Source organism: Pan paniscus, chromosome 8 (genome assembly GCF_029289425.2).
Source record: "Pan paniscus chromosome 8, NHGRI_mPanPan1-v2.0_pri, whole genome shotgun sequence".
NCBI lineage: Eukaryota > Metazoa > Chordata > Mammalia > Primates > Hominidae > Pan > Pan paniscus.
Genome location: NC_073257.2, coordinates 7080323 through 7224501, shown reverse-complemented (window position 1 = coordinate 7224501; position 144179 = coordinate 7080323).

Sequence of the window (144179 nt, the reverse complement as noted above, 5' to 3'; positions counted from 1 at the left end):
ATTTCTACAGATAGTGGTGTAGATATTTCCATGTTTTTAAAGATAGCGGTGTAGATATTTCCATCTTTATTCAGAGAGTGCTGTACATATTTCCATGTTTATACAGATCACTGTGTAGATATTTCCATGTTTATACAGATAACGTTGTAGATATTTCCATCTTTATACAAACGGTGCTGTAGATATTTCCATGTTCCTACACATGACAGTGTAGTTATTTCCATGTTTATACAGATCGCGGTGTAGATATTTCCATATTTATAGAGATAGCAGTGTAGATATTTCCAGGTTTATACAGATAGCGGTGTAAATATATCCATGTTTATACAGATCGTGGTGTAGATATTTCCATGTTTATACAGATAACGGTGTAGATATTTCCATGTTTATACTGATCGCGGTGTAGATATTTCCATGTTTATAGTGATGGCAGTGTAGGTATTTCCGTGTTCATAGTGATAGAGGTGTTGATTTTTCCATGTTTATAGAGATAGCGGTGTGGATATTTCCATGTTTATACAGATATGGGTGCACATATTTCCATGTTTATAGAGATGGCGGTGTAGATATTTCCATGTTTATACAGATCACGGTGTAGATGTTTCCATCTCTGTACAGATCATGGTGTAGATATTTCCATGTTTATACAGATCGCGGTGTTGATATTACCATGTTTATAGGGATAGCGGTGCAAATATTTCCACATTTATACAGATAGCGGTGTAGTTATTCGCATGTTTATACAGATATCGGTGTAGATATTTCCATGTATAAACAGATGTCTGTGTATATATTTCCATGTTTAAACAGATGGCGGTGTAGATATTTCCATCTTTATTCAGAGAGTGCTGTACATATTTCCATGTTTATACAGATGACTTTGTAGGTAGTTCCATGTTTATAGATATGGCGGTGTAGATATTTCCATGTTTATAGACATAGCAGTATAGATATTTCCATGTTTATACAGATAGCGGTGTAGATATTTCCATGTTTATACAGATCACGGTGTAGATTTTTCCATGTTTATGCAGATCGCGGTGTAGATATTTCCATGTTTATACAGATAGCGGTATAGATATTTCCATGTTTTTACAGATATTGGTGTAGATATTTACATGTTTATAGAGATAGCGGTGTAGATATTTTCATGTTTATACAAATTGCGGTGGAGATATGTCCATATTTATACGGATACCAATGGAGATATTTCCATGTTAATACACATAGCGGTGTGGATATTTCCATGTTTATACAGATAGCGGTGTAGATATTTCCATGTTTATACAGATAGCGGTGTAGATATTTCCATGTTTATTGAGATAGCGGTGTAAATATTTCCATATTTCTACAGATAGTGGTGTAGATATTTCCATGTTTTTACAGATAGCGGTGTAGATATTTCCATCTTTATTCAGAGAGTGCTGTACATATTTCCATGTTTATACAGATCACTGTGTAGATATTTCCATGTTTATACAGATAACGTTGTAGATATTTCCATCTTTATACAAACGGTGCTGTAGATATTTCCATGTTCCTACACATGACAGTGTAGTTATTTCCATGTTTATACAGATCGCGGTGTAGATATTTCCATATTTATAGAGATAGCAGTGTAGATATTTCCAGGTTTATACAGATAGAGGTGTAAATATATCCATGTTTATACAGATCGTGGTGTAGATATTTCCATGTTTATACAGATAACGGTGTAGATATTTCCATGTTTATACTGATCGCGGTGTAGATATTTCCATGTTTATAGTGATGGCAGTGTAGGTATTTCCGTGTTCATAGTGATAGAGGTGTTGATTTTTCCATGTTTATAGAGATAGCGGTGTGGATATTTCCATGTTTATACAGATATGGGTGCACATATTTCCATGTTTATAGAGATGGCCGTGTAGATATTTCCATGTTTATACAGATCACGGTGTAGATGTTTCCATGTCTATACAGATCATGGTGTAGATATTTCCATGTTTATACAGATCGCGGTGTTGATATTACCAGGTTTATAGGGATAACGGTGCAAATATTTCCACATTTATAGAGATAGCGGTGTAGTTATTCGCATGTTTATACAGATATCGGTGAAGATATTTCCATGTATAAACAGATGTCTGTGTATATATTTCCATGTTTAAACAGATGGCGGTGAAGATATTTCCATCTTTATTCAGAGAGTGCTGTACATATTTCCATGTTTATACAGATCACTGTGTAGATATTTCCATGTTTATACAGATAACGTTGTTGATATTTCCATCTTTATACAAACGGTGCTGTAAATATTTCCATATTCCTACACATGACAGTGTAGTTATTTCCATGTTTATACAGATGGCGGTGTAGATATTTCCATATTTATAGAGATAGCAGTGTAGATATTTCCAGGTTTATACAGATAGCGGTGTAAATATATCCATGTTTATACAGATCGTGGTGTAGATATTTCTATGTTTATACAGATACCGGTGTAGATACTTACATGTTTATACTGATCGCGGTGTAGTTATTTCCATGTTTATAGAGATGGCGGTGTAGATATTTCCATGTTCATAGTGATAGAGGTGTTGATTTTTCCATGTTTATAGAGATATCGGTGTGGATATTTCCATGTTTATACAGATAGGGGTGTACATATTTCCATGTTTATAGAGATGGCGGTGTAGATATATCCATGTTTATACAGATCACGGTGTAGATGTTTCCATGTTTATACAGATCATGGTGTAGATATTTCCATGTTTATACAGATCGTGGTGTTGATATTACCATGTTTATAGGGATAGCGGTGCAAATATTTCCTCATTTATACAGATAGCGGTGTAGTTATTCGCATGTTTATACAGATAGCGGTGTAGATATTTCCATGTATAAACAGATGTCTGTGTATATATTTCCATGTTTAAACAGATGGCAGTGTAGATATTTCCTTGTTTATACAAATAGCGGTGTAGTTATTTCCATGTTTATACAGATAGCGGTGTAGATATTTCCATGCATATACAGATGGCTGTGTAGATATTTCCATGTTTATACAGATGGCTGTGTAGATATTTCCATGTTTATCGAGATGGCGGTGTAGATATTTCCATGTTTATAGAGATAGCGATGGAGATATTTCCGTGATTATAGAGATAGCGGTGTAAATATTTCCATGTTTATACAGATCGTGGTGTAGATATTTGCATGTTTATACAGATACCGGTGTAGATACTTACATGTTTATACAGACCGCAGTGTAAGTATTTCCTTGTTTATAGAGATAGCGGTGTAGATATTTCCATATTTGTACAGATGGCGGTGTTGATGTTTCCATCTATACACAGATTGCCGTGTAGGTATTTCCATGTGTATACAGATGGCATTGTAGATATTTCCATGTTTATACAGATGGTGGTGTAGATATTTCCATGTTTATACAGATGACTGTATAGGTATTTCCATGTTTTTACAGATGGCATTGTAGATATTTCCATGTTTATAGAGATAGCAGTGGAGATATTTCCATGTTTATACAGATAGCGGTGTAGATATTTTCATGTTTATACAGATCATGGTGTAGATAATTCCATGTTTATACAGATCGCGATGTTGGTATTACCATGTTTATAGGGATAGCGGTGCAAATATTTCCACATTTATACAGATAGCGGTGCAGTTATTAGCATGTTTATACAGATATCGGTGTAGATATTTCCATGTATAAACAGATGTCTGTGTATATATTTCCATGTTTAAACAGATGGCGGTGTAGATATTTCCTTGTTTATACAAATAGCGGTGTTGATATTTCCATGTTTATACAGCTCGCGGTATAGATATTTCCATCTTTATACACATGGCAGTGTAGACATTTCCATGTTTATACAGATAGCGGTGTAGATATTTCCATGTCTATAGAGATAGCGGTGTAGTTATTTCCATATTTATACAGATTGCGGTGTAGATATTTCCATCTTTATACAGATGGCAGTGTAGATATTTCCATGTTTATACAGATGGCAGTGAAGATATTTCCATATTTATACAGATAGTGCTGTAGATATTTCCATGTTTATACAGATGGCGGTGTAGATACATCCATGTTTCTGAAGATGGCGATGTATATATTTTCATGTTTACAGAGATGGACATGTAGATATTTCCATGTATATAGAGATAGCAGTGTAGATATTTTCATGTTTATAGAGAAAGTGGTGTTGGTATTTCCATGTTTATACAGATGGCAGTGTAGGTATTTCCATGTTTATACAGATATCGGTGTAGATATTTCCATGTTTACAGATATAGCGGTGTAGGCATTTCTATCTTTGCACAGATTGCGGTGTAGGTATTGCCAAATTTACAGAGATAGCGGTGTAGATATTTCCAAGTTTACACAGATAGCTGTGTAGATATTTCCATGTTTACAGAGATAGCACTGTAGATATTTCCATGTTTATACAGATTGCGGTGTCGTTATTTCCATGTTGATACAGATAGCGGTGTAGATATTTCCATGTTTATACAAGTAGTGGTGTAGAAATTCCCATGTTTATACAGATCGCTTTGTAGACATTTCCATCTTTCTACAGATGTCAGTGTAGATATTTCCAAGTTTATACAGATGGCAGTGTAGATATTTCCATGTTTATACAGATGTCTGTGTAGATATTTCCATGTATATGCAGATGGCGGTGTAGATATTTGGATGTTTATAGAGATAGCAGTGGAGGTATTTCCATGTTTATACAGATGGCGGTGTAGATATTTCCATGTTTATACAGATAGAATTGAAGATATTTCCATGTTTATACAGATAGAAGTGTAGATATTTCCACTTACATAGAGATAGCGGTTTAGATATTTCATATTTATACAGATAGCGGTGTAGATATTTCCATGTTTTATACAGATTGCAGTGTAGATATTTCAATGTTTATACAGATGCCTATGCAGATATCTCCATATTTATACAGAGGGCTGTGTAGATATTTCTATGTGTATACAGATGGCAGTGTAGATATTTCCATGTTCCTACACATGACTGTGTAGGTATTTCCATGTTTATACAGATGGCTTTGTTGTTATTTCCATGTCAATAGAGATAGCGGTGCAGATATTTCCATGTTTATAGAGATAGCGGTGTATATATTTCCATGTTTATACAGATCGTGGTGTAGATATTTCCATGTTTATACAGATACCGGTGTAGATATTTCCATGTTTATGCAGACCGCCGTGTATATATTTCCATGTTTATAGAGATAGCAGTGTAGATATTTCCAAGTTTGTACTGATGGCGGTGTTGATGTTTCCATCTATACACAGATTTCCGTGTAGGTATTTCCATGTGTATACAGATGGCATTGTAGATATTTCCATGTTTATACAGATGGTGGTGTAGATATTTCCATGTTTACACAGATGACTCTATAGGTATTTCCATGTTTATACAGATGACGGTGTAGATATTTCCATGTTTATAGAGATAGCGGTGTGGATATTTCCATATTTATACAGATAACGGTGTAGAAATTTCCATGTTTATATAGATAGCGGTGTAAATATTTCCATGTTTATGCAAGTCACGGTGTAGATATTTCGTTGTTTATACACATAGCGGTCTAGTTATTTCCAAGTTTATACAGATAGTGTTGTAGATATTTCCATGTATATACAGATGGCTGTGTAGATATTTCCATGTTTTTACAGATGGCTTTGAAGATATTTCCATGTTTATACAGATGACATTGTAAGTATTTCCATGTTTATACAGAAGGTGGTGTAGATATTTCCATGTTTATAGAGATAGCTGTGTAGATATTTCCATGTTTATACAGATCGCGGTGTAGATATTTCCATGTTTATACAGATAGCGGTGTAGATATTTCCATGTTTATACAGATAGCGGTGTAGTAATTTCCATGTTTATAGAGATAGCGGTGTAGTTATTTCCATGTTTATAGACATAGCGGTGTAGATATTTCCATGTTTATATAGATGGCGTTGTAGATAATTCTATGTTTATACCGATAGCGGTGTTGGTATTTCCACGTTTATACAGATAGCGATGTAGATATTTCCATTTTTTTACAGCTCGCGGTGCAGATATTTATATCTTTATACAGATGGCATTGTAGGTATTTCCTTATTCACACAGATGGCGTTGTAGATGTTTCCATGTTTATACCGATGGCGATGTAATTAGTTCCATGTTTATGGAGATGGCAGTGTAGATATTTTCATGATTATAGATATGGCGGTGTAGATATTTCCATGTTTATAGAGATAGCATTGTAGATATTGACATGTATATACAGATGGCTGTGTAGATATTTCCATGTTTATACAGATAGCGGTGTAGATATTTCCATGTTTATACAGACCGCGGTGTAGATATTACCAAGTTTATACAGATAGCGGTGCAGTTATTTCCATGTTTGAACAGATTGCGTTGTTGATATTTCCATCTATACACAGATGACCGTGTAGATATTTCCATGTTTATAGAGATGGCGGCACAGATATTTCCATGGAAATGTAGATGGTGGTGTAGATATTTCCATGTTTATACAGATACCGGTGTAGTTATTTCCATGTTTATATTGATAGTTGTGTCGATATTTCCATGTATATACACCTGGCTGTGTAGATATTTCCAGGTATATACAGATGGCGCTGTTGATATTTCCATGTTTATACAGATAACTTTGTAAGTATTTCCATGTTTATACAGATGGCGGTGTAGATATTTCGATGTTTATAGAGATAGCAGTGGAGATATTTCCATGTTTATACAGATAGCGGTGTAGATATTTCCATGTTTATACTGATCGTGGTGTAGATATTTCCATGTTTATAGAGATGGCGGTGTAGATATTTCCATGTTCATAGAGATAGCGGTGTTGATTTTTCCATGTTTATAGAGATAGCGGTGTGGATATTTCCATGTTTATACAGATAGGGGTGTAGATATTCCAATGTTTTTACAGATATCGGTGTAGATATTTCCATGTTTACACAGATTGCGGTGTAGACATTTCCATCTTTCTACAGATGGCATTGTAGATATTTCCATGTTTATACAGATGGCGGTGTAGATATTTCCATGTTTATATAGATGGTGGTGTAGATATTACCATGTTTAAACAGATAGCGATGTAGATATTTCCATGTTTATACAGATCGTGGTGAAGATATTTCCATGTTTATACAGATCGCGGTGTAGATATTTCCATGTTTATACAGATCGCGGTGTAGATATTTCCATGTTTATACAGATAGCGGTGTAGATATTTCCATGTTTATACAGATAGCGGTGTAGGTATTTCCGTGTTTATAGACATAGCGGTGTAGATATTTCCCTGTTTATATAGATGGTGTTGTAGATATTTCCATGTTTATACCGATAGCGGTGTTGGTATTTCCACGTTTATACAGTTAGCGATGTAGATATTTCCATGTTTATACAGCTCACGGTGCAGATATTTATATCTTTATACAGATGGCATTGCAGATATTTCCTTATTCACACAGATAGCGGTGTAGATGTTTCCTTGTTTATGTAGACGGCGGAGTAGTTAGTTTCATGTTTATGGAGATGGCAGTGTAGATATTTCCACGTTTATGGAGATAGCAGTGTAGATATTTACATGTTTATACAGATGGCTGTGTAGTTATTTCCATGTGTATACAGATGGCATTGTAGATATTTCCATGTTTATACAGATGACTGTATAGATATTTCCTTGTTTTTACAGATTTCAGTGCAGATATTTCCATGTTTATAGAGAGAGCGGTGTAGATATTTCCATGTTTGTACAGATGGCGGTGTTGATATTTCCATGTACACACAGATGGCCGTATAGATATTTCCATGTTTATACAGATGGCAGCGTAGATATTTCCAAGGACATGCAGATGGCGGTGTAGATATTTCCATGTTTATACAGATAGCGGTGTAGATATTTCCATGTTTACACAGATGGTGGTGTAGATATTTCCGTGTTTATACACATGGCGGAGTAGATACTTCCATTTTTATGGAGATGGCAGTGTAGATATTTTCATGTTTATAGAGATGGCAGTGTAGATATTTCCATATTTATAGAGATAGCGGTGTACATATTTCCATCTTTCTACAGAAGACCGTGTAGATATTTCCATATTTATACAGATATCTGTGTAGATATTTCCATGTGTATACAGATGGTATTGTAGATATTTCCATGTTTATACAGATGGTGGTGTAGATATTTCCATGTTTATTCAGATGACTGTGTAGATATTTCCATGTTTTTACAGAGGGCATTGTAGATATTTCAATGTTTATTGAGATGGCGCTGTAGATATTTCCATGTTTAGCAGATAACGGTGGATATATTTCCATGTTTATACACATACCGGTGTACACATTTCCATGTTTATACAGACAGCGGTGTAGGTATTTCCATGTTTATACAGATAGCGGTGCAGATATTTCCATGTTTACCCAGATGCCTATGCAGATATTTCCATATTTATACAGAGGGCTCTGTAGATATTTCTATGTTTATACAGATGGCAGTGTAGATATTTCCATGTTCCTACACATGACTGTGTAAGTAATTCTATGTTTATACAGATGGCTTGGTAGATAGTTCCATATTTATAGAGATAGCGGTGCAGATATTTCCATGTTTATACAGATAGCGCTGTCTATATTTCCATGTTTATACAGATCGTGGTGTAGATATTTCCATGTTTATACAGATACCGGTGTAGATATTTCCATGTTTATACAGACCGCAGTGTAGATATTTCCATGTTTATAGAGATAGCAGTGTAGATATTTTCATGTTTGTACAGATGGCGGTGTTGATGTTTCCATCTATACACAGATTGCCGTGTAGTTATTTCCATGTGTATACAGATGGCATTGTAGATATTTCCATGTTTATACAGATGGCGGTGTAGATATTTCCATGTTTATAGAGATAGCGGTGTATATATTTCCATATTTATACAGATAACGGTGCAGAAATTTCCATCTTTATACAGATAGCGTTGTAAATATTTCCATGTTTATACAGATCACGGTGTAGATATTTCCATGTTTGTAGAGATAGCCGTGTAGATATTTCCACGTTTATACAGATAGTGGTGTAGATATTTCCATGTTTGTACAGACCGCGGTGTAGATATTTCCATGGTTATACAGATAGCGGTGCATATATTTCCATGTTTGTACAGATGGCGGTGTGGATATTTCAATGTTTATAGAGATGGCGCTGTAGATATTTCCAAGTTTATACAGATAACGGTGGAGATATTTCCGTGTTTATACAGAGAGGAGTCGAGATATTTCCATGTTTATACACATAGCGGTGTACATATTTCCATGATTATAGAGACAGCGGTGTAGGTATTTCCATGTTTATGCAGATAGCGGTGCAGATATTTCCATGTTTACACAGATGCCTATGCAGATATTTCCATATTTACACAGAGGGCTGTGTAGATATTTCTATGTTTATACAGAAGACAGTGTAGATATTTAAATGTTCCTACACATGGCTGTGTAGGTATTTCCATGTTTATACAGATGTCTTTGTAGATATTTCCATGTTAATAGAGATAGCGGTGTAGACATTTCCATGTTTATACAGATAGCGGTGTAGATATTTCCATGTTTATACAGATAGTGGTGTAGATATTTCCATGTTTATACAGACCGCGGTGTAGATATTTCCATGTTTATACAAATAGCGGTGCAGATATTTCCATGTTTGTACAGATGGCGGTGTTGATATTTCCATTTATACACAGATGACCGTGTAGATATTTCCATGTTTATACAGATGGCGGCGCAGATATTTCCATGGATATGTAGATGGCGGTGTAGATATTTCCATGTTTATACAGATTGCGGTGTAGTTATTTCCATGTTTATATAGATAGCGGTGTAGTTATTTCCATGTATATACACATGGCTGTGTAGATATTTCCATGTTTATACAGATGGCGGTGTAGATATTTCCATGTTTATACAGATAACTTTGTATTTCCATGTTTATACAGATGGCGGTGTAGATATTTCCATGTCTATAGAGATAGCAGTGGAGATAATTCCATGTTTATACAGATAGCGGTGTAGATATTTCCATGTTTATTCTGATCGTGGTGTAGATATTTCCATGTTTATAGAGATGGCGGTGTAGATATTTACATGTTCATAGAGATAGCGGTGTTGATTTTTCCATGTTTATAGAGATAGCGGTGTGGATATTTCCATGTTTATACAGATAGGGGTGTAGATATTCCAATGTTTTTACAGATATCGGTGTAGATATTTCCATGTTTACACAGATTGCGGTGTAGACATTTCCATCTTTCTACAGATGGCATTGTAGATATTTCCATGTTTATACAGATGGCGGTGTAGATATTTCCATGTTTATATAGATGGTGGTGTAGATATTACCATGTTTAAACAGATAGCGATGTAGATATTTCCATGTTTATACAGATCGTGGTGAAGATATTTCCATGTTTATACAGATCGCGGTGTAGATATTTCCATGTTTATACAGATCGCGGTGTAGATATTTCCATGTTTATACAGATAGCGGTGTAGATATTTCCATGTTTATACAGATAGCGGTGTAGGTATTTCCGTGTTTATAGACATAGCGGTGTAGATATTTCCCTGTTTATATAGATGGTGTTGTAGATATTTCCATGTTTATACCGATAGCGGTGTTGGTATTTCCACGTTTATACAGATAGCGATGTAGATATTTCCATGTTTATACAGCTCACGGTGCAGATATTTATATCTTTATACAGATGGCATTGCAGATATTTCCTTATTCACACAGATAGCGGTGTAGATGTTTCCTTGTTTATGTAGACGGCGGAGTAGTTAGTTTCATGTTTATGGAGATGGCAGTGTAGATATTTCCACGTTTATGGAGATAGCAGTGTAGATATTTACATGTTTATACAGATGGCTGTGTAGTTATTTCCATGTGTATACAGATGGCATTGTAGATATTTCCATGTTTATACAGATGACTGTATAGATATTTCCTTGTTTTTACAGATTTCAGTGCAGATATTTCCATGTTTATAGAGAGAGCGGTGTAGATATTTCCATGTTTGTACAGATGGCGGTGTTGATATTTCCATGTACACACAGATGGCCGTATAGATATTTCCATGTTTATACAGATGGCAGCGTAGATATTTCCAAGGACATGCAGATGGCGGTGTAGATATTTCCATGTTTATACAGATAGCGGTGTAGATATTTCCATGTTTACACAGATGGTGGTGTAGATATTTCCGTGTTTATACACATGGCGGAGTAGATACTTCCATTTTTATGGAGATGGCAGTGTAGATATTTTCATGTTTATAGAGATGGCGGTGTAGATATTTCCATATTTATAGAGATAGCGGTGTACATATTTCCATCTTTCTACAGAAGACCGTGTAGATATTTCCATATTTATACAGATATCTGTGTAGATATTTCCATGTGTATACAGATGGTATTGTAGATATTTCCATGTTTATACAGATGGTGGTGTAGATATTTCCATGTTTATTCAGATGACTGTGTAGATATTTCCATGTTTTTACAGAGGGCATTGTAGATATTTCAATGTTTATTGAGATGGCGCTGTAGATATTTCCATGTTTAGCAGATAACGGTGGATATATTTCCATGTTTATACACATACCGGTGTACACATTTCCATGTTTATACAGACAGCGGTGTAGGTATTTCCATGTTTATACAGATAGCGGTGCAGATATTTCCATGTTTACCCAGATGCCTATGCAGATATTTCCATATTTATACAGAGGGCTCTGTAGATATTTCTATGTTTATACAGATGGCAGTGTAGATATTTCCATGTTCCTACACATGACTGTGTAAGTAATTCTATGTTTATACAGATGGCTTGGTAGATAGTTCCATATTTATAGAGATAGCGGTGCAGATATTTCCATGTTTATACAGATAGCGCTGTCTATATTTCCATGTTTATACAGATCGTGGTGTAGATATTTCCATGTTTATACAGATACCGGTGTAGATATTTCCATGTTTATACAGACCGCAGTGTAGATATTTCCATGTTTATAGAGATAGCAGTGTAGATATTTTCATGTTTGTACAGATGGCGGTGTTGATGTTTCCATCTATACACAGATTGCCGTGTAGTTATTTCCATGTGTATACAGATGGCATTGTAGATATTTCCATGTTTATACAGATGGCGGTGTAGATATTTCCATGTTTATAGAGATAGCGGTGTATATATTTCCATATTTATACAGATAACGGTGCAGAAATTTCCATCTTTATACAGATAGCGTTGTAAATATTTCCATGTTTATACAGATCACGGTGTAGATATTTCCATGTTTGTAGAGATAGCCGTGTAGATATTTCCACGTTTATACAGATAGTGGTGTAGATATTTCCATGTTTGTACAGACCGCGGTGTAGATATTTCCATGGTTATACAGATAGCGGTGCATATATTTCCATGTTTGTACAGATGGCGGTGTGGATATTTCAATGTTTATAGAGATGGCGCTGTAGATATTTCCAAGTTTATACAGATAACGGTGGAGATATTTCCGTGTTTATACAGAGAGGAGTCGAGATATTTCCATGTTTATACACATAGCGGTGTACATATTTCCATGATTATAGAGACAGCGGTGTAGGTATTTCCATGTTTATGCAGATAGCGGTGCAGATATTTCCATGTTTACACAGATGCCTATGCAGATATTTCCATATTTACACAGAGGGCTGTGTAGATATTTCTATGTTTATACAGAAGACAGTGTAGATATTTAAATGTTCCTACACATGGCTGTGTAGGTATTTCCATGTTTATACAGATGTCTTTGTAGATATTTCCATGTTAATAGAGATAGCGGTGTAGACATTTCCATGTTTATACAGATAGCGGTGTAGATATTTCCATGTTTATACAGATAGTGGTGTAGATATTTCCATGTTTATACAGACCGCGGTGTAGATATTTCCATGTTTATACAAATAGCGGTGCAGATATTTCCATGTTTGTACAGATGGCGGTGTTGATATTTCCATTTATACACAGATGACCGTGTAGATATTTCCATGTTTATACAGATGGCGGCGCAGATATTTCCATGGATATGTAGATGGCGGTGTAGATATTTCCATGTTTATACAGATTGCGGTGTAGTTATTTCCATGTTTATATAGATAGCGGTGTAGTTATTTCCATGTATATACACATGGCTGTGTAGATATTTCCATGTTTATACAGATGGCGGTGTAGATATTTCCATGTTTATACAGATAACTTTGTATTTCCATGTTTATACAGATGGCGGTGTAGATATTTCCATGTCTATAGAGATAGCAGTGGAGATAATTCCATGTTTATACAGATAGCGGTGTAGATATTTCCATGTTTATTCTGATCGTGGTGTAGATATTTCCATGTTTATAGAGATGGCGGTGTAGATATTTACATGTTCATAGAGATAGCGGTGTTGATTTTTCCATGTTTATAGAGATAGCGGTGTGGATATTTCCATGTTTATACAGATAGGGGTGTAGATATTCCAATGTTTTTACAGATATCGGTGTAGATATTTCCATGTTTACACAGATTGCGGTGTAGACATTTCCATCTTTCTACAGATGGCATTGTAGATATTTCCATGTTTATACAGATGGCGGTGTAGATATTTCCATGTTTATATAGATGGTGGTGTAGATATTACCATGTTTAAACAGATAGCGATGTAGATATTTCCATGTTTATACAGATCGTGGTGAAGATATTTCCATGTTTATACAGATCGCGGTGTAGATATTTCCATGTTTATACAGATCGCGGTGTAGATATTTCCATGTTTATACAGATAGCGGTGTAGATATTTCCATGTTTATACAGATAGCGGTGTAGGTATTTCCGTGTTTATAGACATAGCGGTGTAGATATTTCCCTGTTTATATAGATGGTGTTGTAGATATTTCCATGTTTATACCGATAGCGGTGTTGGTATTTCCACGTTTATACAGTTAGCGATGTAGATATTTCCATGTTTATACAGCTCACGGTGCAGATATTTATATCTTTATACAGATGGCATTGCAGATATTTCCTTATTCACACAGATAGCGGTGTAGATGTTTCCTTGTTTATGTAGACGGCGGAGTAGTTAGTTTCATGTTTATGGAGATGGCAGTGTAGATATTTCCACGTTTATGGAGATAGCAGTGTAGATATTTACATGTTTATACAGATGGCTGTGTAGTTATTTCCATGTGTATACAGATGGCATTGTAGATATTTCCATGTTTATACAGATGACTGTATAGATATTTCCTTGTTTTTACAGATTTCAGTGCAGATATTTCCATGTTTATAGAGAGAGCGGTGTAGATATTTCCATGTTTGTACAGATGGCGGTGTTGATATTTCCATGTACACACAGATGGCCGTATAGATATTTCCATGTTTATACAGATGGCAGCGTAGATATTTCCAAGGACATGCAGATGGCGGTGTAGATATTTCCATGTTTATACAGATAGCGGTGTAGATATTTCCATGTTTACACAGATGGTGGTGTAGATATTTCCGTGTTTATACACATGGCGGAGTAGATACTTCCATTTTTATGGAGATGGCAGTGTAGATATTTTCATGTTTATAGAGATGGCGGTGTAGATATTTCCATATTTATAGAGATAGCGGTGTACATATTTCCATCTTTCTACAGAAGACCGTGTAGATATTTCCATATTTATACAGATATCTGTGTAGATATTTCCATGTGTATACAGATGGTATTGTAGATATTTCCATGTTTATACAGATGGTGGTGTAGATATTTCCATGTTTATTCAGATGACTGTGTAGATATTTCCATGTTTTTACAGAGGGCATTGTAGATATTTCAATGTTTATTGAGATGGCGCTGTAGATATTTCCATGTTTAGCAGATAACGGTGGATATATTTCCATGTTTATACACATACCGGTGTACACATTTCCATGTTTATACAGACAGCGGTGTAGGTATTTCCATGTTTATACAGATAGCGGTGCAGATATTTCCATGTTTACCCAGATGCCTATGCAGATATTTCCATATTTATACAGAGGGCTCTGTAGATATTTCTATGTTTATACAGATGGCAGTGTAGATATTTCCATGTTCCTACACATGACTGTGTAAGTAATTCTATGTTTATACAGATGGCTTGGTAGATAGTTCCATATTTATAGAGATAGCGGTGCAGATATTTCCATGTTTATACAGATAGCGCTGTCTATATTTCCATGTTTATACAGATCGTGGTGTAGATATTTCCATGTTTATACAGATACCGGTGTAGATATTTCCATGTTTATACAGACCGCAGTGTAGATATTTCCATGTTTATAGAGATAGCAGTGTAGATATTTTCATGTTTGTACAGATGGCGGTGTTGATGTTTCCATCTATACACAGATTGCCGTGTAGTTATTTCCATGTGTATACAGATGGCATTGTAGATATTTCCATGTTTATACAGATGGCGGTGTAGATATTTCCATGTTTATAGAGATAGCGGTGTATATATTTCCATATTTATACAGATAACGGTGCAGAAATTTCCATCTTTATACAGATAGCGTTGTAAATATTTCCATGTTTATACAGATCACGGTGTAGATATTTCCATGTTTGTAGAGATAGCCGTGTAGATATTTCCACGTTTATACAGATAGTGGTGTAGATATTTCCATGTTTGTACAGACCGCGGTGTAGATATTTCCATGGTTATACAGATAGCGGTGCATATATTTCCATGTTTGTACAGATGGCGGTGTGGATATTTCAATGTTTATAGAGATGGCGCTGTAGATATTTCCAAGTTTATACAGATAACGGTGGAGATATTTCCGTGTTTATACAGAGAGGAGTCGAGATATTTCCATGTTTATACACATAGCGGTGTACATATTTCCATGATTATAGAGACAGCGGTGTAGGTATTTCCATGTTTATGCAGATAGCGGTGCAGATATTTCCATGTTTACACAGATGCCTATGCAGATATTTCCATATTTACACAGAGGGCTGTGTAGATATTTCTATGTTTATACAGAAGACAGTGTAGATATTTAAATGTTCCTACACATGGCTGTGTAGGTATTTCCATGTTTATACAGATGTCTTTGTAGATATTTCCATGTTAATAGAGATAGCGGTGTAGACATTTCCATGTTTATACAGATAGCGGTGTAGATATTTCCATGTTTATACAGATAGTGGTGTAGATATTTCCATGTTTATACAGACCGCGGTGTAGATATTTCCATGTTTATACAAATAGCGGTGCAGATATTTCCATGTTTGTACAGATGGCGGTGTTGATATTTCCATTTATACACAGATGACCGTGTAGATATTTCCATGTTTATACAGATGGCGGCGCAGATATTTCCATGGATATGTAGATGGCGGTGTAGATATTTCCATGTTTATACAGATTGCGGTGTAGTTATTTCCATGTTTATATAGATAGCGGTGTAGTTATTTCCATGTATATACACATGGCTGTGTAGATATTTCCATGTTTATACAGATGGCGGTGTAGATATTTCCATGTTTATACAGATAACTTTGTATTTCCATGTTTATACAGATGGCGGTGTAGATATTTCCATGTCTATAGAGATAGCAGTGGAGATAATTCCATGTTTATACAGATAGCGGTGTAGATATTTCCATGTTTATTCTGATCGTGGTGTAGATATTTCCATGTTTATAGAGATGGCGGTGTAGATATTTACATGTTCATAGAGATAGCGGTGTTGATTTTTCCATGTTTATAGAGACAGTGGTGTGGATATTTCCTTGCTTATACAGATAGGGGTGTAGATATTTCCATGTTTATAGAGATAGCGGTGAAGATATTTCCATGTTTATACAGATCACGGTGTAGATATTTCCTTGCTTGTACTAATAGCGGTGTAGTTATTTCCATGTTTATACAGATAGCGGTGTAGATATTTCCATGTATATACAGATGGCTGTGTAGATATTTCCATGTTTATACAGATGGCTCTGTAGATATTTCCATGTTTATACAGATGACTTTGTAGGTATTTGCATGTTTATACAGATGGCGGTGTAGGTTTTCCATGTTTATAGTGATAGCTGTGTAGATATTTCCATGTTTATACAGATAGCGGTGTTGATATTTCCATGTTTATAAAGATCGCGGTGTAGATATTTCCATGTTTATACAGATCGCGGTGCAGATATTTATATCTTTATACAGATGGCATTGTAGATATTTCCTTATTCACACAGATGGCGGTGTAGATGTTTCCATGTTTATACAGATGGCAGAGTAGTTAGTTCCATGTTTATGGAGATGGCAGTGTAGATGCTTTCATGTTTACAGAGATGGCGGTGTAGATATTTCCATGTTTATAGAGATAGCAGTGTAGATATTTACATGTTTATACCGATGTCTGTGTAGATATTTCCATGTGTATACAGATGGCATTGTAGATATTTCCATGTTTATACAGATGACTGTATAGGTATTTCCATGTTTTTACAGGTGGCAGTGCAGATATTTCCATGTTTATAGAGATAGCGGTGTAGATATTTCCATGTTTCTACAGATGGCGGTGTTGATATTTCCATCTATACACAGATGGCCGTGTAGATATTTCCATGTTTATACAGATGGCGGCGTAGATATTTCCATGGACATGCAGATGGCGGTGTAGATATTTCCATGTTTAAACAGATAGCGGTGTAGATATTTCCATGTTTACACAGATAGTGGTGTAGATATTTCCGTGTTTATACACATGGCAGAGTAGATACTTCCATCTTTATGGAGATGGCAGTGTAGATATTTTCATGTTTATAGAGATGGCGGTGTAGATATTTCCATATTTATAGAGATAGCGGTGTAGATATTTCCATCTTTCTACAGATGGCAGTGTAGATATTTCCATGTTTATACAGATGGCGGTGTAGATATTTCCATATTTATACAGATGTCTGTGTAGAAATTTCCATCTGTATACAGATGGTATTGTAGGTATTTCCATGTTTATACAGATGGTGGTGAAGATATTTCCATGTTTATTCAGATGACTGTGTAGATATTTCCATGTTTTTACAGATGGCAGTGTGGATATTTCAATGTTTATAGAGATGGCGCTGTAGATATTTCCAAGTTTATACAGATAACGGTGGAGATATTTCCATGTTTATACAGAGAGGAGCCGAGATATTTCCATGTTTATACACATAGCGGTGTACATATTTCCATGATTATAGAGACAGCGGTGTAGGTATTTCCATGTTTATGCAGATAGCGGTGCAGATATTTCCATGTTTACACAGATGCCTATGCAGATATTTCCATATTTACACAGAGGGCTGTGTAGATATTTGTATGTTTATACAGAAGAGAGTGTAGATATTTAAATGTTCCTACACATGACTGTGTAGGTATTTCCATGTTTATACAGATGTCTTTGTAGATATTTCCATGTTAATAGAGATAGCGGTGTAGACATTTCCATGTTTATACAGATAGCGGTGTAGATATTTCCATGTTTATACAGATAGTGGTGTAGATATTTCCATGTTTATACAGACCGCGGTGTAGGTATTTCCATGTTTATACAAATAGCGGTGCAGATATTTCCATGTTTGTACAGATGGCGGTGTTGATATTTCCATTTATACACAGATGACCGTGTAGATATTTCCATGTTTATACAGATGGCGGCGCAGATATTTCCATGGATATGTAGATGGTGGTGTAGATATTTCCATGTTTATACAGATTGCGGTGTAGTTATTTCCATGTTTATATAGATAGCGGTGTAGTTATTTCCATGTATATACACATGGCTGTGTAGATATTTCCATGTTTATACAGATGGCGGTGTAGATATTTCCATGTTTATACAGATAACTTTGTATTTCCATGTTTATACAGATGGCGGTGTAGATATTTCCATGTCTATAGAGATAGCAGTGGAGATAATTCCATGTTTATACAGATAGCGGTGTAGATATTTCCATGTTTATTCTGATCGTGGTGTAGATATTTCCATGTTTATAGAGATGGCGGTGTAGATATTTACATGTTCATAGAGATAGCGGTGTTGATTTTTCCATGTTTATAGACACAGCGGTGTGGATATTTCCTTGCTTATACAGATAGGGGTGTAGATATTTCCATGTTTATAGAGATAGCGGTTAAGATATTTCCATGTTTATACAGATCACGGTGTAGATATTTCCTTGCTTGTACTAATAGCGGTGTAGTTATTTCCATGTTTATACAGATAGCGGTGTAGATATTTCCATGTATATACAGATGGCTGTGTAGATATTTCCATGTTTATACAGATGGCTGTGTAGATATTTCCATGTTTATACAGATGACTTTGTAGGTATTTGCATGTTTATACAGATGGCGGTGTAGGTTTTCCATGTTTATAGTGATAGCTGTGTAGATATTTCCATGTTTATACAGATAGCGGTGTTGATATTTCCATGTTTATGAAGATCGTGGTGTAGATATTTCCATGTTTATACAGATCGCGGTGCAGATATTTATATCTTTATACAGATGGCATTGTAGATATTTCCTTATTCACACAGATGGCGGTGTAGATGTTTCCATGTTTATACAGATGGCAGAGTAGTTAGTTCCATGTTTATGGAGATGGCAGTGTAGATACTTTCATGTTTACAGAGATGGCGGTGTAGATATTTCCATGTTTATAGAGATAGGAGTGTAGATATTTACATGTTTATACAGATGTCTCTGTAGATATTTCCATGTGTATACAGATGGCATTGTAGATATTTCCATGTTTATACAGATGACTGTATAGGTATTTCCATGTTTTTACAGGTGGCAGTGCAGATATTTCCATGTTTATAGAGATAGCGGTGTAGATATTTCCATGTTTCTACAGATGGCGGTGTTGATATTTCCATCTATACACAGATGGCCGTGTAGATATTTCCATGTTTATACAGATGGCGGCGTAGATATTTCCATGGACATGCAGATGGCGGTGTAGATATTTCCATGTTTAAACAGATAGCGGTGTAGATATTTCCATGTTTACACAGATAGTGGTGTAGATATTTCCGTGTTTATACACATGGCAGAGTAGATAATTCCATCTTTATGGAGATGGCAGTGTAGATATTTTTATGTTTATAGAGATGGCGGTGTAGATATTTCCATATTTATAGAGATAGCGGTGTAGATATTTCCATCTTTCTACAGATGGCAGTGTAGATATTTCCATGTTTATACAGATGGCGTTGTAGATATTTCCATATTTATACAGATGTCTGTGTAGATATTTCCATCTGTATACAGATGGTATTGTAGGTATTTCCATGTTTATACAGATGGTGGTGAAGATATTTCCATGTTTATTCAGATGACTGTGTAGATATTTCCATGTTTTTACAGATGGCAGGGTGGATATTTCAATGTTTATAGAGATGGCGCTGTAGATATTTCCAAGTTTATACAGATAACGGTGGAGGTATTTCCATGTTTATACAGAGAGGAGCCGAGATATTTCCATGTTTATACACATAGCGGTGTACATATTTCCATGATTATAGAGACAGCGGTGTAGGTATTTCCATGTTTATGCAGATAGCGGTGCAGATATTTCCATGTTTACACAGATGCCTATGCAGATATTTCCATATTTACACAGAGGGCTGTGTAGATATTTGTATGTTTATACAGAAGAGAGTGTAGATATTTAAATGTTCCTACACATGACTGTGTAGGTATTTCCATGTTTATACAGATGTCTTTGTAGATATTTCCATGTTAATAGAGATAGCGGTGTAGACATTTCCATGTTTATACAGATAGCGGTGTAGATATTTCCATGTTTATACAGATAGTGGTGTAGATATTTCCATGTTTATACAGACCGCGGTGTAGATATTTCCATGTTTATACAGATGGCGGTGTTGATATTTCCATTTATACACAGATGACCGTGTAGATATTTCCATGTTTATACAGATGGCGGCGCAGATATTTCCATGGATATGTAGATGGCGGTGTAGATATTTCCATGTTTATACAGATTGCGGTGTAGTTATTTCCATGTTTATATAGATAGCGGTGTAGTTATTTCCATGTATATACACATGGCTGTGTAGATATTTCCATGTTTATACAGATGGCGGTGTAGATATTTCCATGTTTATGGAGATGGCGGTGTAGATATTTACATGTTCATAGAGATAGCGGTGTTGATTTTTCCATGTTTATAGAGACAGCGGTGTGGATATTTCCTTGCTTATACAGATAGGGGTGTAGATATTTCCATGTTTATAGAGATAGCGGTGAAGATATTTCCATGTTTATACAGATCACGGTGTAGATATTTCCTTGCTTGTACTAATAGCGGTGTAGTTATTTCCATGTTTATACAGATAGCGGTGTAGATATTTACATGTATAAACAGATGGCTGTGTAGATATTTCCATGTTTATACAGATGGCTCTGTAGATATTTCCATGTTTATACAGATGACTTTGTAGGTATTTGCATGTTTATACAGATGGCGGTGTAGGTTTTCCATGTTTATAGTGATAGCTGTGTAGATATTTCCATGTTTATACAGATAGCGGTGTTGATATTTCCATGTTTATAAAGATCGCGGTGTAGATATTTCCATGTTTATACAGATCGCGGTGCAGATATTTATATCTTTATACAGATGGCATTGTAGATATTTCCTTATTCACACAGATGGCGGTGTAGATGTTTCCATGTTTATACAGATGGCAGAGTAGTTAGTTCCATGTTTATGGAGATGGCAGTGTAGATACTTTCATGTTTACAGAGATGGCGGTGTAGATATTTCCATGTTTATAGAGATAGCAGTGTAGATATTTACATGTTTATACAGATGTCTTTGTAGATATTTCCATGTGTATACAGATGGCATTGTAGATATTTCCATGTTTATACAGATGACTGTATAGGTATTTCCATGTTTTTACAGGTGGCAGTGCAGATATTTCCATGTTTATAGAGATAGCGGTGTAGATATTTCCATGTTTCTACAGATGGCGGTGTTGATATTTCCATCTATACACAGATGGCCGTGTAGATATTTCCATGTTTATACAGATGGCGGCGTAGATATTTCCATGGACATGCAGATGGCGGTGTAGATATTTCCATGTTTAAACAGATAGCGGTGTAGATATTTCCATGTTTACACAGATAGTGGTGTAGATATTTCCGTGTTTATACACATGGCAGAGTAGATACTTCCATCTTTATGGAGATGGCAGTGTAGATATTTTCATGTTTATAGAGATGGCGGTGTAGATATTTCCATATTTATAGAGATAGCGGTGTAGATATTTCCATCTTTCTACAGATGGCAGTGTAGATATTTCCATGTTTATACAGATGGCGGTGTAGATATTTCCATATTTATACAGATGTCTGTGTAGATATTTCCATCTGTATACAGATGGTATTGTAGGTATTTCCATGTTTATACAGATGGTGGTGAAGATATTTCCATGTTTATTCAGATGACTGTGTAGATATTTCCATGTTTTTACAGATGGCAGTGTGGATATTTCAATGTTTATAGAGATGGCGCTGTAGATATTTCCAAGTTTATACAGATAACGGTGGAGATATTTCCATGTTTATACAGAGAGGAGTCGAGATATTTCCATGTTTATACACATAGCGGTGTACATATTTCCATGATTATAGAGACAGCGGTGTAGGTATTTCCATGTTTATGCAGATAGCGGTGCACATATTTCCATGTTTACACAGATGCCTATGCAGATATTTCCATATTTACACAGAGGGCTGTGTAGATATTTCTATGTTTATACAGAAGACAGTGTAGATATTTAAATGTTCCTACACATGACTGTGTAGGTATTTCCATGTTTATACAGATGTCTTTGTAGATATTTCCATGTTAATAGAGATAGCGGTGTAGACATTTCCATGTTTATACAGATAGCGGTGTAGATATTTCCATGTTTATACAGATAGTGGTGTAGATATTTCCATGTTTATACAGACCGCGGTGTAGATATTTCCATGTTTATACAAATAGCGGTGCAGATATTTCCATGTTTGTACAGATGGCGGTGTTGATATTTCCATTTATACACAGATGACCGTGTAGATATTTCCATGTTTATACAGATGGCGGCGCAGATATTTCCATGGATATGTAGTTGGCGGTGTAGATATTTCCATGTTTATACAGATTGCGGTGTAGTTATTTCCATGTTTATATAGATAGCGGTGTAGTTATTTCCATGTATATACACATGGCTGTGTAGATATTTCCATGTTTATACAGATGGCGGTGTAGATATTTCCATGTTGTTACAGATAACTTTGTATTTCCATGTTTATACAGATGGCGGTGTAGATATTTCCATGTCTATAGAGATAGCAGTGGAGATAATTCCATGTTTATACAGATAGCGGTGTAGATATTTCCATGTTTATTCTGATCGTGGTGTAGATATTTACATGTTCATAGAGATAGCGGTGTTGATTTTTACATGTTTATAGAGACAGCGGTGTGGATATTTCCTTGCTTATACAGATAGGGGTGTAGATATTTCCATGTTTATAGAGATAGCGGTGAAGATATTTCCATGTTTATACAGATCACGGTGTAGATATTTCCTTGCTTGTACTAATAGCGGTGTAGTTATTTCCATGTTTATACAGATAGCGGTGTAGATATTTCCATGTATATACAGATGGCTTTGTAGATATTTCCATGTTTATACAGATGGCTGTGTAGATATTTCCATGTTTATACAGATGACTTTGTAGGTATTTGCATGTTTATACAGATGGCAGTGTAGTTATTTCCATGTTTATACAGATAGCGGTGCAGATATTTCCAGGTTTACACACATGCCTATGCAGATATTTCCATATTTATACAGAGGGCTGTGTAGATATTTCTATGGTTTCTACAGATGGCAGTGTAGATATATAAATGTTCCTACACATGACTGTGTAGGTATTTCCATGTTTATGCAGATGTCTTTGTAGATATTTCCATGTTTATAGAGATAGCGGTGCAGATTTTTCCATGTTTATACAGATAGCTGTGTATATATTTCCATGTTTATACAGATCATGGTGCAGATATTTCCATGTTTATACAGATACCGGTGTAGATATTTCCATGTTTATACAGACCGCAATGTAGATATTTCCATGTTTATGGAGATAGCAGTGTAGATATTTCCATGTTTGTACACAAGGCGGTGTTGATGTTTCCATCTATACACAGATTGCCGTGTAGGTATTTCCATGTGTATACAGATGGCATTGTAGATATTTCCATGTTTATACAGATGGTGGTGTAGATATTTCCATGTTTACACAGATGACTGTATAGGTATTTCCATGTTTATACAGATGGCGGTGTAGACATTTCCATCTTTATAGAGATAGCGGTGAAGGTATTTCCATATTTATACAGATAACGGTGTAGAAATTTCCATGTTTATACAGATAGCGGTGTAAATATTTCTATGTTTATACAGATCACGGTGTAGATATTTCCATGTTTATACAGATAGCGGTGCAGATATTTCCATGTTTGTACACATGGTGGTGATGATATTTCCATGTTTGTACACATGGTGGTGTTGATATTTCCATCTATACACAGATGACCGTTTCGATATTTCCATGTTTATACAGATGGCGGCGCAGATATTTCCATGGGTATGTAGATGGCGGTGTAGATATTTCCATGTTTATACAGATAGCGGTGTAGTTATTTCCATGTTTATATAGATAGCGGTGTAGATATTTCCATGTATATACTCATGGTTGTGTAGATATTTCCATGTTTATACAGATGGCGGTGTAGATATTTCCATGTTTATACAGATGGCGGTGAAGGTATTTCGATGTTTATAGAGATAGCAGTGGAGATATTTCCATGTTTATACAGATAGCGGTGTAGATATTTCCATGTTTATACTGATCGTGGTGTAGATATTTCCATGTTTATAGAGATGGCGTTGTAGATATTTCCATGTTCATAGAGATAGCGGTGTTGATTTTTCCATGTTTATAGAAATAGCGGTGTAGATATTTCCAGGTTTATACAGATAGGGGTGTAGATATTTCCATGTTTATACTTATCGTGGTGTAGATATTTCCATGTTTATACAGATCACGGTGTAGATATTTGCTTGTTTGTACAAATAGCGGTGTAGTTTTTTCCAAGTTTATACAGATAGCGGTGTAGATATTTCCATGTTTATACAGATCACGGTGTAGATATTTCTGTGTTTATACAGATAGCGGTGTAGATATTTCCATTTTTATACAGATAGCGGTGTAGATATTTCCATGTTTATACTGATCGTGGTGTAGATATTTCCATGTTTATAGAGATGGCGGTGTAGATATTTCCATGTTCATAGAGATAGCGGTGTTGATTTTTCCATGTTTATAGAGATAGCGGTGTAGATATTTCCATGTTTATACAGATAGGGGTGTAGATATTTCCATTTTTTTACAGATATCAGTGTAGATATTTCCATGTTTACACAGATTGCGGTGTAGATATTTCCATCTTTCTACAGATGGCATTGAAGATATTTCCATTTTTCTACAGATGGCGGTGTAGATATTTCCATGTTTATATAGATGGTGGTGTAGATATTACCATGTTTATACAGATAGCGGTGTAGATATTTCCATATTTATACAGATCGTGGTGAAGATATTTCCATTTTTATACAGATCACGGTGTTGATATTTCCATGTTTATGGAGATGGCAGTGTAGATATTTTCATGTTTATAGAGATGGCGGTGTAGATATTTCCATATTTATAGAGATAGCAGTGTAGATATTTCCATTTTCTACAGATGGTAGTGTAGATAATTCCATGTTTATACAGATGGCCGTGTAGATATTTCCATGTGTATACAGATGGTATTGTATGTATTTCCATGTTTATACAGATGGTAGTGTAGATATTTCCATGTTTATTCAGATGACTCTGTAGATATTTCCATGTTTTTACAGATGGCAGTGTAGATTTGTCAATGTTTATACAGATGGCGCTGTAGATATTTCCTTGTTTATACAGATAATGGTGGAGATATTTCCATGTTTATACTGAGAGCAGTGGAGATATTTCCATGTTTATACAAATAGCGGTGTACGTATTTCCATGTTAATAGAGACAGCGGTGTAGGTATTTCCATGTTTATATAGATAGCGGTGCAGATATTTCCAGGTTTACACACATGCCTATGCAGATATTTCCATATTTATACAGAGGGCTGTGTAGATATTTCTATTTTTCTACAGATGGCAGTGTAGATATTTAAATGTTCCTACACATGACTGTGTAGGTATTTCCATGTTTATGCAGATGTCTTTGTAGATATTTCCATGTTTATAGAGATAGCGGTGCAGATTTTTCCATGTTTATACAGATAGCTGTGTATATATTTCCATGTATATACAGATCATGGTGCAGATATTTCCATGTTGATACAGATACCGGTGTAGATATTTCCATGTTTATACAGACCGCAATGTAGATATTTCCATGTTTATAGAGATAGCAGTGTAGATATTTCCATGTTTGTACACATGGTGGTGTTGATGTTTCCATCTATACACAGATTGCCGTGTAGGTATTTCCATGTGTATACAGATGGAATTGTAGATATTTCCATGTTTATACAGATGGCGGTGTAGATATTTCCATTTTTATACAGATAGCGGTGTAGTTATTTCCATGTTTATATAGATAGCGGTGTAGATATTTCCATGTATATACACATGGTTGTGTAGATATTTCCATGTTTATACAGATGGTGGTGTAGATATTTCCATGTTTATACAGATAACTTTGTAAGTATTTCCATGTTTATACAGATGGCGGTGAAGATATTTCGATGTTTATAGAGATAGCATTGGAGATATTTCCATGTTTATACAGATAGCGGTGTAGATATTTCCTTGTTTATACTGATCGTGGTGTAGATATTTCCATGTTTACAGAGATGGCGTTGTAGATATTTCCATGTTCATAGAGATAGCGGTGTTGATTTTTCCATGTTTATAGAGATAGCGGTGTAGATATTTCCATGTTTATACAGATAGGGGTGTAGATATTTCCATGTTTATACTTATCGTGGTGTAGATATTTCCATGTTTATACAGATCACGGTGTAGGTATTTCCATGTTTGTACAGATGGCGGTGTTGATATTTCTATCTATACACAGATGACCGTTTCGATATTTCCATGTTTATACAGATGGCGGCGCAGAAATTTCCATGGATATGTAGATGGCAGTGTAGATATTTCCATGTTTATACAGATAGCGGTGTAGTTATTTCCATGCTTATAAAGATAGCAGTGTAGATATTTCCATGTATATACACATGGTTGTGTAGATATTTCCATGTTTATACAGATGGCGGTGTAGATATTTGGATGTTTATAGAGATAGCAGTGGAGGTATTTCCATGTTTATACAGATGGCGGTGTAGATATTTCCATGTTTATACAGATAGAATTGAAGATATTTCCATGTTTATACAGATAGCAGTGTAGATATTTCCGCTTACATAGAGATAGCGGTTTAGATATTTCATATTTATACAGATAGCGGTGTAGATATTTCCATGTTTATGCAGATTGCAGTGTAGATATTTCCATGTTTATACAGATGCCTATGCAGATATCTCCATATTTATACAGAGGGCTGTGTAGATATTTCTATGTGTATAGAGATGGCAGTGTAGATATTTCCATGTTCCTACACATGACTGTGTAGGTATTTCCATGTTTATACAGATGGCTTTGTTGATATTTCCATGTCTATAGAGACAGCGGTGCAGATATTTCCATGTTTATAGAGATAGCGGTGTATATATTTCCATGTTTATACAGATCGTGGTGTAGATATTTCCATGTTTATACAGATACCGGTGTAGATATTTCCATGTTTATGCAGACCGCCGTGTATATATTTCCATGTTTATAGAGATAGCAGTGTAGATATTTCCAAGTTTGTACTGATGGCGGTGTTGATGTTTCCATCTATACACAGATTTCCGTGTAGGTATTTCCATGTTTACACAGATGACTCTATAGGTATTTCCATGTTTATACAGATGGCGGGGTAGATATTTCCATGTTTATAGAGATAGCGGTGTAGATATTTCCATATTTATACAGATAACGGTGTAGAAGTTTCCATTTTTATATAGATAGCGGTGTAAATATTTCCATGTTTATGCAAGTCACTGTGTAGATATTTCGTTGTTTATACATATAGCAGTCTAGTTATTTCCATGTTTATACAGATAGTGGTGTAGTTATTTCCATGTATATACAGATGGCTGTGTAGATATTTCCATGTTTTTACAGATGGCTTTGAAGATATTTCCATGTTTATACAGATGACATTGTAGGTATTTCCATGTTTATACAGAAGGCGGTGTAGATATTTCCAAGTTTATAGAGATAGCTGTGTAGATATTTCCATGTTTATACACATCGCGGTGTAGATATTTCCATGTTTATACAGATAGCGGTGTAGATATTTCCATGTTTATACAGATAGCGGTGTAGTAATTTCCATGTTTATAGAGATAGCGGTGTAGTTATTTCCATGTTTATAGACATAGCGGTGTAGATATTTCCATGTTTATATAGATGGCGTTGTAGATAATTCTATGTTTATACCGATAGCGGTGTTGGTATTTCCACGTTTATACAGATAGCGATGTAGATATTTCCATGTTTTTACAGCTCGCGGTGCAGATATTTATATCTTTATACAGATGGCATTGTAGGTATTTCCTTATTCACACAGATGGCGGTGTAGATGTTTCCATGTTTATACAGATGGCGAAGTAATTAGTTCCATGTTTATAGAGATGGCAGTGTAGATATTTTCATGATTATAGATATGGCGGTGTAGATATTTCCATGTTTATAGAGATAGCAGTGTAGATATTGACATGTTTATACAGATGGCTGTGTTGATATTTCCATGTTTATACAGATAGCGGTGTAGATATTTCCATGTTTATACAGACAGCGGTGTAGATATTACCAAGTTTATACAGATAGCGGTGCAGTTATTTCCATGTTTGAACAGATTGCGTTGTTGATATTTCCATCTATACACAGATGACCGTGTAGATATTTCCATGTTTATAGAGATGGCGGCGCAGATATTTCCATGGAAATGTAGATGGTGGTGTAGATATTTCCATGTTTATACAGATACCGGTGTAGTTATTTCCATGTTTATATTGATAGTTGTGTCGATATTTCCATGTATATACACCTTGCTGTGTAGATATTTCCATGTTTATACAGATGGCGGTGTTGATATTTCCATGTTTATACAGATAACTTTGTAAGTATTTCCATGTTTATACAGATGGCGGTGTAGATATTTCGATGTTTATAGAGATAGCAGTGGAGATATTTCCATGTTTATACAGATAGCGGTGTAGATATTTCCATGTTTATACTGATCGTGGTGTAGATATTTCCATGTTTATAGAGATGGCGGTGTAGATATTTCCATGTTCATAGAGATAGCGGTGTTGATTTTTCCATGTTTATAGAGATAGCGGTGTGGATATTTCCATGTTTATACAGATAGGGGTGTAGATATTCCAATGTTTTTACAGATATCGGTGTAGATATTTCCATGTTTACACAGATTGCGGTGTAGACATTTCCATCTTTCTACAGATGGCATTGTAGATATTTCCATGTTTATAGAGATGGCGGTGTAGATATTTCCATGTTTATATAGATGGTGGTGTAGATATTACCATGTTTATACAGATAGCGATGTAGATATTTCCATGTTTATGCAGATCGTGGTGAAGATATTTCCATGTTTATACAGATCGCGGTGTAGATATTTCCATGTTTATACAGATCGCGGTGTAGATATTTCCATGTTTATACAGATAGCGGTGTAGATATTTCCATGTTTATACAGATAGCGGTTTAGGTATTTCCGTGTTTATAGACATAGCGGTGTAGATATTTCCCTGTTTATATAGATGGTGTTGTAGATATTTCCATGTTTATACCGATAGCGGTGTTGGTATTTCCACGTTTATACAGTTAGCGATGTAGATATTTCCATGTTTATACAGCTCACGGTGCAGATATTTATATCTTTATACAGATGGCATTGCAGATATTTCCTTATTCACACAGATAGCAGTGTAGATGTTTCCATGTTTATGTAGACGGCGGAGTAGTTAGTTTCATGTTTATGGAGATGGCAGTGTAGATATTTCCACGTTTATGGAGATAGCAGTGTAGATATTTACATGTTTATACAGATGGCTGTGTAGTTATTTCCATGTGTATACAGATGGCATTGTAGATATTTCCATGTTTATACAGATGACTGTATAGATATTTCCTTGTTTTTACAGATTTCAGTGCAGATATTTCCATGTTTATAGAGAGAGCGGTGTAGATATTTCCATGTTTGTACAGATGGCGGTGTTGATATTTCCATGTACACACAGATGGCCGTATAGATATTTCCATGTTTATACAGATGGCAGCGTAGATATTTCCAAGGACATGCAGATGGCAGTGTAGATATTTCCATGTTTATACAGATAGCGGTGTAGATATTTCCATGTTTACACAGATGGTGGTGTAGATATTTTCGTGTTTATACACATGGCGGAGTAGATACTTCCATTTTTATTGAGATGGCAGTGTAGATATTTTCATGTTTATAGAGATGGCGGTGTAGATATTTCCATATTTATAGAGATAGCGTTGTACATATTTCCATCTTTCTACAGAAGACCATGTAGATATTTCCATATTTATACAGATATCTGTGTAGATATTTCCATGTGTATACAGATGGTATTGTAGGTATTTCCATGTTTATACAGATGGTGGTGTAGATATTTCCATGTTTATTCAGATGACTGTGTAGATATTTCCATGTTTTTACAGAGGGCATTGTAGATATTTCAATGTTTATTGAGATGGCGCTGTAGATATTTCCATGTTTAAACAGATAACGGTGGATATATTTCCATGTTTATACACATACCGGTGTACATATTTCCATGTTTATACAGACAGCGGTGTAGGTATTTCCATGTTTATATGGATAGCGGGGCAGATATTTCCATGTTTACCCAGATGCCTATGCAGATATTTCCATATTTATACAGAGGGCTCTGTAGATATTTCTATGTTTATACAGATGGCAGTGTAGATATTTCCATGTTCCTACACATGACTGTGTAAGTAATTCTATGTTTATACAGATGGCTTGGAAGATATTTCCATGTTTATAGAGATAGCGGTGCAGATATTTCCAAGTTTATACAGATAGCGCTGTCTATATTTCCATGTTTATACAGATCGTGGTGTAGATATTTCCATGTTTATACAGATACCGGTGTAGATATTTCCATGTTTATACAGACCGCAGTGTAGATATTTCCATGTTTATACAGATAGCAGTGTAGATATTTTCATGTTTGTACAGATGGCGGTGTTGATGTTTCCATCTATACACAGATTGCCGTGTAGTTATTTCCATGTGTATACAGATGGCATTGTAGATATTTCCATGTTTATACAGATGGCGGTGTAGATATTTCCATGTTTACAGAGATAGCGGTGTATATATTTCCATATTTATACAGATAACGGTGCAGAAATTTCCATCTTTATACCGATAGCGTTGTAAATATTTCCATGTTTATACAGATCACGGTGTAGATATTTCCATGTTTATAGAGATAGCCGTGTAGATATTTCCACGTTTATACAGATAGTGGTGTAGATATTTCCATGTTTGTACAGACCGCGGTGTAGATATTTCCATGGTTATACAGATAGCGGTGCATATATTTCCATGTTTGTACAGATGGCGGTGTGGATATTTCAATGTTTATAGAGATGGCGCTGTAGATATTTCCAAGTTTATACAGATAATGGTGGAGATATTTCCATGTTTATACAGAGAGGAGTCGAGATATTTCCATGTTTATACACATAGCGGTGTACATATTTCCATGATTATAGAGACAGCGGTGTAGGTATTTCCATGTTTATGCAGATAGCGGTGCAGATATTTCCATGTTTACACAGATGCCTATGCAGATATTTCCATATTTACACAGAGGGCTGTGTAGATATTTCTATGTTTATACAGAAGACAGTGTAGATATTTAAATGTTCCTACACATGACTGTGTAGGTATTTCCATGTTTATACAGATGTCTTTGTAGATATTTCCATGTTAATAGAGATAGCGGTGTAGACATTTCCATGTTTATACAGATAGCGGTGTAGATATTTCCATGTTTATACAGATAGTGGTGTAGATATTTCCATGTTTATACAGACCGCGGTGTAGATATTTCCATGTTTATACAAATAGCGGTGCAGATATTTCCATGTTTGTACAGATGGCGGTGTTGATATTTCCATTTATACACAGATGACCGTGTAGATATTTCCATGTTTATACAGATGGCGGCGCAGATATTTCCATGGATATGTAGATGGCGGTGTAGATATTTCCATGTTTATACAGATTGCGGTGTAGTTATTTCCATGTTTATATAGAGAGCGGTGTGGATATTTCCATGTATGTACACATGGCTGTGTAGATATTTCCATGTTTATACAGATGGCGGTGTAGATATTTCCATGTTTATACAGATAACTTTGTAAGTATTTCCATGTTTATACAGATGGCAGTGTGGATATTTCGATGTTTATAGAGATAGCAGTGGAGATATTTCCATGTTTATACAAATAGCGGTGTAGTTATTTCCATGATTATATAGATAGCGGTGTAGATATTTCCATGTATATACACATGGCTGTGTAGATATTTCCATGTTTATACAGATGGCGGTGTAGATATTTCCATGTTTATACAGATAACTTTGTAAGTATTTCCATGTTTATAAAGATGGCAGTGTAGATATTTCCATGTTTATAGAGATAGCAGTGGAGATATTTCCATGTTTATACAGATAGCGGTGTAGACATTTCCATGTTTATACTGATCACGGTGTAGATATTTCCATGTTTATAGAGATGGCGGTGTAGATATTTCCATGTTCATAGAGATAGCGGTGTTGATTTTTCCATGTTTATAGAGATATCTGTGTGGATATTTCCATGTTTATACAGATAGGGGTGTAGATATTTCCATGTTTATAGAGATGGCGGTGTAAATATTTCCATGTTTATACAGATCATGGTGTAGATATTTCCATGTTTATACAGATCGCGGTGTAGATATTTCCATATTTATACAGATCATGGTGTAGAAATTTCCATGTTTATACAGATCGTGGTGCTGATATTCCCATGTTTATAGGGATAGCGGTGCAAATATTTCCACATTTATAGAGATAGCGGTGTAGTTATTAGCATGTTTATACAGATAGCGGTGTAGATATCTCCAAGTATAAACAGATGTCTGTGTATATATTTCCATGTTTAAACAGATGGCGGTATAGATATTTCCTTGTTTATACAAATAGCGGTGTAGTTATTTCCATGTTTATACAGATAGCGGTGTAGATATTTCCATGTATATACAGATGGCTGTGTAGATATTTCCATGTTTATACAGATGGCTGTGTAGATATTTCCATGTTTATACAGATGACTTTGTAGGTATTTCCATGTTTATACAGATCACGGTGTAGGTATTTCCATGTTTATAGAGATAGCTGTGTAGATATTTCCATGTTTATACAGATAGCGGTGTAGATATTTCCATGTTTATACAGATCACAGTGTAGATATTTCCATATTTATACAGACAGCAGTGGAGATATTTCCATGTTTATAAACATAGCGGTGTACATATTTCCATGTTTATAGAGACAGCGGTGTAGGTATTTCCACGTTTATACAGATAGCGGTGCAGATATTTCCACCTTTATACAGATGCCTATGCAGATATTTCCATATTTATACAGAGGGCTCTGTAGATATTTCCATGTTTATACAGATGGCAGTGTAGATTTTTCCATGTTCCTACACATGACTGTGCCAGGTATTTTCATGTTTATGCAGATGGCTTTGTAGATATTTCCATGTTTATAGAGATAGCGGTGTAGATATTGCGATGTTTATAGAGATAGCGATGTAAATATTTCCATGTTTATACAGATCGTGGTGTAGATATTTCCATGTTTATACAGATACCGGTGTAGAAATTTCCATGTTTATACAGACCGCAGTGTAGATATTTCCATGTTTATACAGATAGCGATGTAGATATTTCCATGTTTGTACAGATGGCGGTTTTGATGTTTCCATCTATACACAGATTGCCGTGTAAGTATTTCCATGTGTATACAGATGGCATTGTAGATATTTCCGTGTTTATACAGATGGTGATGTAGATATTTCCATGTTTATACATATGACTGTACAGGTATATCCATGTTTTTCCAGATGGCATTGTAGATATTCCCATGTATACAGAGATAGCAGTATAGATATTTCCATTTTTATACAGATGGCGGGGTAGATATTTCCATGTTTATAGAGATAGCGGTGTAGATATTTCCATATTTATACAGATAACGGTGTAGATATTTCCATGTTTATACAGATAGCGGTGTAAATATTTCCATGTTTATACAGATCACGGTGTAGTTATTTCCATGTTTATAGAGATAGCAGTGTAGATATTTCCATGTTTATACAGATAGCGGTTTAGATATTTTCATGTTTATACAGACCGCGGTGAAGATATTTCCATGTTTATACAGATAGCGGTGCAGATATTTCCGTGTTTGTAAAGATGGCGGTGTTGATATTTCCATCTATACACAGATGACCGTGTAGATATTTCCATGTTTATACAGATGGCGGCGAAGATATTTCCATGTTTGTAAAGATGGCGGTGTTGATATTTCCATCTATACACAGATGACCGTGTAGATATTTCCATGTTTATAGAGATGGCGGTGTAGATATTTCCATGTTTATACAGATGACTTTGTAGGTATTTCCATGTTTCATCAGATGGCGGTGTAGATATTTCCATGTTTATAGAGATAGCTGTGTAGATATTTCCATGTTTATACAGATAGCGGTGTAGATATTTCCATGTTTATACAGACCGCGGTGTAGACATTTCCATCTTTATGCAGATCGCGGTGTAGATATTTCCACGTTTATACTGATCGCGGTGTAGATATTTCCATGTTTATAGAGATGGCGGTGTAGATATTTCCATGTTCATAGAGATAGCGGTGTTGATTTTTCCATGTTTATAGAGATAGCGGTGTGGATATTTCCATGTTTATACAGATAGGGGTGTAGATATTTCCATGTTTATAGAGATGGCAGTGGAGATATTTCCATGTTTATACAGATCACGGTGAAGATATTTCCATGTTTATACAGATCGTGGTGTAGATATTTCCATGTTTATACAGATCATGGTGTAGATATTTCCATGTTTTTACAGATCGCGGTTTTGATATTACCATGTTTATAGGGATAGCGGTGCAAATATTTCCACATTTATAAAGATAGCGGTGTAGTTATTAGCATGTTTATACAGATAGTGGTGTAGATATTTCCATGTATAAACAGATGTCTGTGTATATATTTCCATGTTTAAACAGCTGGCGGTGTAGATATTTCCTTGTTTATACAAATAGCGGAGTAGTTGTTTCCATGTTTATACAGATCACGGTTTAGATATTTCCTTGTTTATACAAATAGCGGTGAAGTTATTTCAATGTGTATACAGATAACGTTGTAGAGATTTCCTTGTTTATGCAAATAGCGGTGTACATATTTCCATGTTTATACAGATCAGGGTGTAGATATTTCCTTGTTTATACAAATAGCGATGTAGTTATTTCCATGTTTATACAGATAGCGGAGTAGATATTGCCATGTATATGCAGATGGCTGTGTAGATATTTCCATGTTTATATAGATGGTTGTGTAGATATTTCCATGTTTATACAGATGACTTTGTAGGTAGTTCCATGTTTATAGAGATGGCGGTGTAGATATTTCCATGTTTATAGACATAGCAGTGTAGATATTTCCATGTTTATACAGATAGCGGTGTAGATATTTCCATGTTTATACAGATCACGGTGTAGATTTTTCCATGTTTATGCAGATCGCGGTGTAGATATTTCCATGTTTATACAGATAGCGGTATAGATATTTCCATGTTTTTACAGATATTGGTGTAGATATTTACATGTTTATAGAGATAGCGGTGTAGATATTTTCATGTTTATACAAATTGCGGTGGAGATATGTCCATGTTTATACGGATACCAATGGAGATATTTCCATGTTAATACACATAGCGGTGTGGATATTTCCATGTTTATACAGATAGCGGTGTAGATATTTCCATGTTTATACAGATAGCGGTGTAGATATTTCCATGTTTATTGAGATAGCGGTGTAAATATTTCCATATTTCTACAGATAGTGGTGTAGATATTTCCATGTTTTTAAAGATAGCGGTGTAGATATTTCCATCTTTATTCAGAGAGTGCTGTACATATTTCCATGTTTATACAGATCACTGTGTAGATATTTCCATGTTTATACAGATAACGTTGTAGATATTTCCATCTTTATACAAACGGTGCTGTAGATATTTCCATGTTCCTACACATGACAGTGTAGTTATTTCCATGTTTATACAGATCGCGGTGTAGATATTTCCATATTTATAGAGATAGCAGTGTAGATATTTCCAGGTTTATACAGATAGCGGTGTAAATATATCCATGTTTATACAGATCGTGGTGTAGATATTTCCATGTTTATACAGATAACGGTGTAGATATTTCCATGTTTATACTGATCGCGGTGTAGATTTTTCCATGTTTATAGTGATGGCAGTGTAGGTATTTCCGTGTTCATAGTGATAGAGGTGTTGATTTTTCCATGTTTATAGAGATAGCGGTGTGGATAATTCCATGTTTATACAGATATGGGTGCACATATTTCCATGTTTATAGAGATGGCGGTGTAGATATTTCCAGGTTTATACAGATCACGGTGTAGATGTTTCCATCTCTATACAGATCATGGTGTAGATATTTCCATGTTTATACAGATTGCGGTGTTGATATTACCATGTTTATAGGGATAGCGGTGCAAATATTTCCACATTTATACAGATAGCGGTGTAGTTATTCGCATGTTTATACAGATATCGGTGTAGATATTTCCATGTATAAACAGATGTCTGTGTATATATTTCCATGTTTAAACAGATGGCGGTGTAAATATTTCCATCTTTATTCAGAGAGTGCTGTACATATTTCCATGTTTATACAGATGACTTTGTAGGTAGTTCCATGTTTATAGAGATGGCGGTGTAGATATTTCCATGTTTATAGACATAGCAGTATAGATATTTCCATGTTTATACAGATAGCGGTGTAGATATTTCCATGTTTATACAGATCACGGTGTAGATTTTTCCATGTTTATGCAGATCGCGGTGTAGATATTTCCATGTTTATACAGATAGCGGTATAGATATTTCCATGTTTTTACAGATATTGGTGTAGATATTTACATGTTTATAGAGATAGCGGTGTAGATATTTTCATGTTTATACAAATTGCGGTGGAGATATGTCCATATTTATACGGATACCAATGGAGATATTTCCATGTTAATACACATAGCGGTGTGGATATTTCCATGTTTATACAGATAGCGGTGTAGATATTTCCATGTTTATACAGATAGCGGTGTAGATATTTCCATGTTTATTGAGATAGCGGTGTAAATATTTCCATATTTCTACAGATAGTGGTGTAGATATTTCCATGTTTTTACAGATAGCGGTGTAGATATTTCCATCTTTATTCAGAGAGTGCTGTACATATTTCCATGTTTATACAGATCACTGTGTAGATATTTCCATGTTTATACAGATAACGTTGTAGATATTTCCATCTTTATACAAACGGTGCTGTAGATATTTCCATGTTCCTACACATGACAGTGTAGTTATTTCCATGTTTATACAGATCGCGGTGTAGATATTTCCATATTTATAGAGATAGCAGTGTAGATATTTCCAGGTTTATACAGATAGAGGTGTAAATATATCCATGTTTATACAGATCGTGGTGTAGATATTTCCATGTTTATACAGAAAGCGGTGTAGATATTTCCATGTTTATACTGATCGCGGTGTAGATTTTTCCATGTTTATAGTGATGGCAGTGTAGGTATTTCCGTGTTCATAGTGATAGAGGTGTTGATTTTTCCATGTTTATAGAGATAGCGGTGTGGATATTTCCATGTTTATACAGATATGGGTGCACATATTATCATGTTTATAGAGATGGCGGTGTAGATATTTCCATGTTTATACAGATCACGGTGTAGATGTTTCCATGTCTATACAGATCATGGTGTAGATATTTCCATGTTTATACAGATCGCGGTGTTGATATTACCATGTTTATAGGGATAGCGGTGCAAATATTTCCACATTTATACTGATAGCGGTGTAGTTATTCGCATGTTTATACAGATATCGGTGTAGATATTTCCATGTATAAACAGATGTCTGTGTATATATTTCCATGTTTAAACAGATGGCGGTGTAGATATTTCCATCTTTATTCAGAGAGTGCTGTACATATTTCCATGTTTATACAGATCACTGTGTAGATATTTCCATGTTTATACAGATAACGTTGTTGATATTTCCATCTTTATACAAACGGTGCTGTAAATATTTCCATACTCCTACACATGACAGTGTAGTTATTTCCATGTTTATACAGATGGCGGTGTAGATATTTCCATATTTATAGAGATAGCAGTGTAGATATTTCCAGGTTTATACAGATAGCGGTGTAAATATATCCATGTTTATACAGATCGTGGTGTAGATATTTCCATGTTTATACAGATAACGGTGTAGATATTTCCATGTTTATACTGATCGCGGTGTAGATTTTTCCATGTTTATAGTGATGGCAGTGTAGGTATTTCCGTGTTCATAGTGATAGAGGTGTTGATTTTTCCATGTTTATAGAGATAGCGGTGTGGATAATTCCATGTTTATACAGATATGGGTGCACATATTTCCATGTTTATAGAGATGGCGGTGTAGATATTTCCAGGTTTATACAGATCACGGTGTAGATGTTTCCATCTCTATACAGATCATGGTGTAGATATTTCCATGTTTATACAGATCGCGGTGTTGATATTACCATGTTTATAGGGATAGCGGTGCAAATATTTCCACATTTATACAGATAGCGGTGTAGTTATTCGCATGTTTATACAGATATCGGTGTAGATATTTCCATGTATAAACAGATGTCTGTGTATATATTTCCATGTTTAAACAGATGGCGGTGTAAATATTTCCATCTTTATTCAGAGAGTGCTGTACATATTTCCATGTTTATACAGATGACTTTGTAGGTAGTTCCATGTTTATAGAGATGGCGGTGTAGATATTTCCATGTTTATAGACATAGCAGTATAGATATTTCCATGTTTATACAGATAGCGGTGTAGATATTTCCATGTTTATACAGATCACGGTGTAGATTTTTCCATGTTTATGCAGATCGCGGTGTAGATATTTCCATGTTTATACAGATAGCGGTATAGATATTTCCATGTTTTTACAGATATTGGTGTAGATATTTACATGTTTATAGAGATAGCGGTGTAGATATTTTCATGTTTATACAAATTGCGGTGGAGATATGTCCATATTTATACGGATACCAATGGAGATATTTCCATGTTAATACACATAGCGGTGTGGATATTTCCATGTTTATACAGATAGCGGTGTAGATATTTCCATGTTTATACAGATAGCGGTGTAGATATTTCCATGTTTATTGAGATAGCGGTGTAAATATTTCCATATTTCTACAGATAGTGGTGTAGATATTTCCATGTTTTTACAGATAGCGGTGTAGATATTTCCATCTTTATTCAGAGAGTGCTGTACATATTTCCATGTTTATACAGATCACTGTGTAGATATTTCCATGTTTATACAGATAACGTTGTAGATATTTCCATCTTTATACAAACGGTGCTGTAGATATTTCCATGTTCCTACACATGACAGTGTAGTTATTTCCATGTTTATACAGATCGCGGTGTAGATATTTCCATATTTATAGAGATAGCAGTGTAGATATTTCCAGGTTTATACAGATAGAGGTGTAAATATATCCATGTTTATACAGATCGTGGTGTAGATATTTCCATGTTTATACAGAAAGCGGTGTAGATATTTCCATGTTTATACTGATCGCGGTGTAGATATTTCCATGTTTATAGTGATGGCAGTGTAGGTATTTCCGTGTTCATAGTGATAGAGGTGTTGATTTTTCCATGTTTATAGAGATAGCGGTGTGGATATTTCCATGTTTATACAGATATGGGTGCACATATTTCCATGTTTATAGAGATGGCGGTGTAGATATTTCCATGTTTATACAGATCACGGTGTAGATGTTTCCATGTCTATACAGATCATGGTGTAGATATTTCCATGTTTATACAGATCGCGGTGTTGATATTACCATGTTTATAGGGATAGCGGTGCAAATATTTCCACATTTATACTGATAGCGGTGTAGTTATTCGCATGTTTATACAGATATCGGTGTAGATATTTCCATGTATAAACAGATGTCTGTGTATATATTTCCATGTTTAAACAGATGGCGGTGTAGATATTTCCATCTTTATTCAGAGAGTGCTGTACATATTTCCATGTTTATACAGATCACTGTGTAGATATTTCCATGTTTATACAGATAACGTTGTTGATATTTCCATCTTTATACAAACGGTGCTGTAAATATTTCCATACTCCTACACATGACAGTGTAGTTATTTCCATGTTTATACAGATGGCGGTGTAGATATTTCCATATTTATAGAGATAGCAGTGTAGATATTTCCAGGTTTATACAGATAGCGGTGTAAATATATCCATGTTTATACAGATCGTGGTGTAGATATTTCTATGTTTATACAGATACCGGTGTAGTTACTTACATGTTTATACTGATCGCGGTGTAGATATTTCCATGTTTATAGAGATGGCGGTGTAGATATTTTCATGTTCATAGTGATAGAGGTGTTGATTTTTCCATGTTTATAGAGATATCGGTGTGGATATTTCCATGTTTATACAGATAGGGGTGTACATATTTCCATGTTTATAGAGATGGCGGTGTAGATATATCCATGTTTATACAGATCACGGTGTAGATGTTTCCATGTTTATACAGATCATGGTGTAGATATTTCCATGTTTATACAGATCGCGGTGTTGATATTACCATGTTTATAGGGATAGCGGTGCAAATATTTCCTCATTTATACAGATAGCGGTGTAGTTATTCGCATGTTTATACAGATAGCGGTGTAGATATTTCCATGTATAAACAGATGTCTGTGTATATATTTCCATGTTTAAACAGATGGCAGTGTAGATATTTCCTTGTTTATACAAATAGCGGTGTAGTTATTTCCATGTTTATACAGATAGCGGTGTAGATATTTCCATGCATATACAGATGGCTGTGTAGATATTTCCATGTTTATACAGATGGCTGTGTAGATATTTCCATGTTTATCGAGATGGCGGTGTAGATATTTCCATGTTTATAGAGATAGCGATGGAGATATTTCCGTGATTATAGAGATAGCGGTGTAAATATTTCCATGTTTATACAGATCGTGGTGTAGATATTTGCATGTTTATACAGATACCGGTGTAGATACTTGCATGTTTATACAGACCGCAGTGTAAGTATTTCCTTGTTTATAGAGATAGCGGTGTAGATATTTCCATGTTTGTACAGATGGCGGTGTTTATGTTTCCATCTATACACAGATTGCCGTGTAGGTATTTCCATGTGTATACAGATGGCATTGTAGATATTTCCATGTTTATACAGATGGTGGTGTAGATATTTCCATGTTTATACAGATGACTGTATAGGTATTTCCATGTTTTTACAGATGGCATTGTAGATATTTCCATGTTTATAGAGATAGCAGTGGAGATATTTCCATGTTTATACAGATAGCGGTGTAGATATTTTCATGTTTATACAGATCATGGTGTAGATAATTCCATGTTTATACAGATCGCGATGTTGGTATTACCATGTTTATAGGGATAGCGGTGCAAATATTTCCACATTTATACAGATAGCGGTGCAGTTATTAGCATGTTTATACAGATATCGGTGTAGATATTTCCATGTATAAACAGATGTCTGTGTATATATTTCCATGTTTAAACAGATGGCGGTGTAGATATTTCCTTGTTTATACAAATAGCGGTGTTGATATTTCCATGTTTATACAGCTCGCGGTATAGATATTTCCATCTTTATACACATGGCAGTGTAGACATTTCCATGTTTATACAGATAGCGGTGTAGATATTTCCATGTCTATAGAGATAGCGGTGTAGTTATTTCCATATTTATACAGATTGCGGTGTAGATATTTCCATCTTTATACAGATGGCAGTGTAGATATTTCCATGTTTATACAGATGGCAGTGAAGATATTTCCATATTTATACAGATAGTGCTGTAGATATTTCCATGTTTATACAGATGGCGGTGTAGATACATCCATGTTTCTGAAGATGGCGATGTATATATTTTCATGTTTATAGAGATGGACATGTAGATATTTCCATGTATATAGAGATAGCAGTGTAGATATTTTCATGTTTATAGAGAAAGTGGTGTTAGTATTTCCATGTTTATACAGATGGCAGTGTAGATATTTCCATGTTTATACAGATATCGGTGTAGATATTTCCATGTTTACAGATATAACGGTGTAGGCATTTCTATCGTTGCACAGATTGCGGTGTAGGTATTGCCAAATTTACAGAGATAGCGGTGTAGATATTTCCAAGTTTACACAGATAGCTGTGTAGATATTTCCATGTTTACAGAGATAGCACTGTAGATATTTCCATGTTTATACAGATTGCGGTGTCGTTATTTCCATGTTGATACAGATAGCGGTGTAGATATTTCCATGTTTATACAAGTAGCGATGTAGAAATTCCCATGTTTATACAGATCGCTTTGTAGACATTTCCATCTTTCTACAGATGTCAGTGTAGATATTTCCAAGTTTATACAGATGGCAGTGTAGATATTTCCATGTTTATACAGATGTCTGTGTAGATATTTCCATGTATATGCAGATGGCGGTGTAGATATTTGGATGTTTATAGAGATAGCAGTGGAGGTATTTCCATGTTTATACAGATGGCGGTGTAGATATTTCCATGTTTATACAGATAGAATTGAAGATATTTCCATGTTTATACAGATAGCAGTGTAGATATTTCCACTTACATAGAGATAGCGGTTTAGATATTTCATATTTATACAGATAGCGGTGTAGATATTTCCATGTTTATACAGATTGCAGTGTAGATATTTCATTGTTTATACAGATGCCTATGCAGATATCTCCATATTTATACAGAGGGCTTTGTAGATATTTCTATGTGTATACAGATGGCAGTGTAGATATTTCCATGTTCCTACACATGACTGTGTAGGTATTTCCATGTTTATACAGATGGCTTTGTTGATATTTCCATGTCTATAGAGATAGCGGTGCAGATATTTCCATGTTTATAGAGATAGCGGTGTATATATTTCCATGTTTATACAGATCGTGGTGTAGATATTTCCATGTTTATACAGATACCGGTGTAGATATTTCCATGTTTATGCAGACCGCCGTGTATATATTTCCATGTTTATAGAGATAGCAGTGTAGATATTTCCAAGTTTGTACTGATGGCGGTGTTGATGTTTCCATCTATACACAGATTTCCGTGTAGGTATTTCCATGTGTATACAGATGGCATTGTAGATATTTCCATGTTTATACAGATGGTGGTGTAGATATTTCCATGTTTACACAGATGACTCTATAGGTATTTCCATGTTTATACAGATGGCGGTGTAGATATTTCCATGTTTATAGAGATAGCGGTGTGGATATTTCCATATTTATACAGATAACGGTGTAGAAATTTCCATGTTTATATAGATAGCGGTGTAAATATTTCCATGTTTATGCAAGTCACGGTGTAGATATTTCGTTGTTTATACATATAGCGGTCTAGTTATTTCCATGTTTATACAGATAGTGGTGTAGATATTTCCATGTATATACAGATGGCTGTGTAGATATTTCCATGTTTTTACAGATGGCTTTGAAGATATTTCCATGTTTATACAGATGACATTGTAGGTATTTCCATGTTTATACAGAAGGCGGTGTAGATATTTCCATGTTTATAGAGATAGCTGTGTAGATATTTCCATGTTTATACAGATCGTGGTGTAGATATTTCCATGTTTATACAGAGAGCGGTGCAGATATTTCCATGTTTATACAGATAGCGGTGTAGTAATTTCCATGTTTATAGAGATAGCGGTGTAGTTATTTCCATGTTTATAGACATAGCGGTGTAGATATTTCCATGTTTATATAGATGGCGTTGTAGATAATTCTATGTTTATACCGATAGCGGTGTTGGAATTTCCACGTTTATACAGATAGCGATGTAGATATTTCCATTTTTTTACAGCTCGCGGTGCAGATATTTATATCTTTATACAGATGGCATTGTAGGTATTTCCTTATTCACACAGATGGCGGTGTAGATGTTTCCATGTTTATACAGATGGCGATGTAATTAGTTCCATGTTTATGGAGATGGCAGTGTAGATATTTTCATGATTATAGATATGGCGGTGTAGATATTTCCATGTTTATAGAGATAGCATTGTAGATATTGACATGTATATACAGATGGCTGTGTAGATATTTCCATGTTTATACAGATAGCGGTGTAGATATTTCCATGTTTATACAGACCGCGGTGTAGATATTACCAAGTTTATACAGATAGCGGTGCAGTTATTTCCATGTTTGAACAGATTGCGTTGTTGATATTTCCATCTATACACAGATGACCGTGTAGATATTTCCATGTTTATAGAGATGGCGGCGCAGATATTTCCATGGAAATGTAGATGGTGGTGTAGATATTTCCATGTTTATACAGATACCGGTGTAGTTATTTCCATGTTTATATTGATAGTTGTGTCGATATTTCCATGTATATACACCTGGCTGTGTAGATATTTCCATGTATATACAGATGGCGGTGTTGATATTTCCATGTTTATACAGATAACTTTGTAAGTATTTCCATGTTTATACAGATGGCGGTGTAGATATTTCGATGTTTATAGAGATAGCAGTGGAGATATTTCCATGTTTATACAGATAGCGGTGTAGATATTTCCATGTTTATACTGATCGTGGTGTAGATATTTCCATGTTTATAGAGATGGCGGTGTAGATATTTCCATGTTCATAGAGATAGCGGTGTTGATTTTTCCATGTTTATAGAGATAGCGGTGTGGATATTTCCATGTTTATACAGATAGGGGTGTAGATATTCCAATGTTTTTACAGATATCGGTGTAGATATTTCCATGTTTACACAGATTGCGGTGTAGACATTTCCATCTTTCTACAGATGGCATTGTAGATATTTCCATGTTTATACAGATGGTGGTGTAGATATTTCCATGTTTATATAGATGGTGGTGTAGATATTACCATGTTTATACAGATAGCGATGTAGATATTTCCATGTTTATACAGATCGTGGTGAAGATATTTCCATGTTTATACAGATCGCGGTGTAGATATTTCCATGTTTATACAGATCGCGGTGTAGATATTTCCATGTTTATACAGATAGCGGTGTAGATATTTCCATGTTTATACAGATAGCGGTGTAGGTATTTCCGTGTTTATAGACATAGCAGTGTAGATATTTCCCTGTTTATATAGATGGTGTTGTAGATATTTCCATGTTTATACCGATAGTGGTGTTGGTATTTCCACGTTTATACAGTTAGCGATGTAGATATTTCCATGTTTATACAGCTCACGGTGCAGATATTTATATCTTTATACAGATGGCATTGCAGATATTTCCTTATCCACACAGATAGCGGTGTAGATGTTTCCTTGTTTATGTAGACGGCGGAGTAGTTAGTTTCATGTTTATGGAGATGGCAGTGTAGATATTTCCACGTTTATGGAGATAGCAGTGTAGATATTTACATGTTTATACAGATGGCTGTGTAGTTATTTCCATGTGTATACAGATGGCATTGTAGATATTTCCATGTTTATACAGATGACTGTATAGATATTTCCTTGTTTTTACAGATTTCAGTGCAGATATTTCCATGTTTATAGAGAGAGCGGTGTAGATATTTCCATGTTTGTACAGATGGCGGTGTTGATATTTCCATGTACACACAGATGGCCGTATAGATATTTCCATGTTTATACAGATGGCAGCGTAGATATTTCCAAGGACATGCAGATGGCGGTGTAGATATTTCCATGTTTATACAGATAGCGGTGTAGATATTTCCATGTTAACACAGATGGTGGTGTAGATATTTCCGTGTTTATACACATGGCGGAGTAGATACTTCCATTTTTATGGAGATGGCAGTGTAGATATTTTTATGTTTATAGAGATGGCGGTGTAGATATTTCCATATTTATTGAGATAGCGGTGTACATATTTCCATCTTTCTACAGAAGACCGTGTAGATATTTCCATATTTATACAGATATCTGTGTAGATATTTCCATGTGTATACAGATGGTATTGTAGGTATTTCCATGTTTATACAGATGGTGGTGTAGATATTTCCATGTTTATTCAGATGACTGTGTAGATATTTCCATGTTTTTACAGAGGGCATTGTAGATATTTCAATGTTTATTGAGATGGCGCTGTAGATATTTCCATGTTTAAACAGATAACGGTGGATATATTTCCATGTTTATACACATACCGGTGTACATATTTCCATGTTTATACAGATAGCGGTGCAGATATTTCCATGTTTACCCAGATGCCTATGCAGATATTTCCATATTTATACAGAGGGCTCTGTAGATATTTCTATGTTTATACAGATGGCAGTGTAGATATTTCCATGTTCCTACACATGACTGTGTAAGTAATTCTATATTTATACAGATGGCTTGGTAGATATTTCCATGTTTATAGAGATAGCGGTGCAGATATTTCCATGTTTATACAGATAGCGCTGTATATATTTCCATGTTTATACAGATCGTGGTGTAGATATTTCCATGTTTATACAGATACCGGTGTAGATATTTCCATGTTTATACAGACCGCAGTGTAGATATTTCCATGTTTATAGAGATAGCAGTGTAGATATTTTCATGTTTGTACAGATGGCTGTGTTGATGTTTCCATCTATACACATATTGCCGTGTAGTTATTTCCATGTGTATACAGATGGCATTGTAGATATTTCCATGTTTATACAGATGGCGGTGTAGATATTTCCATGTTTATAGAGATAGCGGTGTATATATTTCCATATTTATACAGATAACGGTGCAGAAATTTCCATCTTTATACAGATAGCGTTGTAAATATTTCCATGTTTATACAGATCACGGTGTAGATATTTCCATGTTTATAGAGATAGCCGTGTAGATATTTCCACGTTTATACAGATAGTGGTGTAGATATTTCCATGTTTGTACAGACCGCGGTGTAGATATTTCCATGGTTATACAGATAGCGGTGCATATATTTCCATGTTTGTACAGATGGCGGTGTGGATATTTCAATGTTTATAGAGATGGCGCTGTAGATATTTCCAAGTTTATACAGATAACGGTGGAGATATTTCCATGTTTATACAGAGAGGAGTCGAGATATTTCCATGTTTATACACATAGCGGTGTACATATTTCCATGATTATAGAGACAGCGGTGTAGGTATTTCCATGTTTATGCAGATAGCGGTGCAGATATTTCCATGTTTACACAGATGCCTATGCAGATATTTCCATATTTACACAGAGGGCTGTGTAGATATTTCTATGTTTATACAGAAGACAGTGTAGATATTTAAATGTTCCTACACATGACTGTGTAGGTATTTCCATGTTTATACAGATGTCTTTGTAGATATTTCCATGTTAATAGAGATAGCGGTGTACACATTTCCATGTTTATACAGATAGCGGTGTAGATATTTCCATGTTTATACAGATAGTGGTGTAGATATTTCCATGTTTATACAGACCGCGGTGTAGATATTTCCATGTTTATACAAATAGCAGTGCAGATATTTCCATGTTTGTACAGATGGCGGTGTTGATATTTCCATTTATACACAGATGACCGTGTAGATATTTCCATGTTTATACAGATGGCGGCGCAGATATTTCCATGGATATGTAGATGGCGGTGTAGATATTTCCATGTTTATACAGATTGCGGTGTAGTTATTTCCATGTTTATATAGATAGCGGTGTAGTTATTTCCATGTATATACACATGGCTGTGTAGATATTTCCATGTTTATACAGATGGCGGTGTAGATATTTCCATGTTTATACAGATAACTTTGTATTTCCATGTTTATACAGATGGCGGTGTAGATATTTCCATGTCTATAGAGATAGCAGTGGAGATAATTCCATGTTTATACAGATAGCGGTGTAGATATTTCCATGTTTATTCTGATCGTGGTGTAGATATTTCCATGTTTATAGAGATGGCGGTGTAGATATTTACATGTTCATAGAGATAGCGGTGTTGATTTTTCCATGTTTATAGAGACAGCGGTGTGGATATTTCCTTGCTTATACAGATAGGGGTGTAGATATTTCCATGTTTATAGAGATAGCGGTGAGGATATTTCCATGTTTATACAGATCACGGTGTAGATATTTCCTTGCTTGTACTAATAGCGGTGTAGTTATTTCCATGTTTATACAGATAGCGGTGTAGATATTTCCATGTATATACAGATGGCTGTGTAGATATTTCCATGTTTATACAGATGGCTGCGTAGATATTTCCATGTTTATACAGATGACTTTGTAGGTATTTGCATGTTTATACAGATGGCGGTGTAGGTTTTCCATGTTTATAGTGATAGCTGTGTAGATATTTCCATGTTTATACAGATAGCGGTGTTGATATTTCCATGTTTATGAAGATCGCGGTGTAGATATTTCCATGTTTATACAGATCGCGGTGCAGATATTTATATCTTTATACAGATGGCATTGTAGATATTTCCTTATTCACACAGATGGCGGTGTAGATGTTTCCATGTTTATACAGATGGCAGAGTAGTTAGTTCCATGTTTATGGAGATGGCAGTGTAGATACTTTCATGTTTACAGAGATGGCGGTGTAGATATTTCCATGTTTATAGAGATAGCAGTGTAGATATTTACATGTTTATACAGATGTCTGTGTAGATATTTCCATGTGTATACAGATGGCATTGTAGATATTTCCATGTTTATACAGATGACTGTATAGGTATTTCCATGTTTTTACAGGAGGCAGTGCAGATATTTCCATGTTTATAGAGATAGCGGTGTAGATATTTCCATGTTTCTACAGATGGCGGTGTTGATATTTCCATCTATACACAGATGGCCGTGTAGATATTTCCATGTTTATACAGATGGCGGCGTAGTTATTTCCATGGACATGCAGATGGCGGTGTAGATATTTCCATGTTTAAACAGATAGCGGTGTAGATATTTCCATGTTTACACAGATAGTGGTGTAGATATTTCCGTATTTATACACATGGCAGAGTAGATACTTCCATCTTTATGGAGATGGCAGTGTAGATATTTTCATGTTTATAGAGATGGTGGTGTAGATATTTCCATATTTATAGAGATAGCGGTGTAGATATTTCCATCTTTCTACAGATGGCAGTGTAGATATTTCCATGTTTATACAGATGGCGGTGTAGATATTTCCATATTTATACAGATGTCTGTGTAGATATTTCCATCTGTATACAGATGGTATTGCAGGTATTTCCATGTTTATACAGATGGTGGTGAAGATATTTCCATGTTTATTCAGATGACTGTGTAGATATTTCCATGTTTTTACAGATGGCAGTGTGCATATTTCAATGTTTATAGAGATGGCGCTGTAGATATTTCCAAGTTTATACAGATAACGGTGGAGATATTTCCATGTTTATACAGAGAGGAGTCGAGATATTTCCATGTTTATACACATAGCGGTGTACATATTTCCATGATTATAGAGACAGCGGTGTAGGTATTTCCATGTTTATGCAGATAGCGGTGCAGATATTTCCATGTTTACACAGATGCCTATGCAGATATTTCCATATTTACACAGAGGGCTGTGTAGATATTTCTATGTTTATACAGAAGACAGTGTAGATATTTAAATGTTCCTACACATGACTGTGTAGGTATTTCCATGTTTATACAGATGTCTTTGTAGATATTTCCATGTTAATAGAGATAGCGGTGTAGACATTTCCATGTTTATACAGATAGCGGTGTAGATATTTCCATGTTTATACAGATAGTGGTGTAGATATTTCCATGTTTATACAGACCGCGGTGTAGATATTTCCATGTTTATACAAATAGCGGTGCAGATATTTCCATGTTTGTACAGATGGCGGTGTTGATATTTCCATTTATACACAGATGACCGTGTAGATATTTCCATGTTTATACAGATGGCGGCGCAGATATTTCCATGGACATGTAGTTGGCGGTGTAGATATTTCCATGTTTATACAGATTGCGGTGTAGTTATTTCCATGTTTATATAGATAGCGGTGTAGTTATTTCCATGTATATACCCATGGCTGTGTAGATATTTCCATGTTTATACAGATGGCGGTGTAGATATTTCCATGTTTATACAGATAACTTTGTATTTCCATGTTTATACAGATGGCGGTGTAGATATTTCCATGTCTATAGAGATAGCAGTGGAGATAATTCCATGTTTATACAGATAGCGGTGTAGATATTTCCATGTTTATTCTGATCGTGGTGTAGATATTTCCATGTTTATAGAGATGGCGGTGTAGGTATTTACAGGTTCATAGAGATAGCGGTGTTGATTTTTCCATGTTTATAGAGACAGCGGTGTGGATATTTCCTTGCTTATACAGATAGGGGTGTAGATATTTCCATGTTTATAGAGATAGCGGTGAAGATATTTCCATGTTTATACAGATCACGGTGTAGATATTTCCTTGCTTGTACTAATAGCGGTGTAGTTATTTCCATGTTTATACAGATAGCGGTGTAGATATTTCCATGTATATACAGATGGCTGTGTAGATATTTCCATGTTTATACAGATGGCTCTGTAGATATTTCCATGTTTATACAGATGACTTTGTAGGTATTTGCATGTTTATACAGATGGCGGTGTAGGTTTTCCATGTTTATAGTGATAGCTGTGTAGATATTTCCATGTTTATACAGATAGCGGTGTTGATATTTCCATGTTTATAAAGATCGCGGTGTAGATATTTCCATGTTTATACAGATCGCGGTGCAGATATTTATATCTTTATACAGATGGCATTGTAGATATTTCCTTATTCACACAGATGGCGGTGTAGATGTTTCCATGTTTATACAGATGGCAGAGTAGTTAGTTCCATGTTTATGGAGATGGCAGTGTAGATACTTTCATGTTTACAGAGATGGCGGTGTAGATATTTCCATGTTTATAGAGATAGCAGTGTAGATATTTACATGTTTATACAGATGTCTGTGTAGATATTTCCATGTGTATACAGATGGCATTGTAGATATTTCCATGTTTATACAGATGACTGTATAGGTATTTCCATGTTTTTACAGGTGGCAGTGCAGATATTTCCATGTTTATAGAGATAGCGGTGTAGATATTTCCATGTTTCTACAGATGGCGGTGTTGATATTTCCATCTATACACAGATGGCCGTGTAGATATTTCCATGTTTATACAGATGGCGGCGTAGATATTTCCATGGACATGCAGATGGCGGTGTAGATATTTCCATGTTTAAACAGATAGCGGTGTAGATATTTCCATGTTTACACAGATAGTGGTGTAGATATTTCCGTGTTTATACACATGGCAGAGTAGATACTTCCATCTTTATGGAGATGGCAGTGTAGATATTTTCATGTTTATAGAGATGGCGGTGTAGATATTTCCATATTTATAGAGATAGCGGTGTAGATATTTCCATCTTTCTACAGATGGCAGTGTAGATATTTCCATGTTTATACAGATGGCGGTGTAGATATTTCCATATTTATACAGATGTCTGTGTAGATATTTCCATCTGTATACAGATGGTATTGTAGGTATTTCCATGTTTATACAGATGGTGGTGAAGATATTTCCATGTTTATTCAGATGACTGTGTAGATATTTCCATGTTTTTACAGATGGCAGTGTGGATATTTCAATGTTTATAGAGATGGCGCTGTAGATATTTCCAAGTTTATACAGATAACGGTGGAGGTATTTCCATGTTTATACAGAGAGGAGTCGAGATATTTCCATGTTTATACACATAGCGGTGTACATATTTCCATGATTATAGAGACAGCGGTGTAGGTATTTCCATGTTTATGCAGATAGTGGTGCAGATATTTCCATGTTTACACAGATGCCTATGCAGATATTTCCATATTTACACAGAGGGCTGTGTAGATATTTCTATGTTTATACAGAAGACAGTGTAGATATTTAAATGTTCCTACACATGACTGTGTAGGTATTTCCATGTTAATAGAGATAGCGGTGTAGACATTTCCATGTTTATACAGATAGCGGTGTAGATATTTCCATGTTTATACAGATAGTGGTGTAGATATTTCCATGTTTATACAGACCGCGGTGTAGATATTTCCATGTTTATACAAATAGCGGTGCAGATATTTCCATGTTTGTACAGATGGCGGTGTTGATATTTCCATTTATACACAGATGACCGTGTAGATATTTCCATGTTTATACAGATGGCGGCGCAGATATTTCCATGGATATGTAGATGGCGGTGTAGATATTTCCATGTTTATACAGATTGCGGTGTAGTTATTTCCATGTTTATATAGACAGCGGTGTAGTTATTTCCATGTATATACACATGGCTGTGTAGATATTTCCATGTTTATACAGATGGCGGTGTAGATATTTCCATGTTTATACAGATGGCGGTGTAGATATTTCCATGTCTATAGAGATAGCAGTGGAGATAATTCCATGTTTATACAGATAGCGGTGTAGATATTTCCATGTTTATTCTGATCGTGGTGTAGATATTTCCTTGTTTATGGAGATGGCGGTGTAGATATTTACATGTTCATAGAGATAGCGGTGTTGATTTTTCCATGTTTATAGAGACAGCGTTGTGGATATTTCCTTGCTTATACAGATAGGGGTGTAGATATTTCCATGTTTATAGAGATAGCGGTGAAGATATTTCCATGTTTATACAGATCACGGTGTAGATATTTCCTTGCTTGTACTAATAGCGGTGTAGTTATTTCCATGTTTATACAGATAGCGGTGTAGATATTTCCATGTATATACAGATGGCTGTGTAGATATTTCCATGTTTATACAGATGGCTCTGTAGATATTTCCATTTTATACAGATGACTTTGTAGGTATTTGCATGTTTATACAGATGGCGGTGTAGGTTTTCCATGTTTATAGTGACAGTTGTGTAGATATTTCCATGTTTATACAGATAGCGGTGTTGATATTTCCATGTTTATAAAGATCGCGGTGTAGATATTTCCATGTTTATACAGATCGCGGTGCAGATATTTATATCTTTATACAGATGGCATTGTAGATATTTCCTTATTCACACAGATGGCGGTGTAGATGTTTCCATGTTTATACAGATGGCAGAGTAGTTAGTTCCATGTTTATGGAGATGGCAGTGTAGATACTTTCATGTTTACAGAGATGGCGGTGCAGATATTTCCATGTTTATAGAGATAGCAGTGTAGATATTTACATGTTTATACAGATGTCTGTGTAGATATTTCCATGTGTATACAGATGGCATTGTAGATATTTCCATGTTTATACAGATGACTGTATAGGTATTTCCATGTTTTTACAGGTGGCAGTGCAAATATTTCCATGTTTATAGAGATAGCGGTGTAGATATTTCCATGTTTCTACAGATGGCGGTGTTGATATTTCCATCTATACACAGATGGCCGTGTAGATATTTCCATGTTTATACAGATGGCGGCGTAGATATTTCCATGGACATACAGATGGCGGTGTAGATATTTCCATGTTTAAACAGATAGCGGTGTAGATATTTCCATGTTTACACAGATAGTGGTGTAGATATTTCCGTGTTTATACACATGGCAGAGTAGATACTTCCATCTTTATGGAGATGGCAGTGTAGATATTTTCATGTTTATAGAGATGGCGGTGTAGATATTTCCATATTTATAGAGATAGCGTTGTAGATATTTCCATCTTTCTACAGATGACAGTGTAGATATTTCCATGTTTATACAGATGGCGGTGTAGATATTTCCATATTTATACAGATGTCTGTGTAGATATTTCCATCTGTATACAGATGGTATTGTAGGTATTTCCATGTTTATACAGATGGTGGTGAAGATATTTCCATGTTTATTCAGATGACTGTGTAGATATTTCCATGTTTTTACAGATGGCAGTGTGGATATTTCAATGTTTATAGAGATGGCGCTGTAGATATTTCCAAGTTTATACATATAACGGTGGAGATATTTCCATGTTTATACAGAGAGGAGTCGAGATATTTCCATGTTTATACACATAGCGGTGTACATATTTCCATGATTATAGAGACAGCGGTGTAGGTATTTCCATGTTTATGCAGATAGCGGTGCAGATATTTCCATGTTTACACAGATGCCTATGCAGATATTTCCATATTTACACAGAGGGCTGTGTAGATATTTCTATGTTTATACAGAAGACAGTGTAGATATTTAAATGTTCCTACACATGACTGTGTAGGTATTTCCATGTTTATACAGATGTCTTTGTAGATATTTCCATGTTAATAGAGATAGCGGTGTAGACATTTCCATGTTTATACAGATAGCGGTGTAGATATTTCCATGTTTATACAGATAGTGGTGTAGATATTTCCATGTTTATACAGACCGCGGTGTAGATATTTCCATGTTTATACAAATAGCGGTGCAGATATTTCCATGTTTGTACAGATGGCGGTGTTGATATTTCCATTTATACACAGATGACCGTGTAGATATTTCCATATTTTTACAGATGGCGGCGCAGATATTTCCATGGATATGTAGATGGCGGTGTAGATATTTCCATGTTTATACAGATTGCGGTGTAGTTATTTCCATGTTTATATAGATAGCGGTGTAGTTATTTCCATGTATATACACATGGCTGTGTAGATATTTCCATGTTTATACAGATGGCGGTGTAGATATTTCCATGTTTATACAGATAACTTTGTATTTCCATGTTTATACAGATGGCGGTGTAGATATTTCCATGTCTATAGAGATAGCAGTGGAGATAATTCCATGTTTATACAGATAGCGGTGTAGATATTTCCATGTTTATTCTGATCGTGGTGTAGATATTTCCATGTTTATAGAGATGGCGGTGTAGATATTTACATGTTCATAGAGATAGCGGTGTTGATTTTTCCATGTTTATAGAGACAGCGGTGTGGATATTTCCTTGCTTATACAGATAGGGCTGTAGATATTTCCATGTTTATAGAGATAGCGGTGAAGATATTTCCATGTTTATACAGATCACGGTGTAGATATTTCCTTGCTTGTACTAATAGCGGTGTAGTTATTTCCATGTTTATACAGATAGCGGTGTAGATATTTCCATGTATATACAGATGGCTGTGTAGATATTTCCATGTTTATACAGATGGCTGTGTAGATATTTCCATGTTTATACAGATGACTTTGTAGGTATTTGCATGTTTATACAGATGGCGGTGTAGGTTTTCCATGTTTATAGTGATAGCTGTGTAGATATTTCCATGTTTATACAGATAGCGGTGTTGATATTTCCATGTTTATAAAGATCGCGGTGTAGATATTTCCATGTTTATACAGATCGCGGTGCAGATATTTATATCTTTATACAGATGGCATTGTAGATATTTCCTTATTCACACAGATGGCGGCGTAGATGTTTCCATGTTTATACAGATGGCAGAGTAGTTAGTTCCATGTTTATGGAGATGGCAGTGTAGATACTTTCATGTTTACAGAGATGGCGGTGTAGATATTTCCATGTTTATAGAGATAGCAGTGTAGATATTTACATGTTTATACAGATGTCTGTGTAGATATTTCCATGTGTATACAGATGGCATTGTAGATATTTCCATGTTTATACAGATGACTGTATAGGTATTTCCATGTTTTTACAGGTGGCAGTGCAGATATTTCCATGTTTATAGAGATAGCGGTGTAGATATTTCCATGTTTCTACAGATGGCGGTGTTGATATTTCCATCTATACACAGATGGCCGTGTAGATATTTCCATGTTTATACAGATGGCGGCGTAGATATTTCCATGGACATGCAGATGGCGGTGTAGATATTTCCATGTTTAAACAGATAGCGGTGTAGATATTTCCATGTTTACACAGATAGTGGTGTAGATATTTCCGTGTTTATACACATGGCAGAGTAGATACTTCCATCTTTATGGAGATGGCAGTGTAGATATTTTCATGTTTATAGAGATGGCGGTGTAGATATTTCCATATTTATAGAGATAGCGGTGTAGATATTTCCATCTTTCTACAGATGGCAGTGTAGATATTTCCATGTTTATACAGATGGCGGTGTAGATATTTCCATATTTATACAGATGTCTGTGTAGATATTTCCATCTGTATACAGATGGTATTGTAGGTATTTCCATGTTTATACAGATGGTGGTGAAGATATTTCCATGTTTATTCAGATGACTGTGTAGATATTTCCATGTTTTTACAGATGGCAGTGTGGATATTTCAATGTTTATAGAGATGGCGCTGTAGATATTTCCAAGTTTATACAGATAACGGTGGAGATATTTCCATGTTTATACAGAGAGGAGTCGAGATATTTCCATGTTTATACACATAGCGGTGTACATATTTCCATGATTATAGAGACAGCGGTGTAGGTATTTCCATGTTTATGCAGATAGCGGTGCAGATATTTCCATGTTTACACAGATGCCTATGCAGATATTTCCATATTTACACAGAGGGCTGTGTAGATATTTCTATGTTTATACAGAAGACAGTGTAGATATTTAAATGTTCCTACACATGACTGTGTAGGTATTTCCATGTTTATACAGATGTCTTTGTAGATATTTCCATGTTAATAGAGATAGCGGTGTAGACATTTCCATGTTTATACAGATAGCGGTGTAGATATTTCCATGTTTATACAGATAGTGGTGTAGATATTTCCATGTTTATACAGACCGCGGTGTAGATATTTCCATGTTTATACATATAGCGGTGCAGATATTTCCATGTTTGTACAGATGGCGGTGTTGATATTTCCATTTATACACAGATGACCGTGTAGATATTTCCATGTTTATACAGATGGCGGCGCAGATATTTCCATGGATATGTAGATGGCGGTGTAGATATTTCCATGTTTATACAGATTGCGGTGTAGTTATTTCCATGTTTATATAGATAGCGGTGTAGTTATTTCCATGTATATACACATGGCTGTGTAGATATTTCCATGTTTATACAGATGGCGGTGTAGATATTTCCATGTTTATACAGATAACTTTGTATTTCCATGTTTATACAGATGGCGGTGTAGATATTTCCATGTCTATAGAGATAGCAGTGGAGATAATTCCATGTTTATACAGATAGCGGTGTAGATATTTCCATGTTTATTCTGATCGTGGTGTAGATATTTCCATGTTTATAGAGATGGCGGTGTAGATATTTACATGTTCATAGAGATAGCGGTGTTGATTTTTCCATGTTTATAGAGACAGCGGTGTGGATATTTCCTTGCTTATACAGATAGGGGTGTAGATATTTCCATGTTTATAGAGATAGCGGTGAAGATATTTCCATGTTTATACAGATCACGGTGTAGATATTTCCTTGCTTGTACTAATAGCGGTGTAGTTATTTCCATGTTTATACAGATAGCGGTGTAGATATTTCCATGTATATACAGATGGCTGTGTAGATATTTCCATGTTTATACAGATGGCTCTGTAGATATTTCCATGTTTATACAGATGACTTTGTAGGTATTTGCATGTTTATACAGATGGCGGTGTAGGTTTTCCATGTTTATAGTGATAGCTGTGTAGATATTTCCATGTTTATACAGATAGCGGTGTTGATATTTCCATGTTTATAAAGATCGCGGTGTAGATATTTCCATGTTTATACAGATCGCGGTGCAGATATTTATATCTTTATACAGATGGCATTGTAGATATTTCCTTATTCACACAGATGGCGGTGTAGATGTTTCCATGTTTATACAGATGGCAGAGTAGTTAGTTCCATGTTTATGGAGATGGCAGTATAGATAATTTCATGTTTACAGAGATGGCGGTGTAGATATTTCCATGTTTATAGAGATAGCAGTGTAGATATTTACATGTTTATACAGATGTCTGTGTAGATATTTCCATGTGTATACAGATGGCATTGTAGATATTTCCATGTTTATACAGATGACTGTATAGGTATTTCCATGTTTTTACAGGTGGCAGTGCAGATATTTCCATGTTTATAGAGATAGCGGTGTAGATATTTCCATGTTTCTACAGATGGCGGTGTTGATATTTCCATCTATACACAGATGGCCGTGTAGATATTTCCATGTTTATACAGATGGCGGGCGTAGATATTTCCATGGACATGCAGATGGCGGTGTAGATATTTCCATGTTTAAACAGATAGCGGTGTAGATATTTCCATGTTTACACAGATAGTGGTGTAGATATTTCCGTGTTTATACACATGGCAGAGTAGATACTTCCATCTTTATGGAGATGGCAGTGTAGATGTTTTCATGTTTATAGAGATGGCGGTGTAGATATTTCCATATTTATAGAGATAGCGGTGTAGATATTTCCATCTTTCTACAGATGGCAGTGTAGATATTTCCATGTTTATACAGATGGCGGTGTAGATATTTCCATATTTATACAGATGTCTGTGTAGATATTTCCATCTGTATACAGATGGTATTGTAGGTATTTCCATGTTTATACAGATGGTGGTGAAGATATTTCCATGTTTATTCAGATGACTGTGTAGATATTTCCATGTTTTTACAGATGGCAGTGTGGATATTTCAATGTTTATAGAGATGGCGCTGTAGATATTTCCAAGTTTATACAGATAACGGTGGAGATATTTCCATGTTTATACAGAGAGGAGTCGAGATATTTCCATGTTTATACACATAGCGGTGTACATATTTCCATGATTATAGAGACAGCGGTGTAGGTATTTCCATGTTTATGCAGATAGCGGTGCAGATATTTCCATGTTTACACAGATGCCTATGCAGATATTTCCATATTTACACAGAGGGCTGTGTAGATATTTCTATGTTTATACAGAAGACAGTGTAGATATTTAAATGTTCCTACACATGACTGTGTAGGTATTTCCATGTTTATACAGATGACTTTGTAGATATTTCCATGTTAATAGAGATAGCGGTGTAGACATTTCCATGTTTATACAGATAGCGGTGTAGATATTTCCATGTTTATACAGATAGTGGTATAGATATTTCCATGTTTATACAGACCACGGTGTAGATATTTCCATGTTTATACAAATAGCGGTGCAGATATTTCCATGTTTGTACAGATGGCGGTGTTGATATTTCCATTTATACACAGATGACCGTGTAGATATTTCCATGTTTATACAGATGGCGGCGCAGATATTTCCATGGATATGTAGATGGCGGTGTAGATATTTCCATGTTTATACAGATTGCGGTGTAGTTATTTCCATGTTTATATAGATAGCGGTGTAGTTATTTCCATGTATATACACATGGCTCTGTAGATATTTCCATGTTTATACAGATGGCGGTGTAGATATTTCCATGTTTATACAGATGGCGGTGTAGATATTTCCATGTCTATAGAGATAGCAGTGGAGATAATTCCATGTTTATACAGATAGCGGTGTAGATATTTCCATGTTTATTCTGATCGTGGTGTAGATATTTCCTTGTTTATGGAGATGGCGGTGTAGATATTTACATGTTCATAGAGATAGCGGTGTTGATTTTTCCATGTTCATACAGACAGCGGTGTGGATATTTCCTTGCTTATACAGATAGGGGTGTAGATATTTCCATGTTTATGGAGATAGCGGTGAAGATATTTCCATGTTTATACAGATCACGGTGTAGATATTTCCTTGCTTGTACTAATAGCGGTGTAGTTATTTCCATGTTTATACAGATAGCGGTGTAGATATTTCCATGTATATACAGATGGCTGTGTAGATATTTCCATGTTTATATAGATGGCTCTGTAGATATTTCCATGTTTATACAGATGACTTTGTAGGTATTTGCATGTTTATACAGATGGCGGTGTAGGTTTTCCATGTTTATAGTGATAGCTCTGTAGATATTTCCATGTTTATACAGATAGCGGTGTTGATATTTCCATGTTTATAAAGATCGCGGTGTAGATATTTCCATGTTTATACAGATCGCGGTGCAGATATTTATATCTTTATACAGATGGCATTGTAGATATTTCCTTATTCACACAGATGGCGGTGTAGATGTTTCCATGTTTATACAGATGGCAGAGTAGTTAGTTCCATGTTTATGGAGATGGCAGTGTAGATACTTTCATGTTTACAGAGATGGCGGTGTAGATATTTCCATGTTTATAGAGATAGCAGTGTAGATATTTACATGTTTATACAGATGTCTGTGTAGATATTTCCATGTGTATACAGATGGCATTGTAGATATTTCCATGTTTATACAGATGACTGTATAGGTATTTCCATGTTTTTACAGGTGGCAGTGCAGATATTTCCATGTTTATAGAGATAGCGGTGTAGATATTTCCATGTTTCTACAGATGGCGGTGTTGATATTTCCATCTATACACAGATGGCCGTGTAGATATTTCCATGTTTATACAGATGGCGGCGTAGATATTTCCATGGACATGCAGATGGCGGTGTAGATATTTCCATGTTTAAACAGATAGCGGTGTAGATATTTCCATGTTTACACAGATAGTGGTGTAGATATTTCCGTGTTTATACACATGGCAGAGTAGATACTTCCATCTTTATGGAGATGGCAGTGTAGATATTTTCATGTTTATAGAGATGGCGGTGTAGATATTTCCATATTTATAGAGATAGCGGTGTAGATATTTCCATCTTTCTACAGATGGCAGTGTAGATATTTCCATGTTTATACAGATGGCGGTGTAGATATTTCCATATTTATACAGATGTCTGTGTAGATATTTCCATCTGTATACAGATGGTATTGTAGGTATTTCCATGTTTATACAGATGGTGGTGAAGATATTTCCATGTTTATTCAGATGACTGTGTAGATATTTCCATGTTTTTACAGATGGCAGTGTGGATATTTCAATGTTTATAGAGATGGCGCTGTAGATATTTCCAAGTTTATACAGATAACGGTGGAGATATTTCCATGTTTATACAGAGAGGAGTCGAGATATTTCCATGTTTATACACATAGCGGTGTACATATTTCCATGATTATAGAGACAGCGGTGTAGGTATTTCCATGTTTATGCAGATAGCGGTGCAGATATTTCCATGTTTACACAGATGCCTATGCAGATATTTCCATATTTACACAGAGGGCTGTGTAGATATTTCTATGTTTATACAGAAGACAGTGTAGATATTTAAATGTTCCTACACATGACTGTGTAGGTATTTCCATGTTTATACAGATGTCTTTGTAGATATTTCCATGTTAATAGAGATAGCGGTGTAGACATTTCCATGTTTATACAGATAGCGGTGTAGATATTTCCATGTTTATACAGATAGTGGTGTAGATATTTCCATGTTTATACAGACCACGGTGTAGATATTTCCATGTTTATACAAATAGCGGTGCAGATATTTCCATGTTTGTACAGATGGCGGTGTTGATATTTCCATTTATACACAGATGACCGTGTAGATATTTCCATGTTTATACAGATGGCGGCGCAGATATTTCCATGGATATGTAGATGGCGGTGTAGATATTTCCATGTTTATACAGATTGCGGTGTAGTTATTTCCATGTTTATATAGATAGCGGTGTAGTTATTTCCATGTATATACACATGGCTGTGTAGATATTTCCATGTTTATACAGATGGCGGTGTAGATATTTCCATGTTTATACAGATGGCGGTGTAGATATTTCCATGTCTATAGAGATAGCAGTGGAGATAATTCCATGTTTATACAGATAGCGGTGTAGATATTTCCATGTTTATTCTGATCGTGGTGTAGATATTTCCTTGTTTATGGAGATGGCGGTGTAGATATTTACATGTTCATAGAGATAGCGGTGTTGATTTTTCCATGTTTATAGAGACAGCGTTGTGGATATTTCCTTGCTTATACAGATAGGGGTGTAGATATTTCCATGTTTATAGAGATAGCGGTGAAGATATTTCCATGTTTATACAGATCACGGTGTAGATATTTCCTTGCTTGTACTAATAGCGGTGTAGTTATTTCCATGTTTATACAGATAGCGGTGTAGATATTTCCATGTATATACAGATGGCTGTGTAGATATTTCCATGTTTATATAGATGGCTCTGTAGATATTTCCATGTTTATACAGATGACTTTGTAGGTATTTGCATGTTTATACAGATGGCGGTGTAGGTTTTCCATGTTTATAGTGATAGCTCTGTAGATATTTCCATGTTTATACAGATAGCGGTGTTGATATTTCCATGTTTATAAAGATCGCGGTGTAGATATTTCCATGTTTATACAGATCGCGGTGCAGATATTTATATCTTTATACAGATGGCATTGTAGATATTTCCTTATTCACACAGATGGAGGTGTAGATGTTTCCATGTTTATACAGATGGCAGAGTAGTTAGTTCCATGTTTATGGAGATGGCAGTGTAGATACTTTCATGTTTACAGAGATGGCGGTGTAGATATTTCCATGTTTATAGAGATAGCAGTGTAGATATTTACATGTTTATACAGATGTCTGTGTAGATATTTCCATGTGTATACAGATGGCATTGTAGATATTTCCATGTTTATACAGATGACTGTATAGGTATTTCCATGTTTTTACAGGTGGCAGTGCAGATATTTCCATGTTTATAGAGATAGCGGTGTAGATATTTCCATGTTTCTACAGATGGCGGTGTTGATATTTCCATGTTTATACAGATGGCGGCGTAGATATTTCCATGGACATGCAGATGGCGGTGTAGATATTTCCATGTTTAAACAGATAGCGGTGTAGATATTTCCAGGTTTACACAGATAGTGGTGTAGATATTTCCGTGTTTATACACATGGCAGAGTAGATACTTCCATCTTTATGGAGATGGCAGTGTAGATATTTTCATGTTTATAGAGATGGCGGTGTAGATATTTTCATATTTATAGAGATAGCGGTGTAGGTATTTCCATCTTTCTACAGATGGCAGTGTAGATATTTCCATGTTTATACAGATGGCGGTGTAGATATTTCCATATTTATACAGATGTCTGTGTAGATATTTCCATCTGTATACAGATGGTATTGTAGGTATTTCCATGTTTATACAGATGGTGTTGAAGATATTTCCATGTTTATTCAGATGACTGTGTAGATATTTCCATGTTTTTACAGATGGCAGTGTGGATATTTCAATGTTTATAGACATGGCGCTGTAGATAATTCCAAGTTTATACAGATAACGGTGGAGATATTTCCATGTTTATACAGAGAGGAGTCGAGATATTTCCATGTTTATACACATAGCGGTGTACATATTTCCATGATTATAGAGACAGCGGTGTAGGTATTTCCATGTTTATGCAGATAGCGGTGCAGATATTTCCATGTTTACACAGATGCCTATGCAGATATTTCCATATTTACACAGAGGGCTGTGTAGATATTTCTATGTTTATACAGAAGACAGTGTAGATATTTAAATGTTCCTACACATGACTGTGTAGGTATTTCCATGTTTATACAGATGTCTTTGTAGATATTTCCATGTTAATAGAGATAGCGGTGTAGACATTTCCATGTTTATACAGATAGCGGTGTAGATATTTCCATGTTTATACAGATAGTGGTGTAGATATTTCCATGTTTATACAGACCGCGGTGTAGATATTTCCATGTTTATACAAATAGCGGTGCAGATATTTCCATGTTTGTACAGATGGCGGTGTTGATATTTCCATTTATACACAGATGACCGTGTAGATATTTCCATGTTTATACAGATGGTGGCGCACATATTTCCATGGATATGTAGATGGCGGTGTAGATATTTCCATGTTTATACAGATTGCGGTGTAGTTATTTCCATGTTTATATAGATAGCGGTGTAGTTATTTCCATGTATATACACATGGCTGTGTAGATATTTCCATGTTTATACAGATGGCGGTGTAGATATTTCCATGTTTATACAGATAACTTTGTATTTCCATGTTTATACAGATGGCGGTGTAGATATTTCCATGTCTATAGAGATAGCAGTGGAGATAATTCCATGTTTATACAGATAGCGGTGTAGATATTTCCATGTTTATTCTGATCGTGGTGTAGATATTTCCATGTTTATAGGGATGGCGGTGTAGATATTTACATGTTCATAGAGATAGCGGTGTTGATTTTTCCATGTTTATAGAGACAGCGTTGTGGATATTTCCTTGCTTATACAGATAGGGGTGTAGATATTTCCATGTTTATAGAGATAGCGGTGAAGATATTTCCATGTTTATACAGATCACGGTGTAGATATTTCCTTGCTTGTACTAATAGCGGTGTAGTTATTTCCATGTTTATACAGATAGCGGTGTAGATATTTCCATGTATATACAGATGGCTGTGTAGATATTTCCATGTTTATACAGATGGCTCTGTAGATATTTCCATGTTTATACAGATGACTTTGTAGGTATTTGCATGTTTATACAGATGGCGGTGTAGGTTTTCCATGTTTATAGTGATAGCTGTGTAGATATTTCCATGTTTATACAGATAGCGGTGTTGATATTTCCATGTTTATAAAGATCGCGGTGTAGATATTTCCATGTTTATACAGATCGCGGTGCAGATATTTATATCTTTATACAGATGGCATTGTAGATATTTCCTTATTCACACAGATGGCGGTGTAGATGTTTCCATGTTTATACAGATGGCAGAGTAGTTAGTTCCATGTTTATGGAGATGGCAGTGTAGATACTTTCATGTTTACAGAGATGGCGGTGTAGATATTTCCATGTTTATAGAGATAGCAGTGTAGATATTTACATGTTTATACAGATGTCTGTGTAGATATTTCCATGTGTATACAGATGGCATTGTAGATATTTCCATGTTTATACAGATGACTGTATAGGTATTTCCATGTTTTTACAGGTGGCAGTGCAGATATTTCCATGTTTATAGAGATAGCGGTGTAGATATTTCCATGTTTCTACAGATGGCGGTGTTGATATTTCCATCTATACACAGATGGCCGTGTAGATATTTCCATGTTTATACAGATGGCGGCGTAGATATTTCCATGGACATGCAGATGGCGGTGTAGATATTTCCATGTTTAAACAGATAGCGGTGTAGATATTTCCATGTTTACACAGATAGTGGTGTAGATATTTCCGTGTTTATACACATGGCAGAGTAGATACTTCCATCTTTATGGAGATGGCAGTGTAGATATTTTCATGTTTATAGAGATGGCGGTGTAGATATTTCCATATTTATAGAGATAGCGGTGTAGATATTTCCATCTTTCTACAGATGGCAGTGTAGATATTTCCATGTTTATACAGATGGCAGTGTAGATATTTCCATATTTATACAGATGTCCGTGTAGATATTTCCATCTGTATACAGATGGTATTGTAGGTATTTCCATGTTTATACAGATGGTGGTGAAGATATTTCCATGTTTATTCAGATGACTGTGTAGATATTTCCATGTTTTTACAGATGGCAGTGTGCATATTTCAATGTTTATAGAGATGGCGCTGTAGATATTTCCAAGTTTATACAGATAACGGTGGAGATATTTCCATGTTTATACAGAGAGGAGTCGAGATATTTCCATGTTTATACACATAGCGGTGTACATATTTCCATGATTATAGAATCAGCGGTGTAGGTATTTCCATGTTTATGCAGATAGCGGTGCAGATATTTCCATGTTTACACAGATGCCTATGCAGATATTTCCATATTTACACAGAGGGCTGTGTAGATATTTCTATGTTTATACAGAAGACAGTGTAGATATTTAAATGTTCCTACACATGACTGTGTAGGTATTTCCATGTTTATACAGATGTCTTTGTAGATATTTCCATGTTAATAGAGATAGCGGTGTAGACATTTCCATGTTTATACAGATAGCGGTGTAGATATTTCCATGTTTATACAGATAGTGGTGTAGATATTTCCATGTTTATACAGACCGCGGTGTAGATATTTCCATGTTTATACAAATAGCGGTGCAGATATTTCCATGTTTGTACAGATGGCGGTGTTGATATTTCCATTTATACACAGATGACCGTGTAGATATTTCCATGTTTATACAGATGGCGGCGCAGATATTTCCATGGATATGTAGATGGCGGTGTAGATATTTCCATGTTTATACAGATTGCGGTGTAGTTATTTCCATGTTTATATAGATAGCGGTGTAGTTATTTCCATGTATATACACATGGCTGTGTAGATATTTCCATGTTTATACAGATGGCGGTGTAGATATTTCCATGTTTATACAGATGGCGGTGTAGATATTTCCATGTCTATAGAGATAGCAGTGGAGATAATTCCATGTTTATACAGATAGCGGTGTAGATATTTCCATGTTTATTCTGATCGTGGTGTAGATATTTCCTTGTTTATGGAGATGGCGGTGTAGATATTTACATGTTCATAGAGATAGCGGTGTTGATTTTTCCATGTTTATAGAGACAGCGGTGTGGATATTTCCTTGCTTATACAGATAGGGGTGTAGATATTTCCATGTTTATAGAGATAGCGGTGAAGATATTTCCATGTTTATACAGATCACGGTGTAGATATTTCCTTGCTTGTACTAATAGCGGTGTAGTTATTTCCATGTTTATACAGATAGCGGTGTAGATATTTCCATGTATATACAGATGGCTGTGTAGATATTTCCATGTTTATACAGATGGCTCTGTAGATATTTCCATGTTTATACAGATGACTTTGTAGGTATTTGCATGTTTATACAGATGGCGGTGTAGGTTTTCCATGTTTATAGTGATAGCTGTGTAGATATTTCCATGTTTATACAGATAGCGGTGTTGATATTTCCATGTTTATAAAGATCGCGGTGTAGATATTTCCATGTTTATACAGATCGCGGTGCAGATATTTATATCTTTATACAGATGGCATTGTAGATATTTCCTTATTCACACAGATGGCGGTGTAGATGTTTCCATGTTTATACAGATGGCAGAGTAGTTAGTTCCATGTTTATGGAGATGGCAGTGTAGATACTTTCATGTTTACAGAGATGGCGGTGTAGATATTTCCATGTTTATAGAGATAGCAGTGTAGATATTTACATGTTTATACAGATGTCTGTGTAGATATTTCCATGTGTATACAGATGGCATTGTAGATATTTCCATGTTTATACAGATGACTGTATAGGTATTTCCATGTATTTACAGGTGGCAGTGCAGATATTTCCATGTTTATAGAGATAGCGGTGTAGATATTTCCATGTTTCTACAGATGGCGGTGTTGATATTTCCATCTATACACAGATGGCCATGTAGATATTTCCATGTTTATACAGATGGCGGCGTAGATATTTCCATGGACATGCAGATGGCGGTGTAGATATTTCCATGTTTAAACAGATAGCGGTGTAGATATTTCCATGTTTACACAGATAGTGGTGTAGATATTTCCGTGTTTATACACATGGCAGAGTAGATACTTCCATCTTTATGGAGATGGCAGTGTAGATATTTTCATGTTTATAGAGATGGCGGTGTAGATATTTCCATATTTATAGAGATAGCGGTGTAGATATTTCCATCTTTCTACAGATGGCAGTGTAGATATTTCCATGTTTATACAGATGGCGGTGTAGATATTTCCATATTTATACAGATGTCTGTGTAGATATTTCCATCTGTATACAGATGGTATTGTAGGTATTTCCATGTTTATACAGATGGTGGTGAAGATATTTCCATGTTTATTAAGATGACTGTGTAGATATTTCCATGTTTTTACAGATGGCAGTGTGGATATTTCAATGTTTATAGAGATGGCGCTGTAGATATTTCCAAGTTTATACAGATAACGGTGGAGATATTTCCATGTTTATACAGAGAGGAGTCGAGATATTTCCATGTTTATACACATAGCGGTATACATATTTCCATGATTATAGAGACAGCGGTGTAGGTATTTCCATGTTTATGCAGATAGCGGTGCGGATATTTCCATGTTTACACAGATGCCTATGCAGATATTTCCATATTTACACAGAGGGCTGTGTAGATATTTCTATGTTTATACAGAAGACAGTGTAGATATTTAAATGTTCCTACACATGACTGTGTAGGTATTTCCATGTTTATACAGATGTCTTTGTAGATATTTCCATGTTAATAGAGATAGCGGTGTAGACATTTCCATGTTTATACAGATAGCGGTGTAGATATTTCCATGTTTATACAGATAGTGGTGTAGATATTTCCATGTTTATACAGACCGCGGTGTAGATATTTCCATGTTTATACAAATAGCGGTGCAGATATTTCCATGTTTGTACAGATGGCGGTGTTGATATTTCCATTTATACACAGATGACCGTGTAGATATTTCCATGTTTATACAGATGGCGGCGCAGATATTTCCATGGATATGTAGATGGCGGTGTAGATATTTCCATGTTTATACAGATTGCGGTGTAGTTATTTCCATGTTTATATAGATAGCGGTGTAGTTATTTCCATGTATATACACATGGCTGTGTAGATATTTCCATGTTTATACAGATGGCGGTGTAGATATTTCCATGTTTATACAGATGGCGGTGTAGATATTTCCATGTCTATAGAGATAGCAGTGGAGATAATTCCATGTTTATACAGATAGCGGTGTAGATATTTCCATGTTTATTCTGATCGTGGTGTAGATATTTCCTTGTTTATGGAGATGGCGGTGTAGATATTTACATGTTCATAGAGATAGCGGTGTTGATTTTTCCATGTTTATAGAGACAGCGGTGTGGATATTTCCTTGCTTATACAGATAGGGGTGTAGATATTTCCATGTTTATAGAGATAGCGGTGAAGATATTTCCATGTTTATACAGATCACGGTGTAGATATTTCCTTGCTTGTACTAATAGCGGTGTAGTTATTTCCATGTTTATACAGATAGCGGTGTAGATATTTCCATGTATATACAGATGGCTGTGTAGATATTTCCATGTTTATACAGATGGCTCTGTAGATATTTCCATGTTTATACAGATGACTTTGTAGGTATTTGCATGTTTATACAGATGGCGGTGTAGGTTTTCCATGTTTATAGTGATAGCTGTGTAGATATTTCCATGTTTATACAGATAGCGGTGTTGATATTTCCATGTTTATAAAGATCGCGGTGTAGATATTTCCATGTTTATACAGATCGCGGTGCAGATATTTATATCTTTATACAGATGGCATTGTAGATATTTCCTTATTCACACAGATGGCGGTGTAGATGTTTCCATGTTTATACAGATGGCAGAGTAGTTAGTTCCATGTTTATGGAGATGGCAGTGTAGATACTTTCATGTTTACAGAGATGGCGGTGTAGATATTTCCATGTTTATAGAGATAGCAGTGTAGATATTTACATGTTTATACAGATGTCTGTGTAGATATTTCCATGTGTATACAGATGGCATTGTAGATATTTCCATGTTTATACAGATGACTGTATAGGTATTTCCATGTTTTTACAGGTGGCAGTGCAGATATTTCCATGTTTATAGAGATAGCGGTGTAGATATTTCCATGTTTCTACAGATGGCGGTGTTGATATTTCCATCTATACACAGATGGCCGTGTAGATATTTCCATGTTTATACAGATGGCGGCGTAGATATTTCCATGGACATGCAGATGGCGGTGTAGATATTTCCATGTTTAAACAGATAGCGGTGTAGATATTTCCATGTTTACACAGATAGTGGTGTAGATATTTCCGTGTTTATACACATGGCAGAGTAGATACTTCCATCTTTATGGAGATGGCAGTGTAGATATTTTCATGTTTATAGAGATGGCGGTGTAGATATTTCCATATTTATAGAGATAGCGGTGTAGATATTTCCATCTTTCTACAGATGGCAGTGTAGATATTTCCATGTTTATACAGATGGCAGTGTAGATATTTCCATATTTATACAGATGTCCGTGTAGATATTTCCATCTGTATACAGATGGTATTGTAGGTATTTCCATGTTTATACAGATGGTGGTGAAGATATTTCCATGTTTATTCAGATGACTGTGTAGATATTTCCATGTTTTTACAGATGGCAGTGTGCATATTTCAATGTTTATAGAGATGGCGCTGTAGATATTTCCAAGTTTATACAGATAACGGTGGAGATATTTCCATGTTTATACAGAGAGGAGTCGAGATATTTCCATGTTTATACACATAGCGGTGTACATATTTCCATGATTATAGAATCAGCGGTGTAGGTATTTCCATGTTTATGCAGATAGCGGTGCAGATATTTCCATGTTTACACAGATGCCTATGCAGATATTTCCATATTTACACAGAGGGCTGTGTAGATATTTCTATGTTTATACAGAAGACAGTGTAGATATTTAAATGTTCCTACACATGACTGTGTAGGTATTTCCATGTTTATACAGATGTCTTTGTAGATATTTCCATGTTAATAGAGATAGCGGTGTAGACATTTCCATGTTTATACAGATAGCGGTGTAGATATTTCCATGTTTATACAGATAGTGGTGTAGATATTTCCATGTTTATACAGACCGCGGTGTAGATATTTCCATGTTTATACAAATAGCGGTGCAGATATTTCCATGTTTGTACAGATGGCGGTGTTGATATTTCCATTTATACACAGATGACCGTGTAGATATTTCCATGTTTATACAGATGGCGGCGCAGATATTTCCATGGATATGTAGATGGCGGTGTAGATATTTCCATGTTTATACAGATTGCGGTGTAGTTATTTCCATGTTTATATAGATAGCGGTGTAGTTATTTCCATGTATATACACATGGCTGTGTAGATATTTCCATGTTTATACAGATGGCGGTGTAGATATTTCCATGTTTATACAGATGGCGGTGTAGATATTTCCATGTCTATAGAGATAGCAGTGGAGATAATTCCATGTTTATACAGATAGCGGTGTAGATATTTCCATGTTTATTCTGATCGTGGTGTAGATATTTCCTTGTTTATGGAGATGGCGGTGTAGATATTTACATGTTCATAGAGATAGCGGTGTTGATTTTTCCATGTTTATAGAGACAGCGGTGTGGATATTTCCTTGCTTATACAGATAGGGGTGTAGATATTTCCATGTTTATAGAGATAGCGGTGAAGATATTTCCATGTTTATACAGATCACGGTGTAGATATTTCCTTGCTTGTACTAATAGCGGTGTAGTTATTTCCATGTTTATACAGATAGCGGTGTAGATATTTCCATGTATATACAGATGGCTGTGTAGATATTTCCATGTTTATACAGATGGCTCTGTAGATATTTCCATGTTTATACAGATGACTTTGTAGGTATTTGCATGTTTATACAGATGGCGGTGTAGGTTTTCCATGTTTATAGTGATAGCTGTGTAGATATTTCCATGTTTATACAGATAGCGGTGTTGATATTTCCATGTTTATAAAGATCGCGGTGTAGATATTTCCATGTTTATACAGATCGCGGTGCAGATATTTATATCTTTATACAGATGGCATTGTAGATATTTCCTTATTCACACAGATGGCGGTGTAGATGTTTCCATGTTTATACAGATGGCAGAGTAGTTAGTTCCATGTTTATGGAGATGGCAGTGTAGATACTTTCATGTTTACAGAGATGGCGGTGTAGATATTTCCATGTTTATAGAGATAGCAGTGTAGATATTTACATGTTTATACAGATGTCTGTGTAGATATTTCCATGTGTATACAGATGGCATTGTAGATATTTCCATGTTTATACAGATGACTGTATAGGTATTTCCATGTATTTACAGGTGGCAGTGCAGATATTTCCATGTTTATAGAGATAGCGGTGTAGATATTTCCATGTTTCTACAGATGGCGGTGTTGATATTTCCATCTATACACAGATGGCCATGTAGATATTTCCATGTTTATACAGATGGCGGCGTAGATATTTCCATGGACATGCAGATGGCGGTGTAGATATTTCCATGTTTAAACAGATAGCGGTGTAGATATTTCCATGTTTACACAGATAGTGGTGTAGATATTTCCGTGTTTATACACATGGCAGAGTAGATACTTCCATCTTTATGGAGATGGCAGTGTAGATATTTTCATGTTTATAGAGATGGCGGTGTAGATATTTCCATATTTATAGAGATAGCGGTGTAGATATTTCCATCTTTCTACAGATGGCAGTGTAGATATTTCCATGTTTATACAGATGGCGGTGTAGATATTTCCATATTTATACAGATGTCTGTGTAGATATTTCCATCTGTATACAGATGGTATTGTAGGTATTTCCATGTTTATACAGATGGTGGTGAAGATATTTCCATGTTTATTAAGATGACTGTGTAGATATTTCCATGTTTTTACAGATGGCAGTGTGGATATTTCAATGTTTATAGAGATGGCGCTGTAGATATTTCCAAGTTTATACAGATAACGGTGGAGATATTTCCATGTTTATACAGAGAGGAGTCGAGATATTTCCATGTTTATACACATAGCGGTATACATATTTCCATGATTATAGAGACAGCGGTGTAGGTATTTCCATGTTTATGCAGATAGCGGTGCGGATATTTCCATGTTTACACAGATGCCTATGCAGATATTTCCATATTTACACAGAGGGCTGTGTAGATATTTCTATGTTTATACAGAAGACAGTGTAGATATTTAAATGTTCCTACACATGACTGTGTAGGTATTTCCATGTTTATACAGATGTCTTTGTAGATATTTCCATGTTAATAGAGATAGCGGTGTAGACATTTCCATGTTTATACAGATAGCGGTGTAGATATTTCCATGTTTATACAGATAGTGGTGTAGATATTTCCATGTTTATACAGACCGCGGTGTAGATATTTCCATGTTTATACAAATAGCGGTGCAGATATTTCCATGTTTGTACAGATGGCGGTGTTGATATTTCCATTTATACACAGATGACCGTGTAGATATTTCCATGTTTATACAGATGGCGGCGCAGATATTTCCATGGATATGTAGATGGCGGTGTAGATATTTCCATGTTTATACAGATTGCGGTGTAGTTATTTCCATGTTTATATAGATAGCGGTGTAGTTATTTCCATGTATATACACATGGCTGTGTAGATATTTCCATGTTTATACAGATGGCGGTGTAGATATTTCCATGTTTATACAGATGGCGGTGTAGATATTTCCATGTCTATAGAGATAGCAGTGGAGATAATTCCATGTTTATACAGATAGCGGTGTAGATATTTCCATGTTTATTCTGATCGTGGTGTAGATATTTCCTTGTTTATGGAGATGGCGGTGTAGATATTTACATGTTCATAGAGATAGCGGTGTTGATTTTTCCATGTTTATAGAGACAGCGGTGTGGATATTTCCTTGCTTATACAGATAGGGGTGTAGATATTTCCATGTTTATAGAGATAGCGGTGAAGATATTTCCATGTTTATACAGATCACGGTGTAGATATTTCCTTGCTTGTACTAATAGCGGTGTAGTTATTTCCATGTTTATACAGATAGCGGTGTAGATATTTCCATGTATATACAGATGGCTGTGTAGATATTTCCATGTTTATACAGATGGCTCTGTAGATATTTCCATGTTTATACAGATGACTTTGTAGGTATTTGCATGTTTATACAGATGGCGGTGTAGGTTTTCCATGTTTATAGTGATAGCTGTGTAGATATTTCCATGTTTATACAGATAGCGGTGTTGATATTTCCATGTTTATAAAGATCGCGGTGTAGATATTTCCATGTTTATACAGATCGCGGTGCAGATATTTATATCTTTATACAGATGGCATTGTAGATATTTCCTTATTCACACAGATGGCGGTGTAGATGTTTCCATGTTTATACAGATGGCAGAGTAGTTAGTTCCATGTTTATGGAGATGGCAGTGTAGATACTTTCATGTTTACAGAGATGGCGGTGTAGATATTTCCATGTTTATAGAGATAGCAGTGTAGATATTTACATGTTTATACAGATGTCTGTGTAGATATTTCCATGTGTATACAGATGGCATTGTAGATATTTCCATGTTTATACAGATGACTGTATAGGTATTTCCATGTTTTTACAGGTGGCAGTGCAGATATTTCCATGTTTATAGAGATAGCGGTGTAGATATTTCCATGTTTCTACAGATGGCGGTGTTGATATTTCCATCTATACACAGATGGCCGTGTAGATATTTCCATGTTTATACAGATGGCGGCGTAGATATTTCCATGGACATGCAGATGGCGGTGTAGATATTTCCATGTTTAAACAGATAGCGGTGTAGATATTTCCATGTTTACACAGATAGTGGTGTAGATATTTCCGTGTTTATACACATGGCAGAGTAGATACTTCCATCTTTATGGAGATGGCAGTGTAGATATTTTCATGTTTATAGAGATGGCGGTGTAGATATTTCCATATTTATAGAGATAGCGGTGTAGATATTTCCATCTTTCTACAGATGGCAGTGTAGATATTTCCATGTTTATACAGATGGCAGTGTAGATATTTCCATATTTATACAGATGTCCGTGTAGATATTTCCATCTGTATACAGATGGTATTGTAGGTATTTCCATGTTTATACAGATGGTGGTGAAGATATTTCCATGTTTATTCAGATGACTGTGTAGATATTTCCATGTTTTTACAGATGGCAGTGTGCATATTTCAATGTTTATAGAGATGGCGCTGTAGATATTTCCAAGTTTATACAGATAACGGTGGAGATATTTCCATGTTTATACAGAGAGGAGTCGAGATATTTCCATGTTTATACACATAGCGGTGTACATATTTCCATGATTATAGAATCAGCGGTGTAGGTATTTCCATGTTTATGCAGATAGCGGTGCAGATATTTCCATGTTTACACAGATGCCTATGCAGATATTTCCATATTTACACAGAGGGCTGTGTAGATATTTCTATGTTTATACAGAAGACAGTGTAGATATTTAAATGTTCCTACACATGACTGTGTAGGTATTTCCATGTTTATACAGATGTCTTTGTAGATATTTCCATGTTAATAGAGATAGCGGTGTAGACATTTCCATGTTTATACAGATAGCGGTGTAGATATTTCCATGTTTATACAGATAGTGGTGTAGATATTTCCATGTTTATACAGACCGCGGTGTAGATATTTCCATGTTTATACAAATAGCGGTGCAGATATTTCCATGTTTGTACAGATGGCGGTGTTGATATTTCCATTTATACACAGATGACCGTGTAGATATTTCCATGTTTATACAGATGGCGGCGCAGATATTTCCATGGATATGTAGATGGCGGTGTAGATATTTCCATGTTTATACAGATTGCGGTGTAGTTATTTCCATGTTTATATAGATAGCGGTGTAGTTATTTCCATGTATATACACATGGCTGTGTAGATATTTCCATGTTTATACAGATGGCGGTGTAGATATTTCCATGTTTATACAGATGGCGGTGTAGATATTTCCATGTCTATAGAGATAGCAGTGGAGATAATTCCATGTTTATACAGATAGCGGTGTAGATATTTCCATGTTTATTCTGATCGTGGTGTAGATATTTCCTTGTTTATGGAGATGGCGGTGTAGATATTTACATGTTCATAGAGATAGCGGTGTTGATTTTTCCATGTTTATAGAGACAGCGGTGTGGATATTTCCTTGCTTATACAGATAGGGGTGTAGATATTTCCATGTTTATAGAGATAGCGGTGAAGATATTTCCATGTTTATACAGATCACGGTGTAGATATTTCCTTGCTTGTACTAATAGCGGTGTAGTTATTTCCATGTTTATACAGATAGCGGTGTAGATATTTCCATGTATATACAGATGGCTGTGTAGATATTTCCATGTTTATACAGATGGCTCTGTAGATATTTCCATGTTTATACAGATGACTTTGTAGGTATTTGCATGTTTATACAGATGGCGGTGTAGGTTTTCCATGTTTATAGTGATAGCTGTGTAGATATTTCCATGTTTATACAGATAGCGGTGTTGATATTTCCATGTTTATAAAGATCGCGGTGTAGATATTTCCATGTTTATACAGATCGCGGTGCAGATATTTATATCTTTATACAGATGGCATTGTAGATATTTCCTTATTCACACAGATGGCGGTGTAGATGTTTCCATGTTTATACAGATGGCAGAGTAGTTAGTTCCATGTTTATGGAGATGGCAGTGTAGATACTTTCATGTTTACAGAGATGGCGGTGTAGATATTTCCATGTTTATAGAGATAGCAGTGTAGATATTTACATGTTTATACAGATGTCTGTGTAGATATTTCCATGTGTATACAGATGGCATTGTAGATATTTCCATGTTTATACAGATGACTGTATAGGTATTTCCATGTATTTACAGGTGGCAGTGCAGATATTTCCATGTTTATAGAGATAGCGGTGTAGATATTTCCATGTTTCTACAGATGGCGGTGTTGATATTTCCATCTATACACAGATGGCCATGTAGATATTTCCATGTTTATACAGATGGCGGCGTAGATATTTCCATGGACATGCAGATGGCGGTGTAGATATTTCCATGTTTAAACAGATAGCGGTGTAGATATTTCCATGTTTACACAGATAGTGGTGTAGATATTTCCGTGTTTATACACATGGCAGAGTAGATACTTCCATCTTTATGGAGATGGCAGTGTAGATATTTTCATGTTTATAGAGATGGCGGTGTAGATATTTCCATATTTATAGAGATAGCGGTGTAGATATTTCCATCTTTCTACAGATGGCAGTGTAGATATTTCCATGTTTATACAGATGGCGGTGTAGATATTTCCATATTTATACAGATGTCTGTGTAGATATTTCCATCTGTATACAGATGGTATTGTAGGTATTTCCATGTTTATACAGATGGTGGTGAAGATATTTCCATGTTTATTAAGATGACTGTGTAGATATTTCCATGTTTTTACAGATGGCAGTGTGGATATTTCAATGTTTATAGAGATGGCGCTGTAGATATTTCCAAGTTTATACAGATAACGGTGGAGATATTTCCATGTTTATACAGAGAGGAGTCGAGATATTTCCATGTTTATACACATAGCGGTATACATATTTCCATGATTATAGAGACAGCGGTGTAGGTATTTCCATGTTTATGCAGATAGCGGTGCGGATATTTCCATGTTTACACAGATGCCTATGCAGATATTTCCATATTTACACAGAGGGCTGTGTAGATATTTCTATGTTTATACAGAAGACAGTGTAGATATTTAAATGTTCCTACACATGACTGTGTAGGTATTTCCATGTTTATACAGATGTCTTTGTAGATATTTCCATGTTAATAGAGATAGCGGTGTAGACATTTCCATGTTTATACAGATAGCGGTGTAGATATTTCCATGTTTATACAGATAGTGGTGTAGATATTTCCATGTTTATACAGACCGCGGTGTAGATATTTCCATGTTTATACAAATAGCGGTGCAGATATTTCCATGTTTGTACAGATGGCGGTGTTGATATTTCCATTTATACACAGATGACCGTGTAGATATTTCCATGTTTATACAGATGGCGGCGCAGATATTTCCATGGATATGTAGATGGCGGTGTAGATATTTCCATGTTTATACAGATTGCGGTGTAGTTATTTCCATGTTTATATAGATAGCGGTGTAGTTATTTCCATGTATATACACATGGCTGTGTAGATATTTCCATGTTTATACAGATGGCGGTGTAGATATTTCCATGTTTATACAGATGGCGGTGTAGATATTTCCATGTCTATAGAGATAGCAGTGGAGATAATTCCATGTTTATACAGATAGCGGTGTAGATATTTCCATGTTTATTCTGATCGTGGTGTAGATATTTCCTTGTTTATGGAGATGGCGGTGTAGATATTTACATGTTCATAGAGATAGCGGTGTTGATTTTTCCATGTTTATAGAGACAGCGGTGTGGATATTTCCTTGCTTATACAGATAGGGGTGTAGATATTTCCATGTTTATAGAGATAGCGGTGAAGATATTTCCATGTTTATACAGATCACGGTGTAGATATTTCCTTGCTTGTACTAATAGCGGTGTAGTTATTTCCATGTTTATACAGATAGCGGTGTAGATATTTCCATGTATATACAGATGGCTGTGTAGATATTTCCATGTTTATACAGATGGCTCTGTAGATATTTCCATGTTTATACAGATGACTTTGTAGGTATTTGCATGTTTATACAGATGGCGGTGTAGGTTTTCCATGTTTATAGTGATAGCTGTGTAGATATTTCCATGTTTATACAGATAGCGGTGTTGATATTTCCATGTTTATAAAGATCGCGGTGTAGATATTTCCATGTTTATACAGATCGCGGTGCAGATATTTATATCTTTATACAGATGGCATTGTAGATATTTCCTTATTCACACAGATGGCGGTGTAGATGTTTCCATGTTTATACAGATGGCAGAGTAGTTAGTTCCATGTTTATGGAGATGGCAGTGTAGATACTTTCATGTTTACAGAGATGGTGGTGTAGATATTTCCATGTTTATAGAGATAGCAGTGTAGATATTTACATGTTTATACAGATGTCTGTGTAGATATTTCCATGTGTATACAGATGGCATTGTAGATATTTCCGTGTTTATACAGATGACTGTATAGGTATTTCCATGTATTTACAGGTGGCAGTGCAGATATTTCCATGTTTATAGAGATAGCGGTGTAGATATTTCCATGTTTCTACAGATGGCGGTGTTGATATTTCCATCTATACACAGATGGCCATGTAGATATTTCCATGTTTATACAGATGGCGGCGTAGATATTTCCATGGACATGCAGATGGCGGTGTAGATATTTCCATGTTTAAACAGATAGCGGTGTAGATATTTCCATGTTTACACAGATAGTGGTGTAGATATTTCCGTGTTTATACACATGGCAGAGTAGATACTTCCATCTTTATGGAGATGGCAGTGTAGATATTTTCATGTTTATAGAGATGGCGGTGTAGATATTTCCATATTTATAGAGATAGCGGTGTAGATATTTCCATCTTTCTACAGATGGCAGTGTAGATATTTCCATGTTTATACAGATGGCGGTGTAGATATTTCCATATTTATACAGATGTCTGTGTAGATATTTCCATCTGTATACAGATGGTATTGTAGGTATTTCCATGTTTATACAGATGGTGGTGAAGATATTTCCATGTTTATTAAGATGACTGTGTAGATATTTCCATGTTTTTACAGATGGCAGTGTGGATATTTCAATGTTTATAGAGATGGCGCTGTAGATATTTCCAAGTTTATACAGATAACGGTGGAGATATTTCCATGTTTATACAGAGAGGAGTCGAGATATTTCCATGTTTATACACATAGCGGTATACATATTTCCATGATTATAGAGACAGCGGTGTAGGTATTTCCATGTTTATGCAGATAGCGGTGCGGATATTTCCATGTTTACACAGATGCCTATGCAGATATTTCCATATTTACACAGAGGGCTGTGTAGATATTTCTATGTTTATACAGAAGACAGTGTAGATATTTAAATGTTCCTACACATGACTGTGTAGGTATTTCCATGTTTATACAGATGTCTTTGTAGATATTTCCATGTTAATAGAGATAGCGGTGTAGACATTTCCATGTTTATACAGATAGCGGTGTAGATATTTCCATGTTTATACAGATAGTGGTGTAGATATTTCCATGTTTATACAGACCGCGGTGTAGATATTTCCATGTTTATACAAATAGCGGTGCAGATATTTCCATGTTTGTACAGATGGCGGTGTTGATATTTCCATTTATACACAGATGACCGTGTAGATATTTCCATGTTTATACAGATGGCGGCGCAGATATTTCCATGGATATGTAGATGGCGGTGTAGATATTTCCATGTTTATACAGATTGCGGTGTAGTTATTTCCATGTTTATATAGATAGCGGTGTAGTTATTTCCATGTATATACACATGGCTGTGTAGATATTTCCATGTTTATACAGATGGCGGTGTAGATATTTCCATGTTTATACAGATGGCGGTGTAGATATTTCCATGTCTATAGAGATAGCAGTGGAGATAATTCCATGTTTATACAGATAGCGGTGTAGATATTTCCATGTTTATTCTGATCGTGGTGTAGATATTTCCTTGTTTATGGAGATGGCGGTGTAGATATTTACATGTTCATAGAGATAGCGGTGTTGATTTTTCCATGTTTATAGAGACAGCGGTGTGGATATTTCCTTGCTTATACAGATAGGGGTGTAGATATTTCCATGTTTATAGAGATAGCGGTGAAGATATTTCCATGTTTATACAGATCACGGTGTAGATATTTCCTTGCTTGTACTAATAGCGGTGTTGTTATTTCCATGTTTATACAGATAGCGGTGTAGATATTTCCATGTATATACAGATGGCTGTGTAGATATTTCCATGTTTATACAGATGGCTCTGTAGATATTTCCATGTTTATACAGATGACTTTGTAGTTATTTGCATGTTTATACAGATGGCGGTGTAGGTTTTCCATGTTTATAGTGATAGCTGTGTAGATATTTCCATGTTTATACAGATAGCGGTGTTGATATTTCCATGTTTATAAAGATCGCGGTGTAGATATTTCCATGTTTATACAGATCGTGGTGCAGATATTTATATCTTTATACAGATGGCATTGTAGATATTTCCTTATTCACACAGATGGCGGTGTAGATGTTTCCATGTTTATACAGATGGCAGAGTAGTTAGTTCCATGTTTATGGAGATGGCAGTGTAGATACTTTCATGTTTACAGAGATGGCGGTGTAGATATTTCCATGTTTATAGAGATAGCAGTGTAGATATTTACATGTTTATACAGATGTCTGTGTAGATATTTCCATGTGTATACAGATGGCATTGTAGATATTTCCATGTTTATACAGATGACTGTATAGGTATTTCCATGTTTTTACAGGTGGCAGTGCAGATATTTCCATGTTTATAGAGATAGCGGTGTAGATATTTCCATGTTTCTACAGATGGCGGTGTTGATATTTCCATCTATACACAGATGGCCATATAGATATTTCCATGTTTATACAGATGGCGGCGTAGATATTTCCATGGACATGCAGATGGCGGTGTAGATATTTCCATGTTTAAACAGATAGCGCTGTAGATATTTCCATGTTTACACAGATAGTGGTGTAGATATTTCCGTGTTTATACACATGGCAGAGTAGATACTTCCATCTTTATGGAGATGGCAGTGTAGATATTTTCATGTTTATAGAGATGGCGGTGTAGATATTTCCATATTTATAGAGATAGCGGTGTAGATATTTCCATCTTTCTACAGATGGCAGTGTAGATATTTCCATGTTTATACAGATGGCGGTGTAGATATTTCCATATTTATACAGATGTCTGTGTAGATATTTCCATCTGTATACAGATGGTATTGTAGGTATTTCCATGTTTATACAGATGGTGGTGAAGATATTTCCATGTTTATTCAGATGACTGTGTAGATATTTCCATGTTTTTACAGATGGCAGTGTGGATATTTCAATGTTTATAGAGATGGCGCTGTAGATATTTCCAAGTTTATACAGATAACGGTGGAGATATTTCCATGTTTATACAGAGAGGAGTCGAGATATTTCCATGTTTATACACATAGCGGTGTACATATTTCCATGATTATAGAGACAGCGGTGTAGGTATTTCCATGTTTATGCAGATAGCGGTGCAGATATTTCCATGTTTACACAGATGCCTATGCAGATATTTCCATATTTACACAGAGGGCTGTGTAGATATTTCTATGTTTATACAGAAGACAGTGTAGATATTTAAATGTTCCTACACATGACTGTGTAGGTATTTCCATGTTTATACAGATGTCTTTGTAGATATTTCCATGTTAATAGAGATAGCGGTGTAGACATTTCCATGTTTATACAGATAGCGGTGTAGATATTTCCATGTTTATACAGATAGTGGTGTAGATATTTCCATGTTTATACAGACCGCGGTGTAGATATTTCCATGTTTATACAAATAGCGGTGCAGATATTTCCATGTTTGTACAGATGGCGGTGTTGATATTTCCATTTATACACAGATGACCGTGTAGATATTTCCATGTTTATACAGATGGTGGCGCAGATATTTCCATGGATATGTAGATGGCGGTGTAGATATTTCCATGTTTATACAGATTGCGGTGTAGTTATTTCCATGTTTATATAGATAGCGGTGTAGTTATTTCCATGTATATACACATGGCTGTGTAGATATTTCCATGTTTATACAGATGGCGGTGTAGATATTTCCATGTTTATACAGATAACTTTGTATTTCCATGTTTATACAGATGGCGGTGTAGATATTTCCATGTCTATAGAGATAGCAGTGGAGATAATTCCATGTTTATACAGATAGCGGTGTAGATATTTCCATGTTTATTCTGATCGTGGTGTAGATATTTCCATGTTTATAGAGATGGCGGTGTAGATATTTACATGTTCATAGAGATAGCGGTGTTGATTTTTCCATGTTTATAGAGACAGCGGTGTGGATATTTCCTTGCTTATACAGATAGGGTTGTAGATATTTCCATGTTTGTAGAGATAGCGGTGAAGATATTTCCATGTTTATACAGATCACGGTGTAGATATTTCCTTGCTTGTACTAATAGCGGTGTAGTTATTTCCATGTTTATACAGATAGCGGTGTAGATATTTCCATGTATATACAGATGGCTGTGTAGATATTTCCATGTTTATACAGATGGCTGTGTAGATATTTCCATGTTTATACAGATGACTTTGTAGGTATTTGCATGTTTATACAGATGGCGGTGTAGGTTTTCCATGTTTATAGTGATAGCTGTGTAGATATTTCCATGTTTATACAGATAGCGGTGTTGATATTTCCATGTTTATAAAGATCGCGGTGTAGATATTTCCATGTTTATACAGATCGCGGTGCAGATATTTATATCTTTATACAGATGGCATTGTAGATATTTCCTTATTCACACAGATGGCGGTGTAGATGTTTCCATGTTTATACAGATGGCAGAGTAGTTAGTTCCATGTTTATGGAGATGGCAGTGTAGATACTTTCATGTTTACAGAGATGGCGGTGTAGATATTTCCATGTTTATAGAGATAGCAGTGTAGATATTTACATGTTTATACAGATGTCTGTGTAGATATTTCCATGTGTATACAGATGGCATTGTAGATATTTCCATGTTTATACAGATGACTGTATAGGTATTTCCATGTTTTTACAGGTGGCAGTGCAGATATTTCCATGTTTATAGAGATAGCGGTGTAGATATTTCCATGTTTCTACAGATGGCGGTGTTGATATTTCCATCTATACACAGATGGCCGTGTAGATATTTCCATGTTTATACAGATGGCGGCGTAGATATTTCCATGGACATGCAGATGGCGGTGTAGATATTTCCATGTTTGTACAGATGGCGGTGTTGATATTTCCATTTATACACAGATGACCGTGTAGATATTTCCATGTTTATACAGATGGCAGAGTAGATACTTCCATCTTTATGGAGATGGCAGTGTAGATATTTTCATGTTTATAGAGATGGCGGTGTAGATATTTCCATATTTATAGAGATAGCGGTGTAGATATTTCCATCTTTCTACAGATGGCAGTGTAGATATTTCCATGTTTATACAGATGGCGGTGTAGATATTTCCATATTTATACAGATGTCTGTGTAGGTATTTCCATCTGTATACAGATGGTATTGTAGGTATTTCCATGTTTATACAGATGGTGGTGAAGATATTTCCATGTTTATTCAGATGACTGTGTAGATATTTCCATGTTTTTACAGATGGCAGTGTGGATATTTCAATGTTTATAGAGATGGCGCTGTAGATATTTCCAAGTTTATACAGATAACGGTGGAGATATTTCCATGTTTATACAGAGAGGAGTCGAGATATTTCCATGTTTATACACATAGCGGTGTACATATTTCCATGATTATAGAGACAGCGGTGTAGGTATTTCCATGTTTATGCAGATAGCGGTGCAGATATTTCCATGTTTACACAGATGCCTATGCAGATATTTCCATATTTACACAGAGGGCTGTGTAGATATTTCTATGTTTATACAGAAGACAGTGTAGATATTTAAATGTTCCTACACATGACTGTGTAGGTATTTCCATGTTTATACAGATGTCTTTGTAGATATTTCCATGTTAATAGAGATAGCGGTGTAGACATTTCCATGTTTATACAGATAGCGGTGTAGATATTTCCATGTTTATACAGATAGTGGTGTAGATATTTCCATGTTTATACAGACCGCGGTGTAGATATTTCCATGTTTATACAAATAGCGGTGCAGATATTTCCATGTTTGTACAGATGGCGGTGTTGATATTTCCATTTATACACAGATGACCGTGTAGATATTTCCATGTTTATACAGATGGCGGCGCAGATATTTCCATGGATATGTAGATGGCGGTGTAGATATTTCCATGTTTATACAGATTGCGGTGTAGTTAGTTCCATGTTTATATAGATAGCGGTGTAGTTATTTCCATGTATATACACATGGCTGTGTAGATATTTCCATGTTTATACAGATGGCGGTGTAGATATTTCCATGTTGTTACAGATAACTTTGTATTTCCATGTTTATACAGATGGCGGTGTAGATATTTCCATGTCTATAGAGATAGCAGTGGAGATAATTCCATGTTTATACAGATAGCGGTGTAGATATTTCCATGTTTATTCTGATCGTGGTGTAGATATTTCCATGTTTATAGAGATGGCGGTGTAGATATTTACATGTTCATAGAGATAGCGGTGTTGATTTTTCCATGTTTATAGAGACAGCGGTGTGGATATTTCCTTGCTTATACAGATAGGGGTGTAGATATTTCCATGTTTATAGAGATAGCGGTGAAGATATTTCCATGTTTATACAGATCACGGTGTAGATATTTCCTTGCTTGTACTAATAGCGGTGTAGTTATTTCCATGTTTATACAGATAGCGGTGTAGATATTTCCATGTATATACAGATGGCTGTGTAGATATTTCCATGTTTATACAGATGGCTGTGTAGATATTTCCATGTTTATACAGATGACTTTGTAGGTATTTGCCTGTTTATACAGATGGCGGTGTAGGTTTTCCATGTTTATAGTGATAGCTGTGTAGATATTTCCATGTTTATACAGATAGCGGTGTTGATATTTCCATGTTTATGAAGATCGCGGTGTAGATATTTCCATGTTTATACAGATCGCGGTGCAGATATTTATATCTTTATACAGATGGCATTGTAGATATTTCCTTATTCACACAGATGGCGGTGTAGATGTTTCCATGTTTATACAGATGGCAGAGTAGTTAGTTCCATGTTTATGGAGATGGCAGTGTAGATACTTTCATGTTTACAGAGATGGCGGTGTAGATATTTCCATGTTTATAGAGATAGCAGTGTAGATATTTACATGTTTATACAGATGTCTGTGTAGATATTTCCATGTGTATACAGATGGCATTGTAGATATTTCCATGTTTATACAGATGACTGTATAGGTATTTCCATGTTTTTACAGGTGGCAGTGCAGATATTTCCATGTTTATAGAGATAGCGGTGTAGATATTTCCATGTTTCTACAGATGGCGGTGTTGATATTTCCATCTATACACAGATGGCCGTGTAGATATTTCCATGTTTATACAGATGGCGGCGTAGATATTTCCATGGACATGCAGATGGCGGTGTAGATATTTCCATGTTTAAACAGATAGCGGTGTAGATATTTCCATGTTTACACAGATAGTGGTGTAGATATTTCCGTGTTTATACACATGGCAGAGTAGATACTTCCATCTTTATGGAGATGGCAGTGTAGATATTTTCATGTTTATAGAGATGGCGGTGTAGATATTTCCATATTTATAGAGATAGCGGTGTAGATATTTCCATCTTTCTACAGATGGCAGTGTAGATATTTCCATGTTTATACAGATGGCGGTGTAGATATTTCCATATTTATACAGATGTCTGTGTAGATATTTCCATCTGTATACAGATGGTATTGTAGGTATTTCCATGTTTATACAGATGGTGGTGAAGATATTTCCATGTTTATTCAGATGACTGTGTAGATATTTCCACGTTTTTACAGATGGCAGTGTGGATATTTCAATGTTTATAGAGATGGCGCTGTAGATATTTCCAAGTTTATACAGATAACGGTGGAGATATTTCCATGTTTATACAGAGAGGAGTCGAGATATTTCCATGTTTATACACATAGCGGTGTACATATTTCCATGATTATAGAGACAGCGGTGTAGGTATTTCCATGTTTATGCAGATAGCGGTGCAGATATTTCCATGTTTACACAGATGCCTATGCAGATATTTCCATATTTACACAGAGGGCTGTGTAGATATTTCTATGTTTATACAGAAGACAGTGTAGATATTTAAATGTTCCTACACATGACTGTGTAGGTATTTCCATGTTTATACAGATGTCTTTGTAGATATTTCCATGTTAATAGAGATAGCGGTGTAGACATTTCCATGTTTATACAGATAGCAGTGTAGATATTTCCATGTTTATACAGATAGTGGTGTAGATATTTCCATGTTTATACAGACCGCGGTGTAGATATTTCCATGTTTATACAAATAGCGGTGCAGATATTTCCATGTTTGTACAGATGGCGGTGTTGATATTTCCATTTATACACAGATGACCGTGTAGATATTTCCATGTTTATACAGATGGCGGCGCAGATATTTCCATGGATATGTAGATGGCGGTGTAGATATTTCCATGTTTATACAGATTGCGGTGTAGTTATTTCCATGTTTATATAGATAGCGGTGTAGTTATTTCCATGTATATACACATGGCTGTGTAGCTATTTCCATGTTTATACAGATGGCGGTGTAGATATTTCCATGTTTATACAGATAACTTTGTATTTCCATGTTTATACAGATGGCGGTGTAGATATTTCCATGTCTATAGAGATAGCAGTGGAGATAATTCCATGTTTATACAGATAGCGGTGTAGATATTTCCATGTTTATAGAGATGGCGGTGTAGATATTTACATGTTCATAGAGATAGCGGTGTTGATTTTTCCATGTTTATAGAGACAGCGGTGTGGATATTTCCTTGCTTATACAGATAGGGTTGTAGATATTTCCATGTTTATAGAGATAGCGGTGAAGATATTTCCATGTTTATACAGATCACGGTGTAGATATTTCCTTGCTTGTACTAATAGCGGTGTAGTTATTTCCATGTTTATACAGATAGCGGTGTAGATATTTCCATGTATATACAGATGGCTGTGTAGATATTTCCATGTTTATACAGATGGCTGTGTAGATATTTCCATGTTTATACAGATGACTTTGTAGGTATTTGCATGTTTATACAGATGGCGGTGTAGGTTTTCCATGTTTATAGTGATAGCTGTGTAGATATTTCCATGTTTATACAGATAGCCGTGTTGATATTTCCATGTTTATAAAGATCGCGGTGTAGATATTTCCATGTTTATACAGATCGCGGTGCAGATATTTATATCTTTATACAGATGGCATTGTAGATATTTCCTTATTCACACAGATGGCGGTGTAGATGTTTCCATGTTTATACAGATGGCAGAGTAGTTAGTTCCATGTTTATGGAGATGGCAGTGTAGATACTTTCATGTTTACAGAGATGGCGGTGTAGATATTTCCATGTTTATAGAGATAGCAGTGTAGATATTTACATGTTTATACAGATGTCTGTGTAGATATTTCCATGTGTATACAGATGGCATTGTAGATATTTCCATGTTTATACAGATGACTGTATAGGTATTTCCATGTTTTTACAGGTGGCAGTGCAGATATTTCCATGTTTATAGAGATAGCGGTGTAGATATTTCCATGTTTCTACAGATGGCGGTGTTGATATTTCCATCTATACACAGATGGCCGTGTAGATATTTCCATGTTTATACAGATGGCGGCGTAGATATTTCCATGGACATGCAGATGGCGGTGTAGATATTTCCATGTTTAAACAGATAGCGGTGTAGATATTTCCATGTTTACACAGATAGTGGTGTAGATATTTCCGTGTTTATACACATGGCAGAGTAGATACTTCCATCTTTATGGAGATGGCAGTGTAGATATTTTCATGTTTATAGAGATGGCGGTGTAGATATTTCCATATTTATAGAGATAGCGGTGTAGATATTTCCATCTTTCTACAGATGGCAGTGTAGATATTTCCATGTTTATACAGATGGCGGTGTAGATATTTCCATATTTATACAGATGTCTGTGTAGATATTTCCATCTGTATACAGATGGTATTGTAGGTATTTCCATGTTTATACAGATGGTGGTGAAGATATTTCCATGTTTATTCAGATGACTGTGTAGATATTTCCATGTTTTTACAGATGGCAGTGTGGATATTTCAATGTTTATAGAGATGGCGCTGTAGATATTTCCAAGTTTATACAGATAACGGTGGAGATATTTCCATGTTTATACAGAGAGGAGTCGAGATATTTCCATGTTTATACACATAGCGGTGTACATATTTCCATGATTATAGAGACAGCGGTGTAGGTATTTCCATGTTTATGCAGATAGCGGTGCAGATATTTCCATGTTTACACAGATGCCTATGCAGATATTTCCATATTTACACAGAGGGCTGTGTAGATATTTCTATGTTTATACAGAAGACAGTGTAGATATTTAAATGTTCCTACACATGACTGTGTAGGTATTTCCATGTTTATACAGATGTCTTTGTAGATATTTCCATGTTAATAGAGATAGCGGTGTAGACATTTCCATGTTTATACAGATAGCGGTGTAGATATTTCCATGTTTATACAGATAGTGGTGTAGATATTTCCATGTTTATACAGACCGCGGTGTAGATATTTCCATGTTTATACAAATAGCGGTGCAGATATTTCCATGTTTGTACAGATGGCGGTGTTGATATTTCCATTTATACACAGATGACCGTGTAGATATTTCCATGTTTATACAGATGGCGGCGCAGATATTTCCATGGATATGTAGATGGCGGTGTAGATATTTCCATGTTTATACAGATTGCGGTGTAGTTAGTTCCATGTTTATATAGATAGCGGTGTAGTTATTTCCATGTATATACACATGGCTGTGTAGATATTTCCATGTTTATACAGATGGCGGTGTAGATATTTCCATGTTGTTACAGATAACTTTGTATTTCCATGTTTATACAGATGGCGGTGTAGATATTTCCATGTCTATAGAGATAGCAGTGGAGATAATTCCATGTTTATACAGATAGCGGTGTAGATATTTCCATGTTTATTCTGATCGTGGTGTAGATATTTCCATGTTTATAGAGATGGCGGTGTAGATATTTACATGTTCATAGAGATAGCGGTGTTGATTTTTCCATGTTTATAGAGACAGCGGTGTGGATATTTCCTTGCTTATACAGATAGGGGTGTAGAGATTTCCATGTTTATAGAGATAGCGGTGAAGATATTTCCATGTTTATACAGATCACGGTGTAGATATTTCCTTGCTTGTACTAATAGCGGTGTAGTTATTTCCATGTTTATACAGATAGCGGTGTAGATATTTCCATGTATATACAGATGGCTGTGTAGATATTTCCATGTTTATACAGATGGCTGTGTAGATATTTCCATGTTTATACAGATGACTTTGTAGGTATTTGCCTGTTTATACAGATGGCGGTGTAGGTTTTCCATGTTTATAGTGATAGCTGTGTAGATATTTCCATGTTTATACAGATAGCGGTGTTGATATTTCCATGTTTATGAAGATCGCGGTGTAGATATTTCCATGTTTATACAGATCGCGGTGCAGATATTTATATCTTTATACAGATGGCATTGTAGATATTTCCTTATTCACACAGATGGCGGTGTAGATGTTTCCATGTTTATACAGATGGCAGAGTAGTTAGTTCCATGTTTATGGAGATGGCAGTGTAGATACTTTCATGTTTACAGAGATGGCGGTGTAGATATTTCCATGTTTATAGAGATAGCAGTGTAGATATTTACATGTTTATACAGATGTCTGTGTAGATATTTCCATGTGTATACAGATGGCATTGTAGATATTTCCATGTTTATACAGATGACTGTATAGGTATTTCCATGTTTTTACAGGTGGCAGTGCAGATATTTCCATGTTTATAGAGATAGCGGTGTAGATATTTCCATGTTTCTACAGATGGCGGTGTTGATATTTCCATCTATACACAGATGGCCGTGTAGATATTTCCATGTTTATACAGATGGCGGCGTAGATATTTCCATGGACATGCAGATGGCGGTGTAGATATTTCCATGTTTAAACAGATAGCGGTGTAGATATTTCCATGTTTACACAGATAGTGGTGTAGATATTTCCGTGTTTATACACATGGCAGAGTAGATACTTCCATCTTTATGGAGATGGCAGTGTAGATATTTTCATGTTTATAGAGATGGCGGTGTAGATATTTCCATATTTATAGAGATAGCGGTGTAGATATTTCCATCTTTCTACAGATGGCAGTGTAGATATTTCCATGTTTATACAGATGGCGGTGTAGATATTTCCATATTTATACAGATGTCTGTGTAGATATTTCCATCTGTATACAGATGGTATTGTAGGTATTTCCATGTTTATACAGATGGTGGTGAAGATATTTCCATGTTTATTCAGATGACTGTGTAGATATTTCCATGTTTTTACAGATGGCAGTGTGGATATTTCAATGTTTATAGAGATGGCGCTGTAGATATTTCCAAGTTTATACAGATAACGGTGGAGATATTTCCATGTTTATACAGAGAGGAGTCGAGATATTTCCATGTTTATACACATAGCGGTGTACATATTTCCATGATTATAGAGACAGCGGTGTAGGTATTTCCATGTTTATGCAGATAGCGGTGCAGATATTTCCATGTTTACACAGATGCCTATGCAGATATTTCTATATTTACACAGAGGGCTGTGTAGATATTTCTATGTTTATACAGAAGACAGTGTAGATATTTAAATGTTCCTACACATGACTGTGTAGGTATTTCCATGTTTATACAGATGTCTTTGTAGATATTTCCATGTTAATAGAGATAGCGGTGTAGACATTTCCATGTTTATACAGATAGCGGTGTAGATATTTCCATGTTTATACAGATAGTGGTGTAGATATTTCCATGTTTATACAGACCGCGGTGTAGATATTTCCATGTTTATACAAATAGCGGTGCAGATATTTCCATGTTTGTACAGATGGCGGTGTTGATATTTCCATTTATACACAGATGACCGTGTAGATAATTCCATGTTTATACAGATGGCGGCACAGATATTTCCATGGATATGTAGATGGCGGTGTAGATATTTCCATGTTTATACAGATTGCGGTGTAGTTATTTCCATGTTTATATAGATAGCGGTGTAGTTATTTCCATGTATATACACATGGCTGTGTAGATATTTCCATGTTTATACAGATGGCGGTGTAGATATTTCCATGTTTATACAGATAACTTTGTATTTCCATGTTTATACAGATGGCGGTGTAGATATTTCCATGTCTATAGAGATAGCAGTGGAGATAATTCCATGTTTATACAGATAGCGGTGTAGATATTTCCATGTTTATTCTGATCGTGGTGTAGATATTTCCATGTTTATAGAGATGGCGGTGTAGATATTTACATGTTCATAGAGATAGCGGTGTTGATTTTTCCATGTTTATAGAGACAGCGGTGTGGATATTTCCTTGCTTATACAGATAGGGGTGTAGATATTTCCATGTTTATAGAGATAGCGGTGAAGATATTTCCATGTTTATACAGATCACGGTGTAGATATTTCCTTGCTTGTACTAATAGCGGTGTAGTTATTTCCATGTTTATACAGATAGCGGTGTAGATATTTCCATGTATATACAGATGGCTGTGTAGATATTTCCATGTTTATACAGATGGCTGTGTAGATATTTCCATGTTTATACAGATGACTTTGTAGGTATTTGCATGTTTATACAGATGGCGGTGTAGGTTTTCCATGTTTATAGTGATAGCTGTGTAGATATTTCCATGTTTATACAGATAGCGGTGTTGATATTTGCATGTTTATAAAGATCGCGGTGTAGATATTTCCGTGTTTATACAGATCGCGGTGCAGATATTTATATCTTTATACAGATGGCATTGTAGATATTTCCTTATTCACACAGATGGCGGTGTAGATGTTTCCATGTTTATACAGATGGCAGAGTAGTTAGTTCCATGTTTATGGAGATGGCAGTGTAGATACTTTCATGTTTACAGAGATGGCGGTGTAGATATTTCCATGTTTATAGAGATAGCAGTGTAGATATTTACATGTTTATACAGATGTCTGTGTAGATATTTCCATGTGTATACAGATGGCATTGTAGATATTTCCATGTTTATACAGATGACTGTATAGGTATTTCCATGTTTTTACAGGTGGCAGTGCAGATATTTCCATGTTTATAGAGATAGCGGTGTAGATATTTCCATGTTTCTACAGATGGCGGTGTTGATATTTCCATCTATACACAGATGGCCGTGTAGATATTTCCATGTTTATACAGATGGCGGCGTAGATATTTCCATGGACATGCAGATGGCGGTGTAGATATTTCCATGTTTAAACAGATAGCGGTGTAGATATTTCCATGTTTACACAGATAGTGGTGTAGATATTTCCGTGTTTATACACATGGCAGAGTAGATACTTCCATCTTTATGGAGATGGCAGTGTAGATATTTTCATGTTTATAGAGATGGCGGTGTAGATATTTCCATATTTATAGAGATAGCGGTGTAGATATTTCCATCTTTCTACAGATGGCAGTGTAGATATTTCCATGTTTATACAGATGGCGGTGTAGATATTTCCATATTTATACAGATGTCTGTGTAGATATTTCCATCTGTATACAGATGGTATTGTAGGTATTTCCATGTTTATACAGATGGTGGTGAAGATATTTCCATGTTTATTCAGATGACTGTGTAGATATTTCCATGTTTTTACAGATGGCAGTGTGGATATTTCAATGTTTATAGAGATGGCGCTGTAGATATTTCCAAGTTTATACAGATAACGGTGGAGATATTTCCATGTTTATACAGAGAGGAGTCGAGATATTTCCATGTTTATACACATAGCGGTGTACATATTTCCATGATTATAGAGACAGCGGTGTAGGTATTTCCATGTTTATGCAGATAGCGGTGCAGATATTTCCATGTTTACACAGATGCCTATGCAGATATTTCCATATTTACACAGAGGGCTGTGTAGATATTTCTATGTTTATACAGAAGACAGTGTAGATATTTAAATGTTCCTACACATGACTGTGTAGGTATTTCCATGTTTATACAGATGTCTTTGTAGATATTTCCATGTTAATAGAGATAGCGGTGTAGACATTTCCATGTTTATACAGATAGCGGTGTAGATATTTCCATGTTTATACAGATAGTGGTGTAGATATTTCCATGTTTATACAGACCGCGGTGTAGATATTTCCATGTTTATACAAATAGCGGTGCAGATATTTCCATGTTTGTACAGATGGCGGTGTTGATATTTCCATTTATACACAGATGACCGTGTAGATATTTCCATGTTTATACAGATGGCGGCGCAGATATTTCCATGGATATGAAGATGGCGGTGTAGATATTTCCATGTTTATACAGACTGTGGTGTAGTTATTTCCATGTTTATATAGATAGCGGTGTAGTTATTTCCATGTTTATACACATGGCTGTGTAGATATTTCCATGTTTATACAGATGGCGGTGTAGATATTTCCATGTTTATACAGATAACTTTGTATTTCCATGTTTATACAGATGGCGGTGTAGATATTTCCATGTCTATAGAGATAGCAGTGGAGATAATTCCATGTTTATACAGATAGCGGTCTAGATATTTCCATGTTTATTCTGATCGTGGTGTAGATATTTCCATGTTTATAGAGATGGCGGTGTAGATATTTACATGTTCATAGAGATAGCGGTGTTGATTTTTCCATGTTTATAGAGACAGCGGTGTGGATATTTCCTTGCTTATACAGATAGGGGTGTAGATATTTCCATGTTTATAGAGATAGCGGTGAAGATATTTCCATGTTTATACAGATCACGGTGTAGATATTTCCTTGCTTGTACTAATAGCGGTGTAGTTATTTCCATGTTTATACAGATAGCAGTGTAGATATTTCCATGTATATACAGATGGCTGTGTAGATATTTCCATGTTTATACAGATGGCTGTGTATATATTTCCATGTTTATACAGATGACTTTGTAGGTATTTGCATGTTTATACAGATGGCGGTGTAGGTTTTCCATGTTTATTGTGATAGCTGTGTAGATATTTCCATGTTTATACAGATAGCGGTGTTGATATTTCCATGTTTATAAAGATCGCGGTGTAGATATTTCCATGTTTATACAGATCGCGGTGCAGATATTTATATCTTTATACAGATGGCATTGTAGATATTTCCTTATTCACACAGATGGCGGTGTAGATGTTTCCATGTTTATACAGATGGCAGAGTAGTTAGTTCCATGTTTATGGAGATGGCAGTGTAGATACTTTCATGTTTACAGAGATGGCGGTGTAGATATTTCCATGTTTATAGAGATAGCAGTGTAGATATTTACATGTTTATACAGATGTCTGTGTAGATATTTCCATGTGTATACAGATGGCATTGTAGATATTTCCATGTTTATACAGATGACTGTATAGGTATTTCCATGTTTTTACAGGTGGCAGTGCAGATATTTCCATGTTTATAGAGATAGCGGTGTAGATATTTCCATGTTTCTACAGATGGCGGTGTTGATATTTCCATCTATACACAGATGGCCGTGTAGATATTTCCATGTTTATACAGATGGCGGCGTAGATATTTCCATGGACATGCAGATGGCGGTGTAGATATTTCCATGTTTAAACAGATAGCGGTGTAGATATTTCCATGTTTACACAGATAGTGGTGTAGATATTTCCGTGTTTATACACATGGCAGAGTAGATACTTCCATCTTTATGGAGATGGCAGTGTAGATATTTTCATGTTTATAGAGATGGCGGTGTAGATATTTCCATATTTATAGAGATAGCGGTGTAGATATTTCCATCTTTCTACAGATGGCAGTGTAGATATTTCCATGTTTATACAGATGGCGGTGTAGATATTTCCATATTTATACAGATGTCTGTGTAGATATTTCCATCTGTATACAGATGGTATTGTAGGTATTTCCATGTTTATACAGATGGTGGTGAAGATATTTCCATGTTTATTCAGATGACTGTGTAGATATTTCCATGTTTTTACAGATGGCAGTGTGGATATTTCAATGTTTATAGAGATGGCGCTGTAGATATTTCCAAGTTTATACAGATAACGGTGGAGATATTTCCATGTTTATACAGAGAGGAGTCGAGATATTTCCATGTTTATACACATAGCGGTGTACATATTTCCATGATTATAGAGACAGCGGTGTAGGTATTTCCATGTTTATGCAGATAGCGGTGCAGATATTTCCATGTTTACACAGATGCCTATGCAGATATTTCCATATTTACACAGAGGGCTGTGTAGATATTTCTATGTTTATACAGAAGACAGTGTAGATATTTAAATGTTCCTACACATGACTGTGTAGGTATTTCCATGTTTATACAGATGTCTTTGTAGATATTTCCATGTTAATAGAGATAGCGGTGTAGACATTTCCATGTTTATACAGATAGCGGTGTAGATATTTCCATGTTTATACAGATAGTGGTGTAGATATTTCCATGTTTATACAGACCGCGGTGTAGATATTTCCATGTTTATACAAATAGCGGTGCAGATATTTCCATGTTTGTACAGATGGCGGTGTTGATATTTCCATTTATACACAGATGACCGTGTAGATATTTCCATGTTTATACAGATGGCGGCGCAGATATTTCCATGGATATGTAGATGGCGGTGTAGATATTTCCATGTTTATACAGATTGCGGTGTAGTTATTTCCATGTTTATATAGATAGCGGTGTAGTTATTTCCATGTATATACACATGGCTGTGTAGATATTTCCATGTTTATACAGATGGCGGTGTAGATATTTCCATGTTTATACAGATAACTGTGTATTTCCATGTTTATACAGATGGCGGTGTAGATATTTCCATGTCTATAGAGATAGCAGTGGAGATAATTCCATGTTTATACAGATAGCGGTGTAGATATTTCCATGTTTATTCTGATCGTGGTGTAGATATTTCCATGTTTATAGAGATGGCGGTGTAGATATTTACATGTTCATAGAGATAGCGGTGTTGATTTTTCCATGTTTATAGAGACAGCGGTGTGGATATTTCCTTGCTTATTCAGATAGGGGTGTAGATATTTCCATGTTTATAGAGATAGCGGTGAAGATATTTCCATGTTTATACAGATCACGGTGTAGATATTTCCTTGCTTGTACTAATAGCGGTGTAGTTATTTCCATGTTTATACAGATAGCGGTGTAGATATTTCCATGTATATACAGATGGCTGTGTAGATATTTCCATGTTTATACAGATGGCTGTGTAGATATTTCCATGTTTATACAGATGACTTTGTAGGTATTTGCATGTTTATACAGATGGCGGTGTAGGTTTTCCATGTTTATAGTGATAGCTGTGTAGATATTTCCATGTTTATACAGATAGCGGTGTTGATATTTCCATGTTTATAAAGATCGCGGTGTAGATATTTCCATGTTTATACAGATCGCGGTGCAGATATTTATATCTTTATACAGATGGCATTGTAGATATTTCCTTATTCACACAGATGGCGGTGTAGATGTTTCCATGTTTATACAGATGGCAGAGTAGTTAGTTCCATGTTTATGGAGATGGCAGTGTAGATACTTTCATGTTTACAGAGATGGCGGTGTAGATATTTCCATGTTTATAGAGATAGCAGTGTAGATATTTACATGTTTATACAGATGTCTGTGTAGATATTTCCATGTGTATACAGATGGCATTGTAGATATTTCCATGTTTATACAGATGACTGTATAGGTATTTCCATGTTTTTACAGGTGGCAGTGCAGATATTTCCATGTTTATAGAGATAGCGGTGTAGATATTTCCATGTTTCTACAGATGGCGGTGTTGATATTTCCATCTATACACAGATGGCCGTGTAGATATTTCCATGTTTATACAGATGGCGGCGTAGATATTTCCATGGACATGCAGATGGCGGTGTAGATATTTCCATGTTTAAACAGATAGCGGTGTAGATATTTCCATGTTTACACAGATAGTGGTGTAGATATTTCCGTGTTTATACACATGGCAGAGTAGATACTTCCATCTTTATGGAGATGGCAGTGTAGATATTTTCATGTTTATAGAGATGGCGGTGTAGATATTTCCATATTTATAGAGATAGCGGTGTAGATATTTCCATCTTTCTACAGATGGCAGTGTAGATATTTCCATGTTTATACAGATGGCGGTGTAGATATTTCCATATTTATACAGATGTCTGTGTAGATATTTCCATCTGTATACAGATGGTATTGTAGGTATTTCCATGTTTATACAGATGGTGGTGAAGATATTTCCATGTTTATTCAGATGACTGTGTAGATATTTCCATGTTTTTACAGATGGCAGTGTGGATATTTCAATGTTTATAGAGATGGCGCTGTAGATATTTCCAAGTTTATACAGATAACGGTGGAGATATTTCCATGTTTATACAGAGAGGAGTCGAGATATTACCATGTTTATACACATAGTGGTGTACATATTTCCATGATTATAGAGACAGCGGTGTAGGTATTTCCATGTTTATGCAGATAGCGGTGCAGATATTTCCATGTTTACACAGATGCCTATGCAGATATTTCCATATTTACACAGAGGGCTGTGTAGATATTTCTATGTTTATACAGAAGACAGTGTAGATATTTAAATGTTCCTACACATGACTGTGTAGGTATTTCCATGTTTATACAGATGTCTTTGTAGATATTTCCATGTTAATAGAGATAGCGGTGTAGACATTTCCATGTTTATACAGATAGCGGTGTAGATATTTCCATGTTTATACAGATAGTGGTGTAGATATTTCCATGTTTATACAGACCGCGGTGTACACAGATAGTGGTTTACACAGATAGTGGTGTAGATATTTCCGTGTTTATACACATGGCAGAGTAGATACTTCCATCTTTATGGAGATGGCAGTGTAGATATTTTCATGTTTATAGAGATGGCGGTGTAGATATTTCCATATTTATAGAGATAGCGGTGTAGATATTTCCATCTTTCTACAGATGGCAGTGTAGATATTTCCATGTTTATACAGATGGCGGTGTAGATATTTCCATATTTATACAGATGTCTGTGTAGATATTTCCATCTGTATACAGATGGTATTGTAGGTATTTCCATGTTTATACAGATGGTGGTGAAGATATTTCCATGTTTATTCAGATGACTGTGTAGATATTTCCATGTTTTTACAGATGGCAGTGTGGATATTTCAATGTTTATAGAGATGGCGCTGTAGATATTTCCAAGTTTATACAGATAACGGTGGAGATATTTCCATGTTTATACAGAGAGGAGTCGAGATATTTCCATGTTTATACACATAGCGGTGTACATATTTCCATGATTATAGAGACAGCGGTGTAGGTATTTCCATGTTTATGCAGATAGCGGTGCAGATATTTCCATGTTTACACAGATGCCTATGCAGATATTTCCATATTTACACAGAGGGCTGTGTAGATATTTCTATGTTTATACAGAAGACAGTGTAGATATTTAAATGTTCCTACACATGACTGTGTAGGTATTTCCATGTTTATACAGATGTCTTTGTAGATATTTCCATGTTAATAGAGATAGCGGTGTAGACATTTCCATGTTTATACAGATAGCGGTGTAGATATTTCCATGTTTATACAGATAGTGGCGTAGATATTTCCATGTTTATACAGACCGCGGTGTAGATATTTCCATGTTTATACAAATAGCGGTGCAGATATTTCCATGTTTGTACAGATGGCGGTGTTGATATTTCCATTTATACACAGATGACCGTGTAGATATTTCCATGTTTATACAGATGGCGGCGCAGATATCTCCATGGATATGTAGATGGCGGTGTAGATATTTCCATGTTTATACAGATTGCGGTGTAGTTATTTCCATGTTTATATAGATAGCGGTGTAGTTATTTCCATGTATATACACATGGCTGTGTAGATATTTCCATGTTTATACAGATGGCGGTGTAGATATTTCCATGTTGTTACAGATAACTTTGTATTTCCATGTTTATACAGATGGCGGTGTAGATATTTCCATGTCTATAGAGATAGCAGTGGAGATAATTCCATGTTTATACAGATAGCGGTGTAGATATTTCCATGTTTATTCTGATCGTGGTGTAGATATTTCCATGTTTATAGAGATGGCAGTGTAGATATTTACATGTTCATAGAGATAGCGGTGTTGATTTTTCCATGTTTATAGAGACAGCGGTGTGGATATTTCCTTGCTTATACAGATAGGGTTGTAGATATTTCCATGTTTATAGAGATAGCGGTGAAGATATTTCCATGTTTATACAGATCACGGTGTAGATATTTCCTTGCTTGTACTAATAGCGGTGTAGTTATTTCCATGTTTATACAGATAGCGGTGTAGATATTTCCATGTATATACAGATGGCTGTGTAGATATTTCCATGTTTATACAGATGGCTGTGTAGATATTTCCATGTTTATACAGATGACTTTGTAGGTATTTGCATGTTTATACAGATGGCGGTGTAGGTTTTCCATGTTTATAGTGATAGCTGTGTAGATATTTCCATGTTTATACAGATAGCGGTGTTGATATTTCCATGTTTATAAAGATCGCGGTGTCGATATTTCCATGTTTATACAAATCGCGGTGCAGATATTTATATCTTTATACAGATGGCATTGTAGATATTTCCTTATTCACACAGATGGCGGTGTAGATGTTTCCATGTTTATACAGATGGCAGAGTAGTTAGTTCCATGTTTATGGAGATGGCAGTGTAGATACTTTCATGTTTACAGAGATGGCGGTGTAGATATTTCCATGTTTATAGAGATAGCAGTGTAGATATTTACATGTTTATACAGATGTCCGTGTAGATATTTCCATGTGTATACAGATGGCATTGTAGATATTTCCATGTTTATACAGATGACTGTATAGGTATTTCCATGTTTTTACAGGTGGCAGTGCAGATATTTCCATGTTTATAGAGATAGCGGTGTAGATATTTCCATGTTTCTACAGATGGCGGTGTTGATATTTCCATCTATACACAGATGGCCGTGTAGATATTTCCATGTTTATACAGATGGCGGCGTAGATATTTCCATGGACATGCAGATGGCGGTGTAGATATTTCCATGTTTAAACAGATAGCGGTGTAGATATTTCCATGTTTACACAGATAGTGGTGTAGATATTTCCGTGTTTATACACATGGCAGAGTAGATACTTCCATTTTATGGAGATGGTAGTGTAGATATTTTCATGTTTATAGAGATGGCGGTGTAGATATTTCCATATTTATAGAGATAGCGGTGTAGATATTTCCATCTTTCTACAGATGGCAGTGTAGATATTTCCATGTTTATACAGATGGCGGTGTAGATATTTCCATATTTATACAGATGTCTGTGTAGATATTTCCATCTGTATACAGATGGTATTGTAGGTATTTCCATGTTTATACAGATGGTGGTGAAGATATTTCCATGTTTATTCAGATGACTGTGTAGATATTTCCATGTTTTTACAGATGGCAGTGTGGATATTTCAATGTTTATAGAGATGGCGCTGTAGATATTTCCAAGTTTATACAGATAACGGTGGAGATATTTCCATGTTTATACAGAGAGGAGTCGAGATATTTCCATGTTTATACACATAGCGGTGTACATATTTCCATGATTATAGAGACAGCGGTGTAGGTATTTCCATGTTTATGCAGATAACGGTGCAGATATTTCCATGTTTACACAGATGCCTATGCAGATATTTCCATATTTACACAGAGGGCTGTGTAGATATTTCTATGTTTATACAGAAGACAGTGTAGATATTTAAATGTTCCTACACATGACTGTGTAGGTATTTCCATGTTTATACAGATGTCTTTGTAGATATTTCCATGTTAATAGAGATAGCGGTGTAGACATTTCCATGTTTATACAGATAGCGGTGTAGATATTTCCATGTTTATACAGATAGTGGCGTAGATATTTCCATGTTTATACAGACCGCGGTGTAGATATTTCCATGTTTATACAAATAGCGGTGCAGATATTTCCATGTTTGTACAGATGGCGGTGTTGATATTTCCATTTATACACAGATGACCGTGTAGATATTTCCATGTTTATACAGATGGCGGCGCAGATATCTCCATGGATATGTAGATGGCGGTGTAGATATTTCCATGTTTATACAGATTGCGGTGTAGTTATTTCCATGTTTATATAGATAGCGGTGTAGTTATTTCCATGTATATACACATGGCTGTGTAGATATTTCCATGTTTATACAGATGGCGGTGTAGATATTTCCATGTTGTTACAGATAACTTTGTATTTCCATGTTTATACAGATGGCGGTGTAGATATTTCCATGTCTATAGAGATAGCAGTGGAGATAATTCCATGTTTATACAGATAGCGGTGTAGATATTTCCATGTTTATTCTGATCGTGGTGTAGATATTTCCATGTTTATAGAGATGGCAGTGTAGATATTTACATGTTCATAGAGATAGCGGTGTTGATTTTTCCATGTTTATAGAGACAGCGGTGTGGATATTTCCTTGCTTATACAGATAGGGTTGTAGATATTTCCATGTTTATAGAGATAGCGGTGAAGATATTTCCATGTTTATACAGATCACGGTGTAGATATTTCCTTGCTTGTACTAATAGCGGTGTAGTTATTTCCATGTTTATACAGATAGCGGTGTAGATATTTCCATGTATATACAGATGGCTGTGTAGATATTTCCATGTTTATACAGATGGCTGTGTAGATATTTCCATGTTTATACAGATGACTTTGTAGGTATTTGCATGTTTATACAGATGGCGGTGTAGGTTTTCCATGTTTATAGTGATAGCTGTGTAGATATTTCCATGTTTATACAGATAGCGGTGTTGATATTTCCATGTTTATAAAGATCGCGGTGTCGATATTTCCATGTTTATACAAATCGCGGTGCAGATATTTATATCTTTATACAGATGGCATTGTAGATATTTCCTTATTCACACAGATGGCGGTGTAGATGTTTCCATGTTTATACAGATGGCAGAGTAGTTAGTTCCATGTTTATGGAGATGGCAGTGTAGATACTTTCATGTTTACAGAGATGGCGGTGTAGATATTTCCATGTTTATAGAGATAGCAGTGTAGATATTTACATGTTTATACAGATGTCCGTGTAGATATTTCCATGTGTATACAGATGGCATTGTAGATATTTCCATGTTTATACAGATGACTGTATAGGTATTTCCATGTTTTTACAGGTGGCAGTGCAGATATTTCCATGTTTATAGAGATAGCGGTGTAGATATTTCCATGTTTCTACAGATGGCGGTGTTGATATTTCCATCTATACACAGATGGCCGTGTAGATATTTCCATGTTTATACAGATGGCGGCGTAGATATTTCCATGGACATGCAGATGGCGGTGTAGATATTTCCATGTTTAAACAGATAGCGGTGTAGATATTTCCATGTTTACACAGATAGTGGTGTAGATATTTCCGTGTTTATACACATGGCAGAGTAGATACTTCCATTTTATGGAGATGGTAGTGTAGATATTTTCATGTTTATAGAGATGGGGGTGTAGATATTTCCATATTTATAGAGATAGCGGTGTAGATATTTCCATCTTTCTACAGATGGCAGTGTAGATATTTCCATGTTTATACAGATGGCGGTGTAGATATTTCCATATTTATACAGATGTCTGTGTAGATATTTCCATCTGTATACAGATGGTATTGTAGGTATTTCCATGTTTATACAGATGGTGGTGAAGATATTTCCATGTTTATTCAGATGACTGTGTAGATATTTCCATGTTTTTACAGATGGCAGTGTGGATATTTCAATGTTTATAGAGATGGCGCTGTAGATATTTCCAAGTTTATACAGATAACGGTGGAGATATTTCCATGTTTATACAGAGAGGAGTCGAGATATTTCCATGTTTATACACATAGCGGTGTACATATTTCCATGATTATAGAGACAGCGGTGTAGGTATTTCCATGTTTATGCAGATAGCGGTGCAGATATTTCCATATTTACACAGAGGGCTGTGTAGATATTTCTATGTTTATACAGAAGACAGTGTAGATATTTAAATGTTCCTACACATGACTGTGTAGGTATTTCCATGTTTATACAGATGTCTTTGTAGATATTTCCATGTTAATAGAGATAGCGGTGTAGACATTTCCATGTTTATACAGATAGCGGTGTAGATATTTCCATGTTTATACAGATAGTGGCGTAGATATTTCCATGTTTATACAGACCGCGGTGTAGATATTTCCATGTTTATACAAATAGCGGTGCAGATATTTCCATGTTTGTACAGATGGCGGTGTTGATATTTCCATTTATACACAGATGACCGTGTAGATATTTCCATGTTTATACAGATGGCGGCGCAGATATCTCCATGGATATGTAGATGGCGGTGTAGATATTTCCATGTTTATACAGATTGCGGTGTAGTTATTTCCATGTTTATATAGATAGCGGTGTAGTTATTTCCATGTATATACACATGGCTGTGTAGATATTTCCATGTTTATACAGATGGCGGTGTAGATATTTCCATGTTGTTACAGATAACTTTGTATTTCCATGTTTATACAGATGGCGGTGTAGATATTTCCATGTCTATAGAGATAGCAGTGGAGATAATTCCATGTTTATACAGATAGCGGTGTAGATATTTCCATGTTTATTCTGATCGTGGTGTAGATATTTCCATGTTTATAGAGATGGCAGTGTAGATATTTACATGTTCATAGAGATAGCGGTGTTGATTTTTCCATGTTTATAGAGACAGCGGTGTGGATATTTCCTTGCTTATACAGATAGGGTTGTAGATATTTCCATGTTTATAGAGATAGCGGTGAAGATATTTCCATGTTTATACAGATCACGGTGTAGATATTTCCTTGCTTGTACTAATAGCGGTGTAGTTATTTCCATGTTTATACAGATAGCGGTGTAGATATTTCCATGTATATACAGATGGCTGTGTAGATATTTCCATGTTTATACAGATGGCTGTGTAGATATTTCCATGTTTATACAGATGACTTTGTAGGTATTTGCATGTTTATACAGATGGCGGTGTAGGTTTTCCATGTTTATAGTGATAGCTGTGTAGATATTTCCATGTTTATACAGATAGCGGTGTTGATATTTCCATGTTTATAAAGATCGCGGTGTCGATATTTCCATGTTTATACAAATCGCGGTGCAGATATTTATATCTTTATACAGATGGCATTGTAGATATTTCCTTATTCACACAGATGGCGGTGTAGATGTTTCCATGTTTATACAGATGGCAGAGTAGTTAGTTCCATGTTTATGGAGATGGCAGTGTAGATACTTTCATGTTTACAGAGATGGCGGTGTAGATATTTCCATGTTTATAGAGATAGCAGTGTAGATATTTACATGTTTATACAGATGTCCGTGTAGATATTTCCATGTGTATACAGATGGCATTGTAGATATTTCCATGTTTATACAGATGACTGTATAGGTATTTCCATGTTTTTACAGGTGGCAGTGCAGATATTTCCATGTTTATAGAGATAGCGGTGTAGATATTTCCATGTTTCTACAGATGGCGGTGTTGATATTTCCATCTATACACAGATGGCCGTGTAGATATTTCCATGTTTATACAGATGGCGGCGTAGATATTTCCATGGACATGCAGATGGCGGTGTAGATATTTCCATGTTTAAACAGATAGCGGTGTAGATATTTCCATGTTTACACAGATAGTGGTGTAGATATTTCCGTGTTTATACACATGGCAGAGTAGATACTTCCATTTTATGGAGATGGTAGTGTAGATATTTTCATGTTTATAGAGATGGCGGTGTAGATATTTCCATATTTATAGAGATAGCGGTGTAGATATTTCCATCTTTCTACAGATGGCAGTGTAGATATTTCCATGTTTATACAGATGGCGGTGTAGATATTTCCATATTTATACAGATGTCTGTGTAGATATTTCCATCTGTATACAGATGGTATTGTAGGTATTTCCATGTTTATACAGATGGTGGTGAAGATATTTCCATGTTTATTCAGATGACTGTGTAGATATTTCCATGTTTTTACAGATGGCAGTGTGGATATTTCAATGTTTATAGAGATGGCGCTGTAGATATTTCCAAGTTTATACAGATAACGGTGGAGATATTTCCATGTTTATACAGAGAGGAGTCGAGATATTTCCATGTTTATACACATAGCGGTGTACATATTTCCATGATTATAGAGACAGCGGTGTAGGTATTTCCATGTTTATGCAGATAACGGTGCAGATATTTCCATGTTTACACAGATGCCTATGCAGATATTTCCATATTTACACAGAGGGCTGTGTAGATATTTCTATGTTTATACAGAAGACAGTGTAGATATTTAAATGTTCCTACACATGACTGTGTAGGTATTTCCATGTTTATACAGATGTCTTTGTAGATATTTCCATGTTAATAGAGATAGCGGTGTAGACATTTCCATGTTTATACAGATAGCGGTGTAGATATTTCCATGTTTATACAGATAGTGGCGTAGATATTTCCATGTTTATACAGACCGCGGTGTAGATATTTCCATGTTTATACAAATAGCGGTGCAGATATTTCCATGTTTGTACAGATGGCGGTGTTGATATTTCCATTTATACACAGATGACCGTGTAGATATTTCCATGTTTATACAGATGGCGGCGCAGATATCTCCATGGATATGTAGATGGCGGTGTAGATATTTCCATGTTTATACAGATTGCGGTGTAGTTATTTCCATGTTTATATAGATAGCGGTGTAGTTATTTCCATGTATATACACATGGCTGTGTAGATATTTCCATGTTTATACAGATGGCGGTGTAGATATTTCCATGTTGTTACAGATAACTTTGTATTTCCATGTTTATACAGATGGCGGTGTAGATATTTCCATGTCTATAGAGATAGCAGTGGAGATAATTCCATGTTTATACAGATAGCGGTGTAGATATTTCCATGTTTATTCTGATCGTGGTGTAGATATTTCCATGTTTATAGAGATGGCAGTGTAGATATTTACATGTTCATAGAGATAGCGGTGTTGATTTTTCCATGTTTATAGAGACAGCGGTGTGGATATTTCCTTGCTTATACAGATAGGGTTGTAGATATTTCCATGTTTATAGAGATAGCGGTGAAGATATTTCCATGTTTATACAGATCACGGTGTAGATATTTCCTTGCTTGTACTAATAGCGGTGTAGTTATTTCCATGTTTATACAGATAGCGGTGTAGATATTTCCATGTATATACAGATGGCTGTGTAGATATTTCCATGTTTATACAGATGGCTGTGTAGATATTTCCATGTTTATACAGATGACTTTGTAGGTATTTGCATGTTTATACAGATGGCGGTGTAGGTTTTCCATGTTTATAGTGATAGCTGTGTAGATATTTCCATGTTTATACAGATAGCGGTGTTGATATTTCCATGTTTATAAAGATCGCGGTGTCGATATTTCCATGTTTATACAAATCGCGGTGCAGATATTTATATCTTTATACAGATGGCATTGTAGATATTTCCTTATTCACACAGATGGCGGTGTAGATGTTTCCATGTTTATACAGATGGCAGAGTAGTTAGTTCCATGTTTATGGAGATGGCAGTGTAGATACTTTCATGTTTACAGAGATGGCGGTGTAGATATTTCCATGTTTATAGAGATAGCAGTGTAGATATTTACATGTTTATACAGATGTCCGTGTAGATATTTCCATGTGTATACAGATGGCATTGTAGATATTTCCATGTTTATACAGATGACTGTATAGGTATTTCCATGTTTTTACAGGTGGCAGTGCAGATATTTCCATGTTTATAGAGATAGCGGTGTAGATATTTCCATGTTTCTACAGATGGCGGTGTTGATATTTCCATCTATACACAGATGGCCGTGTAGATATTTCCATGTTTATACAGATGGCGGCGTAGATATTTCCATGGACATGCAGATGGCGGTGTAGATATTTCCATGTTTAAACAGATAGCGGTGTAGATATTTCCATGTTTACACAGATAGTGGTGTAGATATTTCCGTGTTTATACACATGGCAGAGTAGATACTTCCATTTTATGGAGATGGTAGTGTAGATATTTTCATGTTTATAGAGATGGCGGTGTAGATATTTCCATATTTATAGAGATAGCGGTGTAGATATTTCCATCTTTCTACAGATGGCAGTGTAGATATTTCCATGTTTATACAGATGGCGGTGTAGATATTTCCATATTTATACAGATGTCTGTGTAGATATTTCCATCTGTATACAGATGGTATTGTAGGTATTTCCATGTTTATACAGATGGTGGTGAAGATATTTCCATGTTTATTCAGATGACTGTGTAGATATTTCCATGTTTTTACAGATGGCAGTGTGGATATTTCAATGTTTATAGAGATGGCGCTGTAGATATTTCCAAGTTTATACAGATAACGGTGGAGATATTTCCATGTTTATACAGAGAGGAGTCGAGATATTTCCATGTTTATACACATAGCGGTGTACATATTTCCATGATTATAGAGACAGCGGTGTAGGTATTTCCATGTTTATGCAGATAACGGTGCAGATATTTCCATGTTTACACAGATGCCTATGCAGATATTTCCATATTTACACAGAGGGCTGTGTAGATATTTCTATGTTTATACAGAAGACAGTGTAGATATTTAAATGTTCCTACACATGACTGTGTAGGTATTTCCATGTTTATACAGATGTCTTTGTAGATATTTCCATGTTAATAGAGATAGCGGTGTAGACATTTCCATGTTTATACAGATAGCGGTGTAGATATTTCCATGTTTATACAGATAGTGGCGTAGATATTTCCATGTTTATACAGACCGCGGTGTAGATATTTCCATGTTTATACAAATAGCGGTGCAGATATTTCCATGTTTGTACAGATGGCGGTGTTGATATTTCCATTTATACACAGATGACCGTGTAGATATTTCCATGTTTATACAGATGGCGGCGCAGATATCTCCATGGATATGTAGATGGCGGTGTAGATATTTCCATGTTTATACAGATTGCGGTGTAGTTATTTCCATGTTTATATAGATAGCGGTGTAGTTATTTCCATGTATATACACATGGCTGTGTAGATATTTCCATGTTTATACAGATGGCGGTGTAGATATTTCCATGTTGTTACAGATAACTTTGTATTTCCATGTTTATACAGATGGCGGTGTAGATATTTCCATGTCTATAGAGATAGCAGTGGAGATAATTCCATGTTTATACAGATAGCGGTGTAGATATTTCCATGTTTATTCTGATCGTGGTGTAGATATTTCCATGTTTATAGAGATGGCAGTGTAGATATTTACATGTTCATAGAGATAGCGGTGTTGATTTTTCCATGTTTATAGAGACAGCGGTGTGGATATTTCCTTGCTTATACAGATAGGGTTGTAGATATTTCCATGTTTATAGAGATAGCGGTGAAGATATTTCCATGTTTATACAGATCACGGTGTAGATATTTCCTTGCTTGTACTAATAGCGGTGTAGTTATTTCCATGTTTATACAGATAGCGGTGTAGATATTTCCATGTATATACAGATGGCTGTGTAGATATTTCCATGTTTATACAGATGGCTGTGTAGATATTTCCATGTTTATACAGATGACTTTGTAGGTATTTGCATGTTTATACAGATGGCGGTGTAGGTTTTCCATGTTTATAGTGATAGCTGTGTAGATATTTCCATGTTTATACAGATAGCGGTGTTGATATTTCCATGTTTATAAAGATCGCGGTGTCGATATTTCCATGTTTATACAAATCGCGGTGCAGATATTTATATCTTTATACAGATGGCATTGTAGATATTTCCTTATTCACACAGATGGCGGTGTAGATGTTTCCATGTTTATACAGATGGCAGAGTAGTTAGTTCCATGTTTATGGAGATGGCAGTGTAGATACTTTCATGTTTACAGAGATGGCGGTGTAGATATTTCCATGTTTATAGAGATAGCAGTGTAGATATTTACATGTTTATACAGATGTCCGTGTAGATATTTCCATGTGTATACAGATGGCATTGTAGATATTTCCATGTTTATACAGATGACTGTATAGGTATTTCCATGTTTTTACAGGTGGCAGTGCAGATATTTCCATGTTTATAGAGATAGCGGTGTAGATATTTCCATGTTTCTACAGATGGCGGTGTTGATATTTCCATCTATACACAGATGGCCGTGTAGATATTTCCATGTTTATACAGATGGCGGCGTAGATATTTCCATGGACATGCAGATGGCGGTGTAGATATTTCCATGTTTAAACAGATAGCGGTGTAGATATTTCCATGTTTACACAGATAGTGGTGTAGATATTTCCGTGTTTATACACATGGCAGAGTAGATACTTCCATTTTATGGAGATGGTAGTGTAGATATTTTCATGTTTATAGAGATGGCGGTGTAGATATTTCCATATTTATAGAGATAGCGGTGTAGATATTTCCATCTTTCTACAGATGGCAGTGTAGATATTTCCATGTTTATACAGATGGCGGTGTAGATATTTCCATATTTATACAGATGTCTGTGTAGATATTTCCATCTGTATACAGATGGTATTGTAGGTATTTCCATGTTTATACAGATGGTGGTGAAGATATTTCCATGTTTATTCAGATGACTGTGTAGATATTTCCATGTTTTTACAGATGGCAGTGTGGATATTTCAATGTTTATAGAGATGGCGCTGTAGATATTTCCAAGTTTATACAGATAACGGTGGAGATATTTCCATGTTTATACAGAGAGGAGTCGAGATATTTCCATGTTTATACACATAGCGGTGTACATATTTCCATGATTATAGAGACAGCGGTGTAGGTATTTCCATGTTTATGCAGATAGCGGTGCAGATATTTCCATATTTACACAGAGGGCTGTGTAGATATTTCTATGTTTATACAGAAGACAGTGTAGATATTTAAATGTTCCTACACATGACTGTGTAGGTATTTCCATGTTTATACAGATGTCTTTGTAGATATTTCCATGTTAATAGAGATAGCGGTGTAGACATTTCCATGTTTATACAGATAGCGGTGTAGATATTTCCATGTTTATACAGATAGTGGCGTAGATATTTCCATGTTTATACAGACCGCGGTGTAGATATTTCCATGTTTATACAAATAGCGGTGCAGATATTTCCATGTTTGTACAGATGGCGGTGTTGATATTTCCATTTATACACAGATGACCGTGTAGATATTTCCATGTTTATACAGATGGCGGCGCAGATATCTCCATGGATATGTAGATGGCGGTGTAGATATTTCCATGTTTATACAGATTGCGGTGTAGTTATTTCCATGTTTATATAGATAGCGGTGTAGTTATTTCCATGTATATACACATGGCTGTGTAGATATTTCCATGTTTATACAGATGGCGGTGTAGATATTTCCATGTTGTTACAGATAACTTTGTATTTCCATGTTTATACAGATGGCGGTGTAGATATTTCCATGTCTATAGAGATAGCAGTGGAGATAATTCCATGTTTATACAGATAGCGGTGTAGATATTTCCATGTTTATTCTGATCGTGGTGTAGATATTTCCATGTTTATAGAGATGGCAGTGTAGATATTTACATGTTCATAGAGATAGCGGTGTTGATTTTTCCATGTTTATAGAGACAGCGGTGTGGATATTTCCTTGCTTATACAGATAGGGTTGTAGATATTTCCATGTTTATAGAGATAGCGGTGAAGATATTTCCATGTTTATACAGATCACGGTGTAGATATTTCCTTGCTTGTACTAATAGCGGTGTAGTTATTTCCATGTTTATACAGATAGCGGTGTAGATATTTCCATGTATATACAGATGGCTGTGTAGATATTTCCATGTTTATACAGATGGCTGTGTAGATATTTCCATGTTTATACAGATGACTTTGTAGGTATTTGCATGTTTATACAGATGGCGGTGTAGGTTTTCCATGTTTATAGTGATAGCTGTGTAGATATTTCCATGTTTATACAGATAGCGGTGTTGATATTTCCATGTTTATAAAGATCGCGGTGTCGATATTTCCATGTTTATACAAATCGCGGTGCAGATATTTATATCTTTATACAGATGGCATTGTAGATATTTCCTTATTCACACAGATGGCGGTGTAGATGTTTCCATGTTTATACAGATGGCAGAGTAGTTAGTTCCATGTTTATGGAGATGGCAGTGTAGATACTTTCATGTTTACAGAGATGGCGGTGTAGATATTTCCATGTTTATAGAGATAGCAGTGTAGATATTTACATGTTTATACAGATGTCCGTGTAGATATTTCCATGTGTATACAGATGGCATTGTAGATATTTCCATGTTTATACAGATGACTGTATAGGTATTTCCATGTTTTTACAGGTGGCAGTGCAGATATTTCCATGTTTATAGAGATAGCGGTGTAGATATTTCCATGTTTCTACAGATGGCGGTGTTGATATTTCCATCTATACACAGATGGCCGTGTAGATATTTCCATGTTTATACAGATGGCGGCGTAGATATTTCCATGGACATGCAGATGGCGGTGTAGATATTTCCATGTTTAAACAGATAGCGGTGTAGATATTTCCATGTTTACACAGATAGTGGTGTAGATATTTCCGTGTTTATACACATGGCAGAGTAGATACTTCCATTTTATGGAGATGGTAGTGTAGATATTTTCATGTTTATAGAGATGGCGGTGTAGATATTTCCATATTTATAGAGATAGCGGTGTAGATATTTCCATCTTTCTACAGATGGCAGTGTAGATATTTCCATGTTTATACAGATGGCGGTGTAGATATTTCCATATTTATACAGATGTCTGTGTAGATATTTCCATCTGTATACAGATGGTATTGTAGGTATTTCCATGTTTATACAGATGGTGGTGAAGATATTTCCATGTTTATTCAGATGACTGTGTAGATATTTCCATGTTTTTACAGATGGCAGTGTGGATATTTCAATGTTTATAGAGATGGCGCTGTAGATATTTCCAAGTTTATACAGATAACGGTGGAGATATTTCCATGTTTATACAGAGAGGAGTCGAGATATTTCCATGTTTATACACATAGCGGTGTACATATTTCCATGATTATAGAGACAGCGGTGTAGGTATTTCCATGTTTATGCAGATAGCGGTGCAGATATTTCCATATTTACACAGAGGGCTGTGTAGATATTTCTATGTTTATACAGAAGACAGTGTAGATATTTAAATGTTCCTACACATGACTGTGTAGGTATTTCCATGTTTATACAGATGTCTTTGTAGATATTTCCATGTTAATAGAGATAGCGGTGTAGACATTTCCATGTTTATACAGATAGCGGTGTAGATATTTCCATGTTTATACAGATAGTGGCGTAGATATTTCCATGTTTATACAGACCGCGGTGTAGATATTTCCATGTTTATACAAATAGCGGTGCAGATATTTCCATGTTTGTACAGATGGCGGTGTTGATATTTCCATTTATACACAGATGACCGTGTAGATATTTCCATGTTTATACAGATGGCGGCGCAGATATCTCCATGGATATGTAGATGGCGGTGTAGATATTTCCATGTTTATACAGATTGCGGTGTAGTTATTTCCATGTTTATATAGATAGCGGTGTAGTTATTTCCATGTATATACACATGGCTGTGTAGATATTTCCATGTTTATACAGATGGCGGTGTAGATATTTCCATGTTGTTACAGATAACTTTGTATTTCCATGTTTATACAGATGGCGGTGTAGATATTTCCATGTCTATAGAGATAGCAGTGGAGATAATTCCATGTTTATACAGATAGCGGTGTAGATATTTCCATGTTTATTCTGATCGTGGTGTAGATATTTCCATGTTTATAGAGATGGCAGTGTAGATATTTACATGTTCATAGAGATAGCGGTGTTGATTTTTCCATGTTTATAGAGACAGCGGTGTGGATATTTCCTTGCTTATACAGATAGGGTTGTAGATATTTCCATGTTTATAGAGATAGCGGTGAAGATATTTCCATGTTTATACAGATCACGGTGTAGATATTTCCTTGCTTGTACTAATAGCGGTGTAGTTATTTCCATGTTTATACAGATAGCGGTGTAGATATTTCCATGTATATACAGATGGCTGTGTAGATATTTCCATGTTTATACAGATGGCTGTGTAGATATTTCCATGTTTATACAGATGACTTTGTAGGTATTTGCATGTTTATACAGATGGCGGTGTAGGTTTTCCATGTTTATAGTGATAGCTGTGTAGATATTTCCATGTTTATACAGATAGCGGTGTTGATATTTCCATGTTTATAAAGATCGCGGTGTCGATATTTCCATGTTTATACAAATCGCGGTGCAGATATTTATATCTTTATACAGATGGCATTGTAGATATTTCCTTATTCACACAGATGGCGGTGTAGATGTTTCCATGTTTATACAGATGGCAGAGTAGTTAGTTCCATGTTTATGGAGATGGCAGTGTAGATACTTTCATGTTTACAGAGATGGCGGTGTAGATATTTCCATGTTTATAGAGATAGCAGTGTAGATATTTACATGTTTATACAGATGTCCGTGTAGATATTTCCATGTGTATACAGATGGCATTGTAGATATTTCCATGTTTATACAGATGACTGTATAGGTATTTCCATGTTTTTACAGGTGGCAGTGCAGATATTTCCATGTTTATAGAGATAGCGGTGTAGATATTTCCATGTTTCTACAGATGGCGGTGTTGATATTTCCATCTATACACAGATGGCCGTGTAGATATTTCCATGTTTATACAGATGGCGGCGTAGATATTTCCATGGACATGCAGATGGCGGTGTAGATATTTCCATGTTTAAACAGATAGCGGTGTAGATATTTCCATGTTTACACAGATAGTGGTGTAGATATTTCCGTGTTTATACACATGGCAGAGTAGATACTTCCATTTTATGGAGATGGTAGTGTAGATATTTTCATGTTTATAGAGATGGCGGTGTAGATATTTCCATATTTATAGAGATAGCGGTGTAGATATTTCCATCTTTCTACAGATGGCAGTGTAGATATTTCCATGTTTATACAGATGGCGGTGTAGATATTTCCATATTTATACAGATGTCTGTGTAGATATTTCCATCTGTATACAGATGGTATTGTAGGTATTTCCATGTTTATACAGATGGTGGTGAAGATATTTCCATGTTTATTCAGATGACTGTGTAGATATTTCCATGTTTTTACAGATGGCAGTGTGGATATTTCAATGTTTATAGAGATGGCGCTGTAGATATTTCCAAGTTTATACAGATAACGGTGGAGATATTTCCATGTTTATACAGAGAGGAGTCGAGATATTTCCATGTTTATACACATAGCGGTGTACATATTTCCATGATTATAGAGACAGCGGTGTAGGTATTTCCATGTTTATGCAGATAGCGGTGCAGATATTTCCATATTTACACAGAGGGCTGTGTAGATATTTCTATGTTTATACAGAAGACAGTGTAGATATTAAAATGTTCCTACACATGACTGTGTAGGTATTTCCATGTTTATACAGATGTCTTTGTAGATATTTCCATGTTAATAGAGATAGCGGTGTAGACATTTCCATGTTTATACAGATAGCGGTGTAGATATTTCCATGTTTATACAGATAGTGGTGTAGATATTTCCATGTTTATACAGACCGCGGTGTAGATATTTCCATGTTTATACAAATAGCGGTGCAGATATTTCCATGTTTGTACAGATGGCGGTGTTGATATTTCCATTTATACACAGATGACCGTGTAGATATTTCCATGTTTATACAGATGGCGGCGCAGATATTTCCATGGATATGTAGATGGCGGTGTAGGTATTTCCATGTTTATACAGATTGCGGTGTAGTTATTTCCATGTTTATATAGATAGCGGTGTAGTTATTTCCATGTATATACACATGGCTGTGTAGATATTTCCATGTTTATACAGATGGCGGTGTAGATATTTCCATGTTGTTACAGATAACTTTGTATTTCCATGTTTATACAGATGGCGGTGTAGATATTTCCATGTCTATAGAGATAGCAGTGGAGATAATTCCATGTTTATACAGATAGCGGTGTAGATATTTCCATGTTTATTCTGATCGTGGTGTAGATATTTCCATGTTTATAGAGATGGCGGTGTAGATATTTACATGTTCATAGAGATAGCGGTGTTGATTTTTCCATGTTTATAGAGAGAGCGGTGTGGATATTTCCTTGCTTATACAGACAGGGGTGTAGTTATTTCCATGTTTATAGAGATAGCGGTGAAGATATTTCCATGTTTATACAGATCACGGTGTAGATATTTCCTTGCTTGTACTAATAGCGATGTAGTTATTTCCATGTTTATACAGATAGCGGTGTAGATATTTCCATGTATATACAGATGGCTGTGTAGATATTTCCATGTTTATACAGATGGCTGTGTAGATATTTCCATGTTTATACAGATGACTTTGTAGGTATTTGCATGTTTATACAGATGGCGGTGTAGGTTTTCCATGTTTATAGTGTTAGCTGTGTAGATATTTCCATGTTTATACAGATAGCGGTGTTGATATTTCCATGTTTATAAAGATCGCGGTGTAGATATTTCCATGTTTATACAGATCGCGGTGCAGATATTTATATCTTTATGCAGATGGCATTGTAGATATTTCCTTATTCACACAGATGGCGGTGTAGATGTTTCCATGTTTATACAGATGGCAGAGTAGTTAGTTCCATGTTTATGGAGATGGCAGTGTAGATACTTTCATGTTTACAGAGATGGCGGTGTAGATATTTCCATGTTTATAGAGATAGCAGTGTAGATATTTACATGTTTATACAGATGTCTGTGTAGATATTTCCATGTGTATACAGATGGCATTGTAGATATTTCCATGTTTATACAGATGACTGTATAGGTATTTCCATGTTTTTACAGGTGGCAGTGCAGATATTTCCATGTTTATAGAGATAGCGGTGTAGATATTTCCATGTTTCTACAGATGGCGGTGTTGATATTTCCATCTATACACAGATGGCCGTGTAGATATTTCCATGTTTATACAGATGGCGGCGTAGATATTTCCATGGACATGCAGATGGTGGTGTAGATATTTCCATGTTTAAACAGATAGCGGTGTAGATATTTCCATGTTTACACAGATAGTGGTGTAGATATTTCCGTGTTTATACACATGGCAGAGTAGATACTTCCATCTTTATGGAGATGGCAGTGTAGAGATTTTCATGTTTATAGAGATGGCGGTGTAGATATTTCCATATTTATAGAGATAGCGGTGTAGATATTTCCATCTTTCTACAGATGACAGTGTAGATATTTCCATGTTTATACAGATGGCGGTGTAGATATTTCCATATTTATACAGATGTCTGTGTAGATATTTCCATCTGTATACAGATGGTATTGTAGGTATTTCCATGTTTATACAGATGGTGGTGAAGATATTTCCATGTTTATTCAGATGACTGTGTAGATATTTCCATGTTTTTACAGATGGCAGTGTGGATATTTCAATGTTTATAGAGATGGCGCTGTAGATATTTCCAAGTTTATACAGATAACGGTGGAGATATTTCCATGTTTATACAGAGAGGAGTCGAGATATTTCCATGTTTATACACATAGCGGTGTACATATTTCCATAATTATAGAGACAGCGGTGTAGGTATTTCCATGTTTATGCAGATAGCGGTGCAGATATTTCCATGTTTACACAGATGCCTATGCAGATATTTCCATATTTACACAGAGGGCTGTGTAGATATTTCTATGTTTATACAGAAGACAGTGTAGATATTTAAATGTTCCTACACATGACTGTGTAGGTATTTCCATGTTTATACAGATGTCTTTGTAGATATTTCCATGTTAATAGAGATAGCGGTGTAGACATTTCCATGTTTATACAGATAGCGGTGTAGATATTTCCATGTTTATACAGATAGTGGTGTAGATATTTCCATGTTTATACAGACCGCGGTGTAGATATTTCCATGTTTATAAAAATAGCGGTGCAGATATTTCCATGTTTGTACAGATGGCGGTGTTGATATTTCCATTTATACACAGATGACCGTGTAGATATTTCCATGTTTATACAGATGGCGGCGCAGATATTTCCATGGATATGTAGATGGCGGTGTAGATATTTCCATGTTTATACAGATTGCGGTGTAGTTATTTCCATGTTTATATAGATAGCGGTGTAGTTATTTCCATGTATATACACATGGCTGTGTATATATTTCCATGTTTATACAGATGGCGGTGTAGATATTTCCATGTTGTTACAGATAACTTTGTATTTCCATGTTTATACAGATGGCGGTGTAGATATTTCCATGTCTATAGAGATAGCAGTGGAGATAATTCCATGTTTATACAGATAGCGGTGTAGATATTTCCATGTTTATTCTGATCGTGGTGTAGATATTTCCATGTTTATAGAGATGGCGGTGTAGATATTTACATGTTCATAGAGATAGCGGTGTTGATTTTTCCATGTTTATAGAGACAGCGGTGTGGATATTTCCTTGCTTATACAGACAGGGGTGTAGTTATTTCCATGTTTATAGAGATAGCGGTGAAGATATTTCCATGTTTATACAGATCACGGTGTAGATATTTCCTTGCTTGTACTAATAGCGGTGTAGTTATTTCCATGTTTATACAGATAGCGGTGTAGATATTTCCATGTATATACAGATGGCTGTGTAGATATTTCCATGTTTATACAGATGGCTGTGTAGATATTTCCATGTTTATACAGATGACTTTGTAGGTATTTGCATGTTTATACAGATGGCGGTGTAGGTTTTCCATGTTTATAGTGATAGCTGTGTAGATATTTCCATGTTTATACAGATAGCGGTGTTGATATTTCCATGTTTATAAAGATCGCGGTGTAGATATTTCCATGTTTATACAGATCGCGGTGCAGATATTTATATCTTTATGCAGATGGCATTGTAGATATTTCCTTATTCACACAGATGGCGGTGTAGATGTTTCCATGTTTATACAGATGGCAGAGTAGTTAGTTCCATGTTTATGGAGATGGCAGTGTAGATACTTTCATGTTTACAGAGATGGCGGTGTAGATATTTCCATGTTTATAGAGATAGCAGTGTAGATATTTACATGTTTATACAGATGTCTGTGTAGATATTTCCATGTGTATACAGATGGCATTGTAGATATTTCCATGTTTATACAGATGACTGTATAGGTATTTCCATGTTTTTACAGGTGGCAGTGCAGATATTTCCATGTTTATAGAGATAGCGGTGTAGATATTTCCATGTTTCTACAGATGGCGGTGTTGATATTTCCATCTATACACAGATGGCCGTGTAGATATTTCCATGTTTATACAGATGGCGGCGTAGATATTTCCATGGACATGCAGATGGCGGTGTAGATATTTCCATGTTTAAACAGATAGCGGTGTAGATATTTCCATGTTTACACAGATAGTGGTGTAGATATTTCCGTGTTTATACACATGGCAGAGTAGATACTTCCATCTTTATGGAGATGGCAGTGTAGATATTTTCATGTTTATAGAGATGGCGGTGTAGATATTTCCATATTTATAGAGATAGCGGTGTAGATATTTCCATCTTTCTACAGATGGCAGTGTAGATATTTCCATGTTTATACAGATGGCGGTGTAGATATTTCCATATTTATACAGATGTCTGTGTAGATATTTCCATCTGTATACAGATGGTATTGTAGGTATTTCCATGTTTATACAGATGGTGGTGAAGATATTTCCATGTTTATTCAGATGACTGTGTAGATATTTCCATGTTTTTACAGATGGCAGTGTGGATATTTCAATGTTTATAGAGATGGCGCTGTAGATATTTCCAAGTTTACACAGATAACGGTGGAGATATTTCCATGTTTATACAGAGAGGAGTCGAGATATTTCCATGTTTATACACATAGCGGTGTACATATTTCCATGATTATAGAGACAGCGGTGTAGGTATTTCCATGTTTATGCAGATAGCGGTGCAGATATTTCCATGTTTACACAGATGCCTATGCAGATATTTCCATATTTACACAGAGGGCTGTGTAGATATTTCTATGTTTATACAGAAGACAGTGTAGATATTTAAATGTTCCTACACATGACTGTGTAGGTATTTCCATGTTTATACAGATGTCTTTGTAGATATTTCCATGTTAATAGAGATAGCGGTGTAGACATTTCCATGTTTATACAGATAGCGGTGTAGATATTTCCATGTTTATACAGATAGTGGTGTAGATATTTCCATGCTTATACAGACCGCGGTGTAGATATTTCCATGTTTATAAAAATAGCGGTGCAGATATTTCCATGTTTGTACAGATGGCGGTGTTGATATTTCCATTTATACACAGATGACCGTGTAGATATTTCCATGTTTATACAGATGGCGGCGCAGATATTTCCATGGATATGTAGATGGCGGTGTAGATATTTCCATGTTTATACAGATTGCGGTGTAGTTATTTCCACGTTTATATAGATAGCGGTGTAGTTATTTCCATGTATATACACATGGCTGTGTAGATATTTCCATGTTTATACAGATGGCGGTGTAGATATTTCCATGTTGTTACAGATAACTTTGTATTTCCATGTTTATACAGATGGCGGTGTAGATATTTCCATGTCTATAGAGATAGCAGTGGAGATAATTCCATGTTTATACAGATAGCGGTGTAGATATTTCCATGTTTATTCTGATCGTGGTGTAGATATTTCCATGTTTATAGAGATGGCGGTGTAGATATTTACATGTTCATAGAGATAGCGGTGTTGATTTTTCCATGTTTATAGAGACAGCGGTGTGGATATTTCCTTGCTTATACAGACAGGGGTGTAGATATTTCCATGTTTATAGAGATAGCGGTGAAGATATTTCCATGTTTATACAGATCACGGTGTAGATATTTCCTTGCTTGTACTAATAGCGGTGTAGTTATTTCCATGTTTATACAGATAGCGGTGTAGATATTTCCATGTATATACAGATGGCTGTGTAGATATTTCCATGTTTATACAGATGGCTGTGTAGATATTTCCATGTTTATACAGATGACTTTGTAGGTATTTGCATGTTTATACAGATGGCGGTGTAGGTTTTCCATGTTTATAGTGATAGCTGTGTAGATATTTCCATGTTTATACAGATAGCGGTGTTGATATTTCCATGTTTATAAAGATCGCGGTGTAGATATTTCCATGTTTCTACAGATGGCGGTGTTGATATTTCCATCTATACACAGATGGCCGTGTAGATATTTCCATGTTTATACAGATGGCGGCGTAGATATTTCCATGGACATGCAGATGGTGGTGTAGATATTTCCATGTTTAAACAGATAGCGGTGCAGATATTTATATCTTTATACAGATGGCATTGTAGATATTTCCTTATTCACACAGATGGCGGTGTAGATGTTTCCATGTTTATACAGATGGCAGAGTAGTTAGTTCCATGTTTATGGAGATGGCAGTGTAGATACTTTCATGTTTACAGAGATGGCGGTGTAGATATTTCCATGTTTATAGAGATAGCAATGTAGATATTTACATGTTTATACAGATGTCTGTGTAGATATTTCCATGTGTATACAGATGGCATTGTAGATATTTCCATGTTTATACAGATGACTGTATAGGTATTTCCATGTTTTTACAGGTGGCAGTGCAGATATTTCCATGTTTACAGAGATAGCGGTGTAGATATTTCCATGTTTCTACAGATGGCGGTGTTGATATTTCCATCTATACACAGATGGCCGTGTAGATATTTCCATGTTTATACAGATGGCCGCGTAGATATTTCCATGGACGTGCAGATGGCGGTGTAGATATTTCCATGTTTAAACAGATAGCGGTGTAGATATTTCCATGTTTACACAGATAGTGGTGTAGATATTTCCGTGTTTATACACATGGCAGAGTAGATACTTCCATCTTTATGGAGATGGCAGTGTAGATATTTTCATGTTTATAGAGATGGCGGTGTAGATATTTCCATATTTATAGAGATAGCGGTGTAGATATTTCCATCTTTCTACAGATGGCAGTGTAGATATTTCCATGTTTATACAGATGGCGGTGTAGATATTTCCATATTTATACAGATGTCTGTGTAGATATTTCCATCTGTATATAGATGGTATTGTAGGTATTTCCATGTTTATACAGATGGTGGTGAAGATATTTCCATGTTTATTCAGATGACTGTGTAGATATTTCCATGTTTTTACAGATGGCAGTGTGGATATTTCAATGTTTATAGAGATGGCGCTGTAGATATTTCCAAGTTTACACAGATAACGGTGGAGATATTTCCATGTTTATACAGAGAGGAGTCGAGATATTTCCATGTTTATACACATAGCGGTGTACATATTTCCATGATTATAGAGACAGCGGTGTAGGTATTTCCATGTTTATGCAGATAGCGGTGCAGATATTTCCATGTTTACACAGATGCCTATGCAGATATTTCCATATTTACACAGAGGGCTGTGTAGATATTTCTATGTTTATACAGAAGACAGTGTAGATATTTAAATGTTCCTACACATGACTGTGTAGGTATTTCCATGTTTATACAGATGTCTTTGTAGATATTTCCATGTTAATAGAGATAGCGGTGTAGACATTTCCATGTTTATACAGATAGCGGTGTAGATATTTCCATGTTTATACAGATAGTGGTGTAGATATTTCCATGTTTATACAGACCGCGGTGTAGATATTTCCATGTTTATACAAATAGCGGTGCAGATATTTCCATGTTTGTACAGATGGCGGTGTTGATATTTCCATTTATACACAGATGACCGTGTAGATATTTCCATGTTTATACAGATGGCGGCGCAGATATTTCCATGGATATGTAGATGGCGGTGTAGATATTTCCATGTTTATACAGATTGCGGTGTAGTTATTTCCATGTTTATATAGATAGCGGTGTAGTTATTTCCATGTATATACACATGGCTGTGTAGATATTTCCATGTTTATACAGATGGCGGTGTAGATATTTCCATGTTGTTACAGATAACTTTGTATTTCCATGTTTATACAGATGGCGGTGTAGATATTTCCATGTCTATAGAGATAGCAGTGGAGATAATTCCATGTTTATACAGATAGCGGTGTAGATATTTCCATGTTTATTCTGATCGTGGTGTAGATATTTCCATGTTTATAGAGATGGCGGTGTAGATATTTACATGTTCATAGAGATAGCGGTGTTGATTTTTCCATGTTTATAGAGACAGCGGTGTGGATATTTCCTTGCTTATACAGACAGGGGTGTAGATATTTCCATGTTTATAGAGATAGCGGTGAAGATATTTCCATGTTTATACAGATCACGGTGTAGATATTTCCTTGCTTGTACTAATAGCGGTGTAGTTATTTCCATGTTTATACAGATAGCGGTGTAGATATTTCCATGTATATACAGATGGCTGTGTAGATATTTCCATGTTTATACAGATGGCTGTGTAGATATTTCCATGTTTATACAGATGACTTTGTGGGTATTTTCATGTTTATACAGATGGCGGTGTAGGTTTTCCATGTTTATAGTGATAGCTGTGTAGATATTTCCATGTTTACACAGATAGCGGTGTTGATATTTCCATGTTTATAAAGATCGCGGTGTAGATATTTCCATGTTTATACAGATCGCGGTGCAGATATTTATATCTTTATACAGATGGCATTGTATATATTTCCTTATTCACACAGATGGCGGTGTAGATGTTTCCATGTTTATACAGATGGCAGAGTAGTTAGTTCCATGTTTATGGTGATGGCAGTGTAGATACTTTCATGTTTACAGAGATGGCGGTGTAGATATTTCCATGTTTATAGAGATAGCAGTGTAGATATTTACATGTTTATACAGATGTCTGTGTAGATATTTCCATGTGTATACAGATGGCATTGTAGATATTTCCATGTTTCTACAGATGGCGGTGTTGATATTTCCATCTATACACAGATGGCCGTGTAGATATTTCCATGTTTATACAGATGGCGGCGTAGATATTTCCATGGACATGCAGATGGCGGTGTAGATATTTCCATGTTTAAACAGATAGCGGTGTAGATATTTCCATGTTTACACAGATAGTGGTGTAGATATTTCCGTGTTTATACACATGGCAGAGTAGATACTTCCATCTTTATGGAGATGGCAGTGTAGATATTTTCATGTTTATAGAGATGGCGGTGTAGATATTTCCATATTTATAGAGATAGCGGTGTAGATATTTCCATCTTTCTACAGATGGCAGTGTAGATATTTCCATGTTTATACAGATGGCGGTGTAGATATTTCCATATTTATACAGATGTCTGTGTAGATATTTCCATCTGTATACAGATGGTATTGTAGGTATTTCCATGTTTATACAGATGGTGGTGAAGATATTTCCATGTTTATTCAGATGACTGTGTAGATATTTCCATGTTTTTACAGATGGCAGTGTGGATATTTCAATGTTTATAGAGATGGCGCTGTAGATATTTCCAAGTTTACACAGATAACGGTGGAGATATTTCCATGTTTATACAGAGAGGAGTCGAGATATTTCCATGTTTATACACATAGCGGTGTACATATTTCCATGATTATAGAGACAGCGGTGTAGGTATTTCCATGTTTATGCAGATAGCGGTGCAGATATTTCCATGTTTACACAGATGCCTATGCAGATATTTCCATATTTACACAGAGGGCTGTGTAGATATTTCTATGTTTATACAGAAGACAGTGTAGATATTTAAATGTTCCTACACATGACTGTGTAGGTATTTCCATGTTGATACAGATGTCTTTGTAGATATTTCCATGTTAATAGAGATAGCGGTGTAGACATTTCCATGTTTATACAGATAGCGGTGTAGATATTTCCATGTTTATACAGATAGTGGTGTAGATATTTCCATGCTTATACAGACCGCGGTGTAGATATTTCCATGTTTATACAAATAGCGGTGCAGATATTTCCATGTTTGTACAGATGGCGGTGTTGATATTTCCATTTATACACAGATGACCGTGTAGATATTTCCATGTTTATACAGATGGCGGCGCAGATATTTCCATGGATATGTAGATGGCGGTGTAGATATTTCCATGTTTATACAGATTGCGGTGTAGTTATTTCCACGTTTATATAGATAGCGGTGTAGTTATTTCCATGTATATACACATGGCTGTGTAGATATTTCCATGTTTATACAGATGGCGGTGTAGATATTTCCATGTTGTTACAGATAACTTTGTATTTCCATGTTTATACAGATGGCGGTGTAGATATTTCCATGTCTATAGAGATAGCAGTGGAGATAATTCCATGTTTATACAGATAGCGGTGTAGATATTTCCATGTTTATTCTGATCGTGGTGTAGATATTTCCATGTTTATAGAGATGGCGGTGTAGATATTTACATGTTCATAGAGATAGCGGTGTTGATTTTTCCATGTTTATAGAGACAGCGGTGTGGATATTTCCTTGCTTATACAGACAGGGGTGTAGTTATTTCCATGTTTATAGAGATAGCGGTGAAGATATTTCCATGTTTATACAGATCACGGTGTAGATATTTCCTTGCTTGTACTAATAGCGGTGTAGTTATTTCCATGTTTATACAGATAGCGGTTTAGATATTTCCATGTATATACAGATGGCTGTGTAGATATTTCCATGTTTATACAGATGGCTGTGTAGATATTTCCATGTTTATACAGATGACTTTGTAGGTATTTGCATGTTTCTACAGATGGCGGTGTAGGTTTTCCATGTTTATAGTGATAGCTGTGTAGATATTTCCATGTTTATACAGATAGCGGTGTTGATATTTCCATGTTTATAAAGATCGCGGTGTAGATATTTCCATGTTTATACAGATCGCGGTGCAGATATTTATATCTTTATACAGATGGCATTGTAGATATTTCCTTATTCACACAGATGGCGGTGTAGATGTTTCCATGTTTATACAGATGGCAGAGTAGTTAGTTCCATGTTTATGGTGATGGCAGTGTAGATACTTTCATGTTTACAGAGATGGCGGTGTAGATATTTCCATGTTTATAGAGATAGCAGTGTAGATATTTACATGTTTATACAGATGTCTGTGTAGATATTTCCATGTGTATACAGATGGCATTGTAGATATTTCCATGTTTATACAGATGACTGTATAGGTATTTCCATGTTTTTACAGGTGGCAGTGCAAATATTTCCATGTTTATAGAGATAGCGGTGTAGATATTTCCATGTTTCTACAGATGGCGGTGTTGATATTTCCATCTATACACAGATGGCCGTGTAGATATTTCCATGTTTATACAGATGGCGGCGTAGATATTTCCATGGACATGCAGATGGCGGTGTAGATATTTCCATGTTTAAACAGATAGCGGTGTAGATATTTCCATGTTTACACAGACAGTTGTGTAGATATTTCCGTGTTTATACACAAGGCAGAGTAGATACTTCCATCTTTATGGAGATGGCAGTGTAGATATTTTCATGTTTATAGAGATGGCGGTGTAGATATTTCCATATTTATAGAGATAGCGGTGTAGATATTTCCATCTTTCTACAGATGGCAGTGTAGATATTTCCATGTTTATACAGATGGCGGTGTAGATATTTCCATATTTATACAGATGTCTGTGTAGATATTTCCATCTGTATACAGATGGTATTGTAGGTATTTCCATGTTTATACAGATGGTGGTGAAGATATTTCCATGTTTATTCAGATGACTGTGTAGATATTTCCATGTTTTTACAGATGGCAGTGTGGATATTTCAATGTTTATAGAGATGGCGCTGTAGATATTTCCAAGTTTACACAGATAACGGTGGAGATATTTCCATGTTTATACAGAGAGGAGTCGAGATATTTCCATGTTTATACACATAGCGGTGTACATATTTCCATGATTATAGAGACAGCGGTGTAGGTATTTCCATGTTTATGCAGATAGCGGTGCAGATATTTCCATGTTTACACAGATGCCTATGCAGATATTTCCATATTTACACAGAGGGCTGTGTAGATATTTCTATGTTTATACAGAAGACAGTGTAGATATTTAAATGTTCCTACACATGACTGTGTAGGTATTTCCATGTTTATACAGATGTCTTTGTAGATATTTCCATGTTAATAGAGATAGCGGTGTAGACATTTCCATGTTTATACAGATAGCGGTGTAGATATTTCCATGTTTATACAGATAGTGGTGTAGATATTTCCATGCTTATACAGACCGCGGTGTAGATATTTCCATGTTTATACAAATAGCGGTGCAGATATTTCCATGTTTGTACAGATGGCGGTGTTGATATTTCCATTTATACACAGATGACCGTGTAGATATTTCCATGTTTATACAGATGGCGGCGCAGATATTTCCATGGATATGTAGATGGCGGTGTAGATATTTCCATGTTTATACAGATTGCGGTGTAGTTATTTCCACGTTTATATAGATAGCGGTGTAGTTATTTCCATGTATATACACATGGCTGTGTAGATATTTCCATGTTTATACAGATGGCGGTGTAGATATTTCCATGTTGTTACAGATAACTTTGTATTTCCATGTTTATACAGATGGCGGTGTAGATATTTCCATGTCTATAGAGATAGCAGTGGAGATAATTCCATGTTTATACAGATAGCGGTGTAGATATTTCCATGTTTATTCTGATCGTGGTGTAGATATTTCCATGTTTATAGAGATGGCGGTGTAGATATTTACATGTTCATAGAGATAGCGGTGTTGATTTTTCCATGTTTATAGAGACAGCGGTGTGGATATTTCCTTGCTTATACAGACAGGGGTGTAGATATTTCCATGTTTATAGAGATAGCGGTGAAGATATTTCCATGTTTATACAGATCACGGTGTAGATATTTCCTTGCTTGTACTAATAGCGGTGTAGTTATTTCCATGTTTATACAGATAGCGGTGTAGATATTTCCATGTATATACAGATGGCTGTGTAGATATTTCCATGTTTATACAGATGGCTGTGTAGATATTTCCATGTTTATACAGATGACTTTGTAGGTATTTGCATGTTTATACAGATGGCGGTGTAGGTTTTCCATGTTTATAGTGATAGCTGTGTAGATATTTCCATGTTTATACAGATAGCGGTGTTGATATTTCCATGTTTATAAAGATCGCGGTGTAGATATTTCCATGTTTATACAGATCGCGGTGCAGATATTTATATCTTTAAACAGATGGCATTGTAGATATTTCCTTATTCACACAGATGGCGGTGTAGAAGTTTCCATGTTTATACAGATGGCAGAGTAGTTAGTTCCATGTTTATGGAGATGGCAGTGTAGATACTTTCATGTTTACAGAGATGGCGGTGTAGATATTTCCATGTTTATAGAGATAGCAGTGTAGATATTTACATGTTTATACAGATGTCTGCGTAGATATTTCCATGTGTATACAGATGGCATTGTAGATATTTCCATGTTTATACAGATGACTGTATAGGTATTTCCATGTTTTTACAGGTGGCAGTGCAGATATTTCCATGTTTATAGAGATAGCGGTGTAGATATTTCCATGTTTCTACAGATGGCGGTGTTGATATTTCCATCTATACACAGATGGCCGTGTAGATATTTCCATGTTTATACAGATGGCGGCGTAGATATTTCCATGGACATGCAGACGGCGGTGTAGATATTTCCATGTTTAAACAGATAGCGGTGTAGATATTTCCATGTTTACACAGATAGTGGTGTAGATATTTCCGTGTTTATACACATGGCAGAGTAGATACTTCCATCTTTATGGAGATGGCAGTGTAGATATTTTCATGTTTATAGAGATGGCGGTGTAGATATTTCCATATTTATAGAGATAGCGGTGTAGATATTTCCATCTTTCTACAGATGGCAGTGTAGATATTTCCATGTTTATACAGATGGCGGTGTAGATATTTCCATATTTATACAGATGTCTGTGTAGATATTTCCATCTGTATACAGATGGTATTGTAGGTATTTCCATGTTTATACAGATGGTGGTGAAGATATTTCCATGTTTATTCAGATGACTGTGTAGATATTTCCATGTTTTTACAGATGGCAGTGTGGATATTTCAATGTTTATAGAGATGGCGCTGTAGATATTTCCAAGTTTACACAGATAACGGTGGAGATATTTCCATGTTTATACAGAGAGGAGTCGAGATATTTCCATGTTTATACACATAGCGGTGTACATATTTCCATGATTATAGAGACAGCGGTGTAGGTATTTCCATGTTTATGCAGATAGCGGTGCAGATATTTCCATGTTTACACAGATGCCTATGCAGATATTTCCATATTTACACAGAGGGCTGTGTAGATATTTCTATGTTTATACAGAAGACAGTGTAGATATTTAAATGTTCCTACACATGACTGTGTAGGTATTTCCATGTTTATACAGATGTCTTTGTAGATATTTCCATGTTAATAGAGATAGCGGTGTAGACATTTCCATGTTTATACAGATAGCGGTGTAGATATTTCCATGTTTATACAGATAGTGGTGTAGATATTTCCATGCTTATACAGACCGCGGTGTAGATATTTCCATGTTTATACAAATAGCGGTGCAGATATTTCCATGTTTGTACAGATGGCGGTGTTGATATTTCCATTTATACACAGATGACCGTGTAGATATTTCCATGTTTATACAGATGGCGGCGCAGATATTTCCATGGATATGTAGATGGCGGTGTAGATATTTCCATGTTTATACAGATTGCGGTGTAGTTATTTCCACGTTTATATAGATAGCGGTGTAGTTATTTCCATGTATATACACATGGCTGTGTAGATATTTCCATGTTTATACAGATGGCGGTGTAGATATTTCCATGTTGTTACAGATAACTTTGTATTTCCATGTTTATACAGATGGCGGTGTAGATATTTCCATGTCTATAGAGATAGCAGTGGAGATAATTCCATGTTTATACAGATAGCGGTGTAGATATTTCCATGTTTATTCTGATCGTGGTGTAGATATTTCCATGTTTATAGAGATGGCGGTGTAGATATTTACATGTTCATAGAGATAGCGGTGTTGATTTTTCCATGTTTATAGAGACAGCGGTGTGGATATTTCCTTGCTTATACAGACAGGGGTGTAGATATTTCCATGTTTATAGAGATAGCGGTGAAGATATTTCCATGTTTATACAGATCACGGTGTAGATATTTCCTTGCTTGTACTAATAGCGGTGTAGTTATTTCCATGTTTATACAGATAGCGGTGTAGATATTTCCATGTATATACAGATGGCTGTGTAGATATTTCCATGTTTATACAGATGGCTGTGTAGATATTTCCATGTTTATACAGATGACTTTGTAGGTATTTGCATGTTTATACAGATGGCGGTGTAGGTTTTCCATGTTTATAGTGATAGCTGTGTAGATATTTCCATGTTTATACAGATAGCGGTGTTGATATTTCCATGTTTATAAAGATCGCGGTGTAGATATTTCCATGTTTATACAGATCGCGGTGCAGATATTTATATCTTTAAACAGATGGCATTGTAGATATTTCCTTATTCACACAGATGGCGGTGTAGAAGTTTCCATGTTTATACAGATGGCAGAGTAGTTAGTTCCATGTTTATGGAGATGGCAGTGTAGATACTTTCATGTTTACAGAGATGGCGGTGTAGATATTTCCATGTTTATAGAGATAGCAGTGTAGATATTTACATGTTTATACAGATGTCTGCGTAGATATTTCCATGTGTATACAGATGGCATTGTAGATATTTCCATGTTTATACAGATGACTGTATAGGTATTTCCATGTTTTTACAGGTGGCAGTGCAGATATTTCCATGTTTATAGAGATAGCGGTGTAGATATTTCCATGTTTCTACAGATGGCGGTGTTGATATTTCCATCTATACACAGATGGCCGTGTAGATATTTCCATGTTTATACAGATGGCGGCGTAGATATTTCCATGGACATGCAGACGGCGGTGTAGATATTTCCATGTTTAAACAGATAGCGGTGTAGATATTTCCATGTTTACACAGATAGTGGTGTAGATATTTCCGTGTTTATACACATGGCAGAGTAGATACTTCCATCTTTATGGAGATGGCAGTGTAGATATTTTCATGTTTATAGAGATGGCGGTGTAGATATTTCCATATTTATAGAGATAGCGGTGTAGATATTTCCATCTTTCTACAGATGGCAGTGTAGATATTTCCATGTTTATACAGATGGCGGTGTAGATATTTCCATATTTATACAGATGTCTGTGTAGATATTTCCATCTGTATACAGATGGTATTGTAGGTATTTCCATGTTTATACAGATGGTGGTGAAGATATTTCCATGTTTATTCAGATGACTGTGTAGATATTTCCATGTTTTTACAGATGGCAGTGTGGATATTTCAATGTTTATAGAGATGGCGCTGTAGATATTTCCAAGTTTATACAGATAACGGTGGAGATATTTCCATGTTTATACAGAGAGGAGTCGAGATATTTCCATGTTTATACACATAGCGGTGTACATATTTCCATGATTATAGAGACAGCGGTGTAGGTATTTCCATGTTTATGCAGATAGCGGTGCAGATATTTCCATGTTTACACAGATGCCTATGCAGATATTTCCATATTTACACAGAGGGCTGTGTAGATATTTCTATGTTTATACAGAAGACAGTGTAGATATTTAAATGTTCCTACACATGACTGTGTAGGTATTTCCATGTTTATACAGATGTCTTTGTAGATATTTCCATGTTAATAGAGATAGCGGTGTAGACATTTCCATGTTTATACAGATAGCGGTGTAGATATTTCCATGTTTATACAGATAGTGGTGTAGATATTTCCATGTTTATGCAGACCGCGGTGTAGATATTTCCATGTTTATACAAATAGCGGTGCAGATATTTCCATGTTTGTACAGATGGCGGTGTTGATATTTCCATTTATACACAGATGACCGTGTAGATATTTCCATGTTTATACAGATGGCGGCGCAGATATTTCCATGGATATGTAGATGGCGGTGTAGATATTTCCATGTTTATACAGATTGCGGTGTAGATATTTCCACGTTTATATAGATAGCGGTGTAGTTATTTCCATGTATATACACATTGCTGTGTAGATATTTCCATGTTTATACAGATGGCGGTGTAGATATGTCCATGTTTATACAGATAACTTTGTATTTCCATGTTTATACAGATGGCGGTGTAGATATTTCCATGTCTATAGAGATAGCAGTGGAGATAATTCCATGTTTATACAGATAGCGGTGTAGATATTTCCATGTTTATTCTGATCGTGGTGTAGATATTTCCATGTTTATAGAGATGGCGGTGTAGATATTTACATGTTCATAGAGATAGCGGTGTTGATTTTTCCATGTTTATAGAGACAGCGGTGTGGATATTTCCTTGCTTATACAGATAGGGGTGTAGATATTTCCATGTTTATAGAGATAGCGGTGAAGATATTTCCATGTTTATACAGATCACGGTGTAGATATTTCCTTGCTTGTACTAATAGCGGTGTAGTTATTTCCATGTTTATACAGATAGCGGTGTAGATATTTCCTTGTATATACAGATGGCTGTGTAGATATTTCCATGTTTATACAGATGGCTGTGTAGATATTTCCATGTTTATACAGATGACTTTGTAGGTATTTGCATGTTTATACAGATGGCGGTGTAGGTTTTCCATGTTTATAGTGATAGCTGTGTAGATATTTCCATGTTTATACAGATAGCGGTGTTGATATTTCCATGTTTATAAAGATCGCGGTGTAGATATTTCCATGTTTATACAGATCGCGGTGCAGATATTTATATCTTTATACAGATGGCATTGTAGATATTTCCTTATTCACACAGATGGCGGTGTAGATGTTTCCATGTTTATACAGATGGCAGAGTAGTTAGTTCCATGTTTATGGAGATGGCAGTGTAGATACTTTCATGTTTACAGAGATGGCGGTGTAGATATTTCCATGTTTATAGAGATAGCAGTGTAGATATTTACATGTTTATACAGATGTCTGTGTAGATATCTCCATGTGTATACAGATGGCATTGTAGATATTTCCATGTTTATACAGATGACTGTATAGGTATTTCCATGTTTTTACAGGTGGCAGTGCAGATATTTCCATGTTTATAGAGATAGCGGTGTAGATATTTCCATGTTTCTACAGATGGCGGTGTTGATATTTCCATCTATACACAGATGGCCGTGTAGATATTTCCATGTTTATACAGATGGCGGCGTAGATATTTCCATGGACATGCAGATGGCGGTGTAGATATTTCCATGTTTAAACAGATAGCGGTGTAGATATTTCCATGTTTACACAGATAGTGGTGTAGATATTTCCGTGTTTATACACATGGCAGAGTAGATACTTCCATCTTTATGGAGATGGCAGTGTAGATATTTTCATGTTTATAGAGATGGCGGTGTAGATATTTCCATATTTATAGAGATAGCGGTGTAGATATTTCCATCTTTCTACAGATGGCAGTGTAGATATTTCCATGTTTATACAGATGGCGGTGTAGATATTTCCATATTTATACAGATGTCTGTGTAGATATTTCCATCTGTATACAGATGGTATTGTAGGTATTTCCATGTTTATACAGATGGTGGTGAAGATATTTCCATGTTTATTCAGATGACTGTGTAGATATTTCCATGTTTTTACAGATGGCAGTGTGGATATTTCAATGTTTATAGAGATGGCGCTGTAGATATTTCCAAGTTTATACAGATAACGGTGGAGATATTTCCATGTTTATACAGAGAGGAGTCGAGATATTTCCATGTTTATACACATAGCGGTGTACATATTTCCATGATTATAGAGACAGCGGTGTAGGTATTTCCATGTTTATGCAGATAGCGGTGCAGATATTTCCATGTTTACACAGATGCCTATGCAGATATTTCCATATTTACACAGAGGGCTGTGTAGATATTTCTATGTTTATACAGAAGACAGTGTAGATATTTAAATGTTCCTACACATGACTGTGTAGGTATTTCCATGTTTATACAGATGTCTTTGTAGATATTTCCATGTTAATAGAGATAGCGGTGTAGACATTTCCATGTTTATACAGATAGCGGTGTAGATATTTCCATGTTTATACAGATAGTGGTGTAGATATTTCCATGTTTATGCAGACCGCGGTGTAGATATTTCCATGTTTATACAAATAGCGGTGCAGATATTTCCATGTTTGTACAGATGGCGGTGTTGATATTTCCATTTATACACAGATGACCGTGTAGATATTTCCATGTTTATACAGATGGCGGCGCAGATATTTCCATGGATATGTAGATGGTGGTGTAGATATTTCCATGTTTATACAGATTGCGGTGTAGATATTTCCACGTTTATATAGATAGCGGTGTAGTTATTTCCATGTATATACACATTGCTGTGTAGATATTTACATGTTTATACAGATGGCGGTGTAGATATGTCCATGTTTATACAGATAACTTTGTATTTCCATGTTTATACAGATGGCGGTGTAGATATTTCCATGTCTATAGAGATAGCAGTGGAGATAATTCCATGTTTATACAGATAGCGGTGTAGATATTTCCATGTTTATTCTGATCGTGGTGTAGATATTTCCATGTTTATAGAGATGGCGGTGTAGATATTTACATGTTCATAGAGATAGCGGTGTTGACTTTTCCATGTTTATAGAGACAGCGGTGTGGATATTTCCTTGCTTATACAGATAGGGGTGTAGATATTTCCATGTTTATAGAGATAGCGGTGAAGATATTTCCATGTTTATACAGATCACGGTGTAGATATTTCCTTGCTTGTACTAATAGCGGTGTAGTTATTTCCATGTTTATACAGATAGCGGTGTAGATATTTCCTTGTATATACAGATGGCTGTGTAGATATTTCCATGTTTATACAGATGGCTGTGTAGATATTTCCATGTTTATACAGATGACTTTGTAGGTATTTGCATGTTTATACAGATGGCGGTGTAGGTTTTCCATGTTTATAGTGATAGCTGTGTAGATATTTCCATGTTTATACAGATAGCGGTGTTGATATTTCCATGTTTATAAAGATCGCGGTGTAGATATTTCCATGTTTATACAGATCGCAGTGCAGATATTTTTATCTTTATACAGATGGCATTGTAGATATTTCCTTATTCACACAGATGGCGGTGTAGATGTTTCCATGTTTATACAGATGGCAGAGTAGTTAGTTCCATGTTTATGGAGATGGCAGTGTAGATACTTTCATGTTTACAGAGATGGCGGTGTAGATATTTCCATGTTTATAGAGATAGCAGTGTAGATATTTACATGTTTATACAGATGTCTGTGTAGATATCTCCATGTGTATACAGATGGCATTGTAGATATTTCCATGTTTATACAGATGACTGTATAGGTATTTCCATGTTTTTACAGGTGGCAGTGCAGATATTTCCATGTTTATAGAGATAGCGGTGTAGATATTTCCATGTTTCTACAGATGGCGGTGTTGATATTTCCATCTATACACAGATGGCCGTGTAGATATTTCCATGTTTATACAGATGGCGGCGTAGATATTTCCATGGACATGCAGATGGCGGTGTAGATATTTCCATGTTTAAACAGATAGCGGTGTAGATATTTCCATGTTTACACAGATAGTGGTGTAGATATTTCCGTGTTTATACACATGGCAGAGTAGATACTTCCATCTTTATGGAGATGGCAGTGTAGATATTTTCATGTTTATAGAGATGGCGGTGTAGATATTTCCATATTTATAGAGATAGCGGTGTAGATATTTCCATCTTTCTACAGATGGCAGTGTAGATATTTCCATGTTTATACAGATGGCGGTGTAGATATTTCCATATTTATACAGATGTCTGTGTAGATATTTCCATCTGTATACAGATGGTATTGTAGGTATTTCCATGTTTATACAGATGGTGGTGAAGATATTTCCATGTTTATTCAGATGACTGTGTAGATATTTCCATGTTTTTACAGATGGCAGTGTGGATATTTCAATGTTTATAGAGATGGCGCTGTAGATATTTTCAAGTTTATACAGATAACGGTGGAGATATTTCCATGTTTATACAGAGAGGAGTCGAGATATTTCCATGTTTATACACATAGCGGTGTACATATTTCCATGATTATAGAGACAGCGGTGTAGGTATTTCCATGTTTATGCAGATAGCGGTGCAGATATTTCCATGTTTACACAGATGCCTATGCAGATATTTCCATATTTACACAGAGGGCTGTGTAGATATTTCTATGTTTATACAGAAGACAGTGTAGATATTTAAATGTTCCTACACATGACTGTGTAGGTATTTCCATGTTTATACAGATGTCTTTGTAGATATTTCCATGTTAATAGAGATAGCGGTGTAGACATTTCCATGTTTATACAGATAGCGGTGTAGATATTTCCATGTTTATACAGATGGCGGTGTAGATATGTCCATGTTTATACAGATAACTTTGTATTTCCATGTTTATACAGATGGCGGTGTAGATATTTCCATGTCTATAGAGATAGCAGTGGAGATAATTCCATGTTTATACAGATAGCGGTGTAGATATTTCCATGTTTATTCTGATCGTGGTGTAGATATTTCCATGTTTATAGAGATGGCGGTGTAGATATTTACATGTTCATAGAGATAGCGGTGTTGATTTTTCCATGTTTATAGAGACAGCGGTGTGGATATTTCCTTGCTTATACAGATAGGGGTGTAGATATTTCCATGTTTATAGAGATAGCGGTGAAGATATTTCCATGTTTATACAGATCACGGTGTAGATATTTCCTTGCTTGTACTAATAGCGGTGTAGTTATTTCCATGTTTATACAGATAGCGGTGTAGATATTTCCTTGTATATACAGATGGCTGTGTAGATATTTCCATGTTTATACAGATGGCTGTGTAGATACTTCCATGTTTATACAGATGACTTTGTAGGTATTTGCATGTTTATACAGATGGCGGTGTAGGTTTTCCATGTTTATAGTGATAGCTGTGTAGATATTTCCATGTTTATACAGATAGCGGTGTTGATATTTCCATGTTTATAAAGATCGCGGTGTAGATATTTCCATGTTTATACAGATCGCGGTGCAGATATTTATATCTTTATACAGATGGCATTGTAGATATTTCCTTATTCACACAGATGGCGGTGTAGATGTTTCCATGTTTATACTGATGGCAGAGTAGTTAGTTCCATGTTTATGGAGATGGCAGTGTAGATACTTTCATGTTTACAGAGATGGCGGTGTAGATATTTCCATGTTTATAGAGATAGCAGTGTAGATATTTACATGTTTATACAGATGTCTGCGTAGATATCTCCATGTGTATACAGATGGCATTGTAGATATTTCCATGTTTATACAGATGACTGTATAGGTATTTCCATGTTTTTACAGGTGGCAGTGCAGATATTTCCATGTTTATAGAGATAGCGGTGTAGATATTTCCATGTTTCTACAGATGGCGGTGTTGATATTTCCATCTATACACAGATGGCCGTGTAGATATTTCCATGTTTATACAGATGGCGGCGTAGATATTTCCATGGACATGCAGATGGCGGTGTAGATATTTCCATGTTTAAACAGATAGCGGTGTAGATATTTCCATGTTTACACAGATAGTGGTGTAGATATTTCCGTGTTTACACACATGGCAGAGTAGATACTTCCATCTTTATGGAGATGGCAGTGTAGATATTTTCATGTTTATAGAGATGGCGGTGTAGATATTTCCATATTTATAGAGATAGCGGTGTAGATATTTCCATCTTTCTACAGATGGCAGTGTAGATATTTTCATGTTTATACAGATGGCGGTGTAGATATTTCCATATTTATACAGATGTCTGTGTAGATATTTCCATCTGTATACAGATGGTATTGTAGGTATTTCCATGTTTATACAGATGGTGGTGAAGATATTTCCATGTTTATTCAGATGACTGTGTAGATATTTCCATGTTTTTACAGATGGCAGTGTGGATATTTCAATGTTTATAAAAATGGCGCTGTAGATATTTTCAAGTTTATACAGATAACGGTGGAGATATTTCCATGTTTATACAGAGAGGAGTCGAGATATTTCCATATTTATACACATAGCGGTGTACATATTTCCATGATTATAGAGACAGCGGTGTAGGTATTTCCATGTTTATGCAGATAGCGGTGCAGATATTTCCATGTTTACACAGATGCCTATGCAGATATTTCCATATTTACACAGAGGGCTGTGTAGATATTTCTATGTTTATACAGAAGACAGTGTAGATATTTAAATGTTCCTACACATGACTGTGTAGGTATTTCCATGTTTATACAGATGTCTTTGTAGATATTTCCATGTTAATAGAGATAGCGGTGTAGACATTTCCATGTTTATACAGATAGCGGTGTAGATATTTCCATGTTTATACAGATAGTGGTGTAGATATTTCCATGCTTATACAGACCGCGGTGTAGATATTTCCATGTTTATACAAATAGCGGTGCAGATATTTCCATGTTTGTACAGATGGCGGTGTTGATATTTCCATTTATACACAGATGACCGTGTAGATATTTCCATGTTTATACAGATGGCGGCGCAGATATTTCCATGGATATGTAGATGGCGGTGTAGATATTTCCATGTTTATACAGATTGCGGTGTAGTTATTTCCACGTTTATAAAGATAGCGGTGTAGTTATTTCCATGTATATACACATGGCTGTGTAGATATTTCCATGTTTATACAGATGGCGGTGTAGATATTTCCATGTTGTTACAGATAACTTTGTATTTCCATGTTTATACAGATGGCGGTGTAGATATTTCCATGTCTATAGAGATAGCAGTGGAGATAATTCCATGTTTATACAGATAGCGGTGTAGATATTTCCATGTTTATTCTGATCGTGGTGTAGATATTTCCATGTTTATAGAGATGGCGGTGTAGATATTTACATGTTCATAGAGATAGCGGTGTTGATTTTTCCATGTTTATAGAGACAGCGGTGTGGATATTTCCTTGCTTATACAGACAGGGGTGTAGATATTTCCATGTTTATAGAGATAGCGGTGAAGATATTTCCATGTTTATACAGATCACGGTGTAGATATTTCCTTGCTTGTACTAATAGCGGTGTAGTTATTTCCATGTTTATACAGATAGCGGTGTAGATATTTCCATGTATATACAGATGGCTGTGTGGATATTTCCATGTTTATACAGATGGCTGTGTAGATATTTCCATGTTTATACAGATGACTTTGTAGGTATTTGCATGTTTATACAGATGGCGGTGTAGGTTTTCCATGTTTATAGTGATAGCTGTGTAGATATTTCCATGTTTATACAGATAGCGGTGTTGATATTTCCATGTTTATAAAGATCGCGGTGTAGATATTTCCATGTTTATACAGATCGCGGTGCAGATATTTATATCTTTAAACAGATGGCATTGTAGATATTTCCTTATTCACACAGATGGCGGTGTAGATGTTTCCATGTTTATACAGATGGCAGAGTAGTTAGTTCCATGTTTATGGAGATGGCAGTGTAGATACTTTCATGTTTACAGAGATGGCGGTGTAGATATTTCCATGTTTATAGAGATAGCAGTGTAGATATTTACATGTTTATACAGATGTCTGCGTAGATATTTCCATGTGTATACAGATGGCATTGTAGATATTTCCATGTTTATACAGATGACTGTATAGGTATTTCCATGTTTTTACAGGTGGCAGTGCAGATATTTCCATGTTTATAGAGATAGCGGTGTAGATATTTCCATGTTTCTACAGATGGCGGTGTTGATATTTCCATCTATACACAGATGGCCGTGTAGATATTTCCATGTTTATACAGATGGCGGCGTAGATATTTCCATGGACATGCAGACGGCGGTGTAGATATTTCCATGTTTAAACAGATAGCGGTGTAGATATTTCCATGTTTACACAGATAGTGGTGTAGATATTTCCGTGTTTATACACATGGCAGAGTAGATACTTCCATCTTTATGGAGATGGCAGTGTAGATATTTTCATGTTTATAGAGATGGCGGTGTAGATATTTCCATATTTATAGAGATAGCGGTGTAGATATTTCCATCTTTCTACAGATGGCAGTGTAGATATTTCCATGTTTATACAGATGGCGGTGTAGATATTTCCATATTTATACAGATGTCTGTGTAGATATTTCCATCTGTATACAGATGGTATTGTAGGTATTTCCATGTTTATACAGATGGTGGTGAAGATATTTCCATGTTTATTCAGATGACTGTGTAGATATTTCCATGTTTTTACAGATGGCAGTGTGGATATTTCAATGTTTATAGAGATGGCGCTGTAGATATTTCCAAGTTTATACAGATAACGGTGGAGATATTTCCATGTTTATACAGAGAGGAGTCGAGATATTTCCATGTTTATACACATAGCGGTGTACATATTTCCATGATTATAGAGACAGCGGTGTAGGTATTTCCATGTTTATGCAGATAGCGGTGCAGATATTTCCATGTTTACACAGATGCCTATGCAGATATTTCCATATTTACACAGAGGGCTGTGTAGATATTTCTATGTTTATACAGAAGACAGTGTAGATATTTAAATGTTCCTACACATGACTGTGTAGGTATTTCCATGTTTATACAGATGTCTTTGTAGATATTTCCATGTTAATAGAGATAGCGGTGTAGACATTTCCATGTTTATACAGATAGCGGTGTAGATATTTCCATGTTTATACAGATAGTGGTGTAGATATTTCCATGTTTATGCAGACCGCGGTGTAGATATTTCCATGTTTATACAAATAGCGGTGCAGATATTTCCATGTTTGTACAGATGGCGGTGTTGATATTTCCATTTATACACAGATGACCGTGTAGATATTTCCATGTTTATACAGATGGCGGCGCAGATATTTCCATGGATATGTAGATGGCGGTGTAGATATTTCCATGTTTATACAGATTGCGGTGTAGATATTTCCACGTTTATATAGATAGCGGTGTAGTTATTTCCATGTATATACACATTGCTGTGTAGATATTTCCATGTTTATACAGATGGCGGTGTAGATATGTCCATCTTTATACAGATAACTTTGTATTTCCATGTTTATACAGATGGCGGTGTAGATATTTCCATGTCTATAGAGATAGCAGTGGAGATAATTCCATGTTTATACAGATAGCGGTGTAGATATTTCCATGTTTATTCTGATCGTGGTGTAGATATTTCCATGTTTATAGAGATGGCGGTGTAGATATTTACATGTTCATAGAGATAGCGGTGTTGATTTTTCCATGTTTATAGAGACAGCGGTGTGGATATTTCCTTGCTTATACAGATAGGGGTGTAGATATTTCCATGTTTATAGAGATAGCGGTGAAGATATTTCCATGTTTATACAGATCACGGTGTAGATATTTCCTTGCTTGTACTAATAGCGGTGTAGTTATTTCCATGTTTATACAGATAGCGGTGTAGATATTTCCTTGTATATACAGATGGCTGTGTAGATATTTCCATGTTTATACAGATGGCTGTGTAGATATTTCCATGTTTATACAGATGACTTTGTAGGTATTTGCATGTTTATACAGATGGCGGTGTAGGTTTTCCATGTTTATAGTGATAGCTGTGTAGATATTTCCATGTTTATACAGATAGCGGTGTTGATATTTCCATGTTTATAAAGATCGCGGTGTAGATATTTCCATGTTTATACGGATCGCGGTGCAGATATTTATATCTTTATACAGATGGCATTGTAGATATTTCCTTATTCACACAGATGGCGGTGTAGATGTTTCCATGTTTATACAGATGGCAGAGTAGTTAGTTCCATGTTTATGGAGATGGCAGTGTAGATACTTTCATGTTTACAGAGATGGCGGTGTAGATATTTCCATGTTTATAGAGATAGCAGTGTAGATATTTACATGTTTATACAGATGTCTGTGTAGATATCTCCATGTGTATACAGATGGCATTGTAGATATTTCCATGTTTATACAGATGACTGTATAGGTATTTCCATGTTTTTACAGGTGGCAGTGCAGATATTTCCATGTTTATAGAGATAGCGGTGTAGATATTTCCATGTTTCTACAGATGGCGGTGTTGATATTTCCATCTATACACAGATGGCCGTGTAGATATTTCCATGTTTATACAGATGGCGGCGTAGATATTTCCATGGACATGCAGATGGCGGTGTAGATATTTCCATGTTTAAACAGATAGCGGTGTAGATATTTCCATGTTTACACAGATAGTGGTGTAGATATTTCCGTGTTTATACACATGGCAGAGTAGATACTTCCATCTTTATGGAGATGGCAGTGTAGATATTTTCATGTTTATAGAGATGGCGGTGTAGATATTTCCATATTTATAGAGATAGCGGTGTAGATATTTCCATCTTTCTACAGATGGCAGTGTAGATATTTCCATGTTTATACAGATGGCGGTGTAGATATTTCCATATTTATACAGATGTCTGTGTAGATATTTCCATCTGTATACAGATGGTATTGTAGGTATTTCCATGTTTATACAGATGGTGGTGAAGATATTTCCATGTTTATTCAGATGACTGTGTAGATATTTCCATGTTTTTACAGATGGCAGTGTGGATATTTCAATGTTTATAGAGATGGCGCTGTAGATATTTCCAAGTTTATACAGATAACGGTGGAGATATTTCCATGTTTATACAGAGAGGAGTCGAGATATTTCCATGTTTATACACATAGCGGTGTACATATTTCCATGATTATAGAGACAGCGGTGTAGGTATTTCCATGTTTATGCAGATAGCGGTGCAGATATTTCCATGTTTACACAGATGCCTATGCAGATATTTCCATATTTACACAGAGGGCTGTGTAGATATTTCTATGTTTATACAGAAGACAGTGTAGATATTTAAATGTTCCTACACATGACTGTGTAGGTATTTCCATGTTTATACAGATGTCTTTGTAGATATTTCCATGTTAATAGAGATAGCGGTGTAGACATTTCCATGTTTATACAGATAGCGGTGTAGATATTTCCATGTTTATACAGATAGTGGTGTAGATATTTCCATGTTTATGCAGACCGCGGTGTAGATATTTCCATGTTTATACAAATAGCGGTGCAGATATTTCCATGTTTGTACAGATGGCGGTGTTGATATTTCCATTTATACACAGATGACCGTGTAGATATTTCCATGTTTATACAGATGGCGGCGCAGATAT